This window comes from Podarcis raffonei, chromosome 10, assembly GCF_027172205.1.
Source record: "Podarcis raffonei isolate rPodRaf1 chromosome 10, rPodRaf1.pri, whole genome shotgun sequence".
Classification (NCBI taxonomy): Eukaryota; Metazoa; Chordata; class Lepidosauria; order Squamata; family Lacertidae; genus Podarcis; species Podarcis raffonei.
Window position 1 is genome coordinate 45,790,240 of NC_070611.1, and position 144,179 is coordinate 45,934,418.

Genomic DNA, 144,179 nt, shown 5'->3' on the forward strand with positions numbered 1-144,179 from the left:
TCCAGCATCTGCCTTGCCCACCTGGGAACCAGTTTCCCCAGAGAGATGTCTACAACTAATTAGCATGCTATCAGGGGATAAATCCCCGGGGGAGGATATGATACCACCTGAGGTATTTTTATCGAACCAGACGTGGTGGGCCCCTATTTTAGCATCTCTCTTTACCACTATTAATGCTACTCTTAAGATTCCACCTAACTGGAAGCAGAGCATAGTCATCCCAATACATAAAAAGGGGGACCCACAAGATCCGCGTAACTATCGACCTATTAGCCTGCTGGACATATCATACAAGGTATACTCTAGATTCTTGTTAGAGAAATTAATCGAGTGGGCAGAAGAAACAAAGCTATTCCATCCGGAACAGGCTGGCTTCCGTAAAGGTCATAGTACATCTGGCCAATGTCTTGTTCTATTTACATTGATTGATAAATACCTAAACAGGTTCAACTGCAAACTACACGCGGCTTTTGTGGACCTGACCTCCGCTTTTGACTCCATCCCTAGAGATAGGCTATGGCAGAAGCTTAGTTACACCAACATAGATAAGAGACTCCTCCACCTTCTTATGGAAATTCATAATGACATATCGGCCAGAGTAAAATTTGGCCCTCTGGGAGCTCTTTCTGATTCTTTCCCTCTGAATAAAGGGGTCAAACAGGGCTGCCTCTTGGCCCCTTTTCTATTTAATTTCTACATTAATGACATCGTTACAACCATGAAGGCCCTAAACCAATCTGCCCCCTGTTTACAACAGCGCAAGATCCCCATATTACTCTATGCGGACGACATGGTGATACTGTCTTTAACCAAGCAGGGCTTGAACGACATGCTCAGAGGACTCATGACATATTGTGATGCCAACTCCCTCAAAATCAATTTCGCCAAAACCAAAATTCTTACTTTTGGCACGAAAACTCGGAAGCCATTCTGGAATTTTGAGGGCCACTCTATTGAATATTGTTCAGCATTCAAGTATTTGGGCATCACTTTTCAGCATGGGCTTAGTTGGTCAGCTCACCTAAATATGACCATCCTGGCTGCCCGTAGAACCATCAAAGCCTTGGAGAAATTCTTCTATGCAAAAGGCGGCCAGTTGGTTCCTCCAATCAGAAAAGCATTTATCAGCAAAGTCCTCCCGATGTTACTGTATGGGGTTGAAATCTGGGGGTGGAATTTAAAAACACTACAACGGCTCGAGATTCTACAAAACTCTTTTGCACGAAAGTTACTGGGCCTCCCCAGGGGCTCAGTTGCTGCACAGTTAAGAACAGAACTGGGCCTCCCCTCTATTGTTGCGAGAGCCCACATTAGAATAATTAGTTTTTATTGTAAATTAATCAAAGCCCCAGGCTCCCTACTAGCCAGGCAAGCCTTTTTAACTTGTGCTTTTAACAACAAATGGTCCAAGGCCATGGAGATTATCACGGCACGCTACTCCCTCCCAGATCTTGACACGCTGTCATCTTGGGACCATCACAATATCCGGGCCTGGATTCTTACAAGAGACGAGGCCATGGACCGGGCACAGTCCGCCACAGCTCGCCTCTCCAAGTGGCTCCCTAAAGTGAAAGTGGTAAGATCACTTGCCAACTACTTGATAGACCTGACGGAGCCCAACTTGAGAAGAGCGTTTACCATGGCCCGTTTCCATTCTATACCCACGGCCTTCTTGCAGGGGATTTACTTTAAGACCCCCATTACTCAGCGTCTTTGTCCATGCACAATGAATGAAGTAGAGGACTTCATACACTTCTTTTTCTACTGCCCTATTTATGAGCTAATAAGAACTAAGCTCCTCCTCTTGATCCCGCCCACCATCACATCTAAGGAAGACTGTTTGAAATTCCTTCTTGTGGACGCAAATCCCCAAATTTCACGTGGGGTGGCAATCTTTATAGTGCAGGCTTTGAAACTTAGGGCTACACTGACTGGGTAGTGTGTCCCAGACCTGGACCTGTTTTAATTCTTTGTATTACCTTTTTAACCTAATGTGCCGAGCCTATCTTGGGGCCATTATATGTTTTATATACATCTGCATTTTAGATTCAAGGTGCTGGCAACTAATTTTTTATATTATTGTTTTAGGGTAATTTAAATGTTACAATGCCCGTAATATCGTCTGAATTCTGTTTTATCAGGTTATTTCTCTCTTGCTTTTTTGTCTTATTTTGCTATGGCTGTATGCTAATGCAATAAAGGTTAAAAAAAAAACAAAAAAAAAAAACAGGAGGTACCACAGCTTAATGACATTGAAATCGAAACGAAAACTCCCCCACAGCTTCAGGGCTGTTTCCTACATGTAACTAAATGCGCAAATAATTATTTGTATGTGAAATATAATTAGAAGCAAGCTCTTTTTATATGGCTATATAAGTATCAAAAAAAAAAAAGCTAAAATATAAACACTTCAGTTACAGCTCTAGCGTGTGTAGATTTACTTTTATTCTTTTTTACATTTATAAAAATGAGATTTACTTTCATTCCTGATGTTAAAAAGCACAGACTTACTTTCTGCAAGGAGAAAGTTCGTAGAAGATGGGCAGAGTCTGTACAAAACATAGGGTTAGATCAGGACTCTCCCCGTACAGTCTACACATTTAATGTTGAGGAAGGAGATGAAAAACTGCCTCACCAGAAGCTTGGGAATGAGGAGGCCGACAGGGATGGTCCACACTTCTGGACTATTTCAGGTCCCCACCCAACAGCCTTCTTTCATTTCAGGCCAAGGTGGGAGAAACACGCTGACTTTGGGGCCCATCAAAATGCCCACAGTCAGAAGAGTGACAAGGATGCTTGATAAAGATGGTTTACATTAGGGCAATGCAGAAGTTAGATCAGAATCCACAGACAGTTCTCTGGCTGATTTGCAGAAGACTGACATGGAATTCTGACTCCCAATTGTTTAACAATGGCAACAACAAAATGAATTTTTCTACCTAAATTAAGCTTCTGTAAAGAGCTCAGCCCTGTTCTGGTCACATTCCTAGTCTCAAAATGTGCTCAAAGGGACCTTATTCTTTAATTCTTCCTATCTGTCATTTGCACCTGGCTATGGTTGTTAGGTCTTTTGAGTTCTAGCTAACAGAAAGAAAAAGGCTCAGCAGAACCAACAAGCCGTAAGTCTACCCACCCTGCTTTAGAAACGCAACATGCCATAATAGCACATTCCAATCCCTTTAGATTCCAGCTGTCACACTTTAGGTAGTTTGGGAATAAATGCAAATAGCAAAGGGGAAGGAGGGAAGAAACACAATTTTGGGGAAATGGCAGCAGAGAAAGAGGAGTTGAGTCAGAAAAGGAAAACTAAATGTCATTCCATGCATTATGTTCCTAGCACATGTCTATAGCGCATATGTTTAAAAAGATTTGTGTGTTCTGGTTTGGAAACACTTTCTCTAATATATAGTATTATAAAAGTGAAAAGGATCATACTTTTGGTGTCGTGGTTTTGACCCTGGGGACCATTCTGCCTGAGAAGACAAAAGGCAAAACAATCCCCCCTGCAGACAGATGTACTTTAGAACCAGCAAACAATGCACAAGTTGCTTCTGTATGCCCTTGGTACCCATATTTTCTTGACCAGAGAAGACCAGAAAAGACTCCAAACACAAGGTATTCTGACTGAGTTTATTCAACAAAAGGGCAAAATAAACACATGCAGTTTTATTTACAGAAAGGGTTGCAATACATTTTTCTCCTCTCATCATTGTCAAAGAATTGATTCACTCTGTTCATAGTACAAAAGGGGGGGGTGCAATTGTATACTCCTACTCCTCACAGAGGAAAATGGGATGCTCCAAAGTGCATTGGGCTCACATGTAATTTGATTTCATGTGTCCTGTGCCTTCTTAGACTCTGTGGCCAAAATGGCAGGAAGAAACAATGTAGCACAGAGGAAGACAGATATAATTTGGGAAAGCAGTTCCCAATACAGTGGTACCGTGGGTTAAGAACTTAATTCATTCTGGAGGTCTGTTCTTATCCTGAAACTGTTCTTAACCTGAAGCACCACTTTAGCTAATGGGGCCTCCTGCTGCTGCCGCACGATTTCTGTTCTCATCCTGAAGCAAAGTTCTTAACCCGAGGTACTAGTTCCGAGTTAGCGGAGTCTGTAACCCGAAGCGTATGTAACCTGAGGTACCACTATACCATGTAATGGATGTGGTTCTCTACTGGATTGGCACTTATCTAGATTCTGGCTCAATTGATGCAAGTTTAGAATGACTGGAAGCACCTCCCTAAAGAGATCTGAAATGGAGAAGTTCATCCTTGACTCCTGCCATGCCAGTCAGAAAGGCATAGTGGGCTTGTTTTGAGAGCTTTTCCTTTTTTATTTTGAGGTGATCCATCAACTATGAAAAAACTACAGCTTTATAAACTGTGGTCCATGCCCCCGCAAATGAGGCCAGCATTTTCCTGATTTCTTCAAGGACTGTGGCAAAAGAACATTAAGTCACTTTGTTGCATGAAGCTTTAGTCTACATCTTCATCCTTCAAGCAACTGATCAATACTGGGCTTGCTGGGGTTTCTGGTTCCATGACTTCATCCTTTAAGCAGCTGAGCAGCACAGAGGTTGCTGGAGCTTCTGGTTCAATATCCTTATCCCTTAAGCAGCCGCCTGGCATAGGACTCAGTGGGGATTCCGTGTCCATATCTTCATCCTTTAAGCAGCTGATTGGGACTGGTAGCGGTGGGGCTTCAAGTTCCATTGCTGAATCGTCAAGAATTTCTTCTTTCACCTCCACAGCAACAACTGCAAGAAACAGAGAGAGGGGCTACATTGACATCGCAAGACACAATCCTCAGAGCATGCGCATACACATGTAAGAAATAAGCAATAGCAAAAGCTTGTGGTAAATTGCATCCATATGTACCAAGGCTGGGAGACTTGTGACTGGAGTTTCCTACAACAGCAAGCAGATTCTGCACTGGAAATGGTGAGCAGGAAAATAGCTAAGTTACACAACCACCACCTTCCCATCTCCAATCCCACTGAAGGGGGGGCAGCAAAAAAGTAGGAATAAGTGACACCCCTTTTAACTTACTTTCATCAGAAGCTGGTTTTAGGGAGGTCTTGCTTGCAGTTTGTGTGCCCTCCTTTGCTTTAGGGGCAGCCCTTTTCTTGGCAGCCTGTGCTTTCTTCTTTACTTCGGGGGCAGCCGTCTTCTTTGCTGCTTGCTTGATGGAACGAGCTTTAGCAGTCATCTTCTTCCCTTTGTATACAGAAGAAAGGCAGTTATAAGAAAACCCACCTTTGTGACTGTTTTGCTTTTTACATTAACATCTTGTTGTGAAGGGTTGTTTTGTGTGTTGTTGTTTTTTTGGTATGGCAGCAGCATTCAGTCAAGTGAGCTCTCAGTGGAGCTGAAATTACTTAAGACACTGGCTGACTACTTCAAAGAGAGCTAGAATTAAGACTCATAGGAATCTCGCAAGATAGGTTAGGCCACTCAGTGAACCGAGCAGGATGCTGATCAAACAATTCTCTAAACACACCGTTACAACCCTGACACAAGTGCTACTGATCATCATTTTTGTTTAGTTTAAACTACAAGGTGAGCTTTATGGCTGAGTGAGGATTTGAACCCCGGTCTCCTAGATCCTAGTTCAGCACTCTAACCATTACACCACACTGGCTCTCATATGTTTAGTATATTTAGTTGGCGTTGGCCATCAGGCCTATGGTTCAATTAGTCCACTACAGTCATCTGATATTCAGCCAGAGCTTATTTCCCGCCATGTTAACAGAGACCCTTTTAGTAAGAGACGTTCAGGGTTTCAAACACAATTGTAGCCACAATTCTTGAAGAGCCATAGCTCATGTTCTGCCCAAACAAGGTCCCAGATTCAGTCACCTAGCACCTCCTCGTAGAAGGATCTTTGGTATTACAGAGAAGGGCCCTATTCGGTGTTACCTCACAGCAAGCCATCCTCACCGGCAGCATAAGAAAGGCATGCTCCTTTAAGGCTCAGGTTGGGTGACAGAGGGACAATGGGATGATAAAAGGGATGGTGGGAATTGTAGTGCAACAAAATTGGAAGAATCACAGGTTCATCATCCCGGTCATAGAGCCAAGTCATATGCGTGGTCCATCCAATCGAGAATCCCAATTCCAATAGTGACAGCTTACAGTGATTCGCAAGAATGCATGGGACCAAGGCACAAGCTAATGATGAGGCAGTCCATTTCATGCCCTGTCAGACAGTCCCATCACCCACATTTCAAGCTCCTCCATTTTGCGATGCCATCCTCACAGAAGATAGTCCAGGCAAATGTTCCACCCCCATCTTCTGTACCTTAATGTTCCTTGCATGTGCTCTGGTAGTTCTGGGCAGCATACTATCTGCAGCAAGCTTATGACTTAGTATCAGACCTTGCAATATTTGCTTTGTTATTAAGATGAATCATAGAGACAAGGTTGTTCCAATTGCCACTCACTTTTCCTTCCATATGGCTTTCGCTTCTTCTTCAGCACCTCCTTAGCTGGCACTGGTGACATAGGCTCTGCCACCGAGGAAACAGATCTACAATCAGAAGCTACACAGGACACAGGAGACGTTAAGCAGTAGCTAAGTATAAAGACACAGCTGCATGCGGTTTCCAAGCAGGAGGGTTCATGATTAGTTCCCAGTTTAACAGGCTCAGAACACTTTGTATAAAAAGATAAGAGGAGACAGAGAAGGACAGTTTTCTGTCTAGTCTCCCACAAGCCCCCAAGTTTGCTACCTTTGTACATTTTATTCTGGGGCCTCACAATGATTTCATCTTGTAAAGAACGTCAGTGGCTCAGAGTAAGGTAATTCAAAGGTAGAGGAACAAAGCCAAAAGGCTGCTCTAGTCCTCACTGAATGAGCTGCATGTATATGGAGCTGGTATTGAGAGCAGAATCAGTTTAACGACCATTTCTGCTTGAAAACATCCTCCCTCCCTCAAAATAGGGGGCTCCTGTTGTTTTGATTTCAGCTTCAGCTCCTCATCAGCTACTGAACCTGCCCATTCTGGTTCCCAGCCTTTAACATGTCCAGGTTTGCTATGCAATAAAGACATAGGGTGGGTCAGGTGTAAGGTACCTCTTTCTCGTAAGAGAAGTAATAGGTCAGATTGCCGCCAACACAACTTGAGTGAAACTGGTGATGCTGGATGAAAAGAAGATACATTCTCTTACCTGGTGCTACTGGGGGCTGTAGCTGGTAGCCTATCAGCTCACACCAGCCCACAGGATAGATATCTGGGGACTCACAGTCCACCCACTGGTCATATTCGCTGTCCCAACCATCAAAATGTATCCTGAGGAGCCGATGTACCACTCGCTTCACTGTGGCCACACAGATAAGCCTGGGCTCCATCAAGTCTACTGCTTCTAGCTTGGCACCCATCTTGAAGCCATGGTTTGGGCAATCCTGGGAAAAGGAGCAGCACGATATACCCAACCTCAAATAATAATATACATCCGTGAAGGCTTCCTTCCTTCCATTTATTTATTGAAGGCACTCAACGTTCTTGTTCTCAGAAATCCAAATTCTGCATGCTGCTCTCTGATTTTAAATTTTTAAGTGTATGCGTGTGTGTGTGCGCGCACACACACACACACACACACACACACACACAGAGAGAGCTGTAAAAAATTTTTATTAAATAAATATTTTAATAAATAAATAGCCAATTCTACTGGGGAAGCTTAGCGGTTCAAGTTGAGGGACAGTATGAATGTCCAGAAATGATATTTGTAATGAGGTAAGGAAGGATTTTAAACCGGGGGCAGGGCGGGGGGACAGCCCTACAAATTTAAGTTAGCAGTACCAATGCCAAGGTTATAAGTGAGAGATTTGACTCTGCTGCAGAGTGCAGTCTTCTTGATCTCTTTTCAGCAAAGCACACTGTCAAGGGTGATCATTGAAATTCTATGTACGAAATGAATCTTACTTCCCTATCTAGACTAAAATATCCCAGACACTTGGACCTTTCCACTTAGTTAAGCCATTCACAACCCTTGATAAATCTGATTGCCATTTTCTGTAGCTTCAGGGAAACACTTTACACAATATTTCCTAAGTATGCTTGCATCTGCACTGTATATAATGGCATTTCTCATAAGGCCATTTGCTTCTCAACAACAGAGCCACTAGTTTAGGGTGATGCTGGTGCCTTTGTGAACTTGCCCTTCCACATGGTACTCACCACGTTGAACAGATGTGCTGGTGCAGCCTTTGACTTGGTCTTTTCTAGATAGCTTGTCCAATTGAAGGTCTTGGCATCATGCCCTGAAGTACGAAGTTGGGGGGGGGGACATGTTACTGGAATGAAACACCCCCCTCCTGCATGCAGGAGAAGCATGCAAGTCATTGTCTATCCCGTTGCACATATTTGTCCAAGAAGCAGCCAATGCCAGCTACAGTGGGGCTAAGCAAAAACAACGTTTGCTTTTCAGGGTGGAGATCAGACAGAACACAATGCAATAGCTATTCAGAAAACCAAGTGGTTCTTGTTTCCAGAGGAGTGCAGAGGCAGGAAAGGATGAACACCAGCTTTTGTATAGCCCTCCGATGCCCCCAAAAGAGAAGCATGGAAACGGCAAGATTCAGAGGCAGGCATCCTATTCAGAGCAAACGCAGGAGGATAGCAAGACAGAAACTGAATTCCAGCCAAACTCCCAATTTTCTTGGGCAGGAACAACAACAGAGATCGCCATCTTGATGGCAAAGAAGAAACAGAGTATGTCGGTTTCACACTTATAGTCTAACATAAGCAAGGCTTTCTTAGCATTCTATTTTGCGGGGAAGGAGCTCAATCTGCCACGGAAGCAGGCAAAGAGGAGGAGAGCTTGGGGTCCTCACCTTTCGGAGGAGTCAGTTCAATGTTGTTCTGCTTACAGAAATTGACAGGGAAAATGGAGTGCAAGGAAGCATGGTAGCAGAACCAATCAGAACCATCCTCAGAGGCTGCGCCATCAATGCCGATCATGAGATAGCCATCTAAAAGGACCTGAAAGACAGACCAGGGGTGAGAAAGTGAACCTGAAGGTTGTTCTAAAGTATTTCATAATAGCAGTTTCTAAACTCAACAGAGAGAAGAGCTGGAGCACTCTATGGTGTTAAGTGCCTAAATATAACATACTTGCCTCTTAATTTTCTCACTCATTTATTTCTAAAATATTCATAACTTGCTTTTCTTTCAAAAACCAAGATCTGCACTCACATGTGTGTGATTTGAACATCCCATCAACACTGTACAAGCATTACTAAATTTTTAAAAAAGCAGACTCATAGCACATAGCCGCTATTTTGTGACTGTTGCCTCCAACGTTTTCTCAAAATTCGAAATCTGCCCACTGGCCCAAATCAGTTGGCTTTAAGGTATATAAATTAGAGGCTTAATTTTTTATTTCATAAAAATTTATACATCGTTTCCTTGTAAAAAAACAACAACCCCAAAGCAGTTCCTTTTTTCCTTCAAAGTCTAACTCCCAATTCCTTGAAAGCGCTGTGCTTGGCTGAAGCAGCCGCTCCCTCTTTTCAGACTGGCATACCTTACGGACAGTAGCCACACAAATGTTGCCCATATTCAAAGGGTCAATGGCTTCCAGTTTCATGCCTTCCTCAAACCAGCGACCTTCTGGGTAGACAGCACGCACCTGGAAGAGATTACGGATGAGAAAGAAGTTGGTGATAAAGAAATAAAACACATGCAGGGACATGTGTGGGTAACTTGAAAGACTGACCTTGGTGATTGGGGTGTAGGAGTTCAAATTGCTTTCCAGCTTTGCTGGCTGGCCTTGGGGAAGCAGCACTCTTGTTCTCAGTTAATTATCTGATACACAAGAACAGCAGTGACCTACGTCACAGCATGGTTGCAAGGCCAAGTAGGATAAGCACGATAAAGGGAAAGACAACATCTCCCATTGCTTAAGCTTCCTCCAAGGTCTAGTCCTTCAATAGTGGAATGACTCTTTCCAACCACAGAAAGTCTTCCCCATATTTTTGCTGCAAGCCATCCTTGTTTTGCTCTCAACTCACGTAGGTCCTGTATCCTATCCCAAATAGCTCAACATTGTAATTTGTTTATTCATATACTGTCTTTTAAAGAGCATCTCAAAGCACAACAGAAAAAAGACAGCAATCCATTAAGCAAAGTAAAACAGTGTTAAATCTTTGAAAAATAAAATGCAGCAGCAATTGAGGGCAAATTAACAATAATACCTCCACTACTACTACTACTACTACTACTACTACTACTACTACTACTTTATTTATTTGCTGCCCATCTGGGCTGCCCCGGCCACTCTGGGTGACTTCCAACAAATTATAAAACCACAGTAAAACACCAAACATTAAAAACTTCCCTATACAAGGCTGCCTTCAGATGTCTTCTAAGAGTCAGATAGTTGTTTATTTCCTTGACCTCTGACAAGAGGGCATTCCACAGGGTGGGTGCCACTACCAAGAAGGCCCTCTGCCAGGTTCCTTGTAACTTTACTTCTTGCAGTGAGGGAACCACCAGAAGGCCCTCAGAGCTGGACCTCAATGTCTGGGATGAACAATGGGGGTGAAGATGCTCCTGCAGGTATACAGAACTAAACTATAAAGAACTAAACATCAGCTTGGGAAGAGGCACTTCAGAAGGTGCTGAAACACCAACAGTACTGGTGCCTGTCTCGGTTCCAGGGCAAAGTGATTCTATGGAGAGCCACCACAGAGAAGCCCCCCCCCCAACTGGTTCATACAACACTGAGCTCCTTGGGCGCTACAACAGCTAGTCCCTTGCAAGGCAGGAGAGGGATTTCAAGAGCTCCATAAACCACCAATCCCCCAAATGGTGCAAATCCCATCTCACTTGGAGACCAAAGAAAAGAAAGAGACCATAAACCTTTCCCACCTTCTTGAAGAGATATGGAACAGCATCACAGTAGATCTTCCGGAAGGTAGGGTGGTGTGCCATGTCATTAGATTTTTCTTCCAGCAAAGACATAAAAGGATATTGAAAGTAAGAAAGAGTGAAACAAGACATCTTGAATTTGCTAGTTAGTGGTCATCTTTTGGCAAGGAAAATTCTTCTTCCATTTAAAAATATATTTGTCACAGCATACATTTCAAACATTCTCATCATCTTAAAAACCGTCAAATAACACATCATGTGCTCCAATCTCATTAAAAGGAAGGAATACATTATATCTGCAACAATTTGAAAGGTTAAAATATATACTTCAAGTAGAAGAGTAGTTTTTCTTCTATGTAAATCCTCACCCGTTCTCTTTATGCTATGGCCAACCCTTCTAGACCAGCCAACAGGGTGGATTAAGGGGCTCCACATGTGGCACCAGAAATCATCAACGCTGTCCCCGTCTTCATAGAGAAGCCTCAGGCGGCCACCAATCACGGTGTCCACAACAGCCACACGCATCCGAGAAACACGGGTCTTGTCCACCACTTCCAGTCTCATGCCTTGGCGGAAGGGATACTTCATGTTCTCAGTCATCTGAGTAAACAAGAAGAGAGATGCTCTGCTGGTTCCATGTCTGCGACTCTCCGCCACAGAGACTGCGCAACTCTCTGCACTTTTACGCTTCCTCCTCTAGAGTGCAGCCTTGCAGTTCTTCTTAAACATGGGATGCCGCATGAATAATAATAATAATAATAATAAAATTGCTGATGCCTCCATGTCAACATAAAAGCATTCGGCCATCCATTCAGACTGGATTTTTTTCAAACACTTTCAGTAGCCCAGGTCATACACCCATAGTTAATGGTTTAGCATGAATGCAGACATGGCTCCCACTTCACTCCTTCTCTAGCTCGAGTGGGAGTCATGAACCATGGTCCTTGGCTTAGTGATACAGCTGAATAAATTTTGGCTTCTGGACTCATTTGATTGAGTCCAGATCTGAATCCCCAGTTCAGATGCAGTATTAAGCCAGGGGCCAGGGTTTGTTGGCCCTGCTCAAGAAGAAGTAAAGCAGGCGCCTTCTTTGCATTCATACTAAACCATTAACTACTATTTACCATGAAATGTGAATGCTGCCATTGCCACTTTTGTGTCGCCCAGAGCATTTAGATAAATAAAAACACAATCTAACCTGATTTATTACATTTGTATTCTGCCCTTTCTTCAAGAAGCTCAGGGCAGCATACATGGTTCTTCCTCCCTTTATCCTCACAACAACCCAGTGAGGCAGGCTAGGCTGGGAGAGAGAGAGAGAGAGAGGCTTGCCCAAGGTACCCTAATATCATACGGACTGTTTTGTTGTGGGGAAAGTCTCAGTCAAAATTCCAGAACCTTCCTTGGGTTCATATTCTGTGTTAAGGGATCATGCCCCACATCTCTGGCAGAAGCAGATTTAGCCAACAAAGTGCTGTAAACCAGGAGGTGGAGCTACGAACGAGGAAAACATCTGAAAGCAGCCCTGTTTAGGGAAGCTTTTAATGTTTGATGCATTACTGTATTTTAATATTTTGTTGGAAGCCGCCCAGAGTGGCTGGGGAAGCCCAATCAGATGGGCAGGGTTATTATTATTATTATTAATAATAATAATAATAATAATAATAATAATATCGCAACTCTGGCATGAACTCTGGCAAACCAGACTCTCGTGTCCCCTGCACAAATCTGCCATACGTGGATTCAGTCATACCTTGGGTTGAAGTTGCTTCAGGTTGAGCGCTTTCGGGTTGCGCTCCTCGGCGACCCGGAAGTAACGGAACGCGTTACTTTCGGGTTTTGCCACTCGCGCATGCGCAGACGGTCAAAAATGACGTCATGCGCATGCGCGGAAGCGGCGAATTGCAACCCATGCACGCGCAGACGCGGGTTGTGTTTACTTCAGGATGCGAACGGGGCTCCGGAACAGATCCCGTTTGTATCCAGAGGTACCACTGTATAACTGACCTACTTTACAATGCTACTGGCTTCTTGAAAATTAATAAAATTATTTAATAATAAAAATACAATGTGACTGGGGGGGGGATACCTAACTAACTCATACCCAGAGTGGACCTACTAAAACAAATGGACCTAAGTCCATTGTTTTCAGTGGGTCTCCTCTGAACATGGCTAACATTCGGTATTATCTGTTGTAAAGATTACTGAGATAATATATGAGAAGCACTCTGAACTTTAAAAAAAGATCTAGAGGGAAAAAAAATATACAAAGCATTATTATTAAACAATGACCTTCTGCCTGATCCTACCCATATTTATTAAAAGCAGATCCAACAGATTGCAGTAGAAACACAGGTGCAAATAATTGCAACCTTGATATCACCTAGAAGCAGTAGCTCACTGAGTCTCCCCCAAAAAGGAAGTCTCCTTGCCCCCAACAGCCTAATATACCATCTCTAGCCAAGGCAGCCTTGTAAAAGGGGGGAGGGAAAAGGAGGCATAATGAAGTATAACACTAATTACCCTCTCACAATGAACATTCTGAAGAGACTAATCAACACTGCTTAGTGATTCCAACCCTGAATCACTGGTTCGTGCCTGTTTGCCTGTTTAAATGTGGAAGCTAAAATTGCAAAAGCTCTTCCTCAATCCGCCATCTCACTATTTAGAGGCACAGATTATGAAGAAAAATCCCTTCCGGCCAAAGATCCCTTTCTAAAATGTGCCAGCAGGGGGCGCCCCTCTCCCTCCAGCAGCATATACAGCTAAATTGAGTTTTTAGGTGAGTTAGTGAAGGCAACAGACCAAACAGCAGGGTTTTAATTGCTCTTTATTTAGTCTTTTAAACTGAAGGACATCATGTCACGAATGTGGGAGATTACAGCTAACACATTCTGTTCATATCAAACAATGCACTGGGCAGAACCCAAACACTCTGAAGAAAATTCTACCAACTTTATGCTATGCTGCTTATCCCAGACACGGCTCAGTCCTGAAACACATTGTGTTTTTCAATGCACTGCATTCACATCCACACTATGCATTTAAAGCACTGTCATATCACTTTAACAGTAACTTCTCCCAGGGGTTCATGGGAACTGTAGTTTGTTAAGGGTTCTGGGAGTTGTAGCTCTGTGAGGGGTAGTATCCTAACAACCCTCAGCACCCTCTCAGTTCCCAAAATTCTTTGGGGGAAGCCGTGAGTGTTGAAATGCTATAAGAGTGCTATAAATGTATGGTGTGGAACTTGTAGAAGTGTCTTTCCCTTATCACCAGGCCTTCCAGACAGAGGTGAGCTCCAGCATGGCTTGCAGGCCATATTAAATCTGAACAGGCTACTGCAGCCTCCGACTTTGTGTTCTCTGGATGTTTGGACTACAATTCACATTTGCCCCAGCCAGCATGAGCAATGGTCAAGGATGATGGGTGGTGTATTTCTACACATGGTGAGGGCACCGGCTTGGGCTACTGGAAGAATGGATAAGCAGAAAGGCCTTGATTCTTTCCTCTGTGTGCAGGGGGTTGGGGGGAGAAAGATTTTTTCCCTCACCTTTATATGAAAATCCACAGGGATAGTCCTGGCTCCCACAAGCTTTTTCATGAGGTACCCCTTCCAGTCGGTGTACTTTGAATGGATGGCTGTACAAAGAGGTATAAGATTGTCCAGGTAAATAATACTTTTGATTTGAGAATTTTGTTTTTATCCATTATGACTGTCTTGGTTGTGTCTGTATCGGTGTCCAATACAGTACTGTTGTTTTATTATGAAAGTGTGATTTTTAACTGCTATAAATTGCCCTCAGTATTACATATGTGGTTGAAGGCTGGGATAATGGTCTTCATATAATTAAAAAATAAACTCAGCATGCCTTTCATTCCTGCAGAAGAATGAAACGCAGGGATTTCCTCATTTTTCTTCTTCTCTGGTTAAACTTAAAGCCTCCTTTCAGCTTACACTCACCCCCAAAATTACCTGCAGCAACTTGCTTTGCTCCTTCAAAACACTGTAGTCTCTCAAAAAAAGCATCAGCAACATCTGAGTCTCAACATACTACCACCCTGAACAGGCTCTAGATTTTTGATGGAAACTTTAGAGGTGACTACAGATTACCTTGAAGTGCAGTAAATTTCTTTACATTTTGACAAGGGAAAGTTCTGCACTACAAGCAGTTAAATTATCCAACCTGCAATAACTACTTATTATTATTTATTTCATTTACCAGTTGCTTTTACAGTAAAATGTCTCAAAAGTTTGTAGGGTCCAGGCTGGGAGAGAGGTGGTCCTTGAGGCATTGCGGTCCTGAGCCATAAAGGGCTTTAAAGGTCATAGAATCATAGAATTGTAAAGTTGGAAGGGATCCTCACGATCATCTAGTCCAACCCCCGGCAATGCAGGAATTTCAACAAAAGCACCCATGACAAATGGCCACCCAACTTTTCAAAAATGAGGGGTGCTAAAAAGTTGTAACATGACTTGGTAATTCAAAAGACATTTTGGTTAAATTAATATAATTTAGCTTCACGTGGTAAAATTGCATAGAGGTAATTTAAAATGATTGCCAAGTACTTGTGGTTATATTATACGTTAATTTTTTTATTGTCATCATCATCATTATTAGGCATTACCTCACACTTTCAGAAGGTAAAATTAAAATTCTTTGGTTTTCTTAAAAGCAGTTTATGCGTTTTTTCATCAAACGTAGACTTACCAAGCTACATGTTGTCCAATCACGAAAATATTAGCAGATTTTAATTCCTCACACTCAAAAACATATTTTTAAGATTGCTTCCTGAAGAATTTTGCAAAAATTAAGTTTTACCCCCTAAAATGACAGATCCTAGTGGGAATGTCATCTAGAACAAGGGGTTGTACTATTCGGCCTAGAAAGCCCCACTCCCTGATATCAATACACCCATTTCTTGTTCATCTCTGCTTTCTCAGTCCCCTAAACAAAAATTGTCATATTGTAGGAACTCTCAAATTTACAAGCATACATGCAATTTGATAACTTTTTGCTAATGTTCCCAATGTATTCCAATGTGCAGCATTTAGGATTAATGGGCATGATCCAACTTGCGAAAAGGCAATGATGCAAATTGTGAGTTAAATAAACCCCCAAACCTAGGCAAGACTCAAAGACACTTACACTGGGGAGGCACCAGGATTTTGCTGTTAACAGCACACCAGCCAATAGGGTGAACGTCCACAGTACCCAAGTTGACCCAAAAGTCAGTGCTAGAGTCATTCTCAAAGCCTTCGTAACGTAACAGTGCCTTGTATCCTGCAAGGATTGATTTTTGGAGACAGAAAAGGAAAACAAGAGAACATTTTATTACGTCTCAAACACTGTCACCCTCCTTTTCTGATAACTATAGCACTAAGTTCCTTCAAGACAAACTCTGTTCTCCGTGTATGGACCACTGGATGCCTCCAACCACAGGGCTTCTACCACTTGTTTTAGGAAGCTGCTCCACAGCCTGAATAACTTTGCCAGCTGGAAAGATAGCCTAGTGTCCTAATTCAGCTCCCCAAATCTTTTACAGTTATGCCCTGTTACCAAGAATGCTCTCAAGGCCCATCTGGAACCCTGGGTTGGGACACAGCACAGCATGGCAAGTCTGGAAGCCTATTCCACCAGTGCTCTAGCAGAATGCTTCCCAAACTGTGGGTTATGACCTGCAAATGGGTCACAGGCTTTATTATTTTTACTGGGATGTCTTAAGCCAGGCACAGGCAAACTCGGCCCTCCAGATGTTTTGGGATTACAACTCCCATCATCTCTAGCTAACAGGACCAGTGGTCAGGAATGATGGGAATTGTCTTAAAACATCTGGAGGGCCGAGTTTGCCTATACCTGTCTTAAGCAGTGGTAATAAAATAGGCAAACATGTAGTTAGAATGCATGAAACTGATGGCTGCCAAAGACCTGAGGTCCAAAATTCATTTGACAATAAATCAATGAGTCACCTACCATGCCAGGTAAATTTGGGCTTGTGAGTTGCCATACCAAAAAGGTTGGGAAACCACTGCTCTAGCACTTGCACTGCCAAATGAATTTCCCTAGCAAACTGAAATCTACTAATAAGGCCTTGATACAGATTCCAACTACTGTGGAGCTGAGCATATTCTCTACAATAAGAAGGGGCTTCTCTGTTGCAGCCCCAATTCTTTGGAATGCCCTTCCACAAGAGGTGCAGGCAGCCTCCTCTCTACTGTCCTTTTAAAAGACAAGCTAAAACCTCCCCTTTTGAAAAGGAAAAGAGAGCCTTCCATTGCTGTGTTGCTAATTCTCTGTTCTGTTACTTCTCTTGGGCTGCTTTTATCAATAATGCTTTTAATGTAAGTTTTCAAATTAAATTATGTTTTGCGCAATAGATCTGAAACCTGCTTGAATAGCTGCATATCAGTGTTAAAAAGTAAGTACTGTACATAGCGTATTATAATGGTGTTGCTTTTATTCCCTTTTAAATATGTTGCCTGCCTCAAGTCTCCAGATGGAAGCAGATGTACATTCAAATAACAATAAGGAAAGTAAATTACTTTTTTCTGTTATCCCCCCCCCCAAGAGACCCACCTGCAATCTTAACAACAGAGGCAATCCAATACACACGACTGGGGAGCACAGCATCACTGTTTAACACTTCTACCTTCATCCCTTTTATCACATCTTCCCACTGATCATAAAGAGGCACCTGATGATGGAGTGGAGAACAGATTGAAGCAGAAAAACAGGGAGGCATAGAAAGAATAGCAAAATGTCAGAAGAATTTATATTTGCTTGTGTGTGTGTATGGATGTGCTATTGTGCACACGTGTGATGAGCAAGTGAGGGAATTGCTTTTAACGAAGAACTTTGTGCCCTTAACTCTGTTAGCTTCCGTTTCTCTAGCACCTTTCTAGGTAAAAATGTGATTGTGGGAGAAAAGGGGGCATTACCTCCAACACCAGAAGTGTTTACACAGTTTACAACACAGTTTAGCACACAGTTTACAATATGGATATTCAAAGTAATCTTGATTTGATATTCTTGTTTAAAAACAAAATTTAAGCTACTCTGAGCACTTTCCTGGGGACCCTTCTTATCTTATCAGGAGCCTACAACACAACACATATGGGCTTGATGGAAAGTAGGGAGTGCTCACATGTTTGAAACTGCCAACAGGCGCAGCCTTGCATCCATGGTCCTGCAGATACGCTCCCCAGTCAAAGCCAACGATGAGAGCTGGGAGGGGACACAAGAGACCATCTCAACACAGAAGGTTCAAGGTTGGCAAACAGATTCACCACAATAGGACAAGGACAGATATGGGGACATCTTCTATTGGAGCATCATCCTCTTGGTGTAAGACACTGCGAGTTTCCGAAGAGCTCAGACATCTTTATCCAGTAGAAAGGAGAAAATAGCTAGATCTATTATAGAGAGCGCAGACCAGTCCAGACGTTTTTAGACTTATCCAAAAGCAGAGACTAGTTTACAAGGCCAACAAGTCTGAAATGCACCGCCAAAAAACAGGAAGGGGATGCACATCTCTCTCTCTCTCTCTCTCTCTCTGTGCCATGAAGGCACTCCTTCACCTTGCATCCACATCTATATAGTGGTTATACATTCATTCTTCTCTTTCAGCTGGCATATTCTATTCAACCAGAAATACTTTTGTGCATGGTTCTGATGAACTTCCTATTCACCTTGAGGTTTGAAGCAAGCAACAGCCTCTTACTTCCTCTGCCCACTTGCCAGCACTTACCATCCTGGCCAGTTGGCGTTCCATCTGCCAGCTGCCCTGTCCCCTGCGTATGGAGAAAAGCCCCAATTTTTGCAGACCAGGCTGCCTTGTGCAAGACTTTGGCTTTTTTTGTAGGTGGTTTGCCCTGTGAAAGTGTGACAAGACAAAACAAAACAATAAGGAGATGTTAATTCCCAATAGCCTTCCAGTGACACAAGGGACAGACAAATCTTGCTGCCTGTGATAGATTTGCAGGTTAAATGGATCAAACCAGAAGGGCAGCTTTAACGAGTACAAGAAAGTCTTGTGGCACTGAAACGGCTTACAAGTAGCTTTCCTAAATGAGAAGTAACTTTGTTATCTGTATATGAAGAGATGTGGCATGATATTTCAAAGACTATTGCTTCTCTCATCAGATGTATCTGACAAAATTACTCCTGGCCTAGGAAAGCTCATGCAACCGTATGTTTTGCAGTTTTCCAAAGGTGCCAGAGAATTCTTTTTGCCATTCAAACGGAAAAGGAGCGCAATGCAGAACTTTCTGCTACTTTCACAAGACGATGACAAAAACAACTATTAATCTTTCCCTTGCCTTTTATACACGTGCTCAGAGTGGTCGACATGATTTAACAGTTGGAAAATATGGAACTCTGTCCCTGAAAGGCTCACTCCAAGTTATGGAGAAGGAAATGATATCAAGAACAGAAAGAACTAAGTTATTTCCTAAAACCTACCCGATTCCTTCATTTTCTTTTGAGGAATCCCTCTTCTCCTCCAACTCACTCTCTTATCTTTGAACTATGCTGTGTCCTGTCAACTAGTGGGGTTGTCCTTTTTCTCCCTTCTGGTGCCTCCTCTCATACAGGAAATGCTTGCAAAAGATCACACTCTTTTTATTCTAAATTTTGAAATAAACCACCACCCCTGGTGTCATATTCACAATTTCTTAATTGTACAATATTAGAGATTCCAAATAAGGCTTACTTATACAAGATTGTGTGTTTTTGAGAGATTAGTCAATCTGGAATAACCACCACTCTGTGTTTTTTCATTACAATCACTGACAATGTTTGCTTTTTAAATCACACTCCACAAAAGCAAGCATTGGAAAGGGCCTCTTCAGTAACCTGTTTGCAAATATGAAACAGCAGTTAAAGGGCAACTGTTCTGTGCTAAGTGATCTTTAATATGCTGGTGCATGTGGGTGTGCAATTCTATGGGGAAAGCATGGCTTTTCCAACCTCAACTCTCCCCTCCCCTGCCAAAAGCTACTTCCAAATAATTAGTTATCCAGTGTGGCTGTCTGCTAGGTGCCTCCTAGCACCTAAAGTCCCTGCTTCATGTGAGAATGGCTTTTTGAATATCCCTGGCAGGCCTCCAGCACTGCTCACTGTTATTTTCATGCCTCGTTTAGCAAACAGCAGCCTCGTTAAGTGGGCCTTGCTCACCTGCAGCCTTGCCAGGATGCTGGCCTTCTTGGAATTTGAAGAGTAGCTTCTGGAGCAGGAGACGCTGCAGAAACGTTTGGTCTTGGAGAAGAAGGCATCTTTTGTGCCCACAATCCCACACATCTCACAGACAGCTGAGGGGGCACAAATACAATAGGCCTCAGCAGCAGGAAGCAATTCAGTTCCACCAGAAAAGCCCAAGGCTACCAACAGGGATGATTAAACTTAAGTTGACTGGGAGCCACCTCCTCCTCCAAGCTAGGAGGAACTGTTTATGTCTCACCCACCCCCAAAGCAAGGGGTGAACCTAGGGGGAATCCTAGAGCCAGTTGGCATGTAAGAAGGGAGGTAGTAACAAAGGGGGAAGTAAAGGGGCATTTGTTGCTACTGACACAAACTGCTCTTGTCCTGGCATTTCAACTAGCGGATCAGAAGGAGAGAGCAGAGCCCATAGTGTGCTTTAGGATCCCAAAGAGAGACACCTGAAGGAGTTAGAGAGTGCCAGTTATTGCACTGGCCACTAGGAGCATCAACCAAGTTGGATAAAAAGCACAAAGCTGACAGTACTGCATTGCATTGCATAGTATTGACTATAAAGCAGAGAGATAAACTACTTCCATTAGCTTGGCGCTCAAGAGGGAACCTGTACCTCCAATAGGAATTGCATGGGTTGACCCAAACATCACACAATCACACCCTATGAGGCTGCCCAAAAGCACCTCTGTATGCCAGTGCTCCAACACAGGAAATGTGTTACAATGCAGATAGACTCCTGATTGCAGAATTTTGTCTTGAAGCTAGATTTGGTAACTTAAATAAATTCCACCACAAAAGCTGTGACCTAATGGATTGGAAAGAGCCTCCACCCTCTCATTTTGGACACAAAGGATGGCTAGCTTTTGGGTCCTCTGGGTATATGCACACCTACACCAACACACACACACATTCTCTCCCCCCCCCCCTCTTTCTCTCTCTTTCTACCACCATCTTCTCTCTCTCCTGGGGCACCCCACTTTCTCTCCTGGCCATTCCGTTTTCATACATGCACAGTCCCATAGCTCACTTCCCCTTCCTTCCTACCCACTTGGTCACTCTACTTTCTAATTCTTTTAAATATTTATTGAATTTCATAACAATTAATGATACAAATCTCATTCATCATGTTATTTACAATTATTCTCCCTCCCCTCCTCTGGACTTCCCTCAACTCGCCCTCTGCTGAGTTATTTATTTAGTTTTATTTATCATATCCTTTCACAACTTCATTTGAATAACAGATATTTTAGAGAAATGATAAGGGATTTTATTTTTGTGTAGGCCACTCTACTTTCTGTTCAGCTTCTCATTTGTCAACCTGAGCCTTGAAAAGCACAGAGTAGAAAGAGAAAGTGAAAAAGATTGTCATTCTTTCAACTTCCTCCTTTGCTTCTATGTACTTTTCAAGGGGGAAATCGGAAAGCATCTAAGCCACCTCATGATGAAGGGAGCAGAGAGCAGGAGGCACCACTGCACCCTTGGGCACCATGTTGGTAATTCCAACTGTATCTAGCTCCATTCTGATATCACCATTCCACAATTTTCAAGAAAGCTTTGTAGCTCATCATGAGGAATTGCTAGATGTGGTCTGGTACACTCAGCTGTGTACATATAACCCACCTTGCGGGAGTTGCACTGGTCCTGTTTCATGATTTTTAGACACATTACCCCCAAATGTACAAGTCTGGCCCTGCACACGTCTCCTCTCAACACAAACCTTCTTACTAAGGAAGCTTAACACTAGGAATACGATAAGAACAAATTATCATGATTGTACGTTTTTTAAAATATGTTTATTTCTCAAATGGATTTTGAGTACAAAATTTGAATTTTCTGGGCAGAAGCTTTGCTTGTGAAACAATATAGAATAATTGAATTGTTTAATTTCATGTTTTTTTAATACGACATATATTTTCAGGCTGTATTGTTTTAAAGCTACCATTAAAAACAAGTGTAAAAATTCAAACACAATTTAATGTTCAAATTATAACATACAGTATTTCTACATACAAGTTTCCATAACTGCACTGAATTCATGGGAAATGCATGTCAAAATCTTTAACTAAACATTTTTTTAAAAAAATAGCTGGTTTGAAATTGTTTTCTTGGGGGCAAGGCCCCTGTAGATTTAAAAAGTGGGCAGAACTGCATGATAGTGAAATTTTGAATTCTTCCATCTTTACACACCACTGTTTTTTCATGCAATACCATATGGCTAGGCATACTCCGTATATGCAATACTTCCTCACCATGTCTGTATGAGATAATATATCACACACACTCTCCCTATTAAAAAGCTGATATTATATTTCTTTTTGGCTCATCCTCCAAATGTAGTGTATTCCATCAACTATCTCTACCCCCCCCCCACTCTAGAAAGACTAAAGCTGCTTTGTATTCAATCATTTACAGCCTTCCTTTGCCACAAAACACCAGTACCTGGCTCAGAACCACTTTCATCTGGCAATCGGCTGGTAGGTTTTTGGGCCTGTGGAGGCAATGTAGGCAGTTCCCCAGCTTTTCGATCTGCTGCTTCATTCTCACTAGAGTCTTCCAGGAAGGAGGTACTGCCACTCTCTCCACTGCTGCTGTAACGCCGGCAGCTATCATAACCCCCAAAGAGATCCAAGTCATCATCCACTTGCTCCTCATTCTTCTGCTCCAAGGATGAGGACTTGCAATGGGCCGGAGACTCCAACTAGCAGCAAAACAGACCGGAGTATATTTGAAACACCCACAGGCATGATTGGCGGGAAAGAAGTATTCAGTTCACATATATCAAAGGCAGAATCATTTGAGCAGGCTATTTGCCAAGGAAGTGTTGGTACTTCCACTAATAATGAGGTCCCATACTCTCTCAATATGCTCCCCTTAAATTATTACATATTTATTTAAAATACTGTGATGTTTCCTTTAAGCCCAAGCAGCTAACAACAACAACAATAAACTAGAACAATTTAAAACCAACACATATCAAATATCAAGTGAAAATATTTTTCAGGCAGTAAGTGGAAGAGTAAACTGGAAGAGCTGCAGAAAAGGACAAGCAAATTATCAGATGCTGGACTAGATAGGCCTTAGGTCTGACCCAGCAGAGATCTTCTTTGGTTCTTAACAAAAAGAAAGTTAATTGGACAAACAAATAATATACGTTAAAATTCCAGGAGAAGGGAAGCGTTTTCAACTGGTGCTAAAAAGGCAGAGTCAAGTCCAGCCAAGTTTGTTAGGTAAGGTGGGATATATATGACTAACAACATGAAAGTGCATCTCTGTTCATTTATCCTGTGCTTTAAAATCTTTAATCCTGAAGTCATGATAACTCTCAAAATTTTAGGATTGACTTTTTGAGGTCTTTAGTAAGCGCCACATAAATTACATTAGGCACAATCAGAAAACAGTGATGTGGTAGTAGTGGGCAATTGCACAAAAACAAGAAGAAAAAGTAAAACTGATGTACATCCTAAGGAGTACACAAAATCAAGCTAGAATAATGGGGGGGGGGTGATATAACTGTATATCATTTCAGTTTTCTTTGACGTTTCATAACTTCAATCTTTGCTAGCATTTTCTAATTTTTCTTTCTTTCAGGGAACACTGTCTATGTTGATGTATCTTCTCCTGGGAACTCCTGAGCATCTGCTGTGGAATTTCTGCATATTGCAGAGGATTCTGGGGAATTCTCAATAGCTTGTCTCAAGTCCATTTGAAGCTATACCCTGGTCCATTGGGCGTAGACGTCACCCTGACTTCATTCCTGCCCCTCTCCTAGGCCGTGCATTATACGAGATAATCCCTAAGTGCAGACATGTTACCTTTCAGGATTGCCAGAATTGCTAAAATTGCCCGGAGGGCCAGATCAGAACACACTTTTAAACCCACTGACCTGTGCAATCCTTTCTACACATCGGAAATTTAGGGGCAAAGCAGACAGAATGTTAAACACAGTTGGCAAAAAGAGAGAGAGATAACTGTACATTTAGTCCCCCCCTCCTACTTGCTGGATTCAAGCAATGTTAGGACACTGTAGGCAGAAATGTATGAGGGGAAACCCAAGTGAAGCAAACAAGTGAGTTAAAAAGACTTTGGGGGTATGTGGCCATGACTATAGCTCAGCCCTGTAAAGACAGGAGGTAAACAGTGAAGCAGAAAGATGTTAAGCATCTTTGTGAGTTTAGCAACATACTGAGGAAGCCAGTGCAGTCAAACATCCTACCACCTTGGTTTTTCTTTCTAATTCAAGAAGATTGCAATGTCAAGCAGGCAGCAGATACCCATAGTAGCCCACTACAATTTGGGGTGAAAACAATCTGACCACATCCAGTAGAGATTACTTTAAGCAGATTAGTCCAATCTTAAGCACTTTTTGCAAGTATAACCATCAGGACATTTCCCACCTATGTTCAATGCATGTTTATGGGAGAATAAAAAAATAATCTAAGTTACAGTTTATGAATATAAAGCCCCAGCAAATAGCTATTATAAACTAAGTAGTTATTCAACAGGAAGGACATGTATTATTATTTTTTGTATATTTGTTGTGAGGGATCAAGCAATATGCTGTATTAATTAAGTCCAATAACCCAGCAAGCCACCAAATCACTACTGAGTTCATAAAGTTCTACAATACGACTACTCATCCAGCCATAATGCACCCTACAGCTGGAACCACCACACCATAAATATCAAATTCCATTTCCTGACTGAGCTCCACCCTCTTCCACAAAGCATCCTTTAATCCCAAGAATCTCCAGTTCTACACTCCTAACCAATTGGCATCTTCCAATCAATGTTGCATTAGCAAATCCAACCCTTATTCCCATTTATTGTGTGATCAGATCCTACAATACATTTAAACTGTAAGTTGCCCCACTGTGTTCAGGGGAACTTGCTCTTAAATTTGCACAGGATTGCAGACTGGTGAACTCACCAACCTTTGGGCCCAATCTGGAGAAACTGTCATGGGCAGCATGCAACAAAGCATACACCAAAACTAATTCTACTGACTACAGTCTAATTTCAGTGGAAAGATGGGGCCAAGGAAGACCTATCCTGGTCCAGCCATGGGCACAAAACTGGCGACTCCTGAACTGATGGTGCTCAAACAAATACCAGTAGCTGGATGCATGCACACGAAAGCTTATACCAATAACAAACTTAGTTGGTTTCTAAGCTGCTACTGGAAGGAATTTTTTAATTGTTTCGACTATGGCAGACCAACACGGCTACCTACCTGTAAACAGTAGCTGGGTGTTACTCTTATTCTATTGATACTTAACTGTTCACTATGCAATCTGTCATTTAGTTTTAATAGCAGCTGATTACTACTTTAATAACCTGTTTGATAAGCAAGAAGCAGCAACATGCACGCAGAGCAAAGCCAGGAGGTAATTAGCCAATATGCTTTCAACAGGTCTAACGCTGTCCCACATACATCTTTCAATACTTAAAAGAAACTTACACGTGTGCAGGATCATTCACATAATAACATAGTTGGGAGCATCAGTCACATGGATTCAATTGGGGGCGGGGACCAACACTTTCAGCACTCAAAAATTTCAGTCTATTTTTATTTTTTGTCAAGGGCAGCAATACAAAGTAAATATAGCATTGATACTAGAAACAATTCATACTGAGGAGAGCACAGAAGGAGTAAAATGCATTTTGGGGAGGTGGTGAGCTTTGTCCCACATGCTGGTTTTCTAAAAAGAGAAATAACAGTATATTTAAGTAACATTTGGCTTCCATCAAAAAAATATTTTCCCTAAAGGAAAACCTATAGATTTTTATTATTATTTATAATTATAACCAATAAAGAAAATATAAAATGCCTAGAAAAGAAGAACCTCTATAACCTAAAATACACTTGTGTATCGACTTATAAAATACACTATATATAATCTGATTTGTAAAAAAAAAAAATAGACATAGCATTACAAAAACCACCTTTTGATTGAGGAAGTAACAAGTATTCAGTGAATTGCTTCCAATATCCATATCTATCCATCTATCTATCTATCTAGACTAGGAGCAACTGTCTTTGAAAGTAAAAGAGAGAAAAAGACAAGCGAGTTAACTTTCAAGGAAGCTTATTTGATACCGTTTAGGACTAAAGAAAAGTGCCTTTCCTTGCACACAGGGGTCCAGCAAGAAGGGCGGTGGGAGAAAGAGAGGCACGGGTTGTGGGGCGAGCTCCTTTTAGGGGGAAGGGGGCACCGTCTATGAGGGAAATATACTGTATTCCGTTTTCACGTGGAACACCCGCCTCCCCGCCCCTCGCCATAAGCGGAAGGCAGGCAGGTGGGACGTTATTACGGCACCAGAGCAAGGAACTTGGGAGCCCTTCCTCACTGCCGCCTCGCCGCTAACCGAGCAAAGCAACCACCACCACCGACTTACCGGGCCTCCTTCCCGCTCCATGGCTCTCCTCTTGCCCATGCAGACGCCGAGCAGCACAGCCAGCGACAAGACGCGGCCGGGCGGCGCGCGCTCCCTTCCCCCTACGGAGCGCACGAGTCACCAATAGCCGCGTCGCCTTCAGCGTCCTCCCCGCGCACCTCCAAAGCGCATGGGCTCGTTCGCGCTCCCGCCGCCGTCGCCGCCCAATGGGCAGAGAGAGAAGACGCGGCGCCGGAAGAGCAGGAGGGGGAGGCGTGCGGCGTGTAAACAGCCTTCGCTCCACAGCGCGCAGGGTTCTGGGAGTTGTAGTTCTTAAGGGGCGCAACGAAGTTTAACTCAGGCTGTAGACCCGTTGGGGAGCAAAACCAAAAACACACTCTTAGAACGTCTCTCCTCATGTTCTCAGTGGGGTGTTTACTTTGCAGAGAATGCAGACCATGTGCCCAGTCCGTTCCTCGCAGGGAAAAAGGCACCGCCTCCCAGGCCATTGTCCGTCGGCCCTGCAGGCAGCAGCCGTCCCTGAGGGAAGCCCCCCAACCCGCTAACATTATATGGCAGAGGAGCGCTCGACGCTACCCGCTCTCCTGTGCCAGCAGCTGCCCGCCAGGCAATCCTTAGTAAAGGCCAGGCTGCAGTCGGGCTCGCCCTGCGTTATAAGGAGTGTGCCTGAAAAGCGAAGCGCCGCCTGCATTTTGCATTCCCGACCGCTCGCGCTCTGGCACGTAGCGAGCGAGCGAGCAGGGCCCAGGTCTCCCTCTATATTGACTCCCACAGCCCTTTGAATGTGGGGCTGATCACCGCTAGAGCAGACAGCAACTCCTCCTCAGTCTATCCAGGGGGATTCAATGGGGCTTGCCAAGTAATATTTGGAAAATGCCACTAAGGGCTGCAAGCAAGCAAGCGGCCACCGTCGACTACAGAGCTAGGCAGAAAGTGGACCGGGATTTTACTGATAGATCTCTGGTTGATTTGAAGCAGGTCGCAAGGATTTTTGACTCGTTGATAACAATGGCAGCAACAAAATTACTCTCTCCCTCCAAAATACATACATACAGATCTACTGAAATAAGAAAGAAGGCTGTGTGCGGGGGAAACCTGGAGTTTTGTGTAGAAGGACTGTGAGTTCCGTTCTGTACTGACACTCAGAACCAATTCATGGGCTGTGGGCTCAGAAATGACAGCTCTCACACTAGTTTGCACAGATATAACAGGACGCTTGTTGTTGATAGCTTTAGCAGAATGCTCAGAGTATATAATATACTGTACATATATTACTATTACTATACTAATACATCTATATCTATATCTGTTACTAACTTACATTACTAACAGTGAATTCATTCTCTTGAGCGTGAATCCTTATGTAGACAAAATGGCATTATCCTCACACAAGGAGCTAACATAAGGGCTGAGGAAACTGGGAGGTTTGCAGAAACAGAAACAATATTTAGAAAAATAGAACCCTAAAAGCGGGCTGGAGCAGCTGATCACTGACTGAAGGGTGGAGCACTACAGAATCAAAAGTGTTTTAAAGGTATGTTTTTTGGTCTCATGTATTATTTATCTTTTAAACAAATAAAATGTTTAGTTTGAGGAACTCTGAAGTAATAACTCTGAAGGCTCAAGCAGTATGTGGACCGAGAACTCCCAGAAGTGCAAGCTGGATTTAGAAGAGGCAGAGGAACCAGAGACCAAATTGCAAACATGCGCTGGATTATGGAGAAAGCTAGAGAGTTCCAGAAAGACATCTACTTCTGCTTCATTGACTATGCAAAAGCCTTTGACTGTGTCGACCACAGCAAACTATGGCAAGTTCTTAAAGAAATGGGAGTGTCTGATCACCTCATCTGTCTCGTGAGAAATCTCTATGTGGGACAAGAAGCTACAGTTAGAACTGGATATGGAACAACTGATTGGTTCAAAATTGGGAAAGGAGTATGACAAGGCTGTATATTGTCTCCCTGGTTATTTAACTTATATGCAGAATTCATCATGCGAAAGGCTGGGCTGGATGAATCCCTAGCCGGAATTAAGATTGCTGGAAGAAATATCAACAACCTCAGATATGCAGATGACACAACCTTGATGGCAGAAAGTGAGGAGGAATTAAAGAACCTTTTACTGAGGGTGAAAGAGGAGAGCGCAAAATATGGTCTGAAGCTCAACATCAAAAAAACGAAGATCATGGCCACTGGTCCCATCACCTCCTGGCAAATAGAAGGGGAAGAAATGGAAGCAGTGAGAGATTTTACTTTCTTGGGCTCCATGATCACTGCAGATGGTGACAGCAGCCACGAAATTAAGAGACGCCTGCTTCTTGGGAGGAAAGCAATGACCAACCTAGACAGCATCTTAAAAAGTAGAGACATCACCTTGCCAACAAAGGTCCGTATAGTTAAAGCTATGGTTTTCCCAGTAGTGATGTATGGAAGTGAGAGCTGGACCATAAAGAAGGCTGACCGCCGAAGAATTGATGCTTTTGAATTATGGTGCTGGAGGAGACTCTTGAGAGTTCCATGGACTGCAAGAAGATCAAACCTCTCCATTCTGAAGGAAATCAGCCCTGAGTGCTCACTGGAAGGACAGATCGTGAAGCTGAGGCTCCAATACTTTGGCCACCTCATGAGAAGAGAAGACTCCCTGGAAAAGACCCTGATGTTGGGAAAGATGGAGGGCACAAGGAGAAGGGGACGACAGAGGACGAGATGGTTGGATAGTGTTTCCGAGGTTACCAGCATGAGTTTGACCAAACTGCGGGAGGCAGTGGAGGACAGAGGTGCCGGGCGTTCTCTGGTCCATGGGGTCACGAAGAGTCGGACACGACTAAACGACTAAACAACAACAATCATTATTTCTTTTCAGTGTAGCCCAGTGCTTTTTTTCTGGGGGTATGCAGGGGTATGCATACCCCCTAAACATTTTGTGAATCTTTGTACTTTTGTCCATTTACTGTATTTTTCATGATTTGAACTATAAAATGGTGTTTTTCTTGAGTCAAAATGAGAGTACCCCTACCTAAACTTTTTTTTTAAATAAAAAAAGCACTGGTGTAGCCTACACCTCAAGTTAAACTAAATTCAGCAGCTGATTCAGGCTGCATTCTCTCTCCACCCCCCCCCCCCCATATTCAATTTTTTGGGAATATAGCCAAGCATCCCTCCCACACATAATTGGGGTGTTTTCTCTCAGTTAAAGAGTTACACCTAGAATTGCAGCTGCCTATGGTTGCCTGTTAGCTCCTCCCTCCCCCTGTAAAAAAATCGGAATGCTTGCCTCTTGCCACAGCACAGAGAGAAAACAACCTAATGCTTGCTCAGTAGAGCTCATTGTGTGAGGAGAAACTTGTTATCCAGCCCCATTCTCGATAGAAGGCAGCCAAGAATCACGACCACCACCTGATTTTTTTCAATTATGGGACCCGGAGGCCTTCCAGATGTTGTAGACTTCAACTCCCATGTGCCCAACTCCCATGGCTAATGATCAAGGATGATGGGTGTCAGAGTCGAACATCAACTGAAGAGTCAAAGGTCCCAACTTCTGGCTGATTCAGACTCTCATTCCCAACAGCCTGTGTTTGAACTGCATAACAGGGTTTTGTACTTTTTAGATACTACTCTCTTGTGTTGTAGTCTGAGCAGCAAAATTCTCACACTCTTTCTTGGATGAAAAGTGCCGAGATAAATTTCTAACCTATGTGTGCTCCTTAAAAATAATTAATTACAATTTCTTATTTAAACTGTGTCTTGAGGGAACAGCATCAGCTTGCAATGGAATTAATGTGAAGGAAGAGGGAAGCAGGAGTAGTATCTTGCCAGCTTCCTTAAGTTTTCCAGAAAACCGCATGTGGTAGAGTAATGCTTTTCAACCTTTTTGGTACAATCCGCAGGTCCAAATTTACTTTGTATTTACTGACCCAGTGATTTATTGTCACATGAATTTTGGACCTTAGCTCTTTGGCAGCCATCAAGTATTATGAATTTAAGTGAAGTTTTGCTGACTTTATAACCATCCAAGCAAAAATTGTGCTTTATGCCCCCATTAATGTGGAATTGTTGAACTATTTATAGTACTTACAAAGTCAATCAGTTTATTTTTTTAAATGAGAATGTAAGAACACCAGTCATGACTTCAGAATATTGCTTCATAAACCATACAAATGTATTCTATAAATACAAAGTGGTGTTACATAAAACTATTAAAAATGTTCAGTTTGTCATCTTTTTATTCACGGTCAACTCTGTTTTGGCAAGTATTGGTGGGGTCCCTAAAGCTTGCATTTTGCCAGTGTGTACTCAATGTGGGACCTGCGATTTCATCTTCATAGCAGTCATTGCTTGAAAACCTCTGGCAAAGGTATGGGCTACCAAATGGCAGCAGCAAAGGTACTGTTTCATTAGCAAGCTCAGGATACTCACTAGTGAGTAATTTGGTGATATGAAACCAACATTCAGTTAATTTCAGTTCCCAAAAAATATTGTTGAGTGTCCTATCATATGCCAGTTCAAGAAGTTATCTTTTTTGCAGAGTGTCTGCAAACACCATAGAAGTTTAAAGCACATCTAAAGCATGTTCACAAAAAGAATCCTGGTAACTGTAGTTTGTTAAGGTTGCTGGGAATTATAGCTCTGTGAGGGGAAAACTAGTTTCTATTATTCTTTGGGGTAGTGTGTGTGCTTTAAATGTGTCTTAAATGTATAGCATGTACACAGCTAAATACAACTTTGTGCTATCAGTTGCAAATGTGCTTCACACACATTCACACTTCTGATTCTTCAGCAGACAATTTGTGGACAAATGTTGGCTAAGCAAACTCAAATTACCTTTGGCTAAACTATTAGTTAACTCTGGTGGTAGATCTGATGATGGTTCACCACAAGGCGCTCATACAAGTTGTTGTTTTGAGTATTACAACTTGCCTCTGATGCAAAGGTGCCACAGGTTTTCTGACCCACTGGTTGGGAAATACAAGTAGGGAGTGATTCAACATACTCTTTTTTTGCAGTGATGGCAAGCTAGGTAGACTTTTTAGCTTGCTTAGCAATGGCTGTGATCCTGTTTTAGGGCCCATTTTGTCAGTGGATTTCTAAAATATGTAATGTGGGGTCTCAAAATGGTTTGCCTGTCACATCGACTGATGTGTCAAAATCTGGAAGACATTATTCCTAATTTTAGATATGTGGAGGATGGTTGTAATTATTTTGTGGTCTATGGTCTGACTCCCCCCCCTTCCAATATCTGAGGTTGAGCCATTGAGTTGAAAATAGGTTCCACTGCTAAGATGTGGCTTTCTCTTAAACTCCTATATTTTGTCTATAGAGCTAAAATAATTAGCCTTTTGGGTTTTAGAGAAGGGACTTGAGGTTGTTTCCAGCTTCTACTTAAAATCAATGCACCTACATTAACAATACTGTATTAACCAATTTCAGCGAGTCTGCTCTGAATAGAACCAAGCTGAATGCAATCCTTGGTTTTGAGAAGTGTGTTTCCTGGCATGTAAGGTTTTGATTTTTGGCACTGAATGGGTGTGTTCCAATAAATGTGCCTTAATTATTCCATAATTAATTTCTAAATGAAAGATGCTGGAACTCACCTTTGTCTGAAAGCTGTTTGTGCCCTTCCACCCCCATCTAACGAGGGGTACGAAACAGTTCCTTTCGCAGGAGGGAGGCTGAGGCACTCAATTCAAGTTTAAAGGGACATTTTCATTTGCTAATACTATTTCAGTTCTGATTTGGGAAAATGAAATGAAATTAAAAATGACAGGCCCTCCACTTCACTAGCTGCGACACTGAGAATAGTACAATCCTAAATTTGTCAAATTAGAAGCCTCACTAAGTTCAGTTGCAGGTAAATAAATGTGTATCAGATTGCAGTTTAAATTATGCAAAATGCATGGATATAAATTACTGTAACCAAATGATATTATTTCTGGCTACACATTACTTGCCTTGTTTTAATCCCCATTAGTTCCAAGGTAATCCACGAAGACTACAATCATATATATACTTCCCTGCTGGTCCCATTTAGTTTATGACTGAGAAGACATGCACAGTATTGCTCTGCCAAGCAGCATTAAAGTTCAAAACACAGCTGGTTCTTCAGCTAAGTGGTCTCATTGGCTATAATGCAAGTTTGCAATAAATGAATGCCTTTGAAACTTGATCCCATTAAGGTTATTCATAGTACCCTAAACACAGGTACAAGTTGTCTGTCTACACATGTACAAGTGTTTGCGTTGATTCATGCCGCCCAGCTATTTACAGAGATTATACACTCATTGAAAGTAACATGATCCCAATGCAATTAGTAGGGTTAACTTTCAAATAAATGGGCATATAATGCAAAGCTTGTAAAAAGTGAGTTTCACGGTTTTGTACTCTGTTATTCCTAAATCCAAATTAGGGTATTTTCCCCCTAAGGGCCAGTAAGCGCTGGTTTTTTGTTTTTGTTTTGTTTATCCTATTCTCTCTCTTTTGTCTCCAAGTATCTCAATTGCATCAGGTCAGTCATAACTTTGTAGTCCTACAATCAACAGACCCAGAGAAAGAAAAAACCTGCCCTGTCTTGTGCTCTTTAGGAAGAATCAGAACTCAATTGGAGCATTCATTTTGTATGCAGGCAGTTTCAATCCCCAACATCTACTGATAGGGCTGGGAGAGGACCCCACCTGAAACTCATGCTACTTATGCTCACTATCGACAATACAGAACAAGATGGACCAATGATCTGACCCTGTTTAAGGCACCTTCCTAGGCTCCTGTGTTATTTCCAGCATGTCAAGCTTCTATTATCAGGAGGAATGAGTGCATTCTACATTTTTTTTGTACCAATTAGAGGTAACATTTGAAGCAATGACCATGATGGTCTACTGTTGCCATCTTTGTACTGCCCTTGCTCATTCACCTTTTAAGAACCTAATACAAAGAATGCCTCTTGTTACATGTACACCCCCCCATCACAAGAAAACTGCAACAAGTTAAAAAATGGCAGCTCTGCATGTCAAACACACCGATTCCCACAAGGTCCATGTGAGTAGGTATAGTTAAGGTTGAAGGAGTCCTTGAAAACCAGATGGTGGTGGTACTCCTGCTCTGCAGCCCAGGTGTACAATAATGTTCATACATATGAGAATTTATGATATCCCTATTATGGATAGTATATTTTGCATTCTTGTACGCAATGAGAATTCAAGATTTGGAGCTGTGGTTATTTTTCTCAAGGTAACTAGCAAAAGCATGAGAATTAAGGCGGGCTGGATGGTTAGGGAAATGCTTGTGTTTCATATATTTTTAATATTTGAAGTTATTGCTACAGAAACCACCTATAGTTCAATCTCCAATGTAGGTTTGCCTTTTTAAAAAATAAATAAATGATGGCGTCTCTGATTGTTGCTGTCATGGCTGAGGCGTTGCTGAATAATTTCAAGATTTCCAAGCTTGCAGCCTAGGTGAAAGGACCTTCTGGCCCTCCAGCTGTTGCAAAACTACAGCTCCCATCATCCCTGCCCATTGGCCATACTTGTGGGGGCTAATAGTTGAAGTAAATAAAATTAGAAAAGAACAGTCTTGGTATGGTCAAATGGCTTGTAGACCAAGAAGATGTCTATGGTGGAAGCATATGCATTTCTGAGGTAGGGAAGTTTCATTCCTGACATTACTGCAGAAGAGAAGGAAAATGCACTTTATATTTCTGCATGGCAAGAAGAGAGCTGAAGTCAGTCAGAGGTGCACACTGGAGACAGGGAGTGGGCTTCTGGCTTTGCTTAGGTTTTTCCCAAGAAAGAACTTCACATTTAATAATCACCTTCCTACTTCTTCACCCTTTTCTGCCTAAGAGATAGTAACCTCATTCTGCCTAACTACAGGACACAACATTTTAAATTCTGGGATAGTGTTTATCATTGCGGATTACAAATAAAACATGACAGGCTGCATGTTGTGAAAGCTAGACCCATCTGCATACCAGATAGATATGAGAATTTTCTGTTTTAATAAGATTTAGACCCAAAGTATCTTTTAATGGCAGTACACCTCCACTGATTTGCAGAGCTTTAAGCTCTTATTTCCTGTAAAAGCACTGCAAGTTCACTACAGAAGAATGCACTGAGTGTCAGATTAACTCACCCCCTTTTTTTAAAAGAAAGTATGAGGCACGTCAGTCTATAGAAACTTGATGTAATTTCTATCCAAAAATTAAGAGGGATCTTTTTCAATCCACTGAACTGTGGATCTGCTATATGGCTTTAGGGACACTGTGTTTCTCTGTCATTTTACTCTGTGCTTCAATTCTTATGCAGAAATCTGCTCACTGTTTTTATAAAATCCTGGCTGGATTTCATTATACTTAATATTTTGTTTGCAAGCATCTGTTATAAATGCTGTAAGTGAGTGTTAGTTCTAATTCATCAGTTTTGAATGAGCATTTGGCTCAAGAACTGGAAAGCAATTTCATTTTATACATGTATGTGTGCGATATATGTATGTGTGTGAGCATGCTTGTGGGAAAAGGATTTAAGTTAATAAATTTAAAACAACCTAACAAGGAGACAAAGAATGAAGCATAGAGTGACAGTACAAAAACGCAGTGATGATGAAAATCCATAGAAGATAAAAATAAAAGCTGTAGCTGGTGATGTGTCATCAACAATTGCAATTTAAAAATGGAATTTTGTATCTGCAAAATCTACTGAAGAACTACAATTTCAAATTTATCACACTGAGCGCATTGCAACTTTGCACCTTCACCCAGACAGGAAACACTCTAAATACTCATAGGACTGTAGATGCAGAGTTCATCCTAAAACTAAAGCCTCTGGCAACGTTATTACCTAAAACAATTTTCTATGAGCCACTTTTATTATATTTTTGCAACACAAATAATTGTACATTATCCTGAGTTTTATCATCTGTGATAATATGTATTAAATTTTACTTCTTTCACTGTACTTTCCATCCAACCTGCATTGCCCTGTTTATCTACTATTCTAAATAGAGTTTGTCAGGGCTAAGGCTAGACCCTGACTTTGAAACTAAGCCAATCCAGAAAGGGCTATAACAGGCGGAGAAACATTTAGAAGACCTTGTATTTAGTAGCTCACATAAGCACCAAACTGACAGGAATTCTGTAGTACTTAATAATGCAAAACCTTCCTCAAACTCTCAGGACTATCCGCTTCAGCAGAAACAAAGATGCATCTACAGTAGTTAAATGTTAACTACACAAAACACTGTATGTGTAGCTAACTATTTCTCCATCTAAGCTTGTGGGCATGACCAAAATCGGACCACCAAATTGCTGCCCCTGGATGGCACTCATTTATAGAGGGAGGCTCAGTCTTCACAGCACTCATCTAATTAAATTAGAACTGCTGGTGTCAGAGCAGACTGACATGCTTATAATTTGCCTGCAATCACCACAAATTCCTCAGGTCGCCTTGCATGCCAACCCGCTGAATTGTGGAATGGTGTCTTGAGACTTCTGTTCCGATAGTCAAACCCTGGGCAGTATTCTGGACTCTGGAGGTTCTTTTGAGGATCATGTGCTGTCCAGGTCAAATATGCAGACAGCATCCCACCTAGATATGAAGAAAAGTTTCCATAGCACAAGTAGAAGCAAATATAGTGCCACAGCAAAATGGACATTGATCATCTTCATTACAGCCCAAAATACTTATGTTTCAAAAACACACATAATGGTATGTTACTATACATCAAATTGATCGCCGTAGTTTTTTGTTTTGCAAAAGCATACCATCTTCTTTCCCCAGTTTAAAATAAGCACCAATTGAAGGGGAAAAGAAGAAGGGAAGCATAAAAAAATCAGTCTGTCTCACACAGTTTATTTAACAATAGGTAATAAGAAATCAATTAACAGTCTATACAGTGATCGAAAGTTCATATTTATAAGTAATCAACTTTAATTGCATGATTTACAACATTTGAGGGTTTTTTGCTTTCTATTTTCAAGTTTTACAGAAAATGGAAGAGGAGGAAATGGGAGGGGAGGGATAGAGAAAGCAAGCATAAAGAAGAAACCCCAGGGATTTACTCTCAGGTTAAAATTATACCCTTGGAATAGTTTCTTACCCTCTTTATTTTTTCCTTTGTTAGATGTAAAAATAACGAAAAAAATTCTTTCAAGAAAACAAAACCACAATATATATACTACATCCATTTGGCAGCTGCCCCGTGTATTTGCAAAAAGTTGTCTTCTCTCTACATGTACAAATTTTAATACTTGAAGTTTAAGCTCAGACTCTGGTATAGAAAATTCTTGGAGGACAAAAGTAGACTTCAGGAGGGAGACTGGGTTACTTAATAATTTTTACAGTTTTTAAAAGAATTGACATCTTTCCAACCAAAGAGGAAAAATTGGTATTTATCTTTAATATATATTTTTATATATTTATATATATGCACTGTATTTTAAAGCAACATTCACCCTTTTTGTCCTCCAGTTTTAGGAAATGTTCTGTTTTTTCTGTTTTTCTTTTTTTCTTTTTTGCAGTAGGCATGAGAAAAACCAGAATAGGGAAAAAAGTTAACCATCTGCCTCAGTAAATTATAACTATCAATATTACATATTTTCATTAATTTAAAAAAAAAATAAAACCTATTGGAGGCTAGAGAAGGAAGCCATTTGGTCAGCAGCCAAATAACTATCCCCTCCCAAGCACCTCCCCAACGCACGCGAAGGGAAAACAAAAACAAGTAAAAGGACTGGTTATGACCCCAGCCATAACAAAAATATATTTTCTTTGTATTCTATTGTCCCTCAGGTTCATTTTGTTGGTTTCTCATTTTTAAAACCACAAACTACTGCTGCAGAGTTCAGATGTATTCCAGGGAAAAATGTTCTGCTAAGAAAGATTCAAAAAAAATTGTCTTCAGTACAAAAAGTCTTGAGAAAATAAGTTTTTTTTGCTCCCAAAATGCTACAGTGTGTCTTAGTGTATGTCTAGTGTACTCTGTGAAAGGTTTGAATTCAAGTCTGAATTATCTGAGCCGAGTCCCAGTTCTGTGGCACTTGCACCATGGAGGCCTGCCATGCCTGGATTGCTAGCAAGCTGAGAAAGCATTGCATTCTGGTCCGGGCTGGCAAAGTGCCCTTGATCCATGGGGTTAGCCTGGGCAGCTACCAGTCCTGGATGAGGGGAGCTGGTCTGCGGGGAGACGTGATGTGGAGAAGGTTGTGGCTGCATCCTAGGGGACGGACTGGAGTGGGGTGGCTGGGACTGGGGACGTGGTGAAGGGACAGGCTGTGGAGAACGCACTTGATTGGTGAGCGATGACGGAATCTGCTGGCCTTGTAAGTGTGGGGACTGGGCCTGGCTAGGGAGCATGTGCTGTTGGGGACTCATAGGATTGGGCTGAGCTGGTGATCCCATCTGCTGCTGAAGTAGCCTCTGCTGGAACACTTGCTGCAAACTGGATCCCGTCTCTGCACTCATCGCTTGTGGAAGCTGGCTCATTTGTCCCATATTCCCTTGTTGCATTTGCTGCATGTGATGCTGCATCCGCTGCTGTTGCTGCTGCTGCTGCTGCTGCTGAGGGTACCCAACTCCCTGGGGCTGCTGAAACTGATTATGGTTGGCCATGCCAGGCCCCAGCCCTGGTCCTGCTCCCTGACGCTGCTGCTCCATCAGCTGCCGTCTCATTAGGATTTCCCGAAACTGGGGAGACATGGTTGCTGCAGGATTCATATTCATTTGCTGTGCCTGAGGATTCATCCCGCCCATGGCCTGCTGGGGTGGTGGCTGCTGGGGTGGCGACTGCTGGGGCATGCTGGGCCTCTGGACGCCTGCTTGCATCGGATTCATATTTTGCATGCCTTGATTGGGATGCACACCTTGCTGTCCTGGCATGGCCTGCTGCTGCATCCCTGGTTGCCCTTGAGGCATTCCAGGCTGTCCCGGCATGCCCTGTGGATTCTGGTTCCCAACATACTTGGCAGCCCTCTGCTTGATGAAAGCAGCTAACAGCTGAGGGTTGGAGTGCAGGATGTTAAGCACCTGCTGCTGCTGCATGGGAGAGCTGGGGGACCTGAGAGTCCGCAGCAGGTTTTGTAAGGCTGCCTGGGGCACAGAGCTTTGCTTTGACGGAGCAGCGCCAGGGACCTGACCCATTCCTGGCTGCTGCGGTGACATACTCATCTGCTGCCCAGCCTGGCCCATTGACATCATTGGTCTCTGCATTCCTGGCTGCAGCTGCTGAGGTTGAGGCAAGCCTCCCTGGCCCCATGCGGGCTGCTGCTGAATTCCTGATGGTCCCATCCCTTGATCTATATGGCCCCCGGGACCTCTGGCCATCTGAGGTGGTGTTACACTCATAGGCTGTATTTGATTCATCTGGGGCATCTGGTGTTGAATTGGCCTCTGGAAAATTGGATGGGCCATCTGCCGCTGGTGGTCAGCTACTCGCTGGATCTGCATGGCTATTTCCACGGCAGCTGCAGGGGGCCCCGGCATAGGTGGCTGAGTAGCCTGAGGAGTTGTTGGAGGAGTTACCTGGCCACCTGCCTTGCCTTGGGAGACAGCACCAGGAGGCTGAGTTCTTGACATGCTATACGGAGGCATGTTATTGGGAGGTACGGGTTGTGGCTGCGAGGCATGCTGGGGTGGAGGCTGCGGCTGTGGGGTCTGAGGAGTTGGTGGCTGCTGGCCTGTTGGAGTTGTTGGTGTGGCTGGTGTTGGCGAGGGCAACCCTTGCTGCTGGCCTACTATGCCGGTCCTCTGCATGCTTGCCACCCTCCTCCGGAGCATCTGGGCCTGCTGCAGGCGGTGCTGAAGCTGCTGCTGACGAAGCTTGTGTTTGATGTTGAGGCAAAAGGGCACTGGGCACTTGTTCTCCTGGCAGTGCTTAGCATGGTAGCAGCAAAGAGCAATGAGCTGCTTGCAAATTGGGCACCCTCCATTGGTTTTGCGCTTGCAACCTTTGGTGTGCTGGACGACCCTCTTCATCTTCTGACAAGACGGCAATGAGCAGTTGGCATTGCGGCACTGGCAGGCATGGACCAAAGACTGGATGCAGCGCTGGATGCTCAGGCGACGTGAATCACCAGGACTCTGCGTAGTGGCTGTCTGTTGGTTGTTGCTTTCATCGTCAATACCAAGGCCCAGTTTCTCCATCTTGTGCTCATGGTTTTTAGAGTTATAGCAGGTGATACATAAGTCATAATCCTAAAAACAGAAATGATCAGTCAGATAACTGGCCTTATTCCCTGACAGAGGCACACATCTCTAAAAAATTAAACAGCTGATAAAAGACAGTCTTAATTAACAATGCAATCTCAAAATGCTAATGATGACCTGTCCAAGAAAAAAAATCATGAAACTTGGAAAGGCATAAACAAGCATTCACTGAAAACTATGCAATGACTATCAGCCAAAGTGGCTCAAGTGTCAGTTCTTAGGGGAAGAACAGCAAGACTGATATGGTGAGCAACAAAAGTGAAAGGCTGTTCCCATCTCAGACAGATGCAGACTTGAAACAGGCCAGGAGTCACCAACCAGTGACTCCTAAGGTCCTAAGTTCTGAGTTTTCATATATTTATTTTTAAAAAGAAATTGCTTGACAGCCTAGAAAGTTAACGAGGAAAAAGTGCAGATATGTTGCTAAGCAATTTCTGTGAATAGTCAGCCTGACTTCTGCCACCTGTCAATGTTTTTATTTTTTAGCCAATAAGTGAAGCCAGCTGTGATTAGTAAGTTAGGTAACAAGAACTACTTGGGTTCTGAAGAGCTGTTGTTTCCCCTCTCCCTCAGAGCACTCTTCATGCTTATTTTCTAGTAGTCCTTGGAATCTCTGTAATTTGCCATTTCTTTTCCCCTAGAAACCATAATGCATCTTTCCTATGGTGAATTCATCTGAGGTCAGGTAATCCCTAGAAGTTGTTTTCTCAAATACTACTACACGACGAATGTGGGTTGAAGAATGCCCTTGTCTCCAAAAGGAAAAACTGAAATCTTTGCAAAGTGGCTTAAGCATGTCTTCTGCTTTGCAGGAGCTAAAGAACACCTACTAAGAATGGCAGAGTCAGAAGTTTGAGTCCCTTTGTGCTTAATGGGCTTTACTCCCAGGTAAGCTGGTATAGGATGGCAGCCTAGGCTTTGGTCTAGGGTTGAAAAATGGGGGGAGGGAGCACTGTTGTGCCTTTAATAGCTTTATGGTAGGCAGAAATTCATCAGGAAATACAATTATAAGAAACTTCACAATTACTATACTTTCTCTAATCTTGTGTTATGACATGCTCCCATGGCTGCCATTTTGTCACTGGTACCCACAACTCTCAAAATTTGAAATGTGTCCATTGTTCCAAAATGGCTGATCCCTGCCTTGGGCAAACAGGGACCCTAACAAAGGGCCTTAAGGAGAGTACATTTTCATCACTTTTTTTGGCTGTAATATCCTAAAAATGCTCTTTACTCTGAAGCAGAGCCATGTTAAAATGGAAGCGTAAGCTATACGCTTCGACATAAATATCAAGACACTGGAGTAGGATAGCAAGGAACTTTTAAAATGTCCTAAGATAAAACCTAATATTACAGTAGACAACACTAATGAAACCCTCCACTTCAGTTCCAAAAACCTCTTCATGATATAAACCTCTGAATATTTGTATAACAAATTATTTCACCAGTGGCGAGACATACCTCACAGACTGTGCAGTGCCACCTTGTTTCCACATGGTGTTTGCACTCGTTGCAGGTATAAACAAAACGATCCTGGCTCTGAGTATGCAGCTCTACCAGCATGCACATGGTTGACCACATTGCCCTTCGTAGTGAGGAAAACTCAAGGTGTTTGTCTCTAGCAAGGGTGAGGAAGGCATCACGCCCATCCATTAAGTCGCATGGAATGAGTGGGTCAGGTTCAATGATGGGAGGCAGGGAATTGGCTTGAGGACCAGCAATGAGACGGATCACAAAGAATACCTGAAAAAGAGAGTAATGGATTTTAAGCTTTATTCCAAGAGGTTTGATTCATCACCCTTAACTATACAATGCCTTCTGTTCTCTGTCTTTCAGACTCATTGTGGAGTCTGAAGTAGTCAACATGCTCCGAACATCAGGAACAAGCCACAACTGCTCCATATTTTGTCAAGTTTACTGCAGGATGGGACCACCACCACCAGCAGCAGCAGCACAATTCTAGCCCCCCTGTACTTCCTTGGCCCAGCGTTGTAGAGAAAAGAGCTGGGCATTAGGCAACAAGTGCCATCAACCTTATTCTCAATGTCTCTGGGCCCCACCCTGCTGTACATATCAGGGGCCAGGCCCAGCAGCATCGAGAGTAAGAAGTTAGGGGACAACTAGCTGTCAAATTTGGCCTACAAGGGGTTGGAGAGATAACAATTTGGCTCTCTGGGCTAGAATGTTTCCCACCCCTGCCCTAAAAGATACCTGAAATAGTAAAACACCTAGTTATAATACTTTGTGTTATACAAATCAAATTCAGATTATTTGGTTTATAATGCTCCAATCTGTATGTTTAACTTCATTTACCACAACAAAGTCAACCCGAAATCACTTGGCCACAATGCAACCTCAGCCTGATGGCATGCCCCAATTGAGCATTTTCTTCAGTGTTTTTTTTCCATGGGGTCCTCAAGGGTATGCAGTACTAGCACCTCTATTGTTGTTGTTAAAAAGTGTGGCACTTACTGTAACAACTTCATGGTGAGTACTGGTACCTATTTTTCTAGAAAAAAGCACTTGTTTTCTTTCACAGTTTTCCCTTACTCTCACATGTGTTTGATAACATGCTCATAGGTTTACAGTATGCCTTATGCTTCATTATGCCTTAGAATTTGGCAAAAAAGCTCAACTTTCCAATTTACAATACAGACCTTAAAATAGCTATATAGGTTTATTAGATAAGAAAAGATTTTGTTTTTGTATATTATCTAAATACCCAGGAGAAATAAGATTTTAAAAAACCTTTTTAACACAAATAGAAACATGTATGCAACTAATTTCCACAATGTTCCACAGAGCATGTATGTGTGCAGTCTGCCGCTCATTTCAATACATTCCCTCAGAAGCCTCACACCACTGGATTAAATTAACCATGCGTCTAACTTGTGTGGCAAATGAAAAGATTATTATTTGGTCATGAAGTTCCCTCAGTCAACATGGAAGTAATAAACCCCCTACTTTTACAGTCCAAGGATATATTTCACTTGCACTTAGATGCTGCAGCCATTCAGATACTTTAAATATTGTTCTTACCTCCTTATGCTTTTCCATAGTGGCATACAGTTTCTGGGAAAGGTCATTGGAAACATTAGGCATTCCAGGTTTCTTTTTATTACCACGACTCAAGCTGCTCTTATTTTTACTGGTCTTCTTATTATTTTTCTTTTTGGCGTTTTTGCTATCTCCTTTGCTGACCTGCAATGTGAATGGAGAATTGAGTCTAATTTGAAAATGGCAAGACACATTTGGTTCCCAAGAGTAAACAAGCAACCACCAAGAAGTCATTACAACATATCAATTATCCATCAGTCCCAAAAGCAAAGGTGGCAACTTAAGCCAGGTAAGGCACATATTCATGTCTTGATCTTATCCACACAAGAGGCAAAAACTATGGCAGCTAGAATGTTCTTCAGGCAATTTTAAGAAGTAATTCCTGAATGAAAACAAAATGTTGTGGGTTGGTTCCTTGTTCCTTTCCACCAACAAACCTATTAGAAATTAATAAATAATTCTAGAGAGGATTCCTGGATCCTGGGTCCAGTTCAATATGCCAGTTGTAGATTTTAGGAAATAAAGTGATGAATGACATTTGTTGGGAAAACATGACTTCCTTACATCAGTGCTCTCATTGCTAGTGTTCTCTTCTCTCTTTCGCTCCTCTTCCTCTTGCTCTAGCTCCTTAATGCTCTCTTCTAAAACGTTAGGCCAGAAGTCCCCTTCAAAGTAAGGCAGCTCTTTTGCACTTGTCAGACGGTCTTCTGTTGCCTGCTTAAAAATATCCTGCAACACAAAATGTTTCTCAGTACACATCACATTGATGACAGGAGCAAAAGCAGAAATTCTCATGCAGAAGGCCTCCTAGTCTCTCTTGAACATTAATAATAGTAATAATAGTAATAATAATAGTAGTAGTAGTAGTAGTAGTAATAATAATAATAATAATTCGTACCCTGCCCATCTGACTAGGTTGCCCCAACCACTCTGGGACACTTTAATTCTTCAAAGTTGTTTTTCTTCTAGGCTTATTTTTAAAAAATAGTGCTGTTGTTGTTTACGGTGCAAGTTTTTTTCTATCCACCAAATTTGAAATGCTTCATAAGATCCAAATGCTTCTCGGACATTACCTTTTAAGTACTGTTAGCTAAGCAATATTCTCAAAAATATTTCGACATTTTTCTCAAAATAAATTCCTGTTCCAGTATACATAAGGTGCAAGAACTAAAGGTGATCTTTAAACTAATTCACAACCAACCTTGTAATCATGCACTATGCGCTCTGACACAGATTTATCCAGCATCTTTTTGTACCACTCTTGCAGTCGTTTGGGTTTGGGTATCTTTTGGTCAGGAGGATGGCAATGGAAAATATAATCATCACCTTCACTAGGTGGGCAGGCCCATATATGTCCCGTTGTATACCTAATAGGAATTAAAGGAAAAAGTCAATACCATTAGTTCTGTTATTCATTATAGTGTTTCACCCTGTTGCCCACTTCATTTATCCATCTTTTCAGGAGCAAGAGTTTCTTTTACAACATCCAAGCAGAGCCAAAGTCAGCCTAGAAATATTGCATCCAAGGAGCAATGTATAAATGATGCAGATTACCTCCCCATCCAGGTTAACTGGTCATACCCAAAACTGCTTCCCTTCAGAAACAGAACTGATTCATATACCTTTAAACTATTCTAAGGGATTGAGAAGCCTGATGCAGTAGCCAATGGAAAGAGCTTATTTTCCAACTCTACCCACCCAATCTCTGTTTGAAAACAGTCACAGGCTATGCTCAATAATACTTGCAAAACTGGGAGAAATCTGAGTTTTTAATGGTTTTATTAATATTGTCTTATTGAATTTAGGCTCCTTTTCTTTGGGGATGGATAAATAGGTCAGATTTAGAATGCTCACCATTCTTTCTAAACTATTTTGCCCTATATACCCTCCCCAACCAGATGCTGGGTAGTTCTTTATCCCTTCCATTTATCTATAATTCCTTGTGCAACTGCTGCACAACAGCCTTGTAAGGCAGACCAGCTGCCCCTGAACTATCTGATAATCACTGCCACCACCACTCCTTTTCAACACTTACGATTCCCCCAGATGGGAGGAGATTCTGGGGTGCTCAAGGAAATGCTAGGTCCTGAAGTCAAGTTGTTCAGAATCTACCGCCTATGCTTCTTCCCCTTGAAGCAACTTGACCAATATTTCCTGCTGCTTTATCAGCCAATTTCTACTTTAGCTTTCGCTTGTGAGCCCATTTCTACCATTATAGTTATAATTTAATGGCAGAATGCACCCTTTACTCAGTCTTCTACAGCTTATCTTCTCAACAACCAATATGTGGCGGTCAGCAGCTTATATATCTGTGACAGTTTATTTTGGGTAGCCAACTTCAATCTGCTTCATTTGATAGCAAAGAACATTTAAGTAGAGAAAAGGGTTACTTTACCCAGGCAAGAATTATGTAGCAACGATGATTAAAAAAAAAACCAGAGAGAAACAACGAAACCCCATTGATACAGATCTTAAACTGTCCCTTTGCTTAGATTTCAAAATTTGTATAATCAGACACCTTTTTCACAACAACAGGGATATTTGTGGGACCTCTTTTTATAAGCATATCACTAATTATTCTACATTTTCTTCAAATCCACCCCACTTCCTCTTGCTTATTTCACTTTGTTATTTACTTAGTTTTGTCTACAATTTGGTTAAATTAATTCAGGTTAATCTAGTTAAATGAGACCTCTCACATCATGCTGGTTTTATTTATTTTCAATCAATCCACCCTGGTTTCTTTTCTCTCTCCCCCCCCCCCGACAAATTATCTCCTGCATCAAAATTTCTACTCAGTGCTGGTGACTATCACTACATAAAATGAGACAAAGGCTCTGCCCTCAGATATACAAACTTTAAAAAAGAAACATTAAAGAAAATAATTAAGGAAAAAGGTAGAGACGGAAAAAAAGTTTTACACCATAGGTGGGTTATTTGACAGCAATTACAAGAGACTGTCACATCACTGATCAATACAATAAAAGACAACAACATTTAAGACTATCTTTATTTTTGTAAGTCAGCATTGCAGGAATTGTTCTCCTTTAAAAACACCCAGATCAGACTTGTCAAGCTGGAACTTCTCTATATACTGACTTCTGCCCATACATTGAAGGGACTCAAAATGTACTGTACGGTTGCCACAAGCAACCTAACTGTATATTCTTCCTCATTAAGGTTAATTACTAATTGTGGGCACATCTATACCCACAAATTTACTTCTGATGATCTATCATTTTCAATCATTTGGGATACTATGGAGTTTATTGCAGAAGAACAGAAAGCTTACCCCAACTTTTTAACGTATTCGAGGTATCCTATTAGGATTTCATGATATACAGCAGTCCTCAGGCATTTGGGGCGGAAGAAGTGAACACTGTCAAGGTAAGATATGTATACTCTCCTAGATAAAGAACAGAGAACATTCATAAATCCAGGCCATAATCAGAAACATTATTCAAATACCTCACCATTCCTCCCCCCCCCCATTATCAAGGAAAAAAGTCTGTTGGTGCTTGAATTAAGGTACTTTCAACACTTGAGTAATTCGTCTTCCTTCACATTTTTTTCTTTACATAGCTATCTCAATTATATTGCCATTTCCCTGCCCAAACTTTTTCTCTATTTGCCATGTAATATTTTATATTTTTACTTTGGGTCACCAACATGGCACCTGTGGGCACCATGGTGTCCTCAGACACCCCCTTAGTGGCCACCAATATCCCTTGCCCTTCACTTCTAATATTTCTTTAAATGAGCTTTTGGGGGGCTTGCTTATCTTGTATTTGTTCTGGGGAAGGTTGCCTATTTTAGAGGGTATGTTAACTGCTTTTTTAATCTGATATTTGTTATCAGAGATGTATAGGTGTTTTGTCTGTTGGAGGGTATTCTGAGCATCACTATTTTCTTCTTCTCTGAAACTGATATCTTGGGGTGCCCATGACAGTTTTAGATCTCCAAAGGTGGCCTTAAAACTCCAAAGGTTGGGGGCCCTTGTTTTATATTTTATTTTACAGCACTCATCTCTGGAAGAAATTAATGTCAGGAAGGTTCAGTCACAATGTCAAACCTTGGTTTGGTGCTACTAGAATGAACCTTCAAGAAGCTTTAGGCTTGCATGTTGTGATTTTATGTGAACTGGAAAACTAGGATTTGTCTTTGGCCAGAAAACGGGATCAAACTTTTGTTTCCAACACTGGCTCGCAGGTGAAGTACTAACCATAGTTTGACAGTTCAGACAAAACAACTAACTCTGACTTGCCTCAGACCAGAAAGGGAACTGTCCTGTGCAATGGAGGGCAAAAAGTGCACATGCAAGCCAAAAGCTCCTTGAAGGTTTGTACTTATAGTATCAAGTCACAGTTGATATTTAAACTAGTCCTGCAAACTTGTTGGGCTAGATCTCTCTCTGGCATGCAAGCCTCAGACGTTGGATGTTCTCAAGTGTTTTGTAAGGCGAGTCTGTTACAGTAACAAACATATATAGTCTCATTAACAATGCAGCATAATAAATAGAAATAAGGTCAGGAGAAAAAAATGTGGTACTGGTTTACATGGTGCCACTTCTAAGTAGTATTAACACCTCTCAAATACTGAGTACTTAGCTTGCATTAAAACTTTAGGCATTACTTGACCTCTATAAATAGGTCACTCATAGGCTACTTTCCCCCATTCAAGAGATATGGGCACATTATGTGGCTAGCACAATAGTCTCAGGATACATCTCCCAACAATTATTGCAATAGTTTAACAATCCATCCCCAAGTAGAAGACCAATATGAGCCGATGAGCTTATTCATTTAATTCTGTAGAAAATACTGAATTTAAGGGGAAAACATTATTTTATTTTTTTTATTATTATTATTAATTATTATTATTATTATTATTATTACTATTACATATAAAAGATAAACAAGCTTCAACAATTATGCTTGCCATGGGGAGTGCCATGGGGAGTCTTCTGCCCAACTCTGATGCTCCAAAGATGGGTGGAGATTGTCCCCTGGAAGCATTTTGATGATCCCTGCCCTCTCCCCAGTTCTAAGGTTAGGAAGAAGGTTTGGGTTGGTTAGCATCTTCATTGCTCCAAGCCCCCACTTTGAACATACGGGCTCAAAACCAACACCGATCTGCTTTGAGGACTTCTTCAGTGGCTGCTCAATGGTGACACTCCCTCTCCCCCATAGAAGGGGGGCAGTCTTTGGCCATTACTTTGAGCTCCTTTGTTAAGCACTGGTGAAGCCAGAATGGTCCTGGCCTGCCTTTCCCACGGGACTTCTTTTGCTGCTGAGTGGAGGCAATTGCCTCCATCAAGCCACGAGGGGATGGGACAGGGTGGGAAGAGCAAACCTGGCAACCACAAATTTTGGCTTGGCTAGCAAAGCTAGCCAAAAACCACAAAACCTTGAAGATAAAAACACTCCAGCTGCTTCTATGAACCATCAAAACCATCAACCATCAGAAAGGAAAGTCAGAGATGGAAAAGGAGTAGAGGGTAACTGTAGACATTTACAACGAATCTTGCAGTTTTCTTTGGGGCAAATAATTCAACCTCTCTTAAACCTTCAAAATGGCGTATCTAGCAACAATCCAAACATAACTACCATCAAAATAATAAAACTTCATCAGTGTAGTTCTTTACCTCTGATTGGGTTGAGGGCAATCTGATCCATACTCCTGAACATGCATACCAAAAAAGCACAAATCGACACCATCAATCTCCTCAAAAGCAAAGAGGGCTTTTGTTCGATAAGGGAACTGTTCTGCCATCTCTCCACTATCTACAAACCTGCAAAATGTAAAGGCATAATTTAAAGGCAATCTTTGAAGACAAGCACGACAGAATGAAGGTAACAGAAATTCTAGTCATGTGGTACAGTTTCAAAAATGCAGATATTGTACCCAAAATAAAAATTAGTAACTACTGCTATTTATTTTATAATGGATTTGTTTTAACTGCCTTGTTCTGTTGTAGTTTAACCTTAATGATGAAAACAGCTTTAAGTGTCTTGATAGCATAACTGCGTGTCTAATTAATAAACTACACAAAACCTAAATGAGCACACCCGTAACTATGGAGAGAATTAGAGCCATCTCCGATAAGAATTTAACAATAAGAGATGCCTGTTCAGTCTCCTTAATGTGATTAATTTACTACCCTTCATTTCCTAGTCTTTCCCAACATCTCCCACATACCTTTTCTCCTCACCCTTACAATTCATTGTATGAAATCTAAGTAACAAGATATGCAACCAACAGTGAATGTCCTAATTGTTATAATCATTCATACTATAATAGCAGCATTAAAAACACTTCACATTATGACATTCCATGGGGAGTGTGAGGAAGCGAGGAAATATCTTAACATTAGAAGAGATCTGACCACCTTAGCCTGCAAATGAAAACTTAGCAGTTCAGGGTATCTACAGCCTACTGAAATATTATGTTTTACTCCTTAAATTTTATTTTTTAGCTATAAATTATGAAAAGCCAATACTCTATTTAATCCCTATGATCAACATTTTTGAATTAATTCACCTTACTTAAAAAAAACCTGTTATAATGGGAAAGTCATAGAAATAACAGTTTGAAACTCATAAATGTGAGATACGATTGATGGCAAAGATATTGCCAAGTGCTCTTTGATTACGAAAATGATATATTATGCATTGCTTTAACACACATAGTAACTGTGCAACTAGAGGATTCATAAGGAAACTCAAAGACTTGAGGAAAAACATACCTTGCTTTCATCCCTGGCTTTACCTCTACAGTTTTCTCTGAAGTATGAACCACCCTAACTATGACTTCGCCTGACTCAGGGTGATTCTGTCTTCTCAGGAACTCATTCACTCTGTTCTCTAAGAATGTACCAAGTCTTGTGGCTGGTAACCCTGTATAAAACAAAGAACTCTCAGTATACTATTACAGTAAACATCAACACCAAAATCGCCTAATATAAATAGGTATAGCTTTACCTTGAGACCCACTGATTAAAATTTGCATGCTTTTGCCCTTGATGTTAATCTAAAACTTCTGCCTATTAATCTACCAACTGAATGATGTAGAACTGAACTAACCTGCTAACAGTTTTCAATAAAGCTAGTAATTAACATCTGCACAATGTTCTCCCCAAGAAAAGAGGATAGCATCAGGCATATATATCGCCTAAATGAAGAAAATGGAATTCATCTAGAAACATGATTCCAGTACTTTTTGACCATATGCTTGTCATGATGTCCCTAGCAGGGCACTAGAGCTCTTTTAAGATCTATCTCCAGCATCTTAAACTGTCCACCATACTAGCAAGATTGTTCCTGAACGGACTACTCAGGAAAAAGTTATCTGTGTATAGCTCACTAAAAACACTGCATGCAGCAGCATAGAAAAAAGGCAAACAGTATTGGGAATGATTAGGAAAGAAACTGGAAATCAAATAGCATGCACAATACAACATCCCCACCCCAATTCTCAAGCAATGATGCCAATAAATCCAGGAAGCTTTAATTATGGGGGGAAAGCAAACAGATGTTGAGACTTTAAGTATCAGGCTCATATAGTGGCTTGGTTTCCATTTTAGGATAATGGGGAAAACTCCAAGTGTTTGGCTGCAAGTTAATGTCTTCCATATTTCAAGGATGTGCAGAGATCTGGGCCTCCTAATTGCACCTTGTCAGCGCAAGTTACCAGGCGGTTACTGATAGGCAAGGACTTCTATACTTGCCTAATTTCTCATTATAAAAATGACCAAAGATTCAAAATTCCACCTTAAACGCGGAGTAACGTTAGGATCATGTTCCTGATAGAGGAATATTGTCAGTACCCAAATGGAACTGATCTGGTCAATAGACTACCTCAAGTTAATTTCTGTGGCTCAGTGAAAAAAACAAAATGTAATAACAACAGTTCTCAACGTATCACTTAGCTATAGGATCTTCTGAAATTAGTAAGATTTATTTCCTAATCGGTAAGTGAGCATCAAGTGGATGCTCTGACCCCTGAAATGCATCTTGTTGGGTCCATGAGACCTTTTCAGGTTCTGTGTCCAGCCTCTGGAACTCCCTGCCAAGGGAAACTTTCTTTTTATGAAGGCTCTTGGACTTTAGAGTTTTAATTTTGCTAAAAAGTTATAAGTGGGCAATTGGGACTGTTATTTTAACTTGCTATTTTATTTTTGTTGTACTTGAAATTCTCTATTGTACTGATTTTTAATGTTGTTGTTAGCCATCTTGAAGGAAAGACAGGATTAAAATGCTTTAAATAAAGCAACCAAAGGGTTGAGGAAGACAAGGAGTATCTTCACTTACTTCGAGCACAAAATTTATTTTCTCTCCGGGTTCGCCCAGTTTTCTTTAGGCAACCATCACAAACAAAGCTGAAATAGAAATGGGGGAAAAAAGAGATTCAAAATATATTCTTAACACAAAGGTGAATAATCTCCACAAAAATATTCCTTTGATATTTTCTAACATCCTGATACCCAGTACTTATTTCAACCATTATTTCTTTTTTTAAAAAAGGATAGCATATTGGATTTGATCAATGTTTTAGTATGTATCAACAATAAATTAGGAAATCACTAAAAGGTCTTATTGCCAAAAATATGTTTTATCAATTAACTTCCCTTTTCCGGTTTAAGATGAGCACTAATTTTAAGCTGATCCAGTGATTAATGTACACTATACTACCACTTCAGCCGTTTCCCTACAGCACTTTCTTCGAAGGAGAGCATAAATCCCAACTAGGACAATATACTGGATGGACAGAATGGAGGATGCTGTGGAGAATGTTGGCCTGCCTTCTGAAATACTGCATCATGGACCATATAAATGATGCTCTTTGTGCATTCTGTGATCTGTGGCAGCAGTAGTAAGGTTATTGGAACTAGAAAATCAAGCTTCCTGGGATCTGAGTTGTAGAAAGTCCCTCTAAAGGCAGCATTGATATTACATAGGAGTATGTTAACAAATGTCTATTAAGAGGGCAAGTTTATCAACTGACTTGAAAATAGCGACTTAATGCCAAGCGTTTTAGAAAAACAATTTTAAGCTGGCATGGTTGCTATTTTAAATTAGACCACCAGCACTCTTTCCAGATAGAACTGTAGTCATTTTGTCATTTTTTTAATTGTACACAAAAAGCACATCATCAACAAATTACCATCTTTGTAAGAAAAAAGGAAAGAAAAAGCGGGAAGCAACCCACCCAGATGGCCAGATTGTCTCATTGTGAAGCACACAAATCTGATGCATTTTTCTTCCACATTCTATACATTCAACAAACCTGGAAGAGAGAATCAAAGTATAAGCAACACAGGAAGTTGTTGAAGATAACTGATTTAGAAAAAATGTGTTGGAACTGAAGATTATGTAGCCCAAGTACAAAATATTCAGAACTGTACAATTTCAAACCTGTTGATCTGCTGTACATGTATCTTTTCTCAGCAACAGTCTAGTGTACTATGCCCAAATGCAAACCACTACTCCCCATATGGTCTACATTGATTTTAGTTATACATTATATAGCTTCTCTTTTCTTACATTCCACTACTAAAAGAATTCACAGCAACTAAGATTCCTGTACATCTAAGTCTGAAGGCAGAACTAGGTACATGACAAAGCACAGTTAAATGTTTACAAAGAGGATTGGGAGGCTTTTGAAAAAGTGAAGTCAATTTTTTATACTTCAAAACAAATATATTCAATATAAATTTGTAATATTGACTAAAGTAATCAAAGGCTTTTCTACCCCAAACTCAGATTATGTGGCTATACTTAGGCAGGCAAATATTTGCTTTCTTAAGGTACAACACATCATTAATATTGCAGGTGATAAACTAAGAGAATAATGCTAAAGCCTTCCACTCACCCCTCCCACACCCTGCAAAAATAAATAAATGAATAAATGGTGAAAAAAACTTTATTTAATTTTTAAAGTGACAAGTGATTTGAGCTGCTCAAGCATGACTTACTGTTCAGGGTCCAGTGTATCATTTTTCCTTTTAGAAAACTGGTCTTTATTTATTGTGCTGAGGAGAAAAATTGATAATCACAGTTGTAACAAAAATAAGTAGCGGCTCATAATAATAATAAATCTTCCTAGCACCTACAGGAAACCCTGCTACACAGCCCAATAGGACTCCATATGCATTCTGCTTCTTAAGAATAAAAAAATTTGAGAGAAAGGAAAACTACAGGTGAATTCAAATAATTAGGGCAATGTAGTGGCTACTTAAAAGCTTATAAGACACCAGAGTTGCCATTCATAACCTGTGACCACACACTTAAGCACTCCTCCCCCTCTGCAAATGCTTAAAAATCCAGAAAGTCTTAGGGCTTAGCAGTGTCATCAGAAGCTACAGATAATTTCTTCCTCACTAGGTACCGGAACCATGCAGTCACCATGCAGCTTCTAACCATCCAAATTCAACCCTCCATCACAGATTGGGGAGCAGACAAGCACAACGAGGCTACTAGGAAGTACAGAACGTACTATTTAAACACATTCTACAGTTTGACGTATCATGAAACCCCATTTTATAAAACACATCATCTTTGAAGACTGACATTTATTAATATACAACTTATGACTAGCTTTTGGGTTAGTGAGACCTCCTTATCATCTCTCAACTGTAATACTTGCTTTTACTATGATAGCCAAGCCATAGTTTTCCACCCTCTGGAAATTTCAGAGCTTGACTACTGTTATATGTTGTATATGGGGTTGCCTTTAAAACTGGTTCAGAAACTTCATCTGGTTCCAAACACAACCGATGAACTGTTAAGCAGGACACACTAGTTTCAGCACCTCTGCAGTATTAATAGTTCTACAAAGTTAACCAATATTTCCAAGTTCAATGCAAAGTGTCATTTTTATACCTTTAAAGCCCTGAACAGCTTGACACTAGAGTACTTAAGAAGGACCACCTTTTCTTATATGCACCAGTCCACCTTCCAACACCCTTTTCCAGGTGCCCTCTTTTAGTGAGAGCATCTATTCAGTGATGGTGCTTTGTCTTTGAATAGTCTCTCTAGACATAAATATGGCAGTTACTTCTACCTTGATTCAGCTCAATTTCCTTTTTACCAAGGCTTTTAATCAAATTGCTGCTGCAATCTGATCTATTATTTTAGTGACTGTCATATTTCCCCCCCTTGCTGCTTTCTTGGGTTTATTGTTACCAGACAGGTAGTAGCCATGTTAGTCTGTTACAGCAAAATTAACAGTCTTGTGGCATGTTAAAGACCAACACATTTTATTATGGCATGTGCTTTCATGGACCAGAGCCCATTTCATCAGATACATGATTTTGCTTATCGCAATGTTGCTGGCTATTTCATTCTTTTCTACTATGGTAAGCCATTCCAGAGAGGCTTTGTTGAAAAGCACCCTTTTAGAACAATATCAAACTAATTAAATTAGGTTAGGAAATTATTGTTAACTGTTGTAGCACATGCTTTTGTAACTTCTACCACTGAACTACTGCAGTGTGCAGTCTATAAAGCTGCTTTATAATTTTTTTCCAGAAGTTGATCCAGAATGTAGCAGACTTTTGCTGGCCATAAGAATTATGCTACACTTAATAGGATCGATTACTGGTTTGTTTCCAACCACAACTCAAATTTCTGGTTTCCGCTTTTAAGGCCTTAACTGATCTGGGCCCCCATAACATGAAGGAATACCATAGGTACCCCATATGGAACTGAAATTTTGGGAGGTTGTGCTATTACTGTATCCTCTCAAAGAGGTATGGACAGCAGCTGTAAGATATAGGCTGGGGTCCCCAGTGTGACACCTGCAAGTATCACACTGCCCCCAGGCACCCGCCTTGGTAGAAGCCAAGACCCTCTGCCCCCCCTTATAACTGGGGGTTGTGGTCACTCTACAAATATGTATAATTGCATTGTGATATTTAGAGAGTTTTCCCCAGTCTCTTTACCAAAGATCCCAAACATGGAATTTGCCTTTTGCACAGCTGCCACACAATAGGTCAACATTTTCACTGTGCACCAATGATGACTTCAAGATTTCATTCCTGGTGAGTAACCATCAGGTCAGACTCTATAAGCACATATGTGAAGTTAGGATGCTTTGCCCTGTTGCACATTACTTCATACTTACTGAACAGCATTTGCTATTTTAATGCCCATTCATCCAGTTTGGATTCTTTTGGAGCTCCTCACAATACTCTTTTGGTTTTACCACCTTAACAATTCAGTATCATCAGTAAAACTGGCTAATACACTGCTTGTGCTTAATTTCAGGTGATTTATGAACAAGTTAAAAAGCACCAGTACTAACCCAAATTCTTAGGGATTCCACTTCTCAAATCCCTTCATTATAAGTTGTTGTTCTTTTTTACTATGTATTTTGTGGTTTTTATATTGTAATTTAATGTTGTGAACTAACTGCCCTGAGATCTGTGGATGAAGGGCAGTATACAAAATGAATAAACGTCAAGTTTGGGGAAGGACAGGGGAGTGGCAATTGTTTGTATTTTTGTATTATTACTATTTGTGGGGGGGGGGAGATATTTTGCCTGCTTTAGTGTGTGTGTAAGCATTACCTGTTAGCCTTCTGTGATATTTATTTAACAAAGTTTATATACTGCTTGATTCTAATAAATCTCTACGTGGTTTACAAGACATAATGTTAATGTAATGTCAACAAAAAAAGTTAAAACAGGTACTTTAAAATGTTCAAAGATCAAATGTGCATATAATGAGGTAAGGTGATCTCAAAAGTAAATGGATCCCAAGCTGTTGAGGGCTTTGTATTAATATATCAATAGTAACGCCTTGAACTTGGCCTGGATATGAAAGGATATTTTGTAGTGCCTATAACAGTTTCTCAGATTTCAAAGAGTGCTCTTGGACGGGGGGGAAAAATGGGGACATCTAGGATGTTATTGGTGGTGATGTTCCAGTTATGAAATTGTTGCCTAGAGAAGCTTTTCCTGGCTAGTTCCCTTTCACCTTTTAAAGGGTAGGAAACTTTCCTTTTCTGGAAGACATTTGCTGCCTCAGAATCCAACTAGACTAAAAATTATGTCTCTTGAGATCCAGTGTATTTTAGCATTAAAAATGTATTTAAAAGCATTTTAGGCACTTCTCCAAAAATCTGCTACATATTTTCTCCTGTAGGTTAAATTAGTGGTGGACAAGACTGAAGACTAAGTTTTTAGCTAAGTCTCCTTCCAGGCGCTTCTTGTTTAATCCTCAGCATTAGGCTGTTTCCTGCTTCTAAAACCTTCCCTGTTTATATATTTTCATGTATAACCAGAATCCATCAGGCAAAGGACCCCCACTTACTGCAATTAAGTAATCTATTTCACATGTTATGGAACTATCAGAACAACATTACAAATATTGAAGTTGAAGCAAGGGAGCCTTACACATTGACTCAGTCCAGATTTCACGACAAGTCACACATCAGCATGACAAGAGTGAGCCACAAGCCTTGAGCTTGTGAACTCCCCTCCTGAGAGTTCCAATGGTTCCACTTCTGGTTTAGATTAACAGCAACATCATGTCATCTGAACTTAACAAACTGTGGCTAGCATTAACTATGGGTTGTTTGAAACAAGCATGCTTCATAACACATGGTTTGAAGTTGAGTTGTTGCAAGCCATAGTTAAGGTTAGTCACAGTTTAGAGTTCGGACAACATGCAGTTCTCATCTCATCCTTGCAGCTGTGCCTAAGGAGAAGAGGATGTGGCGTTCAAATATGGCCAATATGTAAAGGCACATAAATATTCTAAGTGTCAGAACATGGTTGCAACCTCCAGCAAACAATTCCTATGAACACTCTGCTCCAACATAACCCTATTTTGAGCAGGAAAATCTGTCACCCGTGTTTTCAAATTTAGGCCTGCTTTCAGTTAGGTACCTGCCTGAACAATTCCTTACTGGATCTCCTGCTCAACAGGTTAAAGGTAGTCATGGTGTGTATGTGTGTGTATGCACATGCACAAAATAGTTAAAAGTTAAAGCAAGCTGTGAAGTCTCTTTTCTACAAGCAGAAGCAACAAAAAATTTTGCAGGCTCAGGTGGGACTGGAATTCTTAAACATTAGATCTTTATTAAATCTAGCATATAAACTGGAAGAATGCTTCTACTTTTCAAAAGTGGTTTTTCATATTCTCACCAAAATATGAATGTGTTTTAAAAGCTAAAGCTCATTCTGAAACATAAGGTTTGTCTTGTTTTCAAATAATATTCCTGTCCTCTGTTCCTCCCATAATTGCACAAGGCCTCAGCATTAAATAAGGAATTTTACCATAAATTTGATGTAAATTGTTTAAAAGTATTTAGAGTATGAGATTGACTAATGCTATGATAAATGTTGTAAGAAATTTAAAAATAATTAGAAAGGAGATAGCTACTCACGTTTGAGGCTGTGATGGGTCGTCCCCCAAAGAAACGCTCTCTCCTTGGATTTCATTGAAGCACTTCTCACAGAAATGATACCTGTCGGCAAGAAGGCCATATTTGGGTGAACTGTTCCGTCCACACAACACAGCCCAAGCCAAGCAACGGAGCCACCAATCACAGCAGGCCAAGGAGGGGGGCGGGAGCAGAGAGCAGGTCATCAACGGCGACAGGGACATTCAATGATGAAGATTTATGGGACCCAGAGTTTGTGTTTGGTTTTGTTTTTTTGTTTGGGTTGGTTTTTTTGCAATCAAAGCCAAGTGCAGACAACGACAAGCATGAAGGAGAAATAAAAAAACAACACACACACACGAACAAAGAAATAGGGATTTGCAGGACGAAAAACAAAAACACAGAAGCAAGACAGGACAACACAAAGCAGAAAGCCAAGGCAAAGCACAGATTAGCATTAAATCTCTCAAATGGGATCACAAGCAGCAAATTATAGCAAATAAAAAGAGTATTCCATTTTAGTATGCCCATGCCCTCCTCATTTCAATAATCAATGCTACAATAAAGCAGAGAATCAAAATGAAGAAAGGGTAAGAGCAATTGCTGCTCTGACATCTGCATCAGGGTAGCAACTCTTTTCACAAGAACATCTGCCAGGAGAGGGCTGGAAAGGGGTGAAAACAATCCATCTTGAGAATGCTCAAATGTTGACAGGCCAGTCCTTCCCCTCAAAGCATTTTATGTTTGCAACATCTGTTTAAAGCAGCAGTAACCATCCCCAAAACAATTTCTATGCAATTGTTCATGATCTGCCAAAATGACAGGTGCTTTAAGGCATCTGACAATCAGCCATGCATATGTATGTTCTTAATATGTGACGTACTGATGTTCCATGCCTCCAAATTGATGTATAATTGACATATTAAAAGGATTCCATCTTCATCTAAATTAATGTTGAATGCTTTACTCAAGATGGTTTTTTTACCCTCAAGAGCGCACAGAAACTGCAGCCTTTCCATTGCTAAGCAAGTTAATTTGAGTGCAAACATACAACAAAAAGAAACAAAAACAAAAAACAAAACTGTGACAGTATTATAAAGCAAAGCAAAACCAACACTAGAGAAAATGTAATTGCTAAGGAAAGGATCACTTCTTCACCACCTATGTTTCCTATCTATAACAGGTTAGTTTATTTATTACACTGATACAATGACAAACATTGATTTGGACATTCAAAAGACCAGTGTCCAAAGAACCACTTAGTGTTATCTGCTGGGGGGGGGCTTTGCCCTGCATGTTTCGGACAGCAACCTTCCATTCCACATTGATTTTGAAACTCCTCTTAATTTCAAAAGCTGTGATATGGCATGACAGTCTGCTGATTAAAGGTAAAAAAATCCAGTAGCAATGCCCTAGCCCATGTACACACCTACAGCAGTTCTTTGAATCCCAGCTCATATGTATACATATGATGATTTCTTTACTCAAGTGGGCATTTGTGATAAAAATGACTTATGGCGTGAAGCTGTAAAGTTATAGAAATAAATGAAAGCTTAGCTTTAGATTTGTTAAAGAACTCGTTGTCTACTTCAGCAACCCACCCAAAGCATGATTTGCAGCAATACTCCTGACAAAAAACATGAAAAAGTTGTGTTCTCAGTTTTCCTTCCTCCCTTAGAAGAGCTCCAAACACAGTTTTTCCTATCAGATGTTTTCCGACCCCAAAGCAGAACATAGAACCATGCTATCACAGAAAGCAAGTCTTCAGAAAGACTGCCATCATCATGCAGGTGCAGGTGGTAAAATTAAGATGCACGGTGATGCTTATTTAATCAAACAACTCCAGAGTTCACTCCTCAGTTAATTTCCACTTCAGAAAAGGGCTATCGAGAACAAACTGAAGGCTGCAGATCCAATGGAGTACAGAGAAGTTGCTGGTTTACTGAAATTCCCATAAAAGATGCTGGACCAGGTAGATCTTGGTCTGATGCAGTGCAAGATTTAGCTTCTTAAACAAGAGTACATACTCAGGAACACTTGACAGTTATGCCTCAACAGTTAAGAGATCCCAAGCACACACACAGGAGTGCTACTACCATAGAAATTCTAACTGAGCGTGAGAGACTGTAAGAGGCAGAGTGAAGTCAGCCCCTCTCTGACCTTGCAGGCACCCTGCTTTTCACACGGCTCAAACAAAACACAGCTTTACAACTACAGCTTTGGTTGAAATAACTGATCTAAAACAGGAAGTATGTCTCCCTTAGGACAAGACTGAATGTTAAATGCAGTGAACTCAAGATGCAAACATGCATGCTTTTCTGTACACTGTTTCATACAGAGGAAAAAATGATGGTTTTACTGCAAAAGCTTTGAACTTATCTAAAGCATATGGAGAGTTTATATTAACATCCTAATTTCTGAAACAGGAAGAAAAAGTCAATTGATGCAACAAGGCACTTGGCTTGCATGGGAAGTAATCTGCTGAGTATGCTATAAATATAAGTGCATGCCTGCCTATATCTAATATAATTTTTCACAGCAGGTGCAATGCTGTACCCAAGCATTTTCTTACCTGTTTTGGTAACTGTAATATGTAGCATCTCGTGGGATTGTGCATAACTGTTTGCCATAGCAACATAAAGTCTGTGGTGAAAACTCCAACTGAAAAGAGAGGGGAACGCAGGTTGCTTACAGGTATCCAAGAAATAAGACACTTTAAAGCAAAGTTTCAAAAGCTGCTACTACATTGGTAACCCAAAAGCAGTGAAAGCACAGATCCCACCCAATGACGGCATGTACGCTATCTACAGAGGGCAGGCTGGGCTCCAAATTTTCCTAATGGATAAGCTCTAGAAGGTTCCAGACACTGTCCTGAAGAGGCAGAAAGCCCATACTTGGGATGGCACAGAAACCTCAGGTTTTTGTTTATAAGTATTCATGAAGTATTATAGATTCAGTGGTGGTAGTTCAATATCGACACGGTCCGCCCCTCCCCAAGCTCCTAGAATCAGAGCACAACCTACAAATTTTGTGGTGCTAATGATGATTCCTGTACAAGATAACATTTATTAGGCAGTAGTTTTATCCATTCGGAATGCTGTTTACCACAAAGAAAACCTTGCCATCAAAATATTTTGTACACAACTACATGTAGGGGTAGACCAGGGACAATAAACTTCTTAGCCTTGGAGGACCATCTGCTTTATTGCTTACATGCAGTAGGAAAACAATTGAATGTTGTATTTAATGATGCACATTAAGACTCTGGAGTAAGTACGGAACACAATTTAAGACAATCCTAAAATAGTTCACCATACTTGATTTCTATATTAGCATTCAAAACAGACTTAAGGGATCCTTAAAATTAGACATTGAAGTGTTTGGGTAATTTCCTGAAATTCAGCTTAAGATGACTCTCCTTACCTTTCGTCCACAACAATAGCCAAGGCTCTGCATAACTGGATCAATTTCCTGCTCAAACACCTCTGCCAGCTTGGAACAGTACTTATATACTCTAGATGTTTTGCGGTTGTAAAGCCAGGCATTGTTGAACATGAGCCAAATATCATCGACATACTGCCAGGGCTCCTGGTACTGTCCTGTGTCAAGCTTTCTCTTGATTGTAGAAAGATCCATGGGGTTCTTTACTATATCAAAGTAATCCTGAAAAATAAATAAATAAGAATTCTGAACCCTTGGATGCAGACCTGGAATGTCTTTGCTTATCTCATCTACAAAAGCCTGAAACCCCATCTCAGAAAGTAATGGGTAAGACATTTGCTTTCGGTCAGACAAATTTAAAAATGCCCAATACAGAAGACAACTTTGCTCTGAAGGAGACTAATCTGAAAAAAAGAAAAAGGAAAAAGATGGAGCTACAGGATTTTGTTGTTACACATGAAAGCCCTGGAAAAGTAGTTACGCATTGAGAGAAATGTTTCTTTTCAATACACTTACAGGAATTCCTAGTAGTTGGGGATCCACAGGCTGTCGGAAGGGAAGGGACTCTGGGTCCTGACGGTAAAGTGCCTCCAAAGTTGGCATAAGTGCCTGCCTCAACTCTTCTGGCTTGAAAACTTGTGAAAGGAGACACATAACATTAAATTAACAAAGAAAATTAGAAATCTGATTAACATCAAGACAATGCTTCATTTCCAGTTTCCCCACTCATTATCCAATGGTGAAGTGTTAGGCAGTGACTAATTTACAATAGTCAGAACAGGAATCTGATACGGAACAACAGTAGGAATTAAAAATATTTTACTCAAGAGCTAATGTGCACAGTAAATGTAAAGTTTGGCTAATAGTTAAATTTCATAGGCCTGCCTCCTAACCAGTGTTTCGTTAGATAAGGCACATCCTTCTATGGATGTCCTATTACCAAAATGTTAACATGTGAAGTTCAAGTCTCAAACTTAAGAAAACTACACAGGTTCTCTATGTAGCTGAAAAGAAACAGTAAACTTACTTTTCCTCTTTGACTGTCCTGAAGCTGGTGAAGACTGAGTACCTGGAGTACTAGGTCTTTCCTCCTCTTCCTTCACTTCTTGCTTCACTTCTGGTTTTTTCTCTTCTTGCTCTGTTGATTCAGATTTGCATTCCTCAGACATGGATTCTACCTTAACCTGGAAAAGCAAGAAGACATTTATGAGCAAAAAGCAATTAATAATAATAACAATAATAACAAATGATCACACCTTCAAGAATAATAATGAAGAAAGCGGCTGGGTGACACTGTATGTACTCCATTACAGTGGCGGCGAACCTATGGCACGCATGCCAGAGTGGGCACTCAGAGCCCTCTCTGATGGCACGTGCACCATAGCCCTAGCAGGGCCATTGCTAGGGGTTGGCAAAGGGACAGCCGCTCCCCCCATGCCAATGCGGGTGGGAAACGCTCCCTAAGACGCGCACTGCCCTCAGCAGCGTAAGGGAGAGCTGTGTGCCGGCCAACCAGCCCCACCCCCGCGCTGCAATTTAAAACAGACAGGGCGCTGGGTAAGGAAGCATGGAAACAGTGGATTGTGATGGTGTGGGTTTGGATCTGAAGCAGGTTTGGATTTTTATATTTTATTTTGGCCGGGAGCGACAGCTCAGCTAGCCATCGATAAACAGAAAGGTCTGTCTCTTACTCTTGAGGACAAACAGCAGGCTCGGGCTGTGCTGCTGTTTTCAAGATCCATGATGCAGAGCAGGGTGGGGGTGGAGGAGCCTGCCCTCCGACGCCAGGGAGGGGAGAGCTACGCTGGGCCACACTTGGGCAAAGCAAAACACACACACGGGAGAAGGGGCAGCTTTGCAATGTGCCACATCGGGATGCTTCTGCCTGGTTTTGCATAAGCCTGATTTCCCTGCCTTTCCCCCCTCCTTTTTTTGAACTCAGAAGGAGGTTGCTCTTTCGCCTGTGTTGGACAGCGCAGACCGGGTGGGGAAGAGGGAGAGCCAGTGAGAGGGTGGGCGAGGCGCAGAAGGAGTGAATGACATGAAGCGGGGCTGGAAGAAGAAGAAGAAGAAGAGAAGAGTTTGGATTTGATATCCCGCCTTTCACTCCCTTTAAGGAGTCTCAAAGCGGCTAACATTCTCCTTTCCCTTCCTCCCCCACAACAAACACTCTGTGAGGTGAGTGGGGCTGAGAGACTTCAGAGAAGTGTGACTAGCCCAAGGCCACCCAGCAGCTGCATGTGGAGGAGCGGAGACGCGAACCCGGTTCCCCAGATTACGAGACTACCGCTCTTAACCACTACACCACACTGGCGTGGTGAAGGGGTGGAGGCGAGCTGCTCCTTGAAGACACCTCACAACAGGAGACCTTGCTGCCTGCATGCTGCGAAGCCAATGAGCCTCAGTTCTCCTTCCTGCCCACCCAAAGCCCAACCCAACAGAGCGACTCCAGCTTCCCTGGTGAATGGGTCGGTCAGCCAGCTCTGGGTTTTCCCGAGTTCCACGCTGAGTCCTCTGTCTGTGTCTGTCTGTCTGTCTGTCTGTTTCCTCTCTGCTTTTCTCTTGTTCTCCAATGCCCAGGAGAGAAGCGCCAAAGGGGCCGCAGAGAGAGAGAAACAGACAGACACACACACTTCCCCACATATAATAATAATAATAATAATAATAATAATAATAATAATAATAATAATAATTTTATTTATACCCCGCCCTCCCTGGCCAGAGCCGGGCTCAGGGTGGCTAACACCAATAAAACCACAGTAAAAACATAATAGGGGAAAAAGAGAGGGGGGGAAAACAATTTAAAATACAGGTTAAAATAAAATTTTAAATGCAGCCTCATTTTAAAATAGCTGATAAATCAAGACCATAAGGGGAGGGAAACATAAGGGTCAGACCGAGTCCAAACCAAAGGCCAGGCGGAACATGCAGGGAAAGTATCCCGAGAGTGCTTCACAACACACACAAGTGCTGTCAAATTAATAGTGCAGATGAATTTACAGCAAGGCCACTGGGATCAGCACTTCCAGAAAGCCAAATATTTCACCACCAGCATGAAAAGAAGCCACAGATAAATTATTGTTCTCTGCAGGTGTGGCTTGCGCTATAACCATAAAACAATTTTTCTAGTCTGGGTCTTCTGATGTCACAATGAGTTTTTGCACCAAAAAGAGTGTGTGTCAATGAGACATCAGGTGACCCCACCCACCTGTTAAAATGGACCACAGGATGGGGGTGGTTCAGAATCTGACCAGCTGGCCAGAAACTGTTCCCCACACAAGTGCTACTAATTAAACTGCTTGGTCATCATTTGAGAGAAAACTTCTAACCCCGCTTGTATCATGCATCAGAGACTACAGAGACAGGATATCTGGATCAAAAAAACAAAACTGAAATGTTTTAAAAATTAGTGCATTGACTTTCCTAATCAGCAAGTCAGACTGGTATAGTAGATAAAGTACCAATTTGGGGAGACCTGGGCTAAAATCCATGACATTTACAGGGCGACGTTGAGCCACTTACTCTCTTTTCAGCCTAATCTACTTCATAGGGTTGAGTGGATATATTGCAGCCCCCCTTTCCCGTATCCCTCCTGTTCTTCTTGGAAGAAAAAGATCCAGATGTGATCAAATGAATGAATTCCTAGGCATATCCAGTGTGCATGCCACACTCTCACCTCTGGCTTCTCCTCCATTTGAAGATCTGTTTGTTCTGACTCCTCCTCTTCCATTTTAATCTCCATTTTAATTTCAGGCAAAGGCTGCTGCTGCTGCTGTTCAGGAGCAGCCTGTTGAGAGTTCACATCTGCACTGTTGGTGGATGGTGGGTTTGATACTTGCCCATCAATGTTTGCACCTGGATGTGAAAGCTACAGAAAGCAACAAAACTAGTAAAGCTACATGTCAAGTAGTGCTACACAGTTTTGTATTCTTTGCTTTATTTTGTGCTTCTAAGCTAGATGGTATCTCAAGCAACTTATGCCACGTGCATCTCAATAACAAGAGGCGCTACACAAAAAAACCCCAAATTCTTAATACTAGCCTACCACGGAATTATGTCTAGCTATACCACTTTCTGCACCTTCCTCCCCAGAAATCACACACACATATTTTTATCAGACATCTGTAGCTGAATTCTTTGAAACTCTGCTATACAAAAGACAGCATGCATTCCAAAGTCCAGCATACTGTTCTATACCTTCATGCAATGCATGCTATTGAGACAGCAGAAACCATTTAGCCTTTGATACTGTATATAACAACCTAAAGAGATTTTGCCCAAGGTTGGACTTTCACTCTTTAATAGCCCTAGAAAACTTAAACTTCCTTACGGGTGTTGTAGGATGCTGAGGCTGCAGTGCTGCTGTAGGGGTGGGCACAGATGCAGTGGTGCTCTGTTGTGAAAGAGGTTGCTGTGGCAGCTGCTGCTCTGCAGAAGGGGTAACAGAAACTGGAGGCTGCACTTGCGGAGTCAGCTGAGCCTGGGGAGGTGTTGGGGTCTGCCTCTGTGGGGGGTGCATAGTTTGTGACGGTGGTCCAGGTGGCATCGCTTGAGGAACAGTGGCAGGAGCAGACGCAATTGTTGCCTGTGGTGGTGCTGGTTGTTGCTGCTGCTGCTGCTGCTGCTGGGATACCAGTCCTGGGGGTGTATGGTGAGGTGTGGGAGTACGACTTGGTACTGGAGAAGGAGAGTTTCGATGTAAAGTAGACTGTGGAATAGGAGGGCAATGAATATGACTCCCTTGAGAACCTGGCGCCACTACTGGAGAAGTCACAGGACAGGAAGAGCTGGTCATTTGTGCCTGTTGAAAAAAAGAATTGTCAGTATCTGAATAAACTATGTTCGGTATCAACAACTGAAAGTCCCAGGGGCAGATCTAGTCTCCATCAGCTCCTGCTCCCTCAGTTTGGAACACAAAGGAGAAAAGGATGTGGAGGGAGTGGTGTGACTTGCAGGCAGTTCACATCGGAGAATGGATGGAGCTTTGGCCCATCCTCCTCCTTCTCCCACTCAGTGGCACTCCTGTAGAACTACTTGCTAACCAATGAGAATGTGAGTAAAATGGAAGGCAGTGCACAGAGAACTTAAGGATAAGTACTAAGTATGCTTGCCTGAAAGATGGTCCTCACTAGATAATCAGTAGTGCCAGTAACTGGCTTGAATTAATAATTTTGCTCCCTTTTTATCATTCATCCAGGTCTACCACGCACACAAACAAATCCACATCCAAAGAGCCTGCCAACAGAACTTCTCTCAACATACTTGAGACGTGGGAGTCTGGTTGCCAGGTTGAGTCATAGGCGTGCTTGTTGGATTCATTCCAGGAGACAATGTAGGATATTGGGTCTGCTGAAGGAACTGACTTTGATTGGAAGGTTGTGACACCCCTTGTTGCATACGTGGGGAAAACCCCATCTGTAACAAAGTATTTATTATGAATGAATAAAACATTGTATCAAGCTAATAGTCAATGTTAAGAATGACATAGTACTTCGAGACATTAACATAGCAAATTTATTGATACCCTCTTATCAGATAAGTTGCCAGGGACTATCATGGCCAGAGACTTAAATGGTACTGCCTCTGGATTCTCAGCCCAGTAGCCCAATAAAATTCATTATTTGAAGCATGTTGCAGGTCTAACTTAGTTAACATAACTGGTTAAAATATGAACGGTACTCCCTATTTAGAGAGTGGACTACCAACACATTTAAATACATAGGGTGGTATTCAAGGTAGATCCACCAAAATTAAGAAACATGACTAAGTTAGATCTCTTAATTTCAACAGGTCTACTCTGAGCAGGACTTGAGTCAAACAGCACCTATATAGTTTGGGCACAGCAGCCAACAATGGAAAGCAAAGTCAACCAACCTGGTTCATGGTCCCCGTCTGGCTTAGCTGTCCAGGGTGCTGAAGGGGAGGAGTTTGCCGGGGTCCAACTGACTGCATTTGCATGGTCATCTGGCCAAACTGATTCATTCCTGGAAGTTTACATGTTTAGACAAGATTGGTGAGTTCATCAGAATATTTATACTATGCCACACAAAAAGTTAAATTTGTAAGAATCAGAGAAGGATGGGAATCTTTTAAATAGGCAAGAAAGAAGGAGGAAGATGTCAGGGACAAACCAGTATCAGGACTGTGTGCAAGAGAATAAGGAGACACAAGGGAGTGTGAAGCTTGAAGTTAAAATGAATAGAGACAGGAAGCAAAGGCAAATAGGAACTTTATCATGGCACTGGAAAGAGACACTTACAGCACAGACATTCTGAAACAAATCAAGAGAGGAAAATGTACCAGAAATGCAGAAAAATTAAGAAAACACAGCTTGGGGAAAATGATTACATATGGACATGGCCTGTTGCAATAAAAAGAAAAGGGTGGCTCTTAGAGACACTGTAAAGTATGTGGAAAGATTTTGGCAACTGACATTGCTGCTGCTGTGTCCTGCCATTCCACTGCCATGTCCTGCCCAGTGATGCTGTCGGCCTCTCACATCTGGACATACTGACCCAACATGTGCCAGCACTTTGGAATCTATGCCAACTCAGTGCTCAGCTCTGATCTGCTTGTGGTGGCTTGACATTTTAGAATGATGTTGGACACTGCATGATGGGCAATGTCAAGCATTGACATTGGGGCAATTTACATTGGCAGGCAGCTGCTAAGCACTAGCTCAGCACCCATTCCAAAGCATGCCATGCAGGAAACATATCTGGAGGAAGGTGAATAACTGATGGTGGTGGCATGCTGTGGCAGCACCGAAGTGGGAGCCGTATAGGGTGGAAGCACTGTCAGGTAGGGGACCATGCTGGAGCTAGCATGGGAAGCGGTAGAGACAATGAAAAGTCCCTACTATAGTGCCAAGTTGTTCAGCTCTCTTTTTCTGAACTCTTACCTGATGGTGTCTGCATTCGATTCACCATCTGGTTTGGCACATTGGCACGAATCATAGATGGATCGGGAAGAGGACCGTCTGTAATGTAGTTGAACACCAAAATTAAAGAATTCAGACATTTTCATTTTTAAAAAAGTCAGTTTAGGGTAAGGGGAACTTTAATTCTTAAATTCTTGGACATATTTCAGCATTTGGGGAATATTAACTTTTACATCTAGGATGTTAAAAACCTAACAGCAGCACTATCTTTATAAAATTCAGCAGCTGATCAACCAAGTTCTATTTTCAAGAACCAAATGTATCTTTAGAAATGAAATGCCAGGATGAAGGGCATTATTCTGAAGGTACTTTCAACAGAATGTGAAAGCATGCACAGTTCTCCAAGCATCCTCCCTGAAATTGACGATTATGTATCACAAGCAGAACAAAGGAAACCTTAAACAGAACTATATATAACTGAAGAGAGATTAAAGGGTGTAATGTCATTTGTGTAGAACTATTTGTTTTAATGATCAAATGATTGCAATTATACAGATATATCAGAATGCTGATAATGAGTTAGCCGTTTTTCACACATGCTTGTCCCAATGCCTCCTTTCACACAGACACAACTACTTTGCCATGTTTTCACACTATGCACTTCTGGGCTCTGAACAAATCACACAACTATCTGGGGTGAAGGCTCATATGGGTTATTCCCTCTGTACCCAGCTGGAGGGTGACTGTCACCCCTGTAATTCTTGAGTGCCCAAGAATCAAATAGATTCAAATGTCTATTGTTGTTGTTAAATTCTTTGTTCTTGTTAAATCAAACTTTGTAAGGGCACAACACTTACTTGCTGTCATCACGGGTTGTGGCTGCCCCATGGGCCCCTGACTGATAGGAGCTGGTGGCATGACTGGGGCATTTGGTATCATATTCTGCCTTTGTAGCCTGGTCCTCCTCTTTTCCTCCAGTTCCTTCTGGATCTTATAAATTTTCTCTGCTAATAAGTGGTAGTACTCTGCCTGCAATGAGAAAAGTATATGAGATGCATACATAAGGAAAGCTTACAATATGCATATTTCCAATCCACCCAAGACTGAAGGAATCCTCCAGCTACACCATATTAAGTTGTAATCTTTTTTTCCTGCACAGAAAATAGTGGCCACATTCTCATTAGAATTTCATTTTAATCCATACTAGTAAAATGCTGATCCTTGTGATGGATGGTATACACACATAGAAGGTTGCCCTTCATACTGTACTGACCTAGAAAGGGGGAGTGGGGAGAATGTGACTGGGGTCCCCATCAGTAGAGGCCAGGATACTTTGAAGTACCAGGGAGTGGTCTTGTACATGTAAGCCCAGGAAATCAAGATTCAGTGCCTTACTTCCTATGGCAAAACTGTTCAATTTACACTTCAAGTCTGGCAGATTGTGTTCCGTAATCCAAGGGCATCATCTAGGCTGCAGTTCTAGGTTGCCTGAGCATTCAGTCAGCTGACCACAAGTACAAGTATCTAGTCAGCAGGCCCTATAAAATACTAGCCTCAAAAGTTTACTCCTTATTCCAAGTAACTCATCACTGGAATGAGCCTACACCAGAATGATATTTTGCTAATATTCTTTGTTTGTAGCTTTGGAACTCAGCCTCTGCCTCCTGCTTCAACTGACAGACAGCGCTCTACTAGGTCCCAGAATACAAGGTCTCAGAGTCTATCCTTTGCATGCAAATACCCAGTGTCTGGCATGGTGGGCAGGTTTGGCCATAAGGCAACACTGTCCCAACTGCAGCACTTCATTACTGGAGTAAATGGACAAAAGCAAAGGAGTATAACCAGGAGAACTACTGAAATGGGGGCTAGTTTCTTGGTCAGAGCAGGTTTCATTCCTCACATTTGCTAAATACTATCCTATTTATATGAGGTATAGCAGGAACTGCTCAGAACCAGGGCTTTGTCACCCCAATCTGGCTTCTGTTTCTTGGTGAAAATAGCAGCAGTGGGGGGGGGGACCTCTGGCCCACAGTCCAAACCAGAGTTTCATATTTGGCCCGCAAAGCAGTTTCCCCCAAAGTATGTCACATATGACATCAGGTGTGGGGTAGGTAGAGATGCAGCTGTCAATGCAGCTGTTGATACACAGCTATTGATACACAACAGTGCCACTGACTGTGTCCTGGCAGGGAAAGCAGACTTTGCCTCTACAAAGCTAAAGCTTCAAACACTTTAAAGCACTGTGCAAGGTTCTCTGCAATGATGCCATTCTGACACCCAGTGATTGACAGGAGGGTAGACACAAAGCTAGCATCTACTAGGGATCTGGCTTGCAAAGCCTAAAATGTTTTCTGCTCCTAAAATAGAATATGTTTGAATCCTTGGAACTTGCTTCAGAGAAAATTGGAATTTGCTACAAATGATGATTCATTAGTATTACTGAAGCATTCCTTCCAAATACTTATTATATATACATACAATGGAAAAGAACATGACTGGCTTTTGATCAACATAATTATAGAAATGACAAAAAGACAAATCAATTTATAAATTAATACTTTGATACCAGAAAATTACAAAATAACTTACCCTGCTATTTGCTGATTCATACATGTCGCCTTCTACTTTCCGAGCATAGGAAACAAGATTTGCCATGCGCCTATCTTTTAGTGCTGCAGGGTCAGGAGTTGGAAATATGGCTTGTACTCTGCAAGAATATAGAGGGAAACCTTGAACCAACTATTTGTCTCCTGAACTTCTGGATCCAAAAATCTAATGCCCACAGGTAGAGTTTATGTTATTCTTAATTTTTGTCAACTTCTGGTAAAAGCCAAGAACAATCATAGCTGGGAATTCTGTAGCTGTACTGGACCAAGAGGTACAAATTGTCTAATTCAACTCACTGAAAGCTTGCAACATCCAGATAACAAAAGATGCCTTAAGTAGGAATAGGTGTTCAGTACATATATGGAATTAGCTGTTGTGATGCTAGCTCACAGGCAGAACAAATTCTGGAATAAGAAATTGAAGAGAATCCAGCAGAGTATACAGCAGGAAGAAAGAGAAAGTCATGATAACCGTTTCTCAGGCAAAACAAGCTTTTATAGCCTTGTTATTTCAGGGAATGCGACTGATCCAGTAGAATCACCCTACAGCCTCAGAGGAAATGATAGGCTTCTGAACCTTTCAATCTGTAACATTAAGTGTCTTACCACAAGGGGCAGCAGAGCATAGATCCAAAAGTTCTCAGTTCTAGGTCCAGGGGTTCCTAACAAAAGGCTACTTTCCACTCATACACTCTTTGAATATGATGTCTGAATAAGAACCAAAGTTTGCCACACTGAAACATGTATTGTCTCAATAAAACATGTCTTGACTGGGCCAGAAGACAGACAACAAAACCAATCCTCATCCAAATCTGTGCAATATGTGAATTATGATTAAGAACTGTCCATTACTCAACAGTGTGCGGTCCGAAGAGTGACACTGTTACCTACAGCGCTACTAAACAAGCCCCTGAAGCATGCTAGCAAACATGGCCTGGGCTTTTTCTTTTCAATTCAACTGTTTTTCCCCATCATGAAGAAATGGCAATGGTCTAGATCAGGCATAGGGAAACTCGGCCCTCCAGATGTTTTGGGACTACAATTCCCACCATCCCTGACCACTGGTCCTGTTAGCTAGGGGTGATGGGAGTTGTAGTCCCAAAACATCTGGAGGGCTGAGTTTGCCTATGCCTGGTCTAGATTACATGGACTACTTATTACATTCCCCTTAATCCATGTGTAGGCATAAAGTAGATCTCTGGATGATTTGCTGAAGATCCACAATGGTTTGACTCCAAATAGTTTATCAGTAGCAAAATGGGCTACTCAAAAGAAAACTTGGGGGGCAGGGAGTGGGTTAACAGGAATTGATTTTTCTGTGAAAGGGTTGTCAGCTAATTTTTGGCACTAAAATTGTGATTAGCCTGATAATGTGTTCAGCCTCAAGAGATTCTGAATTTTAAGTATATCCACCCAATAGTTCCTCTAGCTCTTGCTGGCAGAACTTAAGGTTCTTGGGGTTTTTTGGGGGGGGGTTAAAGCCTGACGTCTCCCCCAGCTTATTGCACTCCAATTAGCTGATGCATAAGAGCCTGAGTGGAACAGTGCTAAGGAAAATGCATATAGCCTGGAGAGGTAAATTCAAATTCTCACTAACCTGGTGTGTATCACATTGAACCATAGTTTAAAACAAATTATAATTTAATGTGAAAGAGAAACATGCTGCTCGAAAGTTCTCATGGCACTCCTTCCACACACACTCATGTTACACTGTGGACAAAATAAGCCAGAGCGACCTGGCTTGTCAGCCAAACCCGAGCCTATGGATCATTTTGTCGAAACAGACTATGGACTGAAACCAAGGTTTGTTCCAGACAAGCTAGAGTCTGATTTGCTTCATCTTTAGCACAGCAGAAGCAACATGAAAGTTTTGAGTGGTGTGCATCAGCATATTAAAGCACTGTTTAACTATGGCTTAATGTGACATGCAAACTAGGCCACTGTCATTGTTGTAACTGAGATGGATAGAGGACAATACACCAAGTATGCTACCTTGGAGGAAAACAGCGATGTTAAATAAAAATCTTCCAAATAAATCTATCACAATGAGTCTGTCTCCTGGTCGAAACCGGTAATAATTTCTTCTTCCTTATTGAGTCAGTATAGAAAAATGTTCTGGGCATGTTCAAGATCATCTCTCTTTGGTTTATTGGAAGTCATTTCAATTCCCCTATGGATGCCTTGGGGGGGGGAGTTTATGTGGCAAAGGTTCTAAGTACCAAAAAATGGTTCATAACCTAGGATAATTTATTTGGGCAGAGTTACAATGCTGTGTGTTTGTTCACCCATCACATCATGCACAGAATTGCCATTTACCCCTGGAAATGACTTGTGTCTTCAGGAGCAGGGTGTGGAAACAATTACTGAGAAATTAAACTCTAATGACAAAAAAAGCTAGTTCAGGACAACATGGATGACATGCTAGAACCAGATCACACCACTTGGCCCCCACTGGCTGTTTCCTCTGAATTCCAACTACAACACCCTTTTAGGCATTTGGGTCAATGTAGAGATTCCAAATGAGCTAGGCAGCAAATTGGACGTATTGCCATCTTTGGTCATAAGGCTGATTTTCTCCTTTCATTAATAACTCTGTCTGATCTTTAGACTCCTGCTCAGTCTCCCAAAACTCCCATACAAGGGATACCAGTAACTGTAAAGTTAACGAGGTAAGAAAGTGAATAGTTACATCCATCACCTATGGAAGGAATGCAGCAGATACATTTAGAAGGTTTGAGTACTTTTATTGCACCATTTCAATTATTTCATCTAGAAGTTTGAAGATTTGGTGATCAATACTTACAGTTTATGAACAAGGTGATTTCTGAGGTCCTGAGTAATATCTTCATGCCATGGTTTCCGAATTCCAATGCCAGAAGGATGTGTTGCTGTTGGCATGGCTCCCAAACTGGCAACATTGGCATTTTCATTCATCATGGTACTATTAAAAAAAAAAAAGAGGTGATTATCAAAGACACAATAAACCTCGTTAAGTGAGACTTTCTTTATATGTAAACACATCGCAAGTAATTGTATATGAAAGTGTCCTACTCATGCTCAGATTCCTGCTCAGCCATAGGTGGATAAACATTTCTTTTTTCTGTGTGTGTGTGCGCGCGCACTTATGAACTTCTGAAACACTGTTTTATGTAAAGAGACAACTGTAAATAAATAATGGCTTAATACCCTGGGGCCAAGGAACAACAAGTCACTATTGGTGCTAAAATACATATGGATGATATTGCACCTTCTTTCAGGAAAGGCTCTACATTAAGGTGAGTTCCAATATTCATTCACTTTCCACTTTATAGATGGAGAAATACAATTTTGAACATTAGCTGCCATTTCTTGCATCTGGAAAGTCCTGAGTACTTGTTATTAACCAACAATAATTTACAGTGGTCAGGAGCTGAAGCTTCAGTGTCCTCACTTGACCTGTGTCCCAAGCAATGAGTAGCAGTAGCAACATTATGCACAATAACCAACTTTAATTTGTACAATATCTACCAATCACAACATGTACCTTTTTGTGGAACAGAATTAATTATTTAGCCCGGTATATGATATATATTCATATTATATATCATAGTTCAAAACATGTGCTATATAGCATGTGTATCACTAGCAGAATATGCTATACTACTTCACTGACAACATTTAAATGCCAACATTTTCCAGTCAAAATAGAACCGGCGATCTAAGAGCGTGTAGCAGCACTACAGAATTCAGTAACGAGACGCATGTATATCTACTATGAAAGCAATGCAGCTACTGCAAGGTATTTTGCTTTACCTATAACCTTTACAAAAAAAGTTTTTCAGGTAGATGTGGAGCCCCTATGGCAGAACAGACAGAGTATCTCTATGCTAACTCAGATTTAGATCAGGCAGACAAAAAAGCCATCTCTATCATAAAGAGCTTTATTCAGAGGTCACAGATAAAATTTTAAAGTATACAATATTTTCCTTTTGTAAAAATCCCTCTTGTTCAAAGTTACTATTTTGTAGCTCTGTCACTTTTGTGAATTCTTTCCTCAATGTGTTATTCCAAAAGTTGCTTTCTATACATTTAAAAATAAACTTACTTTTGAGAATTCATAGCTGGATGCAACATTGATTCAGGTAGAAGACTCTGGGCTTGAACACCAACACCTCCATTCACTCCCATAGGATTAGCATCTAGACCAAAAGAAAGAAAGAAAAATTTAAAATACGCTCTACTGTAGATTAATTGCTTTGGGTGCTGAAGTTGTTTCCAGATATTCTAGGGTACACATGCTGCTATCATTGCTGCAAAACAGATTTTGGCCCTACTACAAAACGGCTTCTTTCCCTCCATATGAATGTGTAGGAGCAGCTCAAGGGGGGAGGGAGCACTTATGATGGCAGAGGCAGATTTTGCTTCCTTAACTGAGTCTCAGATTGCAGCGTGTTTAATTTGTTCGTCAAATTAAAAATGAACTCAATGGGAATCACTGAGATAACCCCTCACTAAGACTACCCTGAGTTCAACTTTTTGGTTATACTAGAGAACAATGAAACCTTGAAAACTTGCTTTTGCCATGTACAAAGCCTCACCTCACTATCACCCATTCTCCCAATGGATACAAAACTTCACAAATGCCTTTAGTAAAATACTTGAATAAGTTGTAGCTTAGGTGCTGATGGTCATATTTTTGTTTTAATGCGGAATTACATATTTTATTGTTGTTGCTATGATTTGGAGTTGTTAGCTGCCTTCTGAAATAAGGTGGGATATACATTTTAAAACTGAAGTTAAGAACCTACTTGTAGGATTCATGGGGCGAAGTCCCTGCGGTGACTGTCCTTGCTGCTGGCTCTTCACTTGAGCTTGTGTCTGCGTCTGCATCTGATTCCCTTGATACGTCAGTCCAAGGGCAGCATAAGCCCTCTCAATCGAACTGGGGTCAATCTGGTTAGCAGTATTTATGTTGGGGGTTGTCTGCTGACCAACCCCTACAGAGCCAGAATTTCCAAGTCCTACTGCAGCACCACCTAGTAATGCTAGAAAAAATGAAGGCATGAAAACGATCAAAAACAGTGACTAGAATGAACATAAAACACATCAACCCTTTTATAAAGTCCTCAGTAACACATCAATAAGGTTTGTGGCATTAAACTGTGTCTGTTGCTGACCTGATAAGCATGGAGGCTGCTGCCTACCACAACTTGGGCAGCTATGGCTGCGTCCTACTGTATTTGCAGACAAGACTGCCATCACAATATGATAGTGAGGCCAGAGTAGAGGGTCCATGTATATCGAGGGTCCCTGCTGTCAGGAGCACTGCTTGTCCTGTAGGAACTTGATCCTGCAGCTGTCTCTCACACCAGCCATTAATAGTATTAGGAGAAACATTATGAGAAATGGAGTGATACTGCAAATCTGTAATGCCCTAAAAAGAAATAAATTAGTGACTACTTACATTGTTGATTTCTTTTGTCCCCAGCATTCTTGAGAGGGAGACACACGGGACAGTCATGCCGTGTACAATTCTTCCAGTGTGATATGATTTGTCGTGAAGATGCACAGTGAGCCACTAAAAAGAGGGTTAAAAAGCAATTTTACACTTAAAACTTTAAATTTCTTTGAGCCAGCTATACATGTGCTACTGATGCACAAAATCTATGCACAATTACTTGGAGTACAGTGTGACTCATGCTTCTGAGTATATTGGACTGCATATATCTGTATCTATATCTCCAGAATTGAAAACTTTCCCCTTAAGTCTTCTTTTGACTGATAGGTCAAGGGAAATCTTAGTTGATTGAAACTTATCTTACCCAAGTACAGATCAAGGCTTTTCTGCTCTTTGCAATAGGTCACCCAGTCTGGATCTCTTATTACTTATCACACAGTGGAGGCCAAAGTTGATTGCTAAAACTTCAGTATCTGTATCTCTCATCCTGACCTTGTAACTTGTGAGCACAAATTACTGCAAAATTGTTTTTCAGACAGTATTAGCTTCCTACTGTCACAATGGTAACATTTCCGGAGGGGCTTGACTTGACTTTACAAGAACAGGACCAAAGATTTCTATGAGATGAAAAACTTTATACTTACCCTGGCAAGATTTTCCAGCCTGGCAATGTGTCATGTGGTTGAGGACATTCTTCATAGTTCGACAATGAGGGAGGTTGCATTGCCGCACCTCACCATTTGCTTGTTCCCGCCGCTGACATTTGTGAGCATGTAGGAGGAGAACAAGTTGCTGCTGAATGAGCTTGCGCTTTTCTGGGTCTGCAGTTGGTGCTCCTGATCCCATGCCCTGGGGGGCAGTTGACACCATCCCAGCCTGCTGAACTGGAGGTGTCTGCTGTTGACCCTTCAAAGGTAAATAAAGAAGACAAATGGAAGTCTAACCCTGACAGTTCTCTAGAAGTCAGCGAAACACAAAGAAGTTATCCATGTCTTTTGAAAGTTTGCTTAAACTTGTAGAAGCAGCAGCTATATGAATTACTTTAAGATAACTTAATAAATCCTCTCTCTCAGAGAAAGCTCTTATTCCTTTGAAGAAAACCCATTCTCAAGCAAAGTTCCACAATGCAACTTAATGCTCATATAGTCCCTAAAGAAAGCAGCCATACAACACAGCCTACTAATATAATGAGTATGAGGAATGATTTCATGAATCAATATTTTCTAACCTCCAGCAGCCAACACATAAACATACCATCCCTAAATATGGAGCAATGCAAAGGACAGATCAAGCACAGGAGACATAGTTATTGTAGCCACTACCAATGCAACACAGCAAACTAATATTGCTGAGGTTGATAATTAGAAATATATGTCCTATTCTGCTTAGCAACCACCTTGCAACACCACTTCTGAGGCTGATCTTTGGAAGTGGCAATGCAAGCATTATTCCATATTGCTTTTCATTCAACTTCAGAGAGCTTGACTTGATTTGGTTTTAAGGATCTTCAGGCTTGCTTCATTAACTGGGAAGGAATAATTATTGTTTTTCTCTTTTAACAAGGGGTCAAGGTATGAGAGTTCAGCACAACTAACCTTGTACCATCCATGGGAGAAATTCAGTTTTCATGTCAGCTTCACCCAAATACAGTAGTAAAGGGATTTCTTCACTTTCAGCCTGTTTTCATGTATACTGGAGCTTCACAGCTTGAAACTAACTGGGCATCATAGGCAAAGGCTAACTCCAGTTTGAACAAAAGTTACACTAATAACTGAAATGAGCTTTCCTCTGCGTTACTTTTCCATATGAACCATGCTTCATCCTTCCCAAACTGAATACAACATAATACTATAATTGATTTACTCTTTAGCAATGCTGTAAATTCCAGAACTTTGACTCTTCACATGTATGGGTATTATGGCAATTCACAGTAAAACCTCACTGTCATGAATGGAACTTCCCTATACAGGTGGTAGGATTGTGGCACTCACAGATCGCTTCACTCTCTTCAAATTAATTGGTGTACCCAATACCAATTGGATTTCAATCACAACTAATAAACTTACTCTTTATTAGAGTAATAAAGAGTAATACAACATACCTAATTAGCATGATCTATAGTCATACAGTGAAGCTTTTAAAGTGCTCTTTGCCAATGCTATATGGATTATGGTGTACAAGTTTACACTGGCCCAGTTTGTACATAACATTACTCCATAGTTTATTTTAAACTATGAGAAGTGTGCTCCTGCCCACTCTATAGTCCTTATGGCCTTTTAAACCGTGAACGGGTGTGGGTTATTGTTTTTGCTTGTTACTATGTTATGTATTTTTGTATTTTTATATTGTAAACCATGCTGTGATCCTCGGATAAAGGGTAGTATATAAACTTAATAAATAATAGTAGCAATAATTTGTTCCTCCCCTACTCCTGCATGTGCCTGCCCCTCTCTCACTGAGGTAACCGTTTGACCAGTTCTATGAAGAGCAGTGTTAGAAACAGAGATATTAAAGCTATTCGTTATATGGCCCCTTAAACCTAGGTTACAGACACACTAATGGAATGTTTAGGCACTTTTTTAAACAAAAAAACCCCATGATTACAAAGCCAAAAATGAATTTTGTATACTGTCAGCTCCAGCTAAAATCTGACTCATGCCATAGCATGGCAGCAAAAAACTAACAATGCTGCTGTGCGCCAGCCAGTGGCAGAGATGTCAGGTGCCATCCTGGCGCCCAGGCATCTTCACTTAGTTGCAAGTGTCTGACAGCCAGGTGCAAAATGAGCATGGTGCCTGGCTAATTTCGAACGCTGTAAGAGAGGCAAAAATGTTTACCCATTCAAGGGAGAGTAAGTAGAATTCACCTCACATTTGAATTTATTAGGTTAGTCAGTTCTCATTATGTGCCAGTGTCAGGAAGCCTCTGCAGAGGGTGGCCGGTGTTTCTGCCCTCACTCTAATTCATTGACATGAATGTTACAGCAGTAGAAGAATATACTGCCTATACTCATTAAAACATACTTTAAATAAACTATAGTTTAATGTATTGTGTGAACTAGTTCACTATTGGAATCTATTAGATCTGAGAGCCAAACCAACTGTTGCTTATTGGCATGCTGATCTGATGAGCAGCGCAACATGCTGCCCACGTGATTCCCAATTGGTTTGGATCACATCAGGAATATGGCCTAAAAGTTAATGTGAACAGTACATAATGGAAGCAAGCAAAGAGGAGCACTATAAGATGCTTTGACTTCTCCTAATCTTATTTGTTCCCAGTATTTTTTAGGCAAAAGTTCAGCACAGTTCTATTAGGATCTATACAACATTATTTCACTTTTAAAATGCCAATATCTTGGGATGCACAATTTGACCATAAGGTGCATAAGACATTCTAAAAAAGTCAGCAATCAGAATTAGCTTGAAATAAGTGAAGAGCTACACACCTGTGCTGCTCAGAGTAGAAGATGATGAAGGAAGATTTTAAAAAATCCACTTTTTACAGAGCAACACTTGGCTACAAAGATCACTGGCAACAGCTAGCCATTCAGAAACAGCAGTCTAAGAATGTTTGGGGGTCTGACTTACACTCTTAGCTTTCCACTTTTTAAGAGCATGGTTCCATGCATGCACTCAGGCCACACATACAATGCAACGTGAGATAAGTAATACTGCATGCATACCTGCAACTCTATCCCCCACAAGGGTGGTAGAAAAATTAAGACAGGCTATACACAACCCAGGAATCAGCTCTACACAGCCTCTTCAGTGCTCCCCTCCCCAGCTCCAGCCTGCTTTTCAGTGTGGCGCCTTCATCGCCCACCGCCCAGCCCCCCCCCGACTTCCCAGAGAATGGAGCACTGAAAGCTAAAAAAGGCCAATATAGGCCACCAGAGAGAGAGGTGGTAGCTCTGCATGGCCTTTGCAGACCTCACAATCCAAGTAACACAGTTTGCCCATCTTCACCACAGCTCACAACAAGGAGAAAGGGACATTGGAAGCTCCAAGGAAGTGTCACACTCTCCATGTTCTGACCAGCCTGGCTCCTCCAACATCTTACCCAGCTACATTCTGCCTCCTCCTCCACCTCTGTATTGTCCAGTAAGAAGAGAATGTTCCTTTATACCCCTGCCTCCAACCTCTCCACCATTCCCAAAACCTGCTGTTAAAAATACCAATAAGGCACACATCATCTGGAAGGGAATAGGGATGCTAAGAACCTTATGAGCATGTACAGGCACCTTCCCACTCACACGACCACTGACACATGCATCATTTTTGGTGCCAAAGGGGGGCAGAACAGGACAGAAAGGACTTGTGTGTGTCCCACTGACATGCACAGTTACTGGGAATGGAATCTCTATGTACACAGAGATTCTCTTGTACTGCTGTGTCACTAGCTCAGCACTGTGGAAGGCAGGATTAACAAGAATCAAGTTAAGTGTGTGCACATTACACTGTCTACTCATTGGGAGCTCAGGTGTATCTGTGATGCAATGCTCCACTGAATGTGTTGGCTCAATGGCTGCAAAGCATAGATTGGCAAATGAATGAACTGATGCAATCACTCCTCATCAAATACATCTTACATCCTGCTATGACAATGCACCTATGTAAACTCACATAAAGTCAGTTTTCAACAAAAAGTAATTTTATGTCATCCATTTCTTCCTATATCCCATTTCCCCTTGAACCTTCCACCCTTATTATCAACAAGCACATGAACACAGTTTCAGAATACATCACAGACTGTTATTTCTATATGTCCTCCAATATATGGATGGAAATAGTACTGTCTGCCCCCTAAAAGGCTAGAATTCAGATGATGAAAGGCTAGATATGAGAATTATGCAAAAGACAAGGAGATATGGTTCAAAAGAAATTAAAACTCAACTAAAATGCTTTTTTCCACTAGGTTGAATACCATTATTTCTCATGATGTGACACAATATGGAACCCTTTAAGACAAAATACTGGTATATCTTGAACTAGCTCTACAATAATTTGAAATAGAAGTTACTACCTACCATATTAGGCATTACTGGACCAGGCACTGGCTTCTTGTCCATTGGAAACTGGGGTAAACTGTTAGGTAATACAGGCTTATTTTGCATCTGGGGACCAAGTCCACTGGCTCCAATTGGTTGTCCAGGATTCTGGCTGTATGGTGGTACATAAGGACCGGGGTTGTTCATCATTCCCATCTAGAAATTAAAGAATGACAATTAAGGAATATTTTCATTTTCTTCTGTTCATTTCATGGTATACACTATGGTTAACTACTGTTTGGTTCAAGGAATGGAATATCAACAAACTGCAAAGTATTAACAAATTCTGATCTACATATACCCTCTTAATACTATCCATCTCTTTCCAAACCCCAATTCAATATTGGTTGTACTGACAATTAATAAAATTTTGCTATCATTCAATACTTTCCATTTTCCCTTCATTTTAAATCAAGCATTTCATATATACATTCCTCCAGATATTGAATTATATTGACTGAGCACCTCAAAAGTTAATTTATCCTTGAATGCTTATGATCCAAAGGCACACCTTCAATTTTACAATCTGAATATTGAGCCTGATTCTGATCATAAGTCATGAAGAAATTGAAGATTTGAAATAATATCTCAATGGTTTGGCAGATTAAAGATTTTATATCAAAGCAACACCCAAGCCATTAATTGTTTAACAAAGAATTATATATCACTTGATCTAAGAAAACCTCTAAGCAAATTACAAAAATATAAAATACAATTATTGATAGTTCCTAAATGTCAAATTTTTACAAGTGCAGAATGAGTATTATGAATCACCTGTAACAGTGTCAGTGCTCCAGACTGAAGCTGTCAAATGGGCATATATATACACAAAATAAGCAGAACACGTGAGTATATATGGAAAACACAGCTGAATGTGGCAGCTGCCTAAGTTGATGTTTTCTACATTTATTGACTTTTTCACTATTAGCTGTTGAATAGTAATCCAAGAGTTCTCCTGACATGTGTGGATACTACACCCTAGAATCACCTAACCTGCTAGTGGAAGCCAGCAAATTGTCTCCCACTAGCACAATGGGGCTTCTCCTGCTCCACCAAATCTACTCTGGCGAGTCAAGAGAATCCCAAGAACATTGCACGTGGGTGAGAAGAAGGGACAGTTCAACCTGACAAGCAGAAATACATGCACTGACAGAACAATCATTACAGCATGAAGCTGAATTCCTCCATATGGTGGTATCATCATCATCATTATTATTATTATTATTATTATTATTATTATTATTATTATTATGTACAATGGTGGACTGGTCTAAATCATGACAATCTTTAAACAGTTATCAAAAAAATGCACAAGTTTTCAGTTGAAATTGAAGCAACAAGGCTCTGCCCTTCTCCCAAGCTCCAAGCTGGTGGACCCCTGCCCATTATAAATAAAATACACAATCTCTGTGCCTCTTTCAGAAGTGTGGTCTACCAGAGCAGGTAATTTTCAATGATTGGTTCTTTATACAGGAAGATTTTCTATGTCTCAGATCTTATCTACTTGTCCAAGTAAGTTCATTTAATACTATTTGCTGGTAAAGTTCCTAGATAGCAGGAAATCTCTACTGGAAATTATAAGAAAGCTCTGCTGGCCACAGTCCATTTTACACAGAGATTTTAGTTGCAGAGAAAACAAGCACATTGTTTTTAAAAGAGGAAATCTGTGGTTTAGACAAAGTAGCAGGTACAAACATAATTAAGAAACCAGCATCAGTTAAATAAACCTAGATGGCTAGAGTGGAAGAGTCCATTCTATGCACTACTGTAACATACTGGAAATTCCCTTCCAAAACTTTCTGATATCATTATCTTTTGCATTATCTAATACTCATCAACATACACAACTCAGTGCCCTGTTCTCCAGTAGAGACAGCTGATGCCATCCCCTAAAAAGGTCACACTGCTAGTAAGTTGAGGTGGATATAAAACAGACATAATTCTGTAGTATAGTAGTAGTAATTAGGGCTGGGAGATACCTGAAGGAGCGTCTCCACCCCCATCGTTCAGCCTGGACATTGAGATCCAGTGCTGAGAGCCTTCTGGAGGTTCCCTCATTGCAAGAAGTGAAGTTACAGGGAACCAGGCAGAGGGCCTTCTCAGTAGTGGTGCCCGCACTGTGGAATGCCCTCCCATTAGATGTCAAGGAAATAAGCAGCTATCCTATTTTTAAAAGACATCTTTTAATATTTAATGCTGTATTGTTTTTAACACTCGATTAGGAGCCGCCCAGAGTGGCTGGGGAAACTCAGCTAGATGGGCAGGGTATAAATAATAAATTATTTTATCAGCACTAGCAGCAGCAGCTTTTCAACATAACAGTGTACCGCCAGCCAAACATCGCAGTTTGGTGATATACCACAATGTTGAAAAAACAAGGTGCATTGGCCTCTGCCAGTGAGACACCAGGTGAAACTGCCCCTGCTCTCACCTCCAGAGCTGAGGCAGTTTCACCCCCTCCCCAGCTGAGACAGCTCCGTGCTCTCTAATGTGAGCAGCAATAGCATTGGAGCTGCTTTGTGCCACTCAGCTGGGGGGAGGGAATGCCTGTGAGTGGGCGGAGCATCAGGGCTCCTTTAACTGCTCGCTGCAGGGAGCAGCAACCACGCTCTCTGCTAGTGCAAGGCTGGGGGCTCCTTTGACTGCTCAACTGATGCAAGGGCAGCAGCACACTCCTCAGTCGGGCAGTTTAAAGATGCACTTCACAGATACGGCTTGTTTCTCCCTCTCTGTTATATGAGAAAGAAGTGGGATGGCTGTTTCACTCAGCGAAACACCGCTGAGTGAAGCAGACATTGTGGCCTGTTCCTTATACCGGTCCTGGGCGATATATCGCCCAGGCCTAGTAGTAATGGGGAATCTGTGTTCCTTAGCTTCAAACATAGAGAAGCTTGGAAAAATAACTGAACGCACAAGCTTGGTTACATCATCAGTGGAGAACGGAGCCTCTCTACTATCCTTCTATTGGGGAATAGAAGACAATTGCAAGTTATTCGGCTCTTGTTAAGTCATCCCATTTGCTCTGTCATCCTTGTGTCTTCAGTTTGTGTACCTCAAAACATGCCACACAGACAACCCTGAAAATTAAGACTACATATGTTTAGATCTACCTTGGCAGAATAGATCATGAAGTTATACATAAACTGGCAGGCACAATATGTTGCTCCTCTGGTAGTTGCTGTAGCCAACTTCAGAGTCTGACTGGTTAGAGTTTATTATTGCTTTTTAAAGAATGTTTAAAGTTTTCATTTGCTGGAGCACAGGAGGTGGGAAGGTGCTCAGTATGCTGTGCACAGGAATCAAGTGGACTGCTAGCAAAGAGATGAAACATTTCAACACACCACTGCCAGCCCACTGAATTTTATACTGGATTCTAGAGGTCAAGCTCCCTAATACCTGTCCATCCTAGAAAGCAAGAGAGATGGCGGCAGAGAAAAGAAGCACTTCATTCCTCTGCCACCAGCCTGTAGTACCTCTATGCTACACAAGTAGGAAAAGGGAGAACAGGGAGGTGTGGAGGGACTCATGCCTCTGCCACTAGTCCATTTGCAGTTTGTTGGATTTGCAGAATGAGTCTTTATTTTCAAGACAGTGGTACCTTGGTTTACAACCATAATCTGTTCCGGAGGTCCGGTTGTGAACCAAAACAGTTTGTAACCCAAGGTGTGCTTTCGCAAATGGGGCCTCCCCCCCCAAAAATGGGTTGTAATAAAAAAAATGGTTTAGAATCCCAAAAAAGAGACACGCACTTCCGGGTTTGATGTGTTTGTAATCCAAAATGGTTGTAATCCAAAGCGGTTGCAAACCAAGGTACCACTGTATAGGAACACAAAAGGCTTGGTGCCTACTGTGTTTCTAACCTGTAGAATTCTTCACTCTGCTTTTTACCCAGAGCAGGGGCTGGCAAATATTCTACTCATCTTCCATCAGCCCCTCTTTTGAGTACTATTTTTGGCTGGCTGTTAACTTTCTGGCCAATTTATATTATTATTGTCATTAATTTTTAAGTAGCCTTCTGCACAATCATCTCGAAGTTATGCACAAGATAAAAAAAATGAAAAGTGAAAAGCCGGTTAAAAACACAAAACACAGCAGACACATTTAAAACAAAACTCAAATAATATAAAGTAGATACAGCAAAGACCCATTTATCCAGTTGAGAAAGCTTGTGCACAATTGTTATAATCCTATTATTTTTTAATATTTGATTGGTCTGGGAATAACCTCTAGCATTCTCTTCCATTCATTATTTCATGTGAAAGCTCACTATGGACTATCTGCAGTCCCTAGATTCACAAGTAAAACTCAAGAGATAAATGCTATGACCACCAAGGTCCCTTGCAACTCTTACGATTCCAAAATATCAACAGATTTTAAGTTTAATGTTTGTAAAGTGTACCCATTTGGATTCATAACTAAACTATCTTCATGAGCCATTCTTCCAAGCCTCTAACTAACTAAATTATCAATGTCATTGCACCAGCATAGCCGACTACCATTAAGTGTAATATGGCTGAGATGTGAAGAGAAGATCTGCTCAATGCACTGGCTCTCTTACAGGGTACTATAAGCAGGCCGATTGTTGACTCCCAGTTAAGGCCATATTATGTTGCGAACCACTGTGTGATCTTTGGTTGAAGAAAACTATATCAATTTAATAAACAACAACAACAATTAAAATAAACTTGTGGTATTTATTCTTCAGTCATTGCTCAGGGAACTGACAATATTCACATTCACTGATTAAACATAACAATGAGTAGTAGAAGCTCCTATATTTGGGAGGGGGTGGTTCTCCACACACGTTCTTGGCAGCAAACTGATCCTCCAAATACTCAAATTTGGAAAATTCTCTATAGATGCTAACAGAGCAGATGGCACTGGAAACTTCTGTTTCAAGAATGCAATTTACTCCACCTCCCCTGTTAAATTCAGTCTGCAGCATGTGCATTTTAAAAGCCCAAACTGACCACACTCCCACTATAAACCAGTGTTAGAAACTCAGAACTTTGTGAACTTAAGGAGAATAGCCACTTTATCCAGGGACATTTCACACATACATATAGGCCTATTCTTACCTCTTTTTCTTAATGGTGACACAGACCATTCATAATGTAAGTGGGGTAGGTGAAGAGAAGCTACAACAATTAACTATAACATTGTTCACTGCTCCTGCTCAGGCTGCACAGATAAAGCATGTTGGTTCCTGAAATTCATTCTGCTTTTGTAGATAAAATAAAACTTATAGAATTCTACAGGATGTCTTATTAGTGTGTGAAAACAATCAAAATCCAAGGATCCTGAGGCATGCACCTCCAGATGGTGGAAATGTCAGGCACCATCCTTGCACTCAGGCTTCTTTACTTGGTCACAAGTGGCTGGTAGTCAGGTGCAAAATGTGCCTGGCTAATTTCAAACACTGTTGCAAGCTACTCTAGCATGTTTGCTCTAAGAAAAGACATGTGAACCATCATCATGAAAAAATAAAGGAGAAGATAAGATGGACTTTCCCCAGACATATAAGATTACAGCATTTGAATTAAATTCAGTATTTACCAAGAGTTAAGGAGGTTTATTATTGCAAAGTCAAGCCTTTCAGTTCATTTTAATATGTGGCATATTGAATCCTTAAGTGGCCAAAACACCTGTTAGACAATGCCAACATGTAAATCAATGGATCAAAATGTGTCCTTTCTTGGAGTTCATTTATGTATCAAATACAGTCAGACCTCAGGTTAAATATGCTTCAGGTTGAGCGTTTTCAGGTTATGCTCTGCGGCGACCCGGAAGTAACGGAACGAGTTTACTTCCGGGTTTCGCCACTCGCGCATGTGCTCAAAATGCTGTCACGCGCATTGCGGAAGCGGTGAAACGGAACCCACGCACACGCATGTTCCGTTCTACTCAGGATGCGAACAGGGCTCCAGAATGGATCCTGTTCGCATCCAAAGGTACCACTGTATATCATGTCTTTTTTTACTGAAGCCCCAGAAACTATGCTATTCAATTATGACTTTGTCAGTTCTTGCATACATATAAGTTTTGAACCATATCCACACAAAAATTCCAGGATTGGGAACCAGAGACCCTCTATGTGGGCTTCCAACTCCTACCAACTCTGATCACTGGCCACGCTGGCTGGGCCTGAAGGGAATCGGAGTTCAACAACATCTGAAACAAAACACATTCCACATCCTTGGTGTTGCTAATATGGTGCACAAGAACATAAGAAAATGCCTTAGACCAAGTCAAACCATTGCTGCTGCTAGGTCTTTATCATCTACAGTCTGATTGGCAGTGGCTCTCCAACATTTCAGACAGTAGCCTTTTCCAGCCCTACCTAGAAATGCCAGGGGTTGTGTACAAGATGTCCCAGGTTCAAACTGTGCACACTTCCTATTGTGAACCTAATCAGAGATTAATCCCAATTTCATCCTGACATTTCCCTTTCACGTGTGGTTGTATATTTATGTTATTAGGGGATGTCTTGTACAATTGTTCTTTGAAATTATTCAAAAATAAATAAAAGTACAAACAAAAATTTGCCACCAAGTTACATCCCAACTTCATCTAGTTCTACCTGCAAGATCTTGTACTGCAGTTGTTGCTTAATTCCACTTGGACTGCATAATGTTCAGATATCAAGGTCTGGTTATTCTACACCCATCAATGATATTTACTGTAGCTCATGTATACCAATGATATGCCAAGTAACTACTAATCCATAATTCTTAACTGCTATTCAAGAAAACGTGACTCACCTTTTCACACACATAATAAAATTAAATTACAGCTCAAATGCAAGAGTTCTAGAGTATATTCAACGACACCAGAAGATTGTAGAATCATTGTACTGTGCTCAATTAGAGCCAGAACAGGCCAATTTATATGAATGGATAGAAACACACCTCTTTTAAAAAACAAAACACTGAACACCTGAACAGAAGTAAAACAAAAATAAATCCAGAGTATTCCAAACTACTGTCAGTTATATCTAACTAAGTCACTTCAACGTAAATGAACACAGTTCATTCTCTCTCTCTCATGTACAGCTGTTTGGGCTTGATAAAATTAGCATATGTTAACAATTTTCAGTGCTTCCTCCCCCCCCCCATTAAATTTAAGCAAAGTGCATAACGCTAAATTGTCTTAAAATAGTTGCAAATAATAAAAAAAAATTAGTAAAGCTTTGAATATGATTTACTAACATTTATACCACATCTATAGTACACAGTGCTATATGGTATAGAGTTTTGAGACAGCTATATATAGTATAGACTAAGTCCAACAATTATCATAATCAGATTTGTAAAGCTGATTTAAACTGGGCATTGGGGAAAATTAGATCCATTTTAGAAAATGGAAATTCACACCACTGCTTTCCACCTACTGTATTTAGAATTCAGGATAAGGGCTTTTATAAAAGCACAAATATCAAACCTTAGTACAACAAAGTGTTAGTTGACAAGAATGTTTCCTGCAGATAAAGCACCTATATATTACAACCCCATGAAAGTAGAAGAAAATGCTCATCCTGATATGCACAACAGCCATGCCATTTTGCTTTGCCATACAAAAGAAGCCAAGTATTTCATTTGAAGATGAAGCTCAGCTATACGTAGGCTACAAAATACTTTTCATTTTTAGACCCCTCAAAAACCTCCTGTTCCCAGTTTACTTTTCTAGACTCGGTTGTGGGGTATCGACAACAGCTGGTTGGAGAGCAACACAGATCAAGCATGCTTGTTGTCAGCTTGTACCAACTCCACCTCAAAAAGTGAAACTTGGGCTCTCTGCCAACAGCCAAACCAGTTGAATACACTCTTGAGTCTCAGCCTCCATTTCAGATTTCCCTCTAATAGGCTCTTCAGCTACCTTAAGAACATACATTCCAAATGGGGGTGTCCAAGCCAAAAAGAGTGTCCTTTCTGCTAAAACTGACAGAAGCAGAGCAAAACCATATCTACAATTCATGTTAAACAATCTTCTTTGCTTCTCCAATTACCACTCAAGAAATTTCAGGATTTGAAGACAGTATACTCCAATTGCTCATTAAACTGAATCTTCACATGTTAAGTATTATTATATTATTAAAGTTGTCAGACTATTAAAGAAATCTTAGTAGAGTTTATCAATCTTGTGAGGTATATCCAACAGACTAAGCCTGCAATGATATGTACATTTATCAGTAGTCCTACTTTGTTCAATGGATTTGCTTGAGTAAGAACGCACAATACTAAAAAATGCATTTTGAGTAAAAGTGCATTAAAATTTAGCTCTGTAAACGTCTGCATAGAATGAAACTGTTTAAGGGAAAGACATTCAGTGTTCAGATTATTCGTGCCTATGTTACAGGCGGCACCATCCTAGAAGAACATTTGCCTTTCTGAAGAAAAAAGCTATGCCCCCAAATTATGCCTGACACCTGCAGTTTTTCTTAAGAACTTTTGGTAATAAAGAAATAGTTTTCTAAAAATCTGTTTACATAAGCCAACTAATCTTTAGGAACTGAAATTCTCATTATAGAATTATGAATCTTCTTCAGCTGATGAAAGGTTGCAGCACTGCATTTTGTGGGCTTAAAGTCACAAAGCTAGATCTGGTAGCAGGGTCACTGTCTTTCTAACTGCTATTTGGCTATCTGAAAATGCCTGCAGTTAAGTTTCTCCTGCAAGTTTCAAAGATCTCAGAAGCCCACTCTGCAGTAACTCGGAGCAGTGTGTGGCTGTCCCCACTCTGTGGAATAGAATTCCTGTCAAGATACAACAGGCACCCTCTCTACCTGTACTTTCCTGAAATAAGTGACATGTTTGTACCAACAGGTTTTACCAGCAGCATTAACTGGTCTATATCATAACTGTCTACTTTGCTTGATTTCGTTTTTGTTTTAAATGAATCTGCTATTTTTGTGTTATAACTTGTTTTAATTATACATCACCTTGAGATGGTTTTTAAGAAGGTGATCAATAAATTAATGAGGATTATATTTGCACCTTTAAGTTTAGCCAGTTTAAATCTAGTTATTTGACCAGCCCTTCTATGAAATATGGCACTAAGGTCTGCAGAAGGTAGTGGGATCAGTGAAAGGTATGTTCCCTATCTTGAGAGCAGAAACACTTTTCAATACAGCAAGGCTACTATTGGATACAACCATATGAAATCAAATTCTAAACTGCCACCTATAACTGTGTTGATAAAATACATATTTGCATCCATTTGAAAGACAGTGTTGTTGCTTTGCAACTTTGTTGTTAATCTATATTGATTTTTTATTGGCTGTAAGCATTTTTAGGTAAACATACCAGTTTTGCTCTCAGATTCAAATCCTTTCCCAAACCAGGGTTAGGTTAAACAACTGCCACCAAGAAAGAGCCAGTGAGAATTTCTGCTGGCTCAGACCTTGAGGGTCTGATATAATCAGGTAATAAATAAAAATGTTTGCAACTTAGAATTCTAGGTGCAAGCCCCATACATTGAGAAAAGGAAACTGCATCACTCCAGAGCCACTATTCATGTGTTTCATGTCCATGCAAAGCACAAGAGTTCTCAACAATATGCAGCAGTAATGTGGAGCAGAAAACTTTTCAGAGCTTTTTCTGTTTTGTAAGTTCATTAGCAAAAATTAAAAGATGCCAAATGCAAATATTAAGCAAGCTTGACAGTTTCAAATATTTTAGTTTTGTTTATTAAATACAAGAAAATATGGCAAACTAGATCACTCTCAGAAATTTTTCCAGGAAATCCATGTTGAAAGAGGTGTTACAGTTTTTATCTTGGAAGCCACAGAATACACGTTATTTTTAAGGGCAATACATAAATAGCAACCCTTCCCCAAAGTAGTAATATTAAATGGGAGTTATCATTATAGTGGAGATCAGAAGGTGGCACAATGTATCTTTACTTCAGTAGCTCTTAGAGATAGAACACAACCTGTTCCCAGCCTGAGTCATATAACAGGAGGTGAACTGACCAGTAAACCCTGAGAAAAAATCCATACCTGCTACTTTGTGGGACATGTCCAGGTGAAGAAAAGGCTAAGGAGTAAACCCTACACAATCCAAAATGGAGTCCCTAAGACGGTTGGATGGTGCCCTGTATACCTCCTTCCAGCAACTCCTGCAACCAAACTTTCCTTTCCTTTGGACCACATCAGTGAAGCCGAGAAGGTTGTTGGATGCCACTTCCTTTGAGCTGCAGCTCCCAAGCATGCATGCTCCCCTGACCAGGTGAGGAGGTGGGGTATTGCTAGGGAGAGGGCATGGCCAGCAAATTGTAGGGCCTTGTCACTGTCATATTTGTTATTTACTCCACATGTTAACCCTGTTTCTGAGATAGTGCTTCCACAACTTCTATCAAGATGCCACCGAAATCAGCAATGACTGCAAGACTTCCCTTTTCCAAGCATCACTGTCCACCTCATTCACATATACCTTGCTAAAATCATTTCCCATGTAATCCAAAACATTCACTAGTAGATAAAATTGAAGTGATTCTACTTCCCCAACTTCCAAATGTGAACATGTACCTACAGTAGTCACTGGCAGTGAAGCATTCTGCAGTGGGTGTATCCAACTCATTCACTTTATTTTTAAAAAGCTGCCATCTCAAGCACAGAAATAGCGATGGAAGTACAGTAATGTAGCAGTCCTGTCACAAAAACATTCCTCAATAGCAACAAGCTCTCTCATGTCAAGCAAAAAATGTTTTTGCTTCAAGAATTCAACTACAAAAAATGTTGATTAATTCCCTGCATCTGGGGCCAGGATTCCTCTACTCTTCAATTTAGATTCCAGTAAGTTCTCAGACTGAATCAAACACTTGCATTCTCTTTCAGGGTTAGGACACTGTTCAACTGATCAGCCAAATATACAAGAAATCAAACATGTTGATAAAACATGGATCATTAAGTATTTTTGTAGGGGGGTGTTACATTTACAATGGCAGATCTATTTTATATTATAGGACGGTGTTGTTTCAAGTTATGCTAAGCACTGATGCTACATATTTTTCTGAAATTCCAGATTTCATCTCACTATAAAATCTGGCACTACTTTTGATAATTTGAAATTCATATTTTGTCACTTGAATATGTGTGTAGCCAACTGCACCTACAATAGCAGTTACATTTCATTGCTAAAGCCCAGCCTCTCATGCCTTCCCACTGCCTGAGTTAAACAAAAACAAAGAACACCATACTGTACTATTTTTTTGGTCACACACTTCCATTTCCTCGCTACTGACAGTGTGAAGTCCATTCTCCCCATAAAAAAACAAGCTTTCTAAAAATAAAATGTTATTCTTATCTTGTCACTGCACCTATATACATCCAAACTTTAAAATCTTTGTTCTACTTTGTTACTTTAGAGCTAGTTATTGCCTTTAAAGTCTGCTTACAAGACTTATGTCTGAACTATCAACTGAGATTCTGCAGACCTTAGGAACCAAAGATAAGAATTTGCTATATCCCCTTTACAAGCTTCACTCTTTGACAAGCTAAACAGCTCACAAAGATGGAACTGTAAGGCAAGCAGGTTGACTGATCAAGCAAGCTCATCAGCCAAGCAACTTGCAAACCCAGTCTGCATCTAAGTAGTAAACCTGCCAGTGAGGGTCACACTACAGAGACTGAACACATTGTTATGTTTAGTCATTAGAGCAAATGAGTTTTCAAAAGACAGGTGAAAGGGCATTGTATGCAAAGACTGCATAGATCTATTCTACTAAAGAAATCCTCACCAACGTGTGCCCTTCATATGTTTCTGACTACATCTATCACCAGGCATGAGGACCCTCTGGTTTGTGGGCCTACTTAGACCTAGCACTGTTCCCAATTTGGCTTGTGAGGCTGCTTTCTCAAAACCACACCCACCTACCCCACAACTGATGTCATGTGATATCAGGTATGGAGCAGATTGTGCAATGGCAGTCATGATCTACTGGGAGCCTTAAAGTACACTCCCAATTGTTAATTGGCAAGGGAGACTTGCTATCACTGCTGATCAGCTGGTTTTGGCAGTGACAGCAGCCGTGCTGGGATCAGCTGAACCATGGAGTTCCCCATACAGTACTCCATAATGCATTAAATCCCTGCTCAAAGTAGAGCATGAAGTTGGCCTGTATCAGCAGCTTGATGGTAACTTCCAAGTCAGGCTTGAATGAAGTAGAATTTCCTTTGTAGCACTACCAAGTAAAAATGTGTCAACTGCCATCACAGTGACATAGAGTAATTTCCAGGTGGGCAGAGACTTACCTACCTGTCAAAATGCCCCACCATCGGCAGGAGAAACCAGGGTACAGCCCACCAGCTAGATATAGTTCCTCACCCATTTTACATAAAGCACCCAAGTCCTCTATTTGCTGCTCTGTACAATCATGTGTTAACTCTCACTGGCTACCACTCAATGAGAGCAACCTGGCAGTTTGCTACATATTTCCCACAGGATAAGCACCTGCTAGGCAAGTACCTATTGAGGACTCATTTTAGATGCTTAATCTAAACACTGTACTAAAATAAGTAAGAGAAAAGCTGTTTCCTATCCTTTCCCCTGAAATAGTAAACAACCACATGCAGAGGTTACACCAAAGCTACATGATTAGTAATGAAATGTACAGCATTTTTCTGCTCCACCACTTACAAAGCACTAGGTTATTCATTCTAATTAGTGAAGATACTGTTCTTGGTGCCTTATTACACTCACAGTACTGTTTTTTCCAAGTACTGAGATATGAGAAGTCCTGCTGGAGCAAACCTACAGGTCTACCATCTATTTTGTAAAAGTGACTACAAAATATCTACAACCACCATGCAAACTCTCCTTCATTGTTTGGCACCAGCATCTGTACTCAGAAATGCTGCACCTGGAAGTTGAAGTTATCAATCTTGGGTAACAGTTGTGATAAACCTACCCACTACTTAACAAATCAATGAAAATATTGCATGCACATATATTCCCACCCCACCCACAATTATAGCAATGTTTCACTGAAGAATAGCAATATTAGCCTTCCCAGTAGTTTTAATACTAGGGAAAAAATTCATCTTCAGTATCAACACCACCTGTAGGATTATTCTGCAATTGAAGAACTAATACACCAATCATAGGTACTATTGAAAGCTATAAACTCAATACATCATTTTGAATGGCAATACTGTAACTGGACACAAAGACTATGAGGTTTTTTTTAGAAATACAACTTTTCATATAATTAATGCCTCCTTATCATGTATTAATATACTTAAATATTCCCAGGTATTCATAATTGCAGTGAACAAGCCTGTTTTCTGGAAATGCTCAGGTATTTTGAAATATTATACTTCAAAAACTTTATTTGTGATCACAAGAAAAACTTTGTCTTACCTTGCCCATTGCTCCAGGCTGTGGACCCCTCAAGCCTGTCTGTCCTCCCATCTGCGGAGAACCTTGCTGCAATGTCTCAGCCAACAAGTTACCAGCATTACCCATTCCTGGGTTCGAGTATGACATGTTGGAACGTCCTCTTCCTGCTCCAATCGAACCATTCAAAACTTGCCCCTGCATCATGCCTTGTCCATTTCCTGAAGCCAACATACCAGGATTCATGCCAGCATTTATTCCTGCATTCATTCCCATTCCAGGCTGATTTACCGGATTGTTCACTGCTGGCATCATTCCTGCAGTGGGTTGAGTAGACGGACCTTGATTTGGTCCACTTGCACCCATCCCCAAATTTGGAGATGTCAATGCTGCCTGTGCCATGGGGCTTTTGACCATACTGTTTAAGATTCCCATTCCTGGATTGTTCTGCTGGGGCTGGCTGGCCATGCCCTGACCTGGCCCACCAACTCCCATATTAAGGTTTGGTGAGCTACCAGCACGTAACAGTTCAGACAACTGTTTGTGTTTTGAAGCAGCATCTTGTGCCATACCAAGACTAGTCTGCAGCTGATTAATGTCACCACCATTGGTAAGTCCCAATTCTGTGGAGCTGATCAGTTCATCTGGTAAGTCATGTTCCAGATCAAACAGGGATCCAAAATCTAGGGAAAGGAAAAAACAAAAGAAATGGTTTAGAACACTGAGAATATATTTCATATAAAAGTTAGCTCTTTTCAATGCTGGCACAGTATCACTTTTCTTATCTAATTAACTATGCAGCAAGCCTAGAAGCATAAACAGGTTTTTTTCAAAAAGTATTTCACATTTTTCCAACTATATAAAAGCCGCACACAATTGGCTACCCTTCTTCTCACTTCATTAAGACTAAAATGGGGAAAAGATTTTGGAGAACAGAGGAACAATTCTGGGAACACATTTGTAATAAACTGCCATTTGGATCAATCTCAATTAGAACTTGAGAAAATGCTTTAAAGATAGCACATCACTAGTAGATGTGCCCAGCCAGATTATAGAGAATTAATCATAACACATCCGACCTTTGCTAGCAGGAATGCAATTTATCTGTCTCTAATACACACATGTGGTTTTGCCCCAAAATTATTCCCTTTCGGGAAAAAGTTTTTCAAACAATCAAATGATGGGACAATAGCTACAGCCCTACAATAATTTTTCTCCTTGGATTAAGAACATAACCAATAAAAACCTGATTCTCCATTTATTAACTGCAGCTAGATTAGTGACTGCAAAAAAATGGAAAACTTTAAATGCCAATCTTTGTGAAGCCTGAATTTCACAGGTATTGTGCTTCTGGTCAGATTAACCATTTCACAATAGGAATATTGACTGGGGGGGTCGGGGAGGAAAACTCACACCTTCTATATGACAAGTTATCCTTTTATTGACTTTGTTAAGACAATCGACTGATGGAACCTTATGAAGAAACACTTTCATTTGATCGCCTTTCTTGGGACATCTAAAACTACAACCATCAGCCTCTATTTTTCTTTCTTTTCTGCATAACTACTAAGCTCTGCATTCCTTGTTTAGTTACTTGAAATTAAAAATGATTTTTGAAAATTCACATTTTCCCTCCACAACCCTACAGAATATGTCAGGCTGAGCAATAGTAACTGACCGAAGGTGAACAATGCTTAGCAGTGGCGTAAACCAAGGGCTCTCCTGTGCAAATCAAATAAAATATCAACTATACCACATTCCTTCATATTTATATATTCAAGGCTTAATTTCTTTTACTCCTGCAAGATTCTAACTCATGTTAAAAGCTTTCATTGTAAAAATAATGTCACATAGTGTTTGTAAACTATTGGTTGTGGTGAAAGAACTGGATCTGGCTGGAAGGCCAGATTCCTACCTCCCCTATTCTGCAACCCCTCAGCAGGCTTGCTTTGACAGATGGGCAGTGCTGACCATCTATCAATCATCTGACATCACATGGCTCCTTTTCCTTTTTGCCCATGCAGTTTGAAATCAAGCCACTGCAGGCAAGGCACAACATTTCTCAAGCACCAATGATCAGTTGATTGTTGGCACTTGTAAAGCACTGTGCCTTCTTGGCTAATCCCAGTGGGGCTCACTGTCAGTGCACATCACCTGATCAACACTGTCAGCATGTCCCACTTGCAAATAAACAATTGGAAGCCCACTTTAAGCTTCCAATAGCTCATTTGGAGCCACGTCCTTGCCTACCCTATCCATGACATCACACACTACTTCAGGTGTCAGGCAGCTGGCTATGGCAGCCAGCCTTGCAGGTCAAACACTAGGTCTAATAATGTACACAAGCTAGAGGTTTCACACCCATGCCATACGCCAAGAGTTCAAAGCACTCCAGATATGAATTTGGTAAATCTTACAAATAGCCTTGCAAAGTAGGTCTGTAGTTACACCATACTGAAGATGGGGGCAAGAAAACAGTAGCCAATGAAGACACCTAGCAAGCTCACCGCCAAAGTGAAATGAACCAGGAACTTACTGTGCAACACCAGTTTTCTTCATGTGCCACTATAAAGAATACTTCCTTCTTGGTTTTCGTTCAGCAACTGAATTGCCTAGACTAAAGGTCTTAAACACGCTATCGTTCACAGAAGTATATTGAGTTTGCATCAGCTCAATCTACTTAAACCTAAAACAGCTTTCAGCACAGAAATACAGGCAGGAAACCTTGTATGGGGGGGGTACATGTCAGCAGAGCACATATAAGCACACACTGCTTCTGTTCTGCCTTCTTCTGGGTACCAAAGGACCCACGTGTTGGTGATCACATGTCATTTGGACATGCCTAAAATGGTCACCAGGACACGGGTGGCGCTGTGGGTTAAACCACTGTGCCACTTGGGCTTACCAATCAAAAGGTTGGCAGTTCAAATTACCGTGATGGGGTGAGCACCCGTTGTGCGGTCCCAGCTCCTGCCAGCCTAGCAATTTGAAAGCACGCAGTACAAGTAGATAAATAGGTACCACTCTGACGGGAAGGTAAACGGTATTTCCGTGCGCTACTCTGGTTTCGCCAGAAGCGGCTTAGTCATGCTGGCCACATGACCGGGAAAAACTATCTGCGGACAAACGCCGGCTCCCTTGGCCTGTAAAGCGAGATGAGCGCCACAACCCCAGAATCGTTCGCGACTGGACTTAATCGTCAGGAGTCCCTTTACCTTTACCTAAAATGGTCACCACCTGTAAGTACACATGTATCTTTCGATTTTAAAAAAATAAAATCCAAGTATTTTTTCATGATGGAGGGTGGGTGGGTGTGCCCACACACATACATACCTTCCATCATGAAAAAATACTTGGATTTTTTTTTTAATCGAAAGATCAAAACCCTTTTAAACACCAGTGGGGTTTTTTTTGGGGGGGGGAGTAGGTTTTAAATGCTACAAGCCTCAACTGCCATATGTTAGGCTTTGTGCATCTATTTATGCAGAACCATTTTGGACACACAACAAAGGAAATGAATGGTAGTGCCTACAACTAAGCAATTACAGCATCTTTTTATTGACTATGGACTTTCAGTTTCAAAACCTGTTTCACCCAACTCAAGCTAGAAAGTAGCCCTAGACACCCACTAAAAATGTGCCTGCAAGAACCTGCTCCACCTTTGGAGCACCTTCATACAAAATGAAATTCAAATGTTCAACATACTGTACTCTTCAGCAATTTGATATTTCAATAAAGTATGTACTATAAAAGATATTCCATATTTCTGTGAGAGAATGACCTGGTTCACACATATTAGTTCACGGTTTAGTATTATGTGTGAACTTGACCCAGTTCCTCAAATAAAATAAGCCATGGTTGGCCACCTGACATTAACTATGTTTTAGAGCAAGGATGAGGAATCTCTGGCCCATGAGCCGATTAGGCCCAGTGTGTCCAGATTCTACGCCATTTCCTCCTAACCATATCTATCTGCCCCACAACTGAAATCATATGCTATGTCCAGTATGAGGAAAGTATGTGGCTCCAATTGTTCCTTTGCAAATGGGGCTCACTGACAGCCCCAAGAGATCTGCAGAACTACTTGGATTCAAACCACACCTGATGTCTCCAGAGGAGAAATGTCCATGTGTAGATGCAGTATGAATGCAAACTTTGCCAGCAAATGGGACTTCAAAAGGGTTTGCTGTAACTGGTCCCACTTACCTGTCAAAGCTGGCACGTGAAAAGTGGGAGAATTGAGGAGCCAACCTGCCAGCCACATCCAGTTCTGCATCTCTAGTTTAGAGATGTGAACCAGGACAATTTTTTGACTATGGTTTAAGTGTGGTTGTTTGTTCCACATAAAGGTAGAGACAGTAGTAAGAGTATAAATGATTTCACTGCTAGATCTCCCTGGTAACATGGTCCTTTCCCCCCAAACAACTCTTCCACCTCCAGATTTCTTAAAGCAACTTGCGTTATGGCAACTATTAATAAAATTGCATTCCTTAACAGAAATTTGTCTGCTCTGACCCACCATGACTTCACAGAAGAGTTGTGGAGTGGAGATAAAAATTTAAACAGTGTTTATTTCTCATTACGACCAGCTTTCCGCACTTCACTCATTGTCTACTGTTTACAAAGCTTAAAAGCCTGTTGCTAACATTCTAAAGTCATGCCTGCACGAGTGAGCGTGGGGCTTTTAAAATTATTTTAAAAGAAAACTACCATAGAAAACTACCCTTGGGTTTTTTTGTTTTGATTATGCATTTTGTGGTGCTATATTCTGTTTTTATCCTGTGAACCGCCCTGAGACCTGTGGGTATAGCGCAGTATACAAATTTAATAAATAATAGATAAATTTATCTTAAGATTCTGTCCACAAGCAGCCATTTTATGGATACTCTTTCCCTCCCCCAGTTAATTTTCTTTCTTCTCTGCTTCTATGATTCTATGGTTTCCTATCCAAATTACTATACATGTCTACTCAGAAGTAAACTCCAGTAAGTTTGGTGGGGCTTACAGCTTGGATCTATTCTAAGCAGATCAGAAAGTCCCAATTTTAAACAGGAAAAGGGGAGGAGGGACACTTCAGGCTACATTGGAAATGATGAGATAGGTGAAGTAATGCCAGCAGCAGCAACTCAATGATTTCCCTTTGGACCAAAACCCACCAACACACATACAAAGTCCTATTCTTCCTTCCAGAGGACAAGTGTCCAGTTCATGGAATCTTGCCTGTGAAAGAAAACTAGTCCCTCTTCTCTAACGCCAGTCCAAGTGTATTTGCAAAAATGTTAAACTTTGTCTTTTCACTCAGATACATTTCATTCCTTGAGGAAGGAGGGCAGGATTTGTCCAAACCAAGGTAGGAGCAATGGAATTATGTGACAGAGCAACACTATGGGTGACTGGTGAGTAGGGGAATAAAGCAAAGCAGCGGAAGGAAAAGGTTAATCAACTACACTGCCAAGGATTTTAATGGAGTAAGATTTCCACTCCAGCCAGCCAATGGAAGGAAGCATGGTGTCACAGCTGGGCAATGCCAGTAGACATTTTCTCAGGATATCAGGTAGAGCACAAAGCAGGCAAGGAGGCAGGGGGGAAACAAGCCAATGTTTGCCTGATCATCTGTGGGGACACCTGTGATTATGGTATTGTTTACTATGTTAATTTGGCTTAGCATTATCTGCAAACCAGGCCCAAGCTAGCTTAGCATTCTCATCTACATTCCCTGCTCCCATGTGCAACTCTTTCTTGAGAGGGCAGTTCATAGACAGCAGGAACACCTGTGAGGAATGCAAACGGCTCGGCTCGTATTTGCCACATAGTGGCCTGCTTTGACATGACCTGCTTGATGGAGTTTTCCATACGAAGTGCTAACCCCTATGAGCAGTATGCAAATGCCAGTGGCATTCAGATGTTGGGCCCTCCAAATGTTGCCAAACTACAGCTCTCATTATCCTGGGTCACTGGCCATGCTTGCTTGGCTGATGGAAGTTGTAATTCAACAACATCGGAAGGGTTCTAGTCCTTGGAGTCAGCATACACACATGCTGCAACATCTCACTATGGAGCTCATGGATTATGCTATCCTTCAGCAAACAAGGAAGAAATAAAGAAAAACACAAATGATATCTGCCACACCCAAAGAAACTGCAAGGCAAGCAACCCAACAATGCCATGCAACTTTTTAAAGGCAGCATTCTAAGGTATGTCTCACTCTAAAGTACAATTGATTTATTTTGGAAGTGAAGAAAGAGAAAGGCTAATACAAACTTCTATTATAAAACACAATGCAATGAGGGCTTTTTAAAACCTCTTACCACAATAGGCAGAGGCTGCCCTTCTCATAGCATTCTGAGTGGAAAGTGTACATTTTCAGCATGTTTAGAACTATAGAAACAAAAACAAAAAAATCCATAAAATGTGGATTAGAAAATAAGGCATGGTGCTATGGTTTCCTCTTTTAGGGACATGTTAGTTCTAGGCAAAAACAGTGAGGGTTTGGGGTTTTTGTTGTTGTTTTTTAATGGAGGTTCAAATAATCAGAACCTGCTGAGGTGTGTTGCTTGTTCACAAAAATATTAATGCAATTTTAAATCACAATGAACGATGTTGTCAACATTCTTTACTTTAATGTACACTTGTGGTGAGGAACCACTGACCCAAGGCAAAGTTAAGCCTCCCAGGCTAGCAAGACCATTTCAGTCAAGCCACAGTTGCTGTATATGAACTCAAGTTTGGAACAGGTAAAGGTCAAGCTGTGGTGGAAGGGGGGTGCAGGCAGTGCCTATCAGCAGTGCCTGCAAACCTCCATGCGGAGCTCTTTGCAAGCACCAGTGATCAAAGCCATCAGATGATTAGCTGATCACTGACACAAAGCACTGCGCCCACATCCATTAGATTCAATTTCAAACTATAGCAAAAGCAAGTCACCTGACACTGATGTCAGGTGACTGAAGGATGGGTGATCCCACCCATCTAGCAAACTTGACCCACAGGGGCAGAGGAGATAAAGATTCATCTGGATCCAGTTCCCCATCCTTGATGTACATGAATAGCTTTCTTTGGCTCTTCACACACACTTGAAGAAAACACTCTCATATTGGTTAGGATGTTTCTTTCATTCATGAAATGGTGGAAAGCATGAGCTTCCCGATACTAAAAACCATCATACTGGAAATAAATTACAGCCCTATTTCCATCCGGCTTCAGTTCAGTATCAGCTAAAACTTAAACAACTAACTTTAAACACTAAATTTAGCTGTTATTTGTTGTTCTTGGCCTTTATTGGCATAAGTATATATGATTTGTATTATTTTATTGTTTAAAGTCATCCAAATACACTGATAACCCAAACACATAAAATATATAAAAGACTAGACAGCCACCACTGAATAAATCAGGCTGTTTTAATGCCAATTTTAAAAGTTCTGTTCCAGAAGTCCGTTCAACTTCCAAAACATTCAGAAACCAAAGCGAGGCTTCTGATAGCCTGCAGGAAGCTCCTGCAGCCAATCGGAAGCCGCGTCAAACATTTGGCTTCCAAAAAGAGTTCACAAACAGAACAGTTTGCATTCAGGAGCCAAAACGTTCAAGAACTAAGTTGTTCGAAAACCAAGGTATTTCCCAGGAAATATTCACTTCAGGTATCTGAGTGCAGGTTGAGCTTGGAATAAGGGAATGGACAAATTTCAAATATATTTGGCACATGATTCAGATTTGTTATTTGGGTAGAATATTTAGTTGTTGCTTACACAACAGAGGATAGAATAATCCAATCCTAATTATATTTACTTGGAAGTCCTATGGTTGTCAATGGAGCTTAATTTTCAGAATGAAGTCTGATTAGTTACAATGCAATACAACACACAGGATCACATGAAAATAAACTTTTTACAGTTTTGCTATTGTTTCCAGCATTCTATATTTCAATAAAATGAACTTAAACAACAAAAAGTCTCATTTCAAAATTCTAGCCATTCCTGTGCTATGTTGCATGACAAAGTAAAATATATTCAGTTTAGATTTCTGTAGTCTAACTGTTTCCAAGCAAAGCAGAAGGGTTAAAATTCTGCATTTCTCTTCAAATACAGTATTTAGCAGTTTCACAGTACTTCCAAGGTCTATTTTGGACACAATCATATGAAAGAAAAATCACAGAAGCTAGTCAAACAAGAAGTTGAAGTGCTCTCAGGAAATACTTCCCACCTCTGAACCCATCCAACACATCTCTTTCAAGAAATGTCACCTTTTTGATAGAAAATATGGTTATGGGGCAAACTGGTTAAAGCGCAGAAGCAATTCAAAATGTGGACCAAAGTTTCCTTTCAGGCTGTTTTTATTCAGCCTATTTTTTATCTTTAGGACTGCTGATTTTCAGAAAAGTAAAAGTAAGATAGCAGAAAGTTCCTAAATAACCGAAACAAAATCTATTGCAGCATACGTTGACTAGGTAGTAGTCGTCCATCTTTTCAGACCCAGAATCTACATCTAGCCCACACAAGCATTTGGGGATGCAATAATTCTTTCTGTTGTAATCATGTATTTGTCTGGAGGCGGTTGGAGGATGGATGGCAGCTAACAGATTGAGGTTGAATCCTGATAAGACAGAAGTACTGTTTTTTGGGGGACAGGAGGCAGGCAGGTGTGGAGGACTCCCTGGTCCTGAATGGGGTAACTGTGCCCCTGAAGGACCAGGTGCACAGCCTGGGAGTCATTTTGAACTCACAGCTGTCCATGGAGGAGCAGGTCAATTCTGTGTCCAGGATAGCTGTTTACCAGCTCCATCTGGTACGCAGGCTGAGACCCTATCTGCCCGTAGGCTGTCTCGCCAGAGTGGTGCGTGCTCTGGTTATCTCTCGCGTGGACTACTGCAATGCGCTCTATGTAGGACTACCTCTGAAGGTGACCCGGAAACTACAACTAATCCAGAATGCGGCAGCTAGACTGGTGACTGAGAGCGGCCACCGAGACCGCATAACACCAGTCTTGAAAGGCCTACATTGGCTCTCAGTATGTTTCCGAGCACAATTCAAAGTGTTGGTGCTGAACTTTAAAGCCCTAAATGACCTCGGTCCAGTATACCCCCATCGTTCTACCCGGAAACTGAGGTCCAACGCCAAGGGCCTTCTGGTGGTTCCCTCACTGCGAGAAGCCAAGTTACAGGGAACCAGGCAGAGGGCCTTCTCAGTGATGGCACCCGCCCTGTGGAACGCCCTCCCACCAGATGTCAAAGAGAACAACAACTACCAGACTTTTAGAGGACATCTGAAGGCAGCCCTGTTAAGGAAGCTTTTAATGTTTGATGGGTTACTGTATTTTAATATTTTGTTGGAAGCCGCCCAGAGTGGCTGAGGAAGTCCAGCCAGATGGGTGGGGTATAAATAATTATATATTTATTATTATTATTATTATTATTATGATGATGATGATGATGATGATGTGGTAGTGCTGTCATTGTTGCAACCAACAACCAGAGTCTACTTCATTAGATTTGTGAAACACTATCCTCAACTATACCAATTATATGTAATTGCCAGAGAGGAAAAGTTGTGAACAGTAGCGCCAAAAGGCCATGAAATGCAACTAATAACTATGGGTCACTTTCCTGTTTCATTACCATCCTGCAACTTTGACCGCTTTACAGGCAGTCCACTGTTTACGCGGGGGTTACATTCTGAGGCACTGCACACGTTGCGTATAACTGAAACCTATTAACAAAGCCTGCAAACAACCCATTCCACCTTTTAATGACATCTTTATGATGTTTCCGGGTCATTTCTGGGTTCTGCGATGCACATATACATGGTAGCGCACATATAAAACATGCCCCTTTCCCTAATCGCCACCAACCTCATTTCAGAAAGCTCAGAAAAGGGCAGGTTCATGTGAGACACTAAATGTGCCCCAAGTGAACACCAGTTATCAGAAAGTGAGTTACTGCCACTGGTGGTGACTAGGATCTGCCTCCAAGTGATTAGATGCCAAGTCAGAACCACAAATTTTCATTACACTTCTCAGCATGAGTTTATTCCTTTAAAAGTTAAATCTACTGGATATGTTCAATTCAGTGCTAACCAAACTAAGTTAGAGCTAGTACTTTATACCAGATGACTCCTGTTTTGTTGTGCAGAGAGCTCTGCAGTCAATACCTTTTTTGCAAATCAAGTCCCAGTAAATTAAGAAAGTGACTAGTCTGCAGACAGTCCATGCATGCAAGTCTTTATCAACAGGAGATAACAGCTCCTTCCAGAGACACTGCCCTTTACAAGAGGCTGAGACTCAGAGAAAGCTAGGAACCAAACCCTAACTAGTTGCCTGCAGTAGCTGCTGCTACCTTAAGAGAAAATAGCCTGGAAACTACTTTTATAAGGGGCTTATTCAAAGGCTGTACAAGACTGCTTATGATTACCTGGTGAATTGAAATGACCCATAACTTCTCATGTTCTTGGGATGAGTTCAAGCAAAGTCCTGCACATTATTCTTTAAGGGGAGAAAGATATGGATGTTCAACAGCAAAACCTCAGAAAGTTCTGTTTTGCCTTTGGTCATTTAGGATCTATGAACACAAACCAGATCTGAGCATCTCCTATGCAAATGACATGATTTTTCAGTATGTTCCTCTGAAGTTACACCAAAACAAAGCAGAAGCCTATTGCTTCTCTCTCAAGTTTTTTTTTTAAGTTCCCCAATCATAGAGCAATGAGAGGTTACTTGTATTTTCTAGATTCCCCCCCAAAAAACTTCTTTTTTACATCAACTATAAATTGACTGCTAAGCTCCTAATGAAGGGCTAATCAGGAAACTGTTAACTTATCAGCAAGCTTCTTGCATATACATTCAACTCAGCATGGAAATTTGATAAGACTCCTGATCCTACTCTTACATCTCTAGGGCAACTACATATCTGACAACTAAGGATAATACCATGCATTTCATAAAGTGGGCTCTGATATATAAAAGCCTATGGGACAACAGGTTTTATTGTGCAATTATATGTCTTACAGTCAAATGTGTTCAGGATTACAGCAGGACTAGCTCTGGTGGGCTGCCTAACAAGCTTACCTGGTGGTTTGAGCCATTTAAACATTTATCACAATGCCCAGCAGCACCTGATGTAGTGCTGAGCGTCTATTGCAACTTTAGTCTTTCAGGTGCCACAACTAAGTAAATTTTGCTGCCCCCTTGCAAAACAAATGCTTTAACACTAAATATAACTTAGTAAGTAGAAGCTTGTTCTTCAATCATCCACATACTACAGATGAATTGTCATTGTGATCCAAAACTCAGTGTTTTATTTTATTTGGAGGGATGCTTCACCTACAATGCATATCGCTCTGATTATTTATGCAGCTACTAGTTTGATTTTATACACTTAGAGTATTGAAGGCTTCCAATTCCTACAACATACTTAGAAATATGTTTTCTACAGGGTCTAGTATAAACTTTTGCATTAGTATTGATCAGTGATAAATGAGATTGGTTTAGGAAAGTCTGTCAAACATATTATTTCTAGTGACTTGTTAACAATTAGTCTGCCCCCATCTGCAAACTGTTTAGCTTTTGTTTGGATGACATGATAGTACTGATGATGTAAAAAGCTTTAAAAAGCAGTCTTAAGTGTTTGAAACACGCTGAGACTCCACCATTTGGAAGTAGATACACTATTTACGGTGCCACAATTTAATAGTGTTGTGAAGCACTATTTTAATCATATTTACTTGGCATTAAGGCACCACTGATTTCACTGGCACTTACTTCAATATGTGAGTTTTCAGGGATTGCAACTTAGTATTCTTCTGTATTGTTTAATAGTTACCTTACAATTGCTAAAATCCAGTGATACATGCATGCACACTGAAATAAGGACATCAAGAGCTACACTCTATAAAACTTGCTTACATTTTTCAACTCCCTACATTAGAAAACAGTAAGGAACATTGGACATTAAATTGCTTATAAAAATATTATAATTCTGCCAGAACTACTTGCTCTATTTCCAATGGCCAAATGTCTGTAGTCCGAAACTAAAGCTCCATGGCTTATTACCACCATTTCTGCTGGGCTCCCAGGTCAAAGGTATTCACCACTGGGGAAATGGTTTCTAGGCTCAACTGCTTGCTATGAAAAAAGACAAGAACCCTCTGCCACCTCTCCCCAGTGCTCCTGATCCCAAGGACAATGGCAAGGTATTCCTGCTATGTGGTGAAAGCCACAGGAGAAGTAAAGAGGAGTACAGAGATTGGTCTCCTCCACTATCCACTTTACCTGCAGTCTTAACTCTCCTGACATGAAGGGAACTACCAGCATTGGTGCCAAAGGAGTGAGAAAGAAAAAGATGAACAACTATTCCTTATACACAAGGTTGGTAAAGGCACTACGGCCCATTATGTGTGTGTGTTGCCAGTGGTACAATAGTAACTATTAGTTTACAGTAGCTTTCTATTCCCATCTTTCACAGAGAAAGCTAAAAAGTATACTAAATAACTTATACTTTGCAGTCATCTAAACTTTCCCATTTTGTTCTACCTTTTCCAGCTCATTCTTATGGATTTTGCAGCTGGGATATACTGTTTCCAATAACCTCTGAAACAAACTGATATCAAAAGAATGATTGAAGTGATTTGTTCTAAATTAGGCACACATACACCAAATTAAGTATGAAATACAAATCATACTTCATTCATTTGAAAGTATGCTTATTTGTCAGAAGAAAAACACAACTTTGAACATGACTGAGTATAATGCTATACATTTTGAAGATCAGAATAATAATTCTAGTTAGGTACACAGACAGAGAAATAAGCATACAACAAGAAGTTTAATGCACAAACAGAAAAGTAAGGCTAATGAGATTAACGACAAGGATTTATGATACTGGAATTAATACATCTCAAAGGTAAGGGGTTTCTGTGTTTTTCAAACAGGAGATCCTACTCCATTCCAAAATCGATTTGAAACTGAGGGACAGTTCAAAAGCACATAGGTGCAGTAAAAAAATTCCATGAAGCCCTTGAGTATGCTTAAAGCACCTATTTGGGTCCTGACATAGAATCTGAATAGCTGTGTACCTGCAAAGCTATTCTGAATGTACACTGCACACATTTAGTTTTGCCTGTTGCTGCAAAGTAGCCAAGATGACAGAAACAAATTGTTTCTGTAAAATGATAGTCTGTAAAATCAGTCACATACCAAACAGAAGCAGCAGGTTTAAAATGCAGGTCCGTTACCTACTTTCTGCCTCATTTCCCAACATCAGCACTGTATGTATCTGGATGATATTCCAATTTTTACTCAAGAGTTCTTTACATACCTAACCTTCAGAAAGACAACTGAAATGCAACCTTATAGGTTTACACTGACTAAAATTCTCAAATGTGTATTTCATTTCACAAAACACAACTAAATTAAAACATATACTGTAGGTTTAATAAGAGCTTTCATAACAATGCACTACTTTATGGATATGGCATACAGTAGTTGTGTTCTCTCTCAATGCAGCACATGCTTGTGTTGTGTTCTAACCTGTGTTTTCAGCTGAGCTCATACAGGACCACACAACTTTGTTATAATCAAATAATGAAAAGACATCTCCTTCCACTCAATATGAAAGCTATTAATAATACTATAGCAAAACTCATTTGTTTCAGGAAAGCGGGAAGCACCGTATTCTGGAGTTCTGATAGCAGTCAATACAGGCAATGTGGGAATTCTAAGCAATAATACTGCTGTTCAGCATACACACAGAAAAGCTGCACAAATTGCCAACTTTATTCTTATGGCAATGACATATCTAGAAATGTTTCTATTTATCAACAGTCTTTTTTCTCCAACATTAATATCTCCATATACTCTAATGATTTCAGCATTAATATGAAGTATTCTACAACTATATATGCTTTAAAACTTGTATTAAATATGTTTTAAGGCATCAGAACAAGAACACAGAAATAAGGCAGCTAGGGCTTCTATTAGCTAGAAAAAGATGCAGCACTGTGACGCAGCATTATAGGAGGGAAGACCACTAGTTTGTTTCCAAAATGAGGTTTACTACCATACCACATGTTAGTATATTTTAAATTGCTTCTCTGCATGTCCATATTCTGAACACATAAAGTAAGAGTCACTATCATATTTCCACATTCTAAATATGAAGTAATGTATCTGTACAATCTAACCTCTAGATAAAGTACTTCTGGAGATTAAATTTGACTAGCCCTGGTTGCAGTATGCTGAATATACTTAGCATTTCTCCAAACACAGCTAAATTAACGTTACACTTAACATCTCCAGTTGACTAGTATTTCACTGAGGATTCAATCAAAATAGGCATTATAGATCATTTATTACTAGTCAATAATTACCTTTTTAAAGGAGGTAACAAGCCTAGTAAACAAACCAAGTAACCATTACAAGACACTAAGATTTGTCTAGTATACTTCTCAAATAAGGTAGGAAGATATGTGATAGCTTACCAGTATTATAAAAGAACAAAACAACTAAAATATGCTTACTGGATATTAAGAGTAATGCAATTCTCATAGGCAAAGGAATCATTCACTGAACACAACTACATAAAGGATGCAATCTTGAGCATATTCACTGTAATCCTAACCCCTGTAATCTGGGAGTAAACTCCATTTAGTTCAATAAGACTTCTGAGTAGACATGGTTAGGAATCTCAAAACAGGACTTACTTCTGAGTAAATATGTGCAAGATTGCACTGACTTTAAGCACAGGCATGTCCACTCAAAAATTAAAACTACTCTTACAGTGTGCAGAGGGTTGCAGGCTTTAAGATTTAACTACATAGCTTCGTTCTGTCTAAGAGAATGAACTGACATGAATCTAAATACCACTCTGTAGCATAGTATGCAGAAATGAGTATATACTGCATTACCTATGTAGTATTTGCTTTTTGGCCAGAGCTTCTAATTCTGCTTACCAGTACAATGGAACCTGTTGATTTTCAGGTAAGTGCAATATCCCAATAAATGGTGTAATTAATGCTGCTTCATTTGAAATCAAGTTCCTAAACTTACTACAGTGCTCTTAAGGAGAGTGGATTCAAGAAAAAACATTGCTCAGCACCAAATGCTTAAAACAGCTTTCTGAATTATGCTAAACCAACCAGAATTCAAACTAAAAGACAAGAAAATGAAAACAACTTGTTATGCATCAAATAATATCAGCCATTTCCCCCCAGACTTCATATATGAAGTAGTGCTAACAAGTTCAATGTACAAAACTGGCTACCATCACTAACCACAATGCCCAGATATGTGGCTGAAGAGCTCCTCTCCTCTAATAAAGTAAGTTAAGAACTACTGCACTGTTTGATTACTTACTCCCCATACCTATACCTTCAGAAAAGCAATACCAGTACTTGTATAGCCAGTTGCATTCTACAGTGATTTAGTTCCCTGAACTTCTAAAACAACCAGTAAACGTTTGTTACCAAATGAACACCTGTAACTTGCATCCATAATTTCTAAGGAGTTCTAGAGTTCTAACTAGCTGGCTTTTACGAACCTCAAGAAATATCATATTAAAATACAGACAGAAGAGTTCAGAATAGTTGTACTCATCCTCACACATGCAGAGAGACTATATGGGAATTTCAGACATTTTGGTCTCAAAGCAAGGAAGTAGAAGATGCAAAAGAAAAAGGTGGCTCCATAGTTTCTCAAGGCAAATCAGGTGAACTATTTAACAAAACGTCAAGACAAACATTATTCGCCAATTAATATTACGACTCTTGACCAAACAGAAATGTTGGCATTTAAGAACGCTTTGTGGTTATGAAAGAAATGGTGGAGGAAACAAACTATCCATCATAATACTGCTCAGAGCAAAAAAAAAAAATTTCAAGACTGAATGCCTCATCTTTAAAAAGCAAGATTTTACAAAAATCAGGACTCTACATGCACAAAAATGTAGATAACAGTTGTGTAATGATTTACACTATAACTAGAGTTTAGGATTGTTGGTGTTTTTTTAACAAAGGTTTCATTTGCTGCAGAACAGTGAAACGGGCAAGCAAGTAACACAGACATGCTTATAGCCCCTTCAATGAAAGGGCAACAGCAGCAATTAAACACCCAATGTGATTAATGCAGCAAGGTGCAGAGAAAAGTAGGTACATAGAAAGGCAAAAAGAGAGAGTATAAGAAGGGTACTAGACAACAGACTGTGCAAAACATGGGGACATTCAAGAGGAAAGGAAGGGACCCATATGCAGTGAGGTAAAAGCAAGAGAGACTGACCTGTGCCATCGCTTGCAGAGACAGAGAGCGCCGGTGAGGAGAGTTTAGGCCTCTTGGCTGAAGGCGGGCCCGACTCCACCACATTCTCGGCCATTTTTAATTCTTTTTAGACAAACAGAGCCCAAATTAAAGATGGGGTTCGTCAAAGTCGTCAGCCTTCTTCTTGGATCCGGAATCAACCGAACAACAGTAAGAGAAGGAACTGAAGAAGAAAGGGACAAAGTTCCTCTTTTTCTGCCCCTCGGGATCTATCTCTGTTGGGTAGCAGCGACTAAGGGGGAACAGAGATGGGAAATAGGGTGTGGAAGCAGTCTTTCCTCCGGCCCACAGGGAAAAACAAGGATGAAAAGAACAGAACAAACCCTTCTCCAAACACAAATATGCGGGGTTGGTGGGTTTACAAATCGAATTAAATCCGGCTGTGGGGCTGCTGGTGCTTCCTCGTCGCCGCCGCCAACACCACCATCTTCATCCTCCGGGGGGTCGTCGTCTTCTCCTCCTCCTGCTGCCTCTTCGCCGCCGCCATCAACCTCTTCCTCCTCGGCGTCGTCCTCCTCCTCCTCATCGCCACAAGGAGGCGGGCGAAGGAGGAGAGGAGAAAAAAAGGAGAAAGAATCTCTCTCCTCTGCTCGCAGTTCCTTCCCTCTCCTTCCAAAAACCAGCTTGCAATGCGGGGGGGGGGGAGAAATGCCCACTGCTAGTGGAAAAGGGACTGGGGAAGGGGGTCACAGACGGAGCGTGTCGAGGGTCCCCAACTCCCCCTGCGCCTTTCTCGCCAGTCACTAATGGCTGCAGAAAGGGGAGCCGTAAGGAGGAGGAGGAGGAGGATGAAGCTAAGTCCCAGGAGTCTCCGCTTCACATCTTGTTGTGCAGGAACAAGGAGGCGGAGGAGGGGTTGTTGTCCCGATGGAGGCAGCAGAGATCCCGGGATGGGGGCTGGAGAGGGTGGGCTTCAGGACTCGCACCCCGCGCCCCCACCTTTTCTTCCTTTCTTTCTCTGTAGCAGGGTGCCCCCCTTCTGGTCAGATGGAGGGATCGATCCCAGAGCAGGAGGAGGAGAAAGCAGCGGCGGCGGCCCCTCCCCCCCTTCTCTCTGCCTCTTCCCCCTCCCTGGGGGATAAGGATGGTTGCGAGCGCTTGGTCTGCGGAGAGGACAAGACTCTCCTCGGAACCGAAGACGCGATGCCTCAGGCGTTCCTGGAGCGGCTCCGTCTCATGTCCGCCATGTAGGACCTGGGGAAGAGGGAAGGGGGGGCGCAGAGAAAAGAAGCAGCTTTCCAAACCGGAGCCAGGCGGCCTCCTGACCCCGCGAACGGGCTCAGTAGCCAGGAGAGGCTGTGGGTGGGGTCCACCCGGGGTCCCGAGTCACTAGCCGAAGCCGGCAGTGCGTACTCCCCTACTGGCTGCGAGGCTGGTGTAGGGGGTGTATCACGGAGGTTTCGGGTTCCCTCAGGTCTGGCCGGCCAGGGGCCCTGAGCGGCTGTCGGTCTCTGTCGTTGCTTTTCCACCTCCCAGGCTCTACCCGCCCAGCTCGGTCCCTCTCGTTCGCTCCCTCCCCTCAGTCGCTCACACACAAACAAAATGGCGGCTGTTGTTTCTTCACTCTCCCGATTCCTCAGAGGGAAGCGAGCGGCGGCGGCCGGAAATGAGCCAAGAGAAAAAAGGGGCGTGGCCAGAAAAAGGAGAGGCGGGGACGCACGCAGCTCGCGCACACAATGGAACGCGGAGGGCCGAGGAGGGGGAGAACCCGAGGCGGGGTCAGCTGCGGTCACGAGACTTGCTCAGCCACTCGCCTTGCGCTCCCGGAGCGATCCCTTCCGCAAACTCTCTCGCCTCCGCCTCTTAAAGGGGAAGGAGAAGTTGCTCGCCTGCTTCCCTCCGCCTATACTTGTGTTTTCTGTCGGCCAAAATATACCGCGAGGTTGCTGCTTGGGACAGGCCTATTGTAATGGGGGAAGGGGGGGGGGCGCTGAGCTTGTGTACTCTGGACCTGGCATTGCCCACGGTACGCATCGGAAGCCCTCCGTAGGAAGACAGGCCCTGCTCCTCACTTCCCTCCTTTGCTGCTGCAGACAGCGGCCCAGAGTCACAGCCGAGGGGTGGTTTGGTGGGGGGCGGCGGAAGAGAGCAGGGTTTGGCCGGCCTTCTAGCTTCTCATGTACGGTGCAGGCACACACACACCGATGTGATGAGGACGACGACTCAGGGTGTACGTGCACATATAGACATAGGACATGAGCCGTAACCTGTGATAGTATGAGAACAAAATCACCACACAGCCTCAAGGTGGAGGCGCAGAGGTCTTTTTATCAAGCGATCTTGCACAATTGCATTTTCCTGCCAACATCCATGTCTGTTCCTCGTAAAGAAGGAAATTTCACTGCGGGGGGAGGGCTTTATTACGCGAAAAGACGTGGGGTAGCATTGTGCTGGGACTGATACGTATTCCCTGTAATGCCGCGAGTCTGGTTTATAACGCTACGCCTATGTTTTTATCGTGATTTGCCACCGCGCTCTTTCGTACAAGAATCCATAATGCTCTCTTAAGGCAGGGATGGGGTGGGGGGGATCACAGTAAAGTAATGTATAGACTAGGAGAGCCTTCCGTCGTTCGGTATGTTGTGTGTACACATATGAGCCTTTCTCTGCAGACCCCCGGGAGAAACAGCAGCACCTTCCTCACATATTCATTCCTTTGTAAAACGTAGAGAAGCGAGAGGGTTCCGTGTTCTTTCCTTTCCCTCTTCGTAGGAGAGGTGAACAATCAGTTCACAAGACCACTGGACACATGGCTTGCTTCTTCTAGCTTGGTTTTTTATAAGTGCCTGTAGCAAACGCTTCACCTGAGCAGTGCACATACTGTAATATGGAATGCCTGCTACGTTCACTTTTCCAAGGGTTTTCTGGTCTGTGCTTGCGACAGACAGTTCTGTTAGTCCGTTCATCACAATAATTGTTTTATTAAGGTTAAAAGGACAGAGCAAATCAGAGCATTCCACCACTTGTGTGAATTGGTCTTTATATGAAACTTGTAGTGGACTGGACTACTAAAAGTGATCCATAAGGTTACTTACGATATGGTGACATAGAAGGGTTGTAAAATCCAGACAACTGTGGCCCGGACCTAGTTGCTGAAAAGGACAGGAAGGTACGTCTCTCCTCGGGTATGTGCTACTACACAGAACACCGAAGGACAGCAGGATTGTGGAACACCACTGCTGTCTCTTGCTCCTTTTGTCTGTGCTTCTTTCTCCATCCCAGTTATTTCTCTCAAGCCTATTTTCAGTGAAGCTCAACTTACGTTGCTCTCAAACTTTGATGGAGATGTGTGAGCAGCACAAGCAGGAGCCAGGAAATCATCTTCAGTAAGAGGGAAGATACAGAGACAAACCCAAGAAAGAATAGTGACACATCACTCCCTTTCGGTTTAGTCCTAGTACAGCTTGCAGGTCCTAAATTTTCTGTTTCGTTTAATGTATCTGCTGCTTTTCCACAGTGGACTGTGCCCAAAGCAGCTCACAATAAGCACCAGATAACAGAAAAGACCATTAAAACAATTCATTACAAAACATAACAAATTTAAATAAGGGGAAAATGAACCATTCTTCCTCAAATTATTTTGCATGCAAAAAATAATGTCCATCTTCATAGACAGTTCCTTAAATGTGTTTGTGGGTGTACCAAATAGAAAGATTTGTGAAAACTTATCTGCTGCCAAAGTCCTATGGTCACCATCCATTGACTGCTCTTCTGAAGAATGTCGGGATATCAGAAAGCTTTGTCAAAAGTATTTGCGCTCTTGGTAATCCACTGTCTGTGAAGCATTCAACTGATCTCATCATTAGGAAAAAATAATACCTTGTCTGCTTCACCCAACCTGCACAAAGCTTTAGCACACCAGACAATAAAACAGTGGTACATTATGGCACAGTAAAAGAATACTACCATACCTGGGCTTGGGGTGGGGATGGGGAACTAGTGCCCTCCAGATGTTGTTACTATCATGGCCCATATCCAAGGATAATGGAAGCTGTACCAGCAATGTCTGGAGGGCCTCAGGATTTCTGTTTGAATCCAAGGCTGCAGCAATGGGGGAAGCAAGGTCCTCTTGGGGTTTTGTTTCTGTGAACCCCTCCATCTCATGCTCAGGTTGTGTAAATATATCATAAAGACACCATAGTCTCTGCTTTGCCTCGCTACCAAAATGAAACACGAACTCTGGGTAAGTGCCTGGAACCCCTGGAATCTCGAAGTGCTCAGAGATTGGGGTGGCGTGCGACAATATTTTAACTTTTAAATGTTTTTTAAGTGTGGTAATTTTTTCTTGGTTTTAATGTTTGAGTGTGTGTTTTTTTTACTTACAATCAAGCAGTGTATACATCTTATGAAATAAATAAAAATAATAAATTATGTGTAGTGAATAGGCTGGAACATCACACCTCAAGTAAAATTTATGAACTAATAATTCACTGTTAAACTTCAAGGGGGGCGGGGCGGATCTGTCTTACCAGGTCTAGTGCTAGTCAGTATTTTAATTCATTACTTAAAAGAAGGGAAATGCATCTAATTTATACATGCAACAGAACAAAATATGTGAATTTATTGAATAACCCTACACTGAATCAGTCTAAATGTATGTTTTTTCCTCAGCCTCCCTTGCAGTTTCCCCCCCTGCCTGGGATAAACTCCAGAAGGTAAAATGGCAATGGAATGGTAGATACTAGGAAGAGGGGTTTGGGGAATCTGTGTATGTTATCATGAGCAGCTGCTATCACCAAAGTATTGCACTCTCCCAAAATGTTTAGAGGTACCAAGGCTCCATCTCTCTCTGCAGCAGTGCCTCTGTGCCACCCATGTTTGCTTAGTTATGTCCCACCTCAGTTATGCCTGTCCTCCCAGTTCTAATTTATACACCCAGATACAGCATCTTGCTCCCAGTCTAGGTGGATTATGGTTGATAATCTAGCTTTTCGGCCTGTCAGTTGGTGGGGACTGATTCTGTTGTTGCTGCAACCTGCTACATCTAAGCTTTGCTGTGGTGACTCCCAGCTGGTTTGACCTCAACCATGCCAATGGTCACAACTTGAAGGAAATGGTGAAATCCACATCTAAAAAGAGGCAAGAGTTTGTTGGGAAGGTTCAAGTGTAGAGCAGAGAATCCTGCTTGTGCACAGAGTTTGGCCTTGAGGTCTCCTTCAGTCCATTATTCTTCATTGATCTATTCCAATACTTCTAAAGCATCAACAGTATCTATCAATCTGCTTCCAGTGAAATCTCTAGAATCTTTTGAGATTTTTTTTTTAATAAAAAGACTGGTGTATTATTGTGTTCTTTTAGAGATTGTAGATATGTGGTACTACTCTCCAGTGGTTCATTCCTATCTGGAAAACTGGTCGCAGAAGGTGGTGCTGGGAGATTGCTTGCCTATCCCATGACTTCTGGCATGTTAGGTACTTCAGGGTTCCATCTTGTTTCCCTTGTTTTTTAATATCTACATCAGTAGTTCCCAAACGTTTCTCGCTGTGGACCACTTGAAAATTACTGAAGGTCTTGGTAGACCACTTAATGACTCTCCTGCTTGTTGTAGCAATTGTAATTAACAGATGCTGTATGATTTTTTAAATGTATTTTTACTGCTTCTTTTAATTCTTATATTGTACGTTATTGTATTATAATTTGTAATAAAACAAAATCCAATATAATAAATAAAAGTGCTAAAAATACAAGAAATAAAAATACAGTTAAATTCAATGTGAATATTTAATGCTGTGGATATGCCTGTCCTGCTAAACTTCTTCATCCAACCACCCCATTAGCTTTGCTCTTAATCTTCTCTGTTCCTTTCAAGGCCACATTTTAGCAATTCCTGCGTAAGTGGATATCTAGCTAAAGGGAGATTTATCCCCTTCACATTTTTTTGTTATGTCTATTAGACTGCAAGCCTGTGAACCTGCACGTCAGACCAACTGGGCAGCTGTGTAACAGACGTGTAATCTTTCAAGGGAAAACCATTCCCATATCTACCTTCTGATAATTTCTACAGGAAAAGGACATAGGAGAAGCTGTTTCCCAGGAACCCAGTTGCATATTTGACTCCTGCTGCTAATGGAAAGCTGTGCCTCCACCATCCACTGACACCACTCCAAAGAGGCAAGAAACATCCTTGCAATGTTTGGATGCTCAAAAGCCAAGAACAGTGTGTTGCTACCACAATTCAATACAGCCCTGAAATCAAACTTCATTAAGACTCCATGACAACCACCACTCGGTTAGTAATCCAGCCAGGCAGCACTTTGGATCCCGCAACCAATGTCTGACTGAGCAACAGGACAGTCTCAAATTCAGCCTTTCAAATACATTTGCAAAATTTACTAAGATAGGATTTATACTGATCTTAAAAATGTTTAAAGGAGCCTACCCTGCTCCACTTTTTTAAAAGTTTCTCTCACCAACCAAAACACAGCATTCTCCACCCTCATGTGTTCAGGGTGCAGGTGCAGGAAAGGAAAAAAAAGGCATAAAGTCCCTCATGGGTTTTGAAAATACACCACCTTTATTGGTTAGTGGGCATCAACAATAGTATGGCACAGGGCAAAGATCCTATCATTAAGTGCACTAATTCCTGGACAAGGTTCCATGCTTAAACCATCTGCTGTGAGTCAGTCTCCTTCACAGCCCACATCAGTGTGGACTGGTCTGCTTACAGCAACCTGGGAGCACAATGACCCAACAACCCCCTCAGCTGCTGGGGCCATGGACAGAATGCAGCACCCTTAGATTTTCCAAGAGATACTGCCATTGGCTTCCGCATAGTAGGCCTGCCCACACATGAATGCGGCCAAGTGTCACTCCTGCACCCACAAAAGGGGAGAGATCATTACTCCTGCCTGCACAGGGGCACAAATTGCAGCCCCTTGTTAAGTCAGGAAGTGCATCAAGGGATAACACCAAACCAGTGCTGCAACACTGACATGGCTCCATCTCCCCCTCCCCCAGTCAGATTGTCCCACACAAATGCCAGACTTAGACATTGCTAGGAGAGTAGAGAAAAAAGTCATAGAGGAGGGACAGTTGCCCCTCTGACACAAAATATAAAACAGCAGTTGGATTTCTCTAGTCAAGAAACAAGTTGAAAAACTAAAGTAGAGTCAGTTTGAACATGTATGACCCCATGGCACGTCAGACTCAAGTAATGACTGGAAATATGTAGTTAATTGTTAATTATTCATTTTATTATAATTACTTGCAGTATATTTTATGGGTTAACGACTGCATTGTGGGAGAGAAACATTTGGTAGAACAATATCCTGCTGCAGATATTTTGAATTAGAATATACATCATAATCTAGTCCTGTGTTGAATTATGCTTTTAAAATGTTATGTTCCTTCTTAAATATGTGTTTTATGTATGTATCTTTGCATGTTAGCCATGAAAACTGACACTTTAATGGGGGTATAAACTGAGATCTGTATTATTTTTTAAGTTATGCTACTTACAGACTTCATTGTTCTTTTTCCTCTCCCCCCCCCTTTTATCTTTATCGCGGTCCATAGACCCACAGTTTCAAAACAAGATACAGTTAAGACAACCAAACAACAGGCGAAAGAGACCGAGGTAGTCGTTTTGTTATGTCTAGGGCATGATGGTCTTTTTTTCTTACGACCTCCGAAAGAAACTTTGCCATGGTCAGTGTAATATCATTTGACCTATGCTCCAGAAGGTATTTAATATGGGAGGCTTCGCATTTTCCCGATATTGTTCTTTAACTTTAACCTTAAAAAAAAAAGTGAGATCAGCATTTGTGCTAAAATTCCTCAATACAGAGGGTAATTTATCTGACTTACTAATTTTAGTTACTAATTTTATAAGTTTAAATAAAACCTACCATTTGTGTGTGTGTACACTTACACTTACAAGCAAGAACATGTAAAATTGAAGTTAAGAGAAATCCAGGCCTGTTGTTAAAGACTAGAGGAGTGCTACTCAAGCTCCCCCTCCTCACACATGGCATAATTATCACAATTTTCCTGTGTATATAATATAAACGCTCAAATACATAACTTAGTGCAGACAGGAATCACCCCATGGACAAAATATATGCTGCGGACCAAACTCTCAAGGAACCCATTCACCTCACCTGGCTCTTCTTTTACTCTATTTAAATCCTCTCCTATCACAGTAGGATGTGGTCTTCATAGTACCACATCAACATTCATGCCAGTGAATTAATTTCTTTATACTTTTATTTAGACCATTTATATACCACTTAACAGATAAAAGCAACAAGTATTACAAAAATACGTAGCAGCAGTGCTTTTTTTCTGGGGGTACTCAAAAGGCACATTTTAAAAAAAATGTTAAAAGTGTGGCACTTACTGTAACAACTTCATGCTGAGTACCAGCACCATTTTTTCATTATTATTTTTTAAGCATTGCATAATAACATATACAACTGTAGAATTAATAATTACTAACCTTACTAACCCTTTAAGGGACGCGGGTGGCGCTGTGGGTAAAAGCCTCAGCGCCTAGGGCTTGCCGATCGAAAGGTCGGCGGTTCGAATCCCCGCGGCGGGGTGCGCTCCCGTTGCTCGGTCCCAGCGCCTGCCAACCTAGCAGTTCGAAAGCACCCCTAGGTGCAAGTAGATAAATAGGGACCGCTTACTGGCGGGAAGGTAAACGGCGTTTCCGTGTGCTGCGCTGGCTCGCCAGATGCAGCTTTGTCACGCTGGCCACGTGACCCGGAAGTGTCTCCGGACAGCGCTGGCCCCTGGCCTCTTAAGTGAGATGGGCGCACAACCCCAGAGTCTGTCAAGACTGGCCCGTACGGGCAGGGGTACCTTTACCTTTACCTTTTAACCTTTCTAACCTATCTCCCCTCTCAGCCTCCTGGCTCTTACCCAGGACACAAACAAACTCACAACTCAGTCACAAAATATCAAAAAGAAGGATTCTGCAAACTGCTGACATCACACTAATTTCTTACTCTAGAAGTACTTGTTTATGGGCAGGCACCAAGGTGAATGGAGCTTCCTCAGCCTATGTCCCATTCAACAGTTAGCTGCCCTCTCCACAGCTAGTCCCAGGTTACGGCAGCTTTGATGAGTTTCTCAGTGAGTTCCAAAGATGGAGAAAATAACATTCCTCCACACACAGTTCGTTCTGTCGTTTTTTGCCCATTTCTCCAGCTGCTCTCCTATGCTTCTATGGAGGGGCTTTCATTTGTGGGCAGGCACCAGGATGGATGGAGCATCCTCATGCTGCCCACAACTATGTCCCATTCGGTAGTGGAGCTCCAATCTCCACATCCACTTTGTATGCAGCATATGACCATAGAACAGTTTAAGGAGCAAAAACACATGGATATGTTGATTACAGAGTTGTGCCCAAATGCCCTCTCAAAATTCTCCACCTGATTTGTGGGCAGAAAAAATGGGGTATACCATTTCACCAGATTTATCTAGATGGAGAAGAAATTATCCAATAGTTTCTCAATGAATGAACCTCGCTGATAGCAGTGGCAGCAGCACAGCTTGTTTGTTTTCCCCTTGTGTGCCTGTGAGAGTTTTGCTGCTGTACAATCGTTATGGAGTGCTGCTTGGAGCCAGGATGGGGGACACCACAAAAAGGAAGGAAGGAAGGAAGGAAGGAAGGAAGGAAGGAAGGAAGGAAGGTGGAGAGTATTTGGATAAAATTCTGCAAAGTGGCCTTCTTCTGGGAGAGGGATGAGAAACAGCAAAACTCATAAATATTCACAATAATGTTTTCATATGCATATAAAGAGGCCCAAAATGCACATGTCTTAAGCATAGGCTTGTACTCTCATCACCCCTGATCATTGGCCATGCAACATCTAGTGGGCCAAAGGTTTCCCACACCTGTATTATACCTTACTCCTGTTGGATATTCAGGTGGAATTGACATTGTCCATATGTTCTGAGGTCCTGGGAGTTATTAACATATTTTCCTCAAGACTTGCAGGAGAACAATGCAATGGTATTGCATGGCAGACATTGATCCAAAGTGGAGAAGCATTTGCAAGTAGTGCTGTCATTTTGATTTACCAATTGCCTGTAGTTTGTATTGCTCCTTATCTCTCTGTCCATATCTTCATGGCTGCTCAGTATCTGCACAGATAGAAGTCAATAATTAACCTAGGCTCAGAGCCCAATTAATTCCTATACAGACAGTATCAAATAACAGGATTAAAAATCATTTTCCCTTAGCACTTTATTTTTATCACCCGGTCCTTACTCTCTAATTCTCATGTAGCTTTTGCTGTGAAACCTTTTAAAATCTGCTGCTATTTTGCCCCAGTTTTGTTCCCTCTGCATGCCTATATTTAAAGCAATTTTGTTCTTCCCTCGCAGATTTTGGGGAGGTAAGTACGTCCGATGATATCTCACTGATGAGCAAACATTGCATCAGTTTGATAAAGAGATAGAAGGTCTGAATAGAAAAAAAATGGACAGTTTGACATTATCATGGGTAAGTTACCATTTCAACAGCAAAAAGGCACCGAGCCATCTGCCTTTGTGTAACAAATTGTTCCTGTTTGAACGATAATCAGTAAAAGATGAGAATCAGTAAAATCAGAGGGCATGTGAGCAATGCCAGCTCAAATACGCAGAGTGGTAGTTTAAAGCCCAGAGAGCCCGTGAAGCCACTGACTGAGTTGTGTGGCAGCCAGAATGACTGCAGGGGAGCAGGAAACCTCCCACAAGATCCTGGGGTCCCTTCCAACTCTACAATTCTACACCTCTACTTATTAGTCTGTAGCAATAGGCCTTAATTCCCCTTAGCTTCAATTACTAGTTCTTACTAGTACTAATGTGTGTGTGTACTAAACAAAAGGTTAGTTTTACTTAAACTTGTAAAATAATTTGTTGCTGTTGTTTAGTCGTTTAGTCATGTACGACGCTTTGTGACCCCATGGACCAGAGCACGCCAGGCACTCCTGTCTTCCACTGCCTCCCGCATATAAAATAATTTACTTGTTAGTAAAAAGAGAGAGAAATTACCCTCTGTGCTGTGGAACTGTGCGATAGATACTCATTTCACATCTCCTTCTCTTTTTAAGATGAAGGAGCAAATTCCTTGATACAATGAAGTCTGTTAGTTGCATAACTGAAAACAGAATCTACATCCAATTAACTACATATTTCCAGTCATTATTTGATTCTTGGTTGGCATCCATCTGTCTTGGAAGAGTGTACTTTTGAGGGGGGGAAGACAAAAAGTTGGAAGTTACAGCGTCTACTGTGGCTGTAGAGGCCAATACAGGAGAGACATGTTTCATGGCTGTAGAGGCCAATACAGGAGAGACATGTTTCATTGCAGTTGGAGCAAATAGAAGTGCCTGGTTTTGCTGCTGCAGATGCACCATGTCATTGCTTCTCTCTGTGCTCCTCCCAGTGGTCCTCTTTTGGTCAGTGCTGTGGATACACGACCTGATTGTCTCCAGGCACTGCAGATGTCTGCAAGGGATTCCCAAATGGCAGGGTTAATGTTGCCAGCCTTCATGTCATGTTTGCAGACATCTTTGTAATGCAGAGTTTGGTGCCTGAACCCATCTCTGTAGAGCACAGCCTTGTGGAACCTGCCACCTTCCATTCTGTGAACATGACCAAGCCAGCATAGACATTGCTGAGACAGGAGTGTGAATATTCTGGGAATGTGGGCTTGGGAGAGCATATAGTTGTTTGACAGTCTCCTGTCATGTGATGCCCCAAATCTTCCAGATACAGCACATATTGAAGGCATTGAGGTGCATTGTAAGTTGCCCATGTCTCACTACTATAAAGCAGTGTAGTGAGACGTGTGGGCAACTTACTGTATATCCACCAGAAGCGATGCTTCAACACTTTCCACATGCGCTGAGTTAGGAAGGTTTGGGGCATCGTGTAGACAGAGACAGAGTCTCAAAGATGTGGCATGTCCTATATGTTCAAACTGACACAACCTTAGTTATTTAGCTCTCAGAGAAATTCAATTGATGATTTATATGTTGTTTCAGAGGCAGTTGTCACTCCTCTGTGGCTTCTTTCTCTACTCCTCTAAGTGAATTCTAAGTCCAGTAATTGTGAGGGACAAGTAGACTGGGGAAAGAGGAGATGGAACTATGTCATTGTTGTAGCACTGGTTTGGTGTTATCACTTGCCAGTGATGCAGTTACATACCCTCCAACATTTCTCTGATTAAAATAGAGACATCCTATTCAACAACAACAACTTTTCTATTTACGGTATACCCCACCAATCTAACTGGGTTGACCCAGCCTCTCTGGACTGCTTCCAAAACATATAAAAACATAATAAAACATTAAACCTTTTTTAAAAACTTCCCTATACAGGGCTGCCTTCAGATGGCTCAGGGCTGGATAACTCCATACACTCCATTTCTCCAATGAAAATAGGGTTGTCTTAAGGAAAAGCAGGGCATTACGGAATGAAATCAGAATCTGAGGTGGCTTCTGTAAATTCAAGACTGTCCCTGGAAAATAGGGACACTTGCAGGTGGTTAATTTTAGTCTCTGTCTTAATAGTCTTACATGTGCAGCAGGGTTCTCTTTCGATCAGGAGCAAGGGACCTCGGGTCCAGAGGCCACATACAGCACTCCAGTCTTCTCTATTTGACCCATTGGACTCTCTCTAGGTCGTGCTCCCTTCTTGGCCAAGCCCTATTTGGGCCTGGCTGACATTTGACCTTGAACTCTGATAACTCCTGCTTTCCTGGATGGAGGACAGAGAAGGTGTCTGAGTGTGTGCAGAAGCTAGCCTACTGTACAAAGGTAATATTTGCATGCATGGCTCTGCCCATCTTTGTCTCTGCCCCCTCCCTCCACAAGCATGTGGCCCCCAGAAGGTTAGCCAGAAGGGAAATGAGGCCCTTGGGTTGTAAAAGATTCCCTAACCTTGCTTTACATGGTAAGGGAAAATGCGGAAAGTTAGTCCTGTTTCATCTGGCAGCTCTTCTGCAGTCATTCAGCTGACCAGAGCCCTGCCTTATACTTCTGCCCCCAAGTCCAGGTCTATGGGACAACTTCCCCTTGTGATCCACTTTCTCCATGTGATCACGGACTGCAGACAGAATTGGAACAGTGGTGTGTGAAGAAGCTACGATTGTAATGCATAAATCTGCTCTGATATTTCCTTTCCACTGTACTATGTGAACAGAGAATGTAAACTCTGTTACAACTTTTCTATCTTATGAAAGATGCCATTAATATGGTTTTACAGAATGTAATTTAAACAAAAGCATGTGTTCCAGGGGGAGAGGAATCCTCTGGTGAGCAACCAAGCCTGAAATGGAGAGCAGCATAGTTGTGGGTTTGCATACTGCAAGAATGGTGTGACTAGGAAAGCCTTCGGGCCAAAGTGATATGAAGAAGTGGTTTTCCTTCCCAGGTGTACTTTTGTCATTATTAATTTCCAGGAATACACAAGCAAAAAGCAGAAGCTCAAAAATGCACTGGGAATAAGCCATATTCCACACTGCGTAGGTTAGTAGCTTAGGGATGAGGGAGAAATTATATTCAGTTTGCATTAAAAAGCAACTCTATCAAATTCACACTTACTGAAACAGCCATCCTTCAAAATTGGCACTTATCTTAAATTTTGTGAAGCACTTCTGCATCCAAACAGTGTTTACAAAGATGCATATATTAGGTTAAAGGACTGCAATTTGTGCCCCTGCACAGGCAGGAGTAAGTGATCAGCCCACTTTTGTGGGTGCAAGAGTGTCACTTGTCCGCATTGGTGTGTGGGCAAGCCTACTGTTGGGGAGTCAATGGCAGTTCCCCTTAGGAAATCTTGGGGTGCTGCATTCCACCCATGGCCCCAGCAGCTCGGGGGGCTGTTGAGTTGCAGTGCTCTCAGGTTGCTGGAAGGGCCCACCAGACCAGTCCACACTGATGTGGGCCTGCAAGGAGACCAACCCTCAGAAGGCGGCCTGAATATTGAGCTGCATCATCATCCAGGCATTGGCCCATTCGATGATGGTATGTTTACCCCATGGCACACTATAGTTTGTGGGCTATAACCAACAACAATGTGATCTTTTAAAACTCACTCTATGCCATTTATCGCTTCTGTACCTGCATCCTGGGTGTGGGGTGCAGGCCCAGAATAATGTTTTTCGATTGATGAAATAAACTTTTTAAAAGTGGAGCAGAGTGGGCTTATTTAAACATTTCTCTCAGTTTTATACGCAGAGGCAGAAAGATAAGTATAAATCCTATCTTAGTAAATTTTGCAAATGTATTTGAAAGGCTGAATTTGAGACTGTCCTGTTGCTCAGTCAGACATTGGTTGCACGATCCAAATTGCTGCCTGGCTGAATTACTAACCAAGTGATGGTTGTCATGGAGTCTTAATGAAGTTTGATTTCAGGGCTGCATTGAATTGTGATAGTGGCCCACTGTCCCTAACCTTTGAGCATCAAAACATTGCAAATATGTTGTAAGGTTTCTTGTCTCTTTGGAGTGGAGTCAGTGGATGGTGGAGGCACAGCTTTCCATATCAGTAGGAGTCAAATCTACAACCTAGTTCCTGGGAAACAGCTTCTCCTATGTTTGTTCCCCAGTGGAATTTATCAGAATCACAGAATCATAGAATCAGAAAGATAGATATTTACATCCTTGTTTAAATCCATTGTCTAACATGCAAGTTTATTGCACCAGTTAACCATGTATGGCTGTTAAGAGTGATTGAAAGCCTTTATTTGCTTTTCTTCCCCCTTTGATTCAGATGTTGCTGAACTACAACTTCTATCAGCCTCGGCAAGCATGCCAATGGCCAGGAATGGTGCGAATAAACTATGGCAATGATATGGGCAATAGATTGCTGTTAATTGCATTCCTTCAAGTTCAAATGAAAGTATTAGCTGCAGCATTTACTTGGGCTTATTAATATGCAATTGACTATTACTGTTATTTAAGCTGTAATAAATAAAAGAGAAGGACACGTCAATCACCAGGATATTAAATTATTATTGCACATCTTACAGGATACAGAGGGTATACATAATACAGAACAGAGCCAAGATGAAATTTATCAGAATACATACTTCTGAATGTTTCCACAATTTGTATCTTGTGTATGCTGAGATGTAGCAACAGCCATTGTAGCCACACTATAGTCTGTTGAATTTATCAAAATTAATTTTGTAAAGTGTTTTTTATCACAGTCCAGGCCTCCAAAACTCTGGGCCTTCCAAGGATCTGGGGTCTGGGGTTTTGGCCCCATTTCTTCAGCCCTGTGATAATTAATCCTGATTTACTTGTGGGGTATTTATACCTCTTCCTGTATTTGTTCACTCCCCCTCACTTCCCTAACTACAAAAGCCTGTTTCTTTTTAATGTGGATTTATTGCACTAGGGTGATAGAGGATGCCATCCAACATTTCCCCCATGAAAATAGGGACATCCATCATCATCATCATCATCATACTTATACCCCACCCATCTGACTGGGTTGCCCCAGCCACTGGGCAACTTCCAACACTTATAAAAACAATTAATTTTTTTTTTAACTTCCCTATACAGGGATGCCTTCAGAAGTCTTCTAAAGGTTATATAGTTACTTAGCTCCTTGGCTCATTGGCTGCGTAACTCCATACCCTCCAACATTTCTCCAATTAAAAATAGGGGCGTCCTAGGGAAAACTGGGACATTCCAGGATCAGATCAGAAACTGGGATGGCTTCTGTAAATCCGGGACTATTCCTGGGAAAAAATGACACTTGGAGGGTCTGATAGAGGTCTTTAATCCACTTTAACTGCACAAACCTAAAGTTCTAGAATGTGCTTAAATCCCTTTTGTAAAATAGAGTGATCACCATTTAATTGGGTGATCTGTCCATTAACCTCTGCTTTGCTACTGGGACTGGCTGACTTCCTCCCCCACCTGTGGCCATTTAATGCTATGTACACATTAGTGGATTGAAACATGGAGGGGTTGTTTCTCCCCTTCCCTTTGTTTCAAGTCACCTTTGTATATTTCTACACACCAGAGAGCAGGAAGGGATGTCTACCCGATGCACATTCCCTGATTTGCTTCCCAATGAACTTCTATTCAATTAAGCTGTCATCTGCACAGGCGCAATGGCTGTCTCAAATGTACATACGTTTGCTTCACTGATGCTTCAGACTTTCAAACTGAATGGAAACTGGTTTGAGGGGAAACTCACCAATGAGCAGTATTTCTCAAGAACCTACAAGGTACATAGGGGTTGTAGCTAACGTCTCTTGTACGTGGCTTCAGACACCAGCGGTGGGAGCGCACTCCAGCTGGAGTAACCAGTAGCGTGTACACAACCTAACTTGCAAAGCTAGGCAATGCACTTTTGTTCTCTGCAGCCCGGAGAGCTCTCCACTCCGTTGGTCTCCTTTGCTTCTGACTTTGTCATGTACACTTAGCTATACTCTTTGATGCCATTTCTTCATTGCATCACTTTGGAAGTCTGGTTGCTATGGCAACTGAGCACAGCTTTAACAATCTGTTTGTGGTCCACCTATTTCAAGTAGACATTATTCTGGATTCTCCATATTTCCATTATTGCTATTCAGTTAGGTATGTAAAGCACAGGACAGATTGTTTTTTTCCTTTTCTTTTAAAAACCGATCATTTGCTGGCTGGTAACTATCTAGTTCACATAAACTACCTTGCAATGTTAGCCTGACAAAAATAATCCTCTGTGAAATATTGTGCTATCAGAGACACATTTTTAATGGAATCTCTGAGGAAGAGAAATATTTGAAAAAGGCCATATTTCTCCCCGTTCTGAAAGGCTTTGTACTGAAACTTGAAGCTCTTCCTTTAGCAGCAAAGCTGTACAGACCAAGATCTTAGATAGGAGCTCAAGGCTGCACCCTTTCTTCACTCTCAGCCATGTACTTTCCCCTCCTCATGAGTAGCCTCACCTGTAGCTAGCCAGGCACTTCCCAGTCACCCTGAAAGTGTTGCCTGGCTAGCCTTCTCCTCTGCCCCTGTGATCTTATACTTGGTATTAGTGCCATAGTTACTGGGGAAGGGGGCTAGCCAGGTTTTTTGCCCCGGGTGAAGCCCCCAGAGGGGCAGCATTGAGGCTCCCAGCCTGTTAGTGTGTGTACTCAAATGTGTGCCAAACTGGGTTTTTGACCTGGGTGAAATAAAGCCTAGTTTCACCCCTGCCTGTTATATCAGAAAAATAAAACATAATAAAATACAGTTACTATTTTGAAAACAAATTTTAAAACCAGCAGTTTTATTAATTTGCACAATGAATGCCCTGCCCTTCAATGGGTACCCAGGATGGCTTATCAAATGTTAACAGTACAAGAAAACAAATTCGAAATAAATTGGTAAAACACCACAATACAGAAGAGCACTAGAAAAGCAGGCAGCAGAATATAAATGAACCTCAAGTGGCATAAAAGCTGTACAGACGATTAAAAAGCCTTGGAAAATTAGAGCAAGGTTGAATTATTATTTGTGCTGCTTTAGTTAGCTTTTGGGGGGGAGGTTGAAAACAGCTGGTGAAGGCTACCTCAACATTGGGTGAGGATGAATGCCAGCAACTTTTGATAGGGTGAGGAATTTATCATTATGATGAGGTGGCAAAAGGTTTTTAAGTTTCAGTGCTGTTTGTTTGTTTGATATGTCTGCCACTTTATCTTGCTGAGGGCAACACAAAGTGACATACAATCAAACAAGACTCCCACGAGAGGTGGTTAACTGTGCTCCCTTGGAGGCTTTTAAGCAAAAGTTGGATGCCATCTATCATGCATGATCTAGTAGTTGATATTCCTGCGTTGCAGGGAGGTTGGGCTACTTGACTCTCTGGGTCACTTCCAACTCTGATTCTGTGTCAAGACAAAATACAAAAAATCCTTCCGGTAGCACCTTAGAGACCAACTAAGTTTGTTATTGGTATGAGCTTTCGTGTGCATGCACACTTCTTCAGATACTATGATTTGCTAATTTATTTCTATGATTTCTATGATTTGCTAATTTATTTCAGACAGCCGTGCTGGAAAATCCCAGCCACCCTGGGACAAAAATTCTGCATTCAGGTTGCCACACCAAGTAAGTCCACTGTCACCTGACATACCTTGGGTAGTGGAGGTAGCTCAGAAGGGCCTCAATTAAAGTGTTTAGAGCAAGCGTTCCCAAACTGTGGTCTGAGGACCACCTCAAATGAAGCCTGTGAGCTTCAGTTGGGAGGTCTGTGGCATGTCTGTGAAAAGCACAATTTGAATTCTATGGATTTCAAATTGTAATTCAATAAAATATAATAAAAGAAGCAATCAAAATGCAATTAAAAATTATATTGAATCTAGCCCAACACATTACAATTGCCACAGCAGGCAGAAAAAGAAGGGCTTCTCCAAGACCCTCCAGCAATTTTCAAATGATCTGTGGGAACCGCTGGCTTATAGTACAAGCAGGCACATGTGTGGACATGTGGTCCTGCAGATATTCCAGTCTCATGCCATGAGGGGCTGCAAAGACTGAAGGCAGAACTTTGAATTGTGCATGGAGCTGAACTAGGAGCCAGTGCAGTTGGCAAAGCAAGGGCTTAATGTGGTCATAACCTCCAGTCACAGTTAACAGCACCACAAATGTATTTTGGACTAATTGTTGTTTCCAAGCCATATTCAAAGACAGTTCCACAGTCTAACACGTTACAGCAGTCTAATATGGAGGTTATCATGCATCAGTCACTGAGACCAGGACATTGCTGTCCAGATAGGGTTGCAGCTAGCATAAAAGTAGAAAGCTAACCTGCACTTCTAATGACAAAAAAAGATCATTTAGCACCCACAGACTGTCCAGTCACTGCTGATTGAGCCAGGTGGACTTTGGTCTGATCTAGCAAGTCAAGCTTTATGTGCAGCCGTGTGCCAATACATGCTAGTTAGTTTTTAAGGGCCAGATATTTTTGTACACGAGGCAAAGAATTAAAATCCCCCCAAGTACAAAAATATTTTAAAAATCCTAATTAGTAGGTAAGTAAAAACTTTAAATTTGCCTTCTTTTAATGATGCTTGGCATGTTGTCCAAAGCATCTGCCCAATATGACACTTTGTGATATGTGATACACAAATATGCTTGCTGTGTTAAAGCTGTGATCTTATGAATGTGTACCTGCAAATAAGCCCCACTGAATGCCTTGGCCCTCCTTTTTTTCTGAGGAAACACGAATAGGATTGTGTTGTTTTGTGTTGTGGCTAGGTGACCATAGGGGCTTTATTTAAGGCAGTCCCGGAAACAGTTCTAAATGCCAGGATTCAGTTAGGAAACGTGAGGAACAGTGACAGAATTAGTATCTGAACACACACATTTGGGCCTTTGACCCACTCCATGAGTAACCCAAAAGCTTTCAGAATGCTGCCCTGAGTAATTTTTTTTACTCTTAAAGCAAAATGTAAAAAATCTCTCTCACACGGAAGGGCGCGAACACTTTCTCTCTCCTACACTGGAGCTTGTGTTGATGAGAGAAAAATCAGCGTAGGAAATAACGAGGCAGTAAAATGGCACTGTCTTTGAAAACTGCACTGTAAAAGCACATTGTTTTGTAGCAAAGCTAGCTGCGTCTGAGCCGCTCTGACTCCTCACCCCGCCCCGCGCTTCTCGCAACGCTGAGGCATCCTGTGCCAGCGAAAGGAGAGGCTTCTCGGGGGCAAGCAAGGCTTCTCTCGTGCCCAAAGCTCACCTGGGCTGAATGCTACAACCTGGCTCCCTGCCAGCTCTCAGCTAAACGTGTCATATGTGAAGCAACAATAGACGGTGTGCCCTGAGCGGGCGTGTGTGCATTTCCCCCTCCATAGGCAGCTCCCGATCCTCCGGGATTGTAAAAGGCTTCCACTACAGAGGAGGCAACTTTCCGGGCGGACTGGCTGCGCTCTCTCTCGTGCTTGCCTTTCGGAGTAACCTGGTTTGTTTTGTAACGGGAGGGCCAGCCCCCTCTGCTCGTTTATCCCTCCGCAATAAGTAGCCCCTTTCACAAACGGCCCAGTAGCAGAGAGGTCGTCGTCCTTTTATCCATTATGTACTCTCGTTTTCTGAGCCTTTCCACTTTCGCGTCCGCCGTGGCGTCACTTTGCTTCTGCCCCGTTGCAAAGGAAATGTGTAAGAGAGAGGTTCGCTGACCTTTGACAAAACATCCCAAGATACTTGGTTAAGCTTTGTGCAAAACCTGTACATTTAAAATCGGGAAATGGAAAAAGCAAATGCTTAGCGTGTAGCATTTGGAAGGAAGCATTTGGTAGGGCTCCTTTAAGAAATCGACTAGCTTTCTCTCTCCCCCCCCCCCTTTCTTTCTTTTTATGTAATCACTGAAGGCCAGGGCGAGGCTTCGTCAGCCAGTGAATCAGAAAGCTCGCTTCAGACCGTGCTGGCCCAGCTTTCTTATCTACATGAATGTACACCCACAAAGTGCTGCATGCATGTGCCATGACCGGGAGCCCTGGCTTTCAGAGACTACTCTGGCTAGGCTGGGGGAGCAGATGTGATTGTTATTCAGTCAGGGCCTCCCCCCCCCCCCTTCTTCCTGAAAGGCATGAAGGAAAAGGATAATGCAGTTTACCATTTGCGACGATAGCCAATCAGGTTAGAGGCAATTTTACTCTCAGCCAGTGGAACAACTGGTGATGGCTGTCTCGGCCAATCAGATTCTTTCCTGAAGCTCCACTTCAACTCCCATAGGGAGCTGGTTAATTGCAGGTTAGTGGATGCCAAGATCTGTTCCTTTTCGCCTAGTGTTCCTTCTCTCTGGCAATCGAGAAACATCAGCTCCTGCCTCAGCCATGGCTTCTTGTTTGTCAAGAAGAGATTAACCTGGAAATAAATAGAAGGCAAGCTCGCATTTATTTAATTCTGGCCTTCTAGAGCTCAAGAGCAAAATTCCCCAGCCTTTCTGAGAGGGAGAAAAGCGTCACAATCTAGGGCTTGTATACATATAGTAGTGCAGTCCGATAAGAGTCCGATAAAAGATTACATATCTATCATTTGTTAGATGGCATTAAAATAGGTTTCTAGACACTATCTATATCAAGTTATTAAGGATTATTGTACACAGAAGTAGATGATAACATGCAGCCTGTCCAGAAAATAATTTTCAATGCACGCTTTGCAAATTTAAAGAACTTAAAGAACTACTGAGCTTGTCCACATCAGAGCAAAATACCGATTTGTGCCGGCAAATCATTAATGTGCAGGTGTCCCTGTGACATCTTCCTTTTCCCAGTATTGGCCTGGACCTTACCTTCTTTTAAATGTGGGGGTTTTCATCTGGCTGCTTCACACTTTCCAAGAATCAACCCCCCACCTCACATTTAAAGGTGAAAAGGTCCAGGGCAACACAGTGATGGGAAGGATGCCATATGAACAGTCCTACATTATTGGGGAGACAGGCAGGTGAAAATTCACATTTTGCTCCAGTGTTGACAAACCTACTATGAAAGCAACCCTTACCCTCCAAACAGTGAACTGAGTAGCCGAGAACTATTCCTAATTTAAAAGGGAAAAAGGACAGTGTTCTGTTTTCACATTCCCAAATATAACTAAGTTACCAAAACCAAATTAAAACAAAAATAGAGCATTGGCTGGACCACCTTATGTAGATGAAAAAAATAATGACTCCCAGACACACTGTCATTAAGAGCCTTTTCAAGGACCTGATTCCTTCTAACATGGCACAGCCAGTACTGAAAACCCACCACTGTGCAGTAAGCTGAGTATCCTAGCCCATGGTTGCTTAGTTATCTGCATTATAGTACTACAAAACAATATTTTACAGTCATTGATTCTTGTGTGGCAAAGAGTGGTGTCTTTGTGGTGAGACTTCCTGCTATTCCTGGCTTCCTTCTATTCCTGCTAACATTGAATATGGTAGAAATTTCCTCAATTGATAGTTTTATTTGTTAAGTTTCTTACCTGCCCTTGTAACGTCCCAGGTTGGGTTATAGCAAGACAATTGTACAATTAAAAACAGATAAGTAAAAACAGCTTACATACAATTATAAAAACAAAACAATTATATTCAAAAGCAGTACAACACAGTATAGATTAACACAGAAGGGATAGATCCTACAAAAATACATTAACTGCCAGATGCCATTGTAAATAGGCTAGAATCTTAATTTCCCAGCACTTTAAAGAAACTACAGTTCCCAAGATTCTCCATGACAGTTATGAGCGCTTCAAATGTATTGTGTAGTTGTGACCCAAGTTAAGGAATGGCTTGCTTTCCCTGCTTTTCTCTGTTCCCCCCTCCCTTCAATCCTTTTTCTGCAAAGGATATTTATATGTGAGCTAGGGAGAGTTCATTAAAAAATAAACAAAGCCATGCTATTATTAAACATTACATGCATATTTGGAAACCAATGCATATAGCATCATTGTGAGCATGTTAGCTTTTAAGCATGTAGGAACAGAATAAACAATCTCCTTTTGTAAAGAAACACCCAGAAAGTAGTAAAACTCTGCAGCAGTGCATGGAGGGATAGGCAGAATGAAGATATTCAGTCTGTGGTAAAAAAAGAGTCTGTAATGTGGAATGGAGCAACAGAAATCATGGAATACCCCCCCCAAAAAAACAGCAACAATTACCTACATTGCTGCATTTCTGTACACATTTAAAATACAAGCAACCTTCCCCACATCTGGTCATCTGTATTCACCCTAAGAATACAGACTGCAGGACCATCTAATGAAGTTGAATGTTGGAAAATTCAAGACAGAAACAAGAAAGTACTTCTTCACACAGCACATAGTTAAACTCTGGCATTTGATCGCCCAACTAATAGTGATGACCACCAACTTGGATGGCTTTAAAAGAGGAATAGATAAATCCATGGCAGTTAACGCTATGAGTGGCTGCTGGCCACGATGACTATGTTTGAACCCCCTTGCTTTTGAGTACTTTGAGCTTTTGAGATTGTGGACAATTGGTAAGAACTTTAACACCAATACAAATATGCCAAATTGGAATTAGCAGATCTTGCCCTTTGGAATGTGGTCTGAATGAATTGTGGGAGTAGCTTACTACAGAAAATAATTGTTTCTCATTACATGTTCATTTGCATTATTGATCTTGCTATACCTATTAAACACCAGAGACCACTAGATAAGAATGTTTTATATTCTGGCTGACTGGATCTTGCATTCATTTGAATTAGTGAGAGGCAAATTCCCTGGGCTAATTTCCTAACTTTATTCAGGTAACTGAGCTATTTTCCTTAAAAGTCAGAAAATAGCTCAGTTGTTTCAAGCCCAATTCCAAACGTTTTAAAAACCTGTTGCACTTTCAGTTACATCAGTGGGAGCGCTAGGGGGTCTGAATTCTCATGAGATTCTCCCTGCTGCCACTGCAGCAGCTGGGGAGGAGGCAGTTATAAATTCTTTTCTGGGTCAGATTACAATCCAAGCTGGACAAAAACTATGGGGCTGTAACACTCACCTGAGACTGGAGGCAAGCATTATGAATTGTCAAGGTTTGTATTCGGAACTAGGGAGCTGAGGACCGCAACAACATTAGTAATTCAAATGGATTATGTATTCACTTGTGATCTACATAATACTGTGATACACATGCAGACATTTCTTGCATTGTTTGGACATTTTAGCATTGCATGTAGAACAAAAAGCAAACAAGGAAAATCCTTCTATTCTATGTATATCTATTCCCTTAACAACACAATCCTATGCATGTTTACTCAAAAGTTGTCCCATTCCATTTAATGGTACCTACTTCCCCATCATTCAGCCTGGACACTGAGGTCCACCTCCGAGGGTCTTCTGGCGGTTCCCTCATTGTGAGAAGTGAAGTTACAGGGAACCAGACAGAGGGCCTTCTTGGTGGTGGAGACTTCCCTGTGGAATGCCCTCCCATCAGATGACAAGGAAATAAAAGAACTACACAACTTTTAGAAAACATCTGAAGGCAGCTCTGTATTGGGAAGTTTTTAATCAGTGACACTTTATTATGTTTTTATATTCTGTTGGAAGTAGCCCAGAGTGGCTGGGGCAATCCAGCCAGTTGGGTGGGGAGGTATTATTATTATTATTATTATTATTATTGTTATTATTATTATACAGGACTGCAGCATTAGTGACATTTCATCAATCTACTGAAGAAGGCTCTGCCCCATACAAGCTTAGACAACAGGAATATTTTTAGTAGAGGGTGCCAGAAGAGACTGTTTTGTTTTTGCTTCTAAAGCCTGCTCTGAATAACTGTGGTTTGAAATTCTTGGCAACTGTACCAACACCAAAAGGTCCCAGGCTGAGTTAGAACAACAGAATATACAATCATGGAAATGGATAACACCATTACAATGATAAAAGAATTGAAGCAACTAAAGATGCTAGAAGCACCTCTGTGGAAAGGGAGTTCCACTGAGAAATCCCTCTCCTGAGCTGCCATTCCCTACACTTTTGAGGGTGGCAGAAGTACCAAGAGAGCCCCCTCTGCTGATCTTAACAACCAAGGAGGTTTGTGTAATAGAAATGGGCTAAAGACCTTTCAGTCCCTTCTACCATGTGCCAGTCTGGGTAGCCTTGTCATGCCAAAAGTTATCAAGCAGACTTGCACCAGATCCCTTATGCTCCCCCTTTAACTCTGGATAGGAGTATTTTCTGGGGGTCAAAGGCAAACACTTACAATAGTAAGCAGTGATAGCATCCAGCTTACTTGTCTCTCCCCAGCAATCAAAATACAGTGGTACCTCAGTTTATGAATTTAATCCCTTCCAGAAGTCCATTCTTAAACCGAAACCATTCTTAAACCAAGGTGTGCTTTCCCTAATGAGGCCTCCCACCACTGGTGCCCTTCCACTATTCGGCATCCATTCTTAGACCGAGGTAAAGTTCGCAAACCGGGAGACTACTTTTGGTTTTGCGGAGTTTGTAAACCGAATTGTTCGTAAACAGGGCTGTTCTTAAACCGAGGTACCACTGTAGCTGGCTTTTGTCTGTCTAACCCTAGGCAAACTATGGCTTGCTACAAAGGATCAGAAGTTACTAACTGCTGCGTACAAGAGAAGTGAGAAATATGGAATGAACAAGTTCAGAACCCTTCTTGTTTTGTATTGTAAGAGCATGGTTTGACATTATGTTTGAATGACCCATATAACTACCAACTTCAGCCCAACAAGGAGTCTGGAAATATGGAGTACATCGTCATCAGTACTTGCCATGATACCCAGCTCTATTTCGCCTTTTCATAGATCTGGCTGAAGCAGTGACACCTCTGAACAGGTGCCTGGAATCAGTGAAGGAACAGATGGTCTGAAATAAACGTAAAGTCAGTCCAGATTATGCTGTTAGACAAGAAACCCCAGTACAGGTTAGCTGGAGAATATCTTGTTTGGGTAGGATTGTACTCTTCCAGAAGAATACGTTTTGGGGCACTTCTGGGCAGTGTTTCTTATACAGCCCCAAATAGCTGTGGCATTTGTTGCCTTAATATTTGTTTGGTTCATTACATACGTTCACTATTGTAACGTAAGGATGTAGCCACTGTAATTCATACCTTGGTAACATCCAGATTAACCTGATGCACTCTGTGTGACCACTCTTGAAGCATGTAGACTTCTGTTACCTTCAAATACTGTCAGCCTACACTTTTTTGACTGGAAGAAGTCAGCAGAAACATATTCTGTCAATTTGTACCATAACTGAATTGATTACAACACAGTTCAACTCAAAAGTGTGATTTCTGACCTTTAAAGCTCTACATGGTCAGGGACTGAAAATGGCTCAGGAATTTATTCTCCAGCTGCTACCTGCGATTTACAAGAGAGCGCCTATTCAGTGTACTAATAATAAAAAGCAGCATAAAATTGTGAGTGAATACTGTTACTTTACTGTTTGTTTTTTAAATGCTTAATTTTCATTCACACCCAGTTGTTCATCTCAAATTGTAATTTGGGGAATAGAAGGGAAGAAAATAAAAAGGGGCAAGACAGTAACTCTCCACAACTCCGGCATGTGAATCAATGACAGATAATCTCTTTGTACAAAGCAACCGGTATGACAGGTTGTGTCACTTAGTAGCTCTACGTGTTTTTATTTCCCCCCTCTTCTCTTTCCTTATCCGAGTTCCATTCATAAGAGTTCATTTGTATTGTATTTGCAACCTATTTTCATTATTCAATTCATGCAGCGTGTATGCTTAGCACTGCTTTCTAACATTGTGACAGAATGAATATGTAAATTTGTTTTTCAGGATTGAATTTAAGATCAGATATGCAATTGTTCAAGGAAAATTAAGACCATTTAAATCTCTGCTCAGTGGATGATTCATAGTTCACTGTGACTTACAGGAACAACCAGTAAAATTGCATGCAACCTATCTGGCTGAAGATGGAGACAGTCAAAGGCCTTGGAACCGGGCCATTGCCAGTGGGTAGGGGAAGAAAGTGCTGCACAGAGCAGGCACCTGAAGAACAGGAAGTGTAGGAAAGACAGGCTTTTGTCCCTTCTTGATTAATCAGCCTGCAGTGAACCTAAAACCATTTTCCTTCTGGACTTGATATTCTTATGTACTAAATAACACCAGTATCAGTATGCATATTCATAAATATAGCTTGATGCCCACTACTGCTGAAATTCCCAAGAGTTAACTTGAAAGTCCCTTAGAATCAAACCTTATTAAGCACCTCTGCATGTTCCTCTAGTTTTTTGTATATACGGTTACAAATATATTGGATGGCCACCAGTCATGGATCTTTTAATTGATATTCCTGCAGTGGAGGGGGTGGAACTAGATGACCCTCGGGGTCCTTTTCAACTCTACGATTCTCTGATTCTAACTTGTATGCTTGTATCACAACCTTTTATTATAGAACAGCAAACTGTTTTGCCTGCAGGGGGATATTTGAACACCTCTCAGTGAAAAGTATTGTGCACAACCCTGCAGCATCTATTATAGACTGGCCACCTCTGGCAATATTTTAAAAAAAATTAACAGTCTGACCACAATAAAAGTATTTTTCAATACTTTGGTGCACCTCTCCGTATTGTTATGGAGCTAAGGGATTAAACTGTTTGCCTTCAGTATTTCAGCTTGGAATCAAACTCCACTAACTAGAAATTTGTGTTTGTGACAAAATACTGGCGTAGTAGTAGAGGTACGGTCTCCAGTCTGTCAACATGCTCAGAAGAATAGGACCATGGGATCTCACCCAGTAGTTCCTTAAGCTTTTAAAAATCAGACTTCTTAAAGAATGCATGTCCGACTACACTCAACTTTCCCTTGCCTCTGTATCATGAAACCCAAGGTTACCAGTAATTCCACTTTGTTGATCAGTTCCTTCCTGCTGGTGAGGACCAGGTGCAAGATAGACGAACCCTTTGTTGCTTCTTTCATCTTATGGGAAAGGAAATTGTCAGCGGGACAATGCAGGAATTTGTTTGACCTTGCATTCTTGGCAATTTGAGTTCCAACAGATAGCAGGGTTGTTGAAGCCTCCCACGACTACTGTAGGTCTCCTTTTTGAATGTTTGGCAATCAGCTATAGGAAGGCATCATCCAAGTCTTCAGGCCTGTATGGAGGTCTATAGCAGACACCCACAGTAAGGACACTGTTATTTCCCTCTCCTACAATTTTTACCCATATAATCCATTGCTCCAGCTGCTGACTGACAAGAGTCCAGCACAGATTTCTGGACTAAATTTTGCAGTGAAGTTCCAGACAATTTATCTGAAATACTATGGGACTGTGCTCATGTGGTAACTGTATTAAGACTGTTAAAACTGCAGAGAGTCTCCTTCGGTGGAGATGAGCTTCTAGTCTTTCCTTATCAGCTGAGTCAAAACAGCTGCTCTCTCCCAGCATCTGTCATCCAATTAAAATATATGGTTTTTAAGCCCACGTAAAAGTAAAATTAAAACAGATAAAACAGATATGTTCCTTGCCTTTATGTTGCAATTAACATTGACAGCTGGGCCAACTGACTTTAAAACTATTCAAAATAAAACCAAATGAAAGCAGACCATAGAGCTCAAGGGCAAGCTGCCTTACTTGTTGTCATCTTCAACTGGAAGTTGAAGTAATGAAATAGCCTTGCTAATGCGGGATTGAAAAATGCAAGAGAAAACTTTTATTTCTGTGCTAAAGAGTGTTATGTCCCTGCCACTGTTAAATAATCAATAAAAAGGCACAAGAAAAACCAACGTTCACGTAGCTTTACAGTGAAATTTCTTTCTGGGTTCAAAAGTTCAGATAACTTTCTTAATTAGAACAGTCCACCTCTGTAAGTATATGCAGTCATTTTTGGCTGAAGCAAAAGCAGCGCCAGTGCTTCAAAATGATATATAGATATGCTTTTTTACAAAATAATAAAACATTTGTATAACATAGTGACATCCCCAACCTTTTTTGGTTAAGTCTTCTTCAGGGGCACTTCTCAAGACAATTTCTCAATAAAGGCAACTACTTTTGAAGAGAATGTCCCAAACGAAATTTTTACCAAAATGCATTGCAAATTTTACTATCTTATAAAGGTACATGTATGTGTAAATTCAAAAAAATCAAAACATGAAAGTAACTATGAGAACTTTCTTAGTTTGACTTTGTAAACTCAAGGAATAACATTATCAGACAGGAGACAAACATGTTTATTACTATTCACAATAACTATTTTAAGGTGAAAACAAAAAGCAAGGTAAGTATCTATTAAGCTACACAGACTTCATCAACCTGCTTGCAAGACGAAAGGCTTATCTGAAGATAGAACAATAAACTTGGTGGTCTTCTCTCTCCTACTAGTGCCCATACCTAGAAAGAAATTTATTCTCGTTTTAGAACTCAGCAGCAGTTATCAGTACACAATCAGCTTTTAAATACACTCTGAAGTTGGCTAGCTGTAGGATCTATGGAATACTATCTGCAAATCTCTAGACCATCGGGTCTAGATAACATGTCAGAGATGTGCCCATACCACCTTTAAGTTCACTTAATCTGTACAGGCTGGTTATTCTGCTATTACAAAGATGGTGATCAGATTTAAAAAGCAATGAATTAGTAGGAAACAGACATCATACCCCTATCACATCTGGTAACTGTCTATTGCAACTGACCCAACATATAATCAGGGTGGATGGGTGGGTATGCGCACAGGGCATATCTCAGAATTTAAATGTGTAGCAGACACATTTAAATTCCCTAGCATAGGGCTAGGGAACCTCTGGTCTTCCATATATTGCTGGACTACAACTTCCATCATCCTTGACCATTAGTCATACTGGCTGGAGTATGGGAATTGGAGTACAACTGCTAGAGTGATGGGAATTGGAGTACAACTGCTAGAGTACACTTTTGCAGAGTGAAGAGATGATTCAGTCTTATTAATTCATATCTCAAAGTACTTAGGGGGCAATGTTTAATAGGGGAAGCCTACCTTAGTATTTGCGTAATGCAAAAAAAAAATTAACTATAACATAGAAAAAGTGGACAATTTCCTGATATTACACAAATTCCACATGCTTCTTACTACAAGCAGTGAGCTTGCACATGTCACCTAATATAACATGCTTTTGGCCAGAAATAGTAATAGGTCCAGCTAACCTAGTCAGAACTTTAAGACCAGTAATCTAATGCTGCTCTTTCGTTCTTCATAGCAAATGAGTGCTCAAAATGCCAAGTTTTCCATTAAAATATACTTGATCAACAACAGTGAGTCTTAAAAAAAGGGAACACTGAACAGATCCCTTGGTATAAGTGAAGCTCAATTTAAATGGATTTGAAAACCCAAACTACTCATGCAATGAAATGTAAACTATGCTTTAACTCAATGCCACTTCTCTCTGCTGTCTAAAGGGAGATTAAGAACTATGCTAACTTGCACTTGTTCATCTATATCTTTGTAAGGCAGATGCAGTGGTGGGAGGCAGAAGTTCCTGTTTCAGATTCAAGGTGAGCTGTAACTACATTGAGAATGTCTGTTTTGAATTAAGGGGTATAGCATGGATGCTTAACTCTACTCCCCTTGCTAAAAAAAGGCATAAGATACTTACTTCTGGAATTCCCATTCTCGATTGTCTAATGGACACACCTGCCGAGTCTTAAGCCAACGAGAGATACAATGGAAGTGGAAAGCATGCTGAAAAAAGAAAGCCCAAATTACTCAAACAGCATGCTGCAACCTGGGTGCACTGCAATTTAGTAAGTTATATTAGGAAATGATGAGATAACAGCAGAGAGCAGAAGACAGTCAACATCCAGAATTGTTGAATGTGAAACAGTTTCAGTGAGCACAACTATATAAATAACCAGAGGAATCTATAAATGTTAACTAGTCAGAAAGGAAAATACTACATTGGTTTTCTGTAAAAACTTGTGCTTGCTGAACACAACAGAATTTTGGGCTACCTTAAAGCAGCTTTAAAACAACAACAAAGAATGACTTTTAAAAAGATGGGAAAGAATAAGGGGCTGAGAAAGGCTTTCACAGTGAAAACAGACAAAATGTAACCTATATTACATCTATCCTTCTCTCCTCATAGTCACAAGTTTTTGTTCTGTCATACGAATCTACTTACTTTTAATTCTATTCTTTTTACATTTTACCACCGCTTTGCTGTAAGCTAGAGTAGATATTTCAGCATATGTATGGGAACACGCACAAACAGAACCTTCTTTGCAGTTTTCAATGCTTCAGGTTTCACAGTCAACAAAGCAAGCTGCTTTTAAAACAGAGTATTTGCTTTCCTCATAACTGAAACAGCAGCAGTGAAAATGATAAAGAAAGCTGTATCTGAGCATCTGGTTCCCTTATGTACTCTTTAAGAGTTGCTTTGGAGATTATGGCCTTGCAAAAAACTTTGAAGTTCTTTAAAAAATTGCAATGTATGTACATAATTTGGGCTTCTTCCATGTGAAATTTATAACAAGTAGGGCCCCATAATAAAATGTCTTGTGCGTGTGCATGGAAGAGGGTGAAAAAAATCAAAAACCAGCATCAAAGGACAAGATTCCCTGCTCTAACTTCATATAAAGTATAAATAATTTTAAAGTGCAACCAGTCTGCATACAAGTCAAAAGAGCATAAGGCTTCTTCATGCAAATAAGTGGTCTGATAACACTTAAACAGATTGGCCATTGCTGGATGCTGGTAGATAAAAGGTTTTTCCTCTGGGAATTCAAACCAGTGCAGCTTCATCTCTGACCTGCAATAGTAACAGTAGATTACATTGCAGAGCTTTGGAAAGCTACCCTATTTAAGCACAGCCTTCTGATCTGCAGTAGAGGTATGATACAGCAAGGCCACTGAATACTATATTCAGTCTATCCTGTAATGTGAGGATATTGTGAGGGTAAAACTATATGTGCGATAGGAGTCCCATATGACTGGATACCATTGCAGGCTTGCTGGAAGTCACTGAACTGTAGCATTCAATGTGAATTATACTTCAGAGCTATTATAAATTACTTTCCCTTGTTATTCCAGTCAGTAACATGAGCACAATGAACTACATTGACTTTAGATTTTAAAAAAATGTTTCATACTAAAAAACTGAGTTATAAAGAGCAGGAACTCTTTGCTGTTACCTTTTGCATTTTGGAGGTGGTGGTGGAGTAGACATACTTGTACCCAATCCCAGTTCCTTTAAAATCTTGGCTTTCACCAGTTATTTCTATTGGCAGCTCTCAATTCCATATACTGGGACATCTGTGAACCAGGAAATTACCTATCCGGGCAATGAATGTTCTCATCACCCTTTTTATATCTGTCCCTTACTCCCTCCTCCTTTCCATTCTTCCTCTGACCTAGTTTTCTGTTGTTTTCAGCCATAATCCCATGCCCATTGAGCATGCCCAGTCCTCCAATGGACTATACTGGTTCCTTCTTCTAAAGATTTCCAGTACTTCTGCAAACCTCATGGTTCTCCTGTACTGAGTTGGCTGATACTTCCCTCTTATGTATGGGTGCCGCCATTTTGCCTATGTAAGTGTGGGAACTCGTTCCTGAAGATTAAAAATACACTCTAAGTGGATCAAGTAAGCCATTATGTATTTTGTGATGATTGATCAATTTGCAGATCATAATTGTTTGAGAAGCAATGCCAATTACTTTCCTGCAAAGACAGTTAAGGAGGACAGGGTGCACGTGCCCTCTTCATTCTTATATTCTTATTTTCCTTCTATCCCTATCTACTGTTTCACATCTCAGCCTTGTATTTCATTTGACCCTTGTTTTCTCAAAGTCTCCATGACTTTGATACCATAAACTTTACTTCTTGATGAAATATACTTCTAGGTAGTTTCCTAGACTGATACGAAAGTAGAATAGAGTCAGCCTTTGTTACAGTTGAAGAATAGAATCCTTACATTGCAGACACCCCATGCAACAGTGCATTCTTCAGAGGTAGCTGATGCTTGGTTAGCTTGACATTCTATGCCTGTGAGAACAAGATTTATGTACATGAATTAACATGATTCATAGCAAGTGACTCTAGTAGATGAAAAACAATGTAAGTTGTCGGTCAAATGTGGGTATTTTAGAACATCAGAAAGGAGGCAGCAGTACTGTACATTGACAAGGGAAGTTCAGTATCACATTTTTTATTCATTCAAATATTTCTAGGCTACCTTTCAAGACTAAAGCCTTTCCAAGGAGGCACACATTAATATGCAGCTTCATCAGTGAATATTGAAAACATACAATCCAATCCAAATTACAACAGAACATTCAATTTAAATAAGTCCATTAAGAGAAACTCTTGAATTTCCATCTTTGTTATATCATGACAGAAATGGCTGCAGAATGACAAATTTATAAAAGCCAGTCAACTAAGTATGCAGCAAGTGATATAAGTTTTCCCACTATCCGCCACAGTGGGGTGAACAGATTCCCTTCCTCCACAACTGCTGGGACTGGAATGGGCTTGTGAGCTCAGCACAGGTTGGGGAATAAAGTTGTCCTCCACTAGGCTACTGTGAGGTAGCAAAGCACAATCTCTCACCCTCACTAGCTGTGATGGGTCTAAAATGACATTCTTGAGTTGAGCATTATTGGAGGCACAGGGTTGTATCCAGTATTAGTCATATGCAGCATGAGCCCACTGGAGTGAATAGACACACCTAACTTCACACATCAGCATCCATGTTGGGTTGCTTCTCAAGTTTATGGGAAACGTTTAGTCTGATACAGAGAGGATTCTCCTAGACCAGGGGTTGGCAAACTAAGGCCCATGGGCCACAAGCGGCCCATAGGGGTAATTTAACCGGCCCATGGACCCCCGCTGCCCGCTCAGTCGGCTCCCGTGCACTGCACTAAATCGGCGCGGAGCAGAGCGGGGACCACCTTCCGCGACACTTGCCGGCTTTCCATTGGCTGCAGGAAGCTCCTGCAGCCAATGGAAAGCTGTGCACGCCTCCTCCGTGCCAGAAGGAGTGCCGGAAATAGTGCTTGCACATGCGCGCACTCCGGCCCACCTCAGCATCTGTGGGACCGTGAACCGGCCCAAGCCACAAACTTTGCCGACCCCTATCCTAGACGCAGAACCCACTTGTTATCAAAACAAGCACTGTAGTATACAAAGACCATTCAAACAGGTGAAGAGCTTGATTTAAAATTTAATAATTTATTTATAGGAATTTCTATACCACTCAACAGTTAACATACCAGAATGGTATTTCTATAAGATCTAAGAAGCTAAATTAATTTTATGACCGTATTTTCTTTTCTGAAGTCATGGTTTTTGCCACTACATAAGGAAGTTCAGTTCAGTGAGGGTCTGGGGATAAAGAAGAGAGTTCTGAAGCCTATGACACCACAATAAATAGGGTTCCTAGGAGGAAACAAGTACAACTAGTTTAAATTTACATTACAGATGTAGTTGTAATTGTAATTGCTGCCCTAACTCCATCTCTGTAACCTAACATCACAATTCATCAAGAGTCACTGGGACAGCTGCAAAGTTATTTCCTTCATCACTTCCCTTCACTTTGCCATGAACCTGACCATACATAGTTATACTGCTTACCTCCTACCTCTATCTACAGGTACTTACACAGATCCATAATATGGTTTCTGCAAATGGCACAGTTGTCAACCACGATGTCCCAAGCC

General features: G+C 41.3%; 3 protein-coding genes and 1 long non-coding RNA gene across 9 annotated transcripts in view; 1 reads left to right on the top strand and 3 right to left on the bottom strand.

The window, feature by feature from the left end:
* Positions 1-4,316: 4,316 nt before the first annotated feature.
* Positions 4,317-26,614, bottom strand: L3MBTL2 (L3MBTL histone methyl-lysine binding protein 2). 3 transcript variants are annotated; one of them, XM_053406725.1, is made up of 17 exons: positions 26,483-26,614; positions 22,526-22,784; positions 20,051-20,184; positions 18,624-18,747; positions 18,021-18,100; positions 17,453-17,570; positions 16,025-16,159; positions 14,428-14,516; positions 11,246-11,477; positions 10,878-10,954; positions 9,532-9,636; positions 8,840-8,987; positions 8,184-8,266; positions 7,171-7,405; positions 6,444-6,509; positions 5,050-5,217; positions 4,317-4,757 (listed from the first exon to the last, which is right to left on the bottom strand). In XM_053406725.1, the coding sequence occupies exons 1-17, from the start codon at positions 26,519-26,521 to the stop codon at positions 4,477-4,479; spliced, it is 2,373 nt and encodes a 790-aa protein (XP_053262700.1). In that variant the 5' UTR covers positions 26,522-26,614; the 3' UTR covers positions 4,317-4,476. The 3 variants fall into 3 exon arrangements, with proteins under 3 accessions (XP_053262700.1, XP_053262699.1, XP_053262701.1); XM_053406724.1 differs by having other exon boundaries at positions 6,444-6,542; XM_053406726.1 differs by lacking the exons at positions 17,453-17,570; positions 18,021-18,100 and having other exon boundaries at positions 6,444-6,542.
* A 9,690-nt stretch (positions 26,615-36,304) lies between these two features.
* On the bottom strand, positions 36,305-111,753 carry EP300 (E1A binding protein p300). Of its 4 annotated transcripts, none has more exons than XM_053406715.1 (31): positions 110,119-111,752; positions 93,889-94,547; positions 80,510-80,686; positions 76,125-76,386; positions 75,487-75,600; positions 74,831-75,067; positions 74,128-74,221; positions 72,847-72,984; positions 70,027-70,144; positions 68,295-68,466; positions 67,459-67,536; positions 66,432-66,541; positions 65,820-65,972; positions 64,888-65,358; positions 64,234-64,425; positions 61,585-61,741; positions 61,074-61,192; positions 60,540-60,779; positions 59,689-59,777; positions 57,120-57,200; positions 52,702-52,758; positions 51,936-52,013; positions 51,038-51,105; positions 49,474-49,624; positions 48,373-48,519; positions 46,021-46,134; positions 43,930-44,095; positions 43,293-43,457; positions 42,711-42,872; positions 41,133-41,414; positions 36,305-39,659 (listed from the first exon to the last, which is right to left on the bottom strand). In XM_053406715.1, exons 1-31 carry the CDS (start codon positions 110,210-110,212, stop codon positions 37,428-37,430), a joined length of 7,377 nt encoding a protein of 2,458 aa, XP_053262690.1. In that variant the 5' UTR covers positions 110,213-111,752; the 3' UTR covers positions 36,305-37,427. The 4 variants fall into 4 exon arrangements, with proteins under 4 accessions (XP_053262690.1, XP_053262689.1, XP_053262691.1 ...); XM_053406714.1 differs by having other exon boundaries at positions 57,120-57,230; XM_053406716.1 differs by lacking the exon at positions 67,459-67,536 and having other exon boundaries at positions 57,120-57,230; positions 110,119-111,753.
* Positions 111,754-114,522: 2,769 nt separating this feature from the next.
* On the top strand, positions 114,523-117,610 carry LOC128421880 (uncharacterized). Its single transcript, XR_008332388.1, has 2 exons — positions 114,523-114,812; positions 116,052-117,610. It is a non-coding gene; the product is annotated as an uncharacterized LOC128421880 (long non-coding RNA).
* A 21,095-nt stretch (positions 117,611-138,705) lies between these two features.
* Positions 138,706-144,179, bottom strand: part of RBX1 (ring-box 1) — a 6,871-nt gene continuing 1,397 nt past the window's right edge. Inside the window, exons 2-5 of the mRNA XM_053405900.1 lie at positions 144,121-144,179; positions 142,436-142,506; positions 140,122-140,207; positions 138,706-138,883 (exon numbers count right to left, since the gene is read on the bottom strand). The exon at positions 144,121-144,179 is cut by the window's right edge and continues 20 nt beyond it. Of these exons, the coding sequence (XP_053261875.1) occupies positions 138,871-138,883; positions 140,122-140,207; positions 142,436-142,506; positions 144,121-144,179 (229 nt within the window). The 3' untranslated portion in view covers positions 138,706-138,870. The remainder of the gene's footprint in view (positions 138,884-140,121; positions 140,208-142,435; positions 142,507-144,120) is intronic.

What these genes read in the sequence shown, in the direction of transcription:
- L3MBTL2 (XM_053406724.1), bottom strand. Translation starts at nt 26,521, where the DNA reads ATGGGCAAGAGGAGAGCCATGGAGCGGGAAGGAGGCCCG. An exon ending in CTGTTGGCAGTTTCAAACAT is followed by an intron (nt 17,571 to 18,020) that starts GTGAGCACTCCC and finishes CTCCATCATCAG; the next exon opens with GTGCCTCTTTATGATCAGTG. An exon ending in GTGTGGCTACTGTCCGTAAG is followed by an intron (nt 8,988 to 9,531) that starts GTATGCCAGTCT and finishes TCTGTCTTTCAG; the next exon opens with GTCCTTTTAGATGGCTATCT.
- EP300 (XM_053406714.1), bottom strand. Translation starts at nt 110,212, where the DNA reads ATGGCCGAGAATGTGGTGGAGTCGGGCCCGCCTTCAGCCAAGAGGCCT. An exon ending in CCCAACTACTAGGAATTCCT is followed by an intron (nt 60,780 to 61,073) that starts GTAAGTGTATTG and finishes TTTATTTTTCAG; the next exon opens with GATTACTTTGATATAGTAAA. An exon ending in GATACACTGGACCCTGAACA is followed by an intron (nt 52,014 to 52,701) that starts GTAAGTCATGCT and finishes TCTCTCTTCCAG; the next exon opens with GTTTGTTGAATGTATAGAAT.